The sequence below is a fragment of the Chrysemys picta genome, chromosome 8 (assembly GCF_011386835.1).
Source record: "Chrysemys picta bellii isolate R12L10 chromosome 8, ASM1138683v2, whole genome shotgun sequence".
Classification (NCBI taxonomy): Eukaryota; Metazoa; Chordata; order Testudines; family Emydidae; genus Chrysemys; species Chrysemys picta.
Window position 1 is genome coordinate 15,143,787 of NC_088798.1, and position 144,179 is coordinate 15,287,965.

At 44.5% G+C, this 144,179-nt stretch overlaps 1 protein-coding gene and 1 long non-coding RNA gene across 4 annotated transcripts; one reads left to right on the top strand and one right to left on the bottom strand.

Annotated features, from left to right (window-relative positions):
• Positions 1-1,588: 1,588 nt before the first annotated feature.
• JUN (Jun proto-oncogene, AP-1 transcription factor subunit) lies at positions 1,589-4,752 on the bottom strand. Its single transcript, XM_005284797.4, has one exon. The coding sequence runs from the start codon at positions 3,673-3,675 to the stop codon at positions 2,731-2,733; it is 945 nt and encodes a 314-aa protein (XP_005284854.1). The 5' UTR covers positions 3,676-4,752; the 3' UTR covers positions 1,589-2,730.
• A 21,821-nt stretch (positions 4,753-26,573) lies between these two features.
• LOC122173823 (uncharacterized) lies at positions 26,574-112,102 on the top strand. Of its 3 annotated transcripts, none has more exons than XR_010589614.1 (5): positions 26,574-28,349; positions 29,550-29,689; positions 30,914-32,612; positions 64,041-64,133; positions 107,885-112,102. It is a non-coding gene; the product is annotated as an uncharacterized LOC122173823 (long non-coding RNA). The 3 variants fall into 3 exon arrangements; XR_010589615.1 differs by having other exon boundaries at positions 110,275-112,102; XR_006174729.2 differs by lacking the exons at positions 64,041-64,133; positions 107,885-112,102 and having other exon boundaries at positions 30,914-33,009.
• Positions 112,103-144,179: the final 32,077 nt, after the last annotated feature.

Consider the following 144,179-nt stretch of genomic DNA (forward strand, 5'->3'; position numbering starts at 1 on the left):
TCTTCCCTTGGTCCCCTGTGAGACTGCCTACTAGGACGGCAGGTAGGCCCAGGATTTGTGGAAATCAGTGGATATCAATGGAAACTAGGAGTCTAAATACCTTTGAGGATCTTGGCCTCTTGTGCCAATTGTGATAATGGATTTTGTGATGTGCACACCTGTGTGTTGCAAACTGGACTGAGACAAGCAACTCATTTCACAGGAGCTAGTGAACAACTATCCAACCCTGGATATATTCCTGGTTTTGCTACTACTAATCAAGCTTTTTCCTGTTATCAAATATAATTTATGAGAGAGAAAACACACCATAACTGTAATGTTAAGTGTGTGTATTATGATGAATGGGTGGGGCAGTATGTCATGCAGCTGTGTCTAATTAAAATAGAATTTTGGAAATATTTGTTCAGGGGGGGGAAAAACCCTTACATGGTTAAGTAAAAGCCTCGTTAGTAGGATCTCTTCCATAGCACAACACTGTCAAGAGTTAAACCTATACCTTTGCAGGTAATTAATCTTACCCTGCTTATTTTGCTAGTTGGCACTTGTTAAGTCCCTGCAAAGTCACACCCAGCAATGCTGTGTATTATCCTTCTTTCTATTCCTACATATGGTCAAAATCAACTTACCTTCCGGGATGCTGACATCAGCAAAATGTACTCTTGGCAAACTACAGTATCCTCCCAGTAACCCTTTGTTTGGTAAGTGTTTGTTACAATTTTATGCCTCTGGTAGCTTGAGTTTCTATTTGCTACTAATAACTCCAGCTACCAACACATGTATAATGAGGGAAACATTTACTATAGTAGTATAATTTACAACAATCCATCATGCATATGATTTGATACCCAAGGATCTATAACATGGGCAAAGGATCCCCTTTCAAAGGAAATATATATGTATGCTATACAGGGAAACCTATCTTGAGCTCAAGGAGTAGCAAAAAGTTTGTGTGTGTGTGTGTCAGTTTCACTACCACTTAATACCAGTATGTATTATGTAGTTTTATTCTGAGATGATGTTAAGCAAGACTGTCACCTTATTTCGTGTTGTACTCACTTATTTGTATTTTAACTCATTAAAGACAAAACTTTCAGGCAGACTACTATTAAAATATTAATCATTTATCAGAACTATAATGTCTGTAATTAGTGAATTAAACTTTCTGCCTATCTTTTCATAGCATCTGTTATCTCTTAGATATATGGTTTTAAAATCACTCTAAATACATTTATATTAACCAGACCATTTAATTGGATACAGAGCTAGTAAGCTGAAAATCCTGAAATCCATAAATTATATTATTTACCACAAAGACTTAAGCAGTAGCTGAGAAAAGTCACTTATGTTCTCATTCTATTATCAAAAGTATTCTCATACTTTCATTTTTTAAATGTAAATTGAAAATGACAGGTAAATTGTCAATTTCTTTTTTTGTCCTTTCTGAATGTTTTGCTTTTTATTTACATCCTAATTTTCAATTTATAGCTACCTCTGTTCCCCCATTATGTTAAATTTCCCTAACTTTCATATTGGTCAATACATTTTAGTCAGCAAAAATGTCTAAAAGGGAAAGGAATTCAAGATATGAAAAGGTTATAGAATGATTTTATTGTGACAACATAAATATTAACGAACAAAGACCACCTCTTATCTAGGAATAATTAGACAGTAATGAAGGCACCCATATGAAGGATACATTTTTTGTGAAGTCGCCTACCTTAAAGATATTGTTGGGGATATTATTTTAATAAGTATTTAATATTAAATAGACAGTTACAGTTCAAACTATTCTAGCACAGGGGAATTTGATACAATGGCAAACTCCTCCAAACTGCTTAATTTTTAAAAGTTATTGTCTACATTGCGCTATTGGATTATGGTAGGCAATCCAATCCAAATTAAATCCATAACACTTAAAATGCATAAACTACTTCTGTTTATGTTACAGGGTGTGGTTTTATCTTTCCACTTCTGACACATTCTCCAGGACATCTTTTTGGTACAGTGTCAGTTTAACACTCTCTACCATTTAGAGTTCAGTGTATGTGATAGAGTCCTGATTAGATCCTGGCAAAAGTGGGGGAGGAAATGCATTTTTAATACTTTTATATATAATAGAAGCTTTCTGGACTTTTTTCAAAAACAAACATAAAAAAATTATATACTTTATTACAAATGGTAAATTCAGAGTGCTCAAAAAACCCTCATTTACAAACATTACTGGACAGAACACAAACATAAAAATAATTTACAAAGTCATGAAGTAGTTTATTGACATTAATCAGCTTTCATAAAATAAAAAAAGTACATACACAATTTACTTGAAGGCAGGCAGTATAGTTCAGTTTTTATCAGCCTCCCACAAACCTCCCTCCCAGTTGTGTTTTCTTTAAGAGTATTACAGAAAGCAACCTACAGTCTCTATTGCAGTTTAACCTTTAATACTGAATGATCATCGAATGTTAGGTCCATGCAGGTCTTGGTCAATATTAAACAAAGATCTGATGTATCATCTGAGCAGGAACAGCACTTCTCAGAGTGGTGCTGCTTTGCCAATAGCTCAATTGAATGCTCGCCAGTCTTTCCACACATGTGCTTTGTGGGGTGCAAGCAGGACTCAATGCCTCTCAGCCTTTACCATTAGCTTTATGTATCTGCCACTTGTTATGGGTTTGTTTTTTCTGTTGCTCTACCGCAACATCATAGTTCTTTTTTTCCAAGTCAGTCTCTTCAAAATGTTTGCAACTGTTGTGTTAGCATTAGCTGGCATCCACTGTTGACATGGTTCATGACCTTCTGCTTAAGCTGTGCAACCTGTTCTCTGAGCATGTTGGCAGTGGATGCCAGTTCTGAGTTCTGGGCTTTTAAAGTTTTCACTTTTTCTTCCAATCTGGCAATCCTTTCCAACTTCCTTTTCCGGCATTTGGAGGCTGCAATTCTGTTTCTCATGCGCTTCCTCTCAGCCTTGATCCTCTCCTGTGACTCCATATCAATGGGGGACAGTGGAGGAGTCTCCCCTGGCATTTCAGGTACAGTCTGGGGCTCCTCTTTCAAAGCTTGCAGCCTGGGATGCTGCACTGGCATCGGAGGATTAATATGATGCTGAGGTGGATAGCCCATGTTGTTTGCATTGTAGTTAGGTGCTGTGCTGAGTGCACTTGGGTTAAAGTTGCTGAGATTGGCATACACTGGAGGCTCGCTGTGCAAAGTGGTGTTGAAACCATTGTTGCCAGCCATAGAAGAAACAGGTGTCATACCACTGTTAACGGGCTGGGCAGCGGATGTAACACTGGGCATCGTATTCTGGTTGTGTAGCTCTGCCAGTGCCCTCACAAAGCCTTCAGCAAACCCTTCTTGCTCATCAGTAACATTTTTGGGACAGAGGAACTGTGTTGGGGTGGGAGTGGTGGTGATCAAGCCATTGCTGGACTGGATGATGAGCCTTTCCAGTTCAGGAGATGCCAGCTTGAGGAGACCAACATCTGGAGAGGTAAGAATATCAGCATTCTTGTTCCTCAGGTGGGGCTTGAGGTTGCTTGAAGGATCAGCCAGATTTAGAGTCATATTCTGCTTCAGGACTTTAGGATTATTATATCCATAACCACCACTTTCTGGCTGTACAAAGGTAGCATTTAGGGCATCATCATAGAATGTAGGTTCCATCTTTGCAGTCATAGAACACAGTCCACAAAACTGGCTTTAAAGCAATAACAATTAAGCAGCGCCCAACGCGTTTGTTTTTTTAAGTCCCGCTCAAAGAAAGTTCACCTTCACTTTAAACTACTACCAGGGTAACTCTTTCAACAATGAAAAAGCCCTTTAAAACAATCAGTAAGGATGAACTAAAGTCTTACTTTTTTTTTGGCCACCGTACAAGTGGCTTGAGTGTCTTTCCCCCGTTTCTTCAGCGCATCAGGGCTGAACTTTTTCAAACCACAAAAAGAGTCAGTCTGAGAATTGGGTCGCAGAAGTCCTGGGGTCGGGTTCTGGGATCTCGCTCCCGCCTGAGACTCGGGAACGGAGGAGAAATCCAGTCTCTTGCTTTACAGTTTCACGCCGGAGTAAGTGTCCGATGGGCAGCTTCGCCGCCTTCTCGCTCGCTGGGAGGGTCAGAAATCCGGTCACTTTTCTGTCCCCTTCTCCTGCTGCGGGGCTATCTGGGGAGCGCGCTGCAGCGCCCGGCCACTTGTCTGAGCGCTTGCCCGCCGCCTCCTCCTCCGGCTGGCAGCGCCGGACGCCGCGGCGCAGAAGTTGTCCCAAGTACTTTCCCCTCCGCTCTCTGTCCGCGGCAGGCGCCGTCTGGGCTCCCGGGTGCGGAGCAGTGCCCGGGTCTCCGCCGGGGTCCGAGCTGGCCTGGTCGCTGCAGCAATGCGAGACGCCTGGCCGCTCTCTGTGCCTTGCCCGCCTCTCGGGAGCTGCTGCCGGAGCGGGCCCGCCGCTGCTGCCTGGAGCCTGCTGCACACTCTGAGCCCTTTCCCGGCGTGCAGCCCAACACTTATCAGCGAGCAGTAACCCACCAAAAATAGCCCATGATGTCACCCCGCGGCCTTCCCATTGGCTGCGGCAGCCTCTCAGGGGGGTGGCGGGCCGCTGGCCCGGCCTGTTGCAAATGAGCCGGTCTCCATGGTCACCCCACCCCTAGAAGCTTCTCAGCATCTCGCAGGGCACTGTGGGATGAGGTAATGCTTGTTCTCAGCGCAGGGCATTGTGGGCTGACGTATTGTTTTTGAATATCTGGTTACCCGCTGAAGCGCTCTGGTGGGGTTGGAGGATCTGGGCTGGAAGGGGGAGCCTCCTTAATAGGCAGGCACCAAGTGGTGGACGGAAGGGGGGGCGGCAGGCCCACAGAGGGAGACGCTGCCTTGGACACTGGGTGGCTAATGGGGTTTTAGTCAGTCCTGCGGCTTGAGCCTTCACGGTTAAATCTGATAGCGGGGGCTTTGGTTAATCCGGGGCTGCTTGCTCGGACTCTCTTTAGGCCGCTTTCTGAGCTCCCCCCTTCTGGGATGGTACGGTCCTTAAGGTGGCACTATCGTCAGTGCGTGCAGCAGACGGAAGGCAGACGACAGCTACGGGGAAGGGCGGGGGAGGAACCTGAGCCGCACGTGATTCCTCCCCCGCCGGGCGGGCGGGCTACTGGGGGGAGCCAGGGAGCGCGGCGCTTGCGCACGTGCTGCGTGACCCCTGCGCGCTCAGGGGCTGGGCGCAGCGCTCCGTGGCCGGGGTGGCAGGGAAGCTGCCGCTGTCCCGGCCGCTCTCGGGGAGGGGAAGCGACCCCCGGCTTGGGGGCTTAGCGGGAAGGCAGCAGCCGAAGCTCCCGCCAGCGCGTGGGTTTCCCCGCGGGCCCGGTTCGGGGCGATGCTCGCCGGTCTCACGCCTCTGACTTTCTCCCGCGTTCAAATCCTGGCCGCTCCCGCCTGGGACCTGCGGAGCCTGGCCGGGGCTGAATCCACGTGATTCCCTCTCCCTGTGCAAGCGAGAGACGTGCCTCGCTGGCAGGCGGGAGCCCCCGGTGCGTGCGGGGGACGTGCCAGTGCTTCTCCCCACCTTCCTGCCCCCGCTGTCCGCTGGGCCCTGCCCTCTGCAAGGTGCGCCCTTGTCTGGCCTCCCTGGTGCACCGGCTTTCCGAGAAACAGGAGAAAGCGTCGCGTTCACACTGAGCCTTCCCCGCCCCAAACATCTGCCGCTCTATGCAGGTGCTGACATTGCCATTAAAACATTATATCCGCTCTGCCAATCTCACCAGTTTGTGGGAAGGGTTCATTTGTTAATATGTATAAAGCTCTTTGGAAATAAAAGTGCGAAGTATTATAGAGGCGTCACTTCATCACTGGCATGCCACCACCTCCGAGGTGGAACGGAACAGCTGCTTAACAACACACAGCGCCCTAGTCTAGGACAGGAAGTGAAGAAGACTAGTATATCATATTGTGCGTAACAGATCCATATTGCTTAGGTGCCTAACAAGTAAAACAGTTATAAAAGTTACCTAGCCAAATTATCTGTTGGTGTAAATTGCGATAGCTCTATGGAACTTTGCTAATTTACTCCACAAGAGAATTTGGACTACCAGGTTGAATCACCTCTTATTATATGTAAAACTACAAGTTATTAATGGATTTGAACAAGTACTAAGTGAAGCATTCCAGTAATATTTTTTGTTCTAGACATAAAAACTCCTTCCATTTCCAAATGGGATTTAAAAGAAAAAATACAAATCCGAAGCAGATGTAAACGTCATATCCCACCATTTTTCTAAATGATCTCCCAGTTTCTTTTTTCAGTTTGAAAATTCTTTTTTCTAGCACCCTCCACCTGAATTTGAGCAGTATATTAACTTGCAAAAGAGCCAGCACTGTTGTTTTTGGAAAGTAACTGGTATACAAATAACATGTGCAGTCTTTGTAGCATCTGGAGTAATAGTTTATAGTGTGAAATTCTAAATCACTCCTGAACATATTGCCTACTATGTGAAGATTCTCTACGTATTACCACAGTACATGTAACCAAGATATGCCTATGTTCCAGAAAATTTAAATTCTGTGTAGCACATAACTAGAACTCCAACTATTAATTAGTTCAAAAAATCAGTAATATCATTGCATATAAATTAGTCTCTAAATCCATGATCAGCCTTTTCAATGCTAGATACATTCATTTTAAACTTATTTTTAGCCTTTCCCTGCCTCATCAAAACTATACACAAGATGTTACAAATAAAATTGTATTCTATAAAGATACATTTCAGTTTCTCATTTATCTGTTCAACAATGGGAAATTTTAATTTTACTTATTTTAATTTTACTTACTACCATCTCTTGTGCCATCTTTATATTCTATAGTGTCAATGTGCAATTATCAAGTTCTTTAAAGGTTTGTCTACTGTGGGAAATTATTCTGGAAAAAGGGAGAGTGAATTTAAAGTGCTGTAGCTGTTCTGAAGTCATACCCCTTGTGGACACTCTTATTCCAGAATAAGAACGCCTTTTCTGGGTTAGTTTAATCCATTATTAAACTAAACCAGAGAGAGGACCAGATCCGTAAAGATTTTTAGTTGCCTAATTCCCATTGAAATTAATGGGAGTTAGGCATCTAAATACTTCTAAGCATTTGGACTAAAGGCACTTCTACTCTGGAATAAGAGTGTCTACATGGGGAGCTATTGCACAATAGCTATTCCAGTCAATTTCCTCATGTAGATAAGCTCTAAATCTTAATACAGTAGTGTTAAATACAATTGCAACAATCTTTAATTTGTCCAGGAGCACTATTTTTATCTACCTAACTCTATCTTTGCTGCTAACATTACAAAGCCAAGTTAAGATGTAATGCAAGAATATGGTTAGTGTACTGTTCAGGACTCTATTTAGACAACTTTATCTGTATGAACTGAAAAACAGGTTACTGCTCCATTGGGGTCTGATCCAACTGCCCTGTTATCAATATGAGTTTTCCATTGACTTCAGTGAGTGTTAGTATGGGTTGCTAGTATACTGTTGTGTAGGGGTTTTTTCTTATTGTTTTTTCATCCACTTCACAGCCAGGCAGGCTTTGACTTCCTTCCGTTCACAAAGGTGGAGTTTCAGAACCAGACAGGGTCAAAGTAGGTCATTCCAGTTTTGCTGGGAACAAGTTGCTACCATGGCCTATTGCGAGGGCGGACACCCATCAAACACTAATTATGTTAACTCATTTAGAGGCTATTTGGTCAGTTGAGCAACACACAGTTAAGCCGGTCATAAAATGCTGAGTATACTTGGACAGCTTTGAAACCAAAGAAAAATTGACATTATTTGTTTCTTTTTCCGTTTGTTTCTTCCTGCTTGTTGCCTGTATATCATTCATCTGAAATGAGTGGTGGCTATCTGCTCAGTGGAAGATTGGGAATCTTGGCTCAAGACCCAGCTGACCAACTGAGATTCATTCAGTTCCATGGAACTCCCAGTCTGTCTGTGCTGCAGCTCCCTGCCCTGGTAGACAGATACATACTAGCTCTGCTCAAGCTAGTGTACTAAAAATAGCAGTGTGAATGGTGTGGCACAGATGGTAGCACAGATTAGCCACCCAAATAAAAGTCCACCCCATTCTTGTGGGTCCATACTTGAGTGGCTAGCCCAACCCTCTGCCTGCGCCACAACAGTCACACTTATTTTTAGGGCACTAGATTGAGCAGAGCTTGCACATGGCTGTTTACCTGGGCTGGGAGGCAATCTCCCTGTTGCAGGGTAGACATACCCTCAGAAAATCTGAATCTGAATTAGGCCCCATTGGTGCAGAGATTTTGAGTCTTCATGGCCAGCAGCCACAGAGCTGGGAATTTTGGGTGAATAGATCCCTGAATCAGTTTATTACTTTAGGCCTCCTCCCCCCTTCCTGATCTCCTAAAGTAAATAGTGCAGTGAGATGAAAAAACACTTACTGAGCCATTTGTAGATGAAATCCATTTATATGCCTGAGTAAACTTACTTGTGGGTAGGAACTGGAAATTAACTATATTTTCCCATTGATGTGACAGGCAGATGCTTTGACCAATGGTAATACAGATTTTGATTTATAGAGATTTCTAATCAATCAATACAGGGCTGCATGAAGCAATCAGATGATCTGAATAATTAAATGGCCTTTTCAGGGACAGATTAACATTTTTCAGACACACAATATACATTTTTTAGACACAGAATGGGTCAGTGATTGTGTTTTCACTTTTACAGTGAGCCCTTCTTTTTTTTTTTTTTTGGCAACACTCGCAGAAGGAGTCAGGCACTTTGAAAACTTAAATATAAAGCATAGGTTTAAACATTTAGAATTCAGTTGAAATACTGTGTGATTTCATCAATAATTGCCAGCCACCTCCTGAGCTTTTGGGTTTATTTTGTTGACCATTTGAAAAGGCAGAAATTGTAGTCTGAACTCCAGTTGGAAGGGAAACAATACTTGTGGAAATAAAATACCTCCTTATAACGTGTCTAAAATAAGAAACCTACATTCAAAGTGTCTCTTATTTTTCACCCACCTCTTTCCACATTACTATAGGAGCTTTGAGAATACTTTTTTTTCTTCTTGCCTCATCTCTTTAACCTTGAGGCTTTGTTCACCATTACCATCCTTCAGGAAGAGTAAGACTGGGAAACACTGGAGCTTCTCAAGCCGTACCTCAGAGTGAGAGACTGGGGCTGATGGCTGAAGTCGGGTTTCCTATAAAGCAGGACAGAATGCTATTCCTGGTCTTTGCATTTGAAATGGGCCTATAAAACTGTGGTTTATCAGAATTACAAACACTTGTAGATTAGAGAGACAAGAGTGAGGTAATATCTTTTATTGGACCAACTTCTGTTGGCGAGAGAGACAATCTCTCTTGGTGAGACAGAAGAAGAGCTCAGTGTAAGCTCAAAAGCTTGTCTCTCTCACCAACAATTGGTTCAATAAAATATATTACTTCACCCACCTTGTCTCTCTAATATCCTGGGACCAACACATTTACAACACTGCAAACACTTGTAAATGGTTATCATGTTTTTCTCCTCCATCCCCTATTAGTCACCACTTAACCAAGCTATACATATTTATCCCTTTTAATTTGCTTCTTATCAATCCCTTTAGTCTGTCTCTCCACCCCGTCATTTGAATGAATCACTGAATTTCCTCCAAATTATGTATTGATGGAATGGAGGGAAATGATGGGCGAGAGAGACAAGGCTGTGAATGGCAAAGTTGGGAGACTTTGCAAGACTTGTTAAGTTACCCCTTGGCCAGGACAGCAACACTGGGCACCAATCATGGTAAGGCAAGTGACATATAGAGAGTGTACTGAGGGGAGGTGCAGAAGTTCAGGAAAAACCATTGAAACCAATGTTTATTTGCTCATTTGCACTTCAGTTTTTTTTTTCAAGTATTTTGTACAAGTATTTGGAACCTGTAGTATTTATATTTAACAATTAGAAGAAGAGGATTGCCATGATCATCTCTAGAGTTGATCAAATAATAGTATTCACAAACAGCTGATGATTTTCCCCCATCAGCTATTACATAACATTATTCACGAATATTTCCCCCCTTCCAATCTAGCTCTATAAATGATTGAATAATCACCAAATATATATTAGGGAATATTTTGTCAATCAATTTATTATTATTATTATTATTTATTATTCAACCAGCTGTAGTTATTGCACAATATTCCTTCATTGATATACTGGCCTGATGAAAGTTAACTGCTATTGTGAATTATTAGAGATGGGTATGAGCCAAAATCCTGGCTCTCAACTCCCCCGAACATGTAGGGTATTCCAGATCTGAATATCAAGGCTTTAATCTCTCTCTTGTTTATTATTTCTGTAGCACCAGAGGTGTGCACAGTAGTTTATGAAACACACAGCTGGACGAAGTCGCTGGCCTGAAGAGCTTACAGTGGGGGATAGATGCACTACAGAAAGTAAAGCTGGCAGAATAGCAGTTGATCAGCAATGGGAGTCCAGAGAAAGAAGCGGGTTTAAAGGTGAGATATAAAGGAAGAGTGGGAGGATATGTGACATATGGGAAACAGAAGGCTGTTTCCAGCCTGGCGGGCAGGCAGCATGAAAAAAAAATCTATTATTTATAACATACAAATAGAAATATACAAATACAGTTGGGATGGGGGGCAGATGAATACACAGCCTTGAAAGATATTTAACTGGCTTGAGAAAAAAGAGCAACTCTGGAAACTTCATTCAGGCTTGACTGAATTCCATTTCCATTGTGGAGCACCAAGCTTCAGAAGTGCCATTGTGTTTCAAGGTCTGGCTTGTTAACATTTCCAAAAAGTGTGTTTCAATGGCACATTTTCTCCATAAGTAATGACAACAAACACTATTGATTTGATTTATCTGATATGACTGAAAACTTCTGATTAACGAGGGTTAACAATTCAGAGCCCTTGATAAGATAGCCTTCCTTTTCAAAGCCATTTGATTATGACCCCAGAAAGGCTCTGGAATGCTTGTATTTTTAATTAATAAACAACCTGGCTTCCTATCAAAGCTGAAGCCTCACACTATATCAGCAGCTGTTGGAGCAGCAGGGCTCCTGGCACAGAGGAAAGACAGCACAGGAAAGGAAGTGACTCTGTGTGAGCCCAGAAAGGCACAAGTGTAAAGGACTGTATAGGGAATTTGTAATGAGTTTTGGAGCCTTTCGTCAGTAGGTTATGGGTTCAAATCAGGACCCAGGTTGTTACTGAAATTCATTATTCATTACCATCTGACAGCTGTAAAGTGTCCTGCATGAAATGGTTTGGTGGTATCAATCTAGCTTTTAAAGAATTGGTGTCCACACCACAGAACTCTTACTCACAGCTGGCACTGTTGTTGGCCATCAGTAGTAAGTAAGCCTTTTAGAATGGCCCTGGAGATGGTGCAAATTTGCAGAGCTCTGTAGGAAGCCTTACACGGTGGCTGCCCATGCAGTACATATGAGAAATTTCAGTCTTCGTGGCAAAGTAATTTTTTTCTGAGGTCAGTTTGCAGGAGATATAGGAGTTACTGAATGGCTAAGAAAGAGGAGGGCATGGAGTGCCTAGGATATTACAGAGAAAATGCAGGGACAGACAATACTATAGACTGAGAATTGGTATTGGCATCACCGTGGGATCTTATGGATTGTACAGCAGGTACAAAATGGTGGGCAGGGAGAAGTGGGCAGTGCACTTAGATGCTAGAGGAAGTGCAGCACAAACAACTCGCAGTGCCTTTGGCCAATGCACTGGTTAGGCTGAGCGGACACTTTGTTTACCCAGTCCTTTGGGAATGCACAAAATATATTAAAAAATGCACGTTTAGTACATCAGAAACATCAAGATGAGATCAAGTGTACTTTAAGATAAAAGAACAAAGCTAACAGTGCACAAGCCGAAGGCTGTGATAGATGCGATTTGAGATTCAGCTGTTCTATATTTTAGGGAGTATAACTGAAAAGAAACATTCTGAACAAGGCTGCACAGTATGCAGAGATCTGGGTACCATCTGCAATGTGCACATATTTGGTGAGACTTTGATTCAGCCAGAAGTTGGCCATAGAGCCAGCTAAGCCATATGAGAGAGCGTAAACATGAATGTGGTAACAGCTAATGATGTGACCTAGCTTTGTTCCCTTTGGCACATGTTGGGCTAATGTTTTTCCCTACTCCAGAACCATTGCAGTATAGGAAAAGGTGCGTAGCTGGCAAGTTAGCAAGCTCAGGCGTAAATGTTCAGGGTGTGGATGTTTACAACTTGTTGCCAGGTGCTTCAAGTAGCCATCTAGGTCAAAGATCCGGGGTCATTTAAATGGAAGCACCAAATTCAGCCACAGCCAATGATGATAATAATAATAAAAAATCTTATCTTTTATTTATTGTATTTATTTATAGAGCATCTATCACTGTATCAGTTAGGGAGATGTGAAGATGTATATCTATATCTAACCTTTCAAAACAGTCATAAAAATTCAGAAGGCCAGGCAAAAATCTGTTCACCTACCTACCTATTTCAAAGTGATGGTAATGAATAAAGTAATTTTATTTTACTCACCTGTCTAAAAATAAGTTCTTACCCCACTAAAGTGGGTGAGTAGAATTGAGGCTAGAGTAAGGGACAGGACTTAGAAGCTCTGGGTTCTATTCTCAGTTCTGTCAATGACTTGCTGGGTGACCTTGGTCAAGTCACTTCCTAACTCCATGCCTCAATTTCCACATCTGTGAAATGGGGCTAGTGTTACTGACCTCATTTGTGAAGCGCTTTGAGATCTATGGATGAAAAGTGCTATATAGCAGCTAGGTATTATTATTAGTATAGAAATGCCTAAAGATTGACTCCAGTTGCCACAGGGAAGGTGTGGAATTCAGACTGGAGGAAGGGGGTTCACATTATTAAAAAGCTTGAGAACCATTGCTCTATACCACTATGGGAATGGCATACCTGGCTTCTCAGTGGTATAAAACCTTTGCTTCTAGCCCCATTGGAGTGCAGGATATCATAATGTGTTTTTTATCCTTCAGTTTTGCATTCCCTTTTTTTTTTTGGCACTTATTCAGGACTGAATACAGCAAATGCTGGATCTCAGACCAGTGTCATTTACAATTGTCGATCCTCCAGTGGAATCCTCATCATTGGAGATTTTTAAGAACAGGTTAGACAAAGACCTGTCAGGAATGGTCTAGGAATATGTGGTCTTGCCTCAGCACCAGGGCCGGCTCCAGCCTGGCAAGCAGGTGCTTGGGGCAGCCGCTCGGGAGAGGGGCGGCACGTCCAGCTATTCGGCGGCAATTCAGCGGACGGTCCCTCACTCCCGCTAGGAGCGAAGGACCTCCCACTGAATTGCTGCCGCAGATCGCGATTGCGATCGCAGCTTTTTTTTTTTTTTTTTTTTTTTTTTTTTGGCTGCTTGGGGCAGCCAAAACCCTGGAGCTGGCCCTGCTCAGCACAGGGGTCCTGCCTCAGCACAGGGGGCTTGAGGTCCCGTCCCTTCCAGTCCTACATTTCTATGATTCTATGATGGTTCCTTGTGACAGTGTTCTGAAAACCAGAAGTTGGACCAGCACTCTGGTCACTGTACATCTAATTACCCTCCCCCCCAGGAGGAAAGGAATGACTAATTACTAGATCAGCCTGGACTGGAGAGAGCTAAGGGATTAATTAGTTTGTTAACTGCAAGAGTAGAAGCAGAGAACAGGAAGGAAAGGCAAATCTCAATCTCTTTTCTTTCTTATGATTGTATGACACTAAATAAGAATTGCTGCATGGGACTGTGACACAGTGGAGAATGATGAAACACAAAAAAAGTACATAGGCGTGATCACAGAGTGGAGGCCTCAGAGCCACTTAAAGGAGAAGACAGGAGTGGTGGGCTATACTGTCACTTCTCCAATGTAATTCCCAGAAATTTGCCTACTACCTTGGGCAGCTTTACTATTTTGAGCATTTCTATTTGTATTCATGTGTGTTGCAGAATAATAATCCTTTGCACTCATACAGCATCTTCCATGAGAGGATCGCAAGATGCCTTGCAGAGGTTAATGAATTTCTCCTGGCAAAAGAGGTGGGTAAGTATTATCTCAAGTTCACAGATGGGGAAACTGATGCATAGAGAAGCTGAATCCTGATCAAGGCCACACACAGACAGTCTCTTGGCAACTATTAAAAGAATTCAATAATCATAATGCCGACTCCCATGCCTTAACCACAAGATACCATGAGAAACACAGCAACTCAAGTGTAAGCGCTGCAGGGCAGAGGCCATGTTTCCCATATATCTGTACAGCGGAGCCTTGTTCCTCATGTCAGCCTCTGCATGCTCCCCAAACACACAGACTAATAACGTTTTAACAAGCCCCGGGGCAGATCCGCAGCTGGTGTAAATCAGTGGCAGTCATTGAAGCGCCACTGAAATCAAGGGCGCGACTCCAATTCCCCCAACAGAGGATCTGGCCCCAAGAGACTAAGTCAGCCATTGGACAGTGAATTTCAATACTTCTCATTCCTCCCCGTTTTGAAGTTGCTTCTAACACACCTTGACCGTAGGCAGCCGCAAATCGGTCCGCGTTTCAGCCGAACAAAGGCCCTGCTCAGGACGGCGTGTTGTGCAAATAAAGCGGCAGCCCTTCCCTTTGCACCACCAGGGTGCCACTGGGGTTAATGGGAAGCCTGGAAAGCGCAGGGCGTGGGAGCAGCCTGCCCGCGTTCACGTTCTGTCCTGCTGCGCAGCATTGCAACAGCTCAGCCTCGCTGCGCCCCGGCACGTACTGCAAACACGGCTCCGCGCTGGCAGAACAATGCCCGTCTCTGGGCCAGGGTAACCGGGGCTGTTAACGTCCAGAGAGTCTGAAAAACAAGAGCAGTTCCCCTTCGAATGGTGCCACTTTCCAGGCTCCCGCCAAACAGCCCAACGCCAGAGGATATGTGTGTATTAACAGTCACCAGAGGGTTAAAGTTGTAGCGGGGGAGACCAGAGAGGAAAAACCCATGGAACTCTATGTCGATGTAGCATCCATCAATATCCATCGATCTCTTCAGGGCAGCTCTGGTTACTGTCCTCTAACCCGGGGCTGTAGTGACATGAGTGAACACACACTGGTAAACATCTAATAATCTTTGAAGTGAACAGTGTCCCATCTGAAAACGAGCCGTTTGGTGACCTGTGCATGGTGTTTTTTGTAGAGTTAGGTGGGGGAATCTAGCCAGGGGCAAGACACCTTTAAAAGTATTTATGATGCAAGTGCAAGTAAAGTGTATTTTGGTGAGTACCAAAATCCCCTGTGGCTTTTTGTTGAGTGTTGTCCCCACAACTGATGACAACTTTTTCTGCTGTTTTTATACCACCAAAGTCTAACTTTCCTCCCCTCAGGTTGAGCTGTTCTTAGACTTATTTTAGCGTCCTGCAGATTAAAAACAATGTATTTAATTTGTTTGTTTTGTAATATTTTTTATTTTCTCTGCTGTGCCCTCCCTGTATTGGCTGTATATATTTGCTCTTCCTCTACTGTTGTTTTTATACACACTGAGCACTTTCTTAGGCGGGTGTCTTCCAAGCCAAATGAGGGTGTTTCCAATTCTTATGGGAGTTCCCCCTTCCTCCATGCACAACAGCTGGGCAGTCCACTGCTGGGAACAATAGAGAGGAACATCAACAGCCTTGGTAAAACTTAATTGATAGATGTACATTAACTCTAGAACTGCGTGACACCAATAGCTGCCCAAATACAGGACAGCTGTTTGTGTTTTCTTGGTGTTCCAGTTACACAGGTTTAGACATAGTGTGCACATAAAGTTTAGGCATTTGGGCCCAGGTCCAACATAGTACTTAAGCTCCAACTCCCAGTGCATTCAGTGGAAGTTTGTAGCCTGAATACTTTTGTGGATCTGGGCCCTTATTGACAGTGGACCTGAAAAAGACTAGAACTGTAGCCTACAAATTAATGTCTTATATAACATTTACAAAAATCACACATTTACAAAAAGTAACCTGCCTCTGTGTAAACAAGTATTTGAGTAACAGGGACACCTAGAGAATGGATATCTATATCTATATCTCCATTCTCTAGATGTATATACCTTTGAAATGTAAAGATGAATAATTGTTCCTAAAATGTTAAAATGAAAAATTGGGAATAAATTAGCCAGACAGAAGGTTTTAATTAATTATATACAGAACCTATATATATGATGCCTACCTACTAGTGGTGAAATAATATTGGCTCCATTGAAGTCAAGGGCAAAACTGCTATTCACTTCACTAGGTCCAGGATTTCATCCAGTTGAAAGCATATAGATACAGTCAATTTTTTGAAAGCATCCAAGATACCTTAATAAGTGGTCAGATTTTCAAAAGAGCTCAGCTGCAAGAAATACTTTCATTTTCAATATCTGCATTAGAATTTCTTTTCACAAGACTCGGGGTATTAACTCTTGTATCCTGGCCAAAATTCCAGCCTAGAAAGAATGTATCATCTAAATTCCGCTTTTGGTTTCGTTTGTATCAGGTATCCTTTGGTGTAGCGTTGCTGTGTTCTATTAAAACAATCACTGTGTTAAAGACCTTGGGAATCACCTGGATGGAAGAGATTGTATATAACTTAGACAATCATACCATCTCAGGGAAAACCCAGAGTACAATAATCAGAAACAATTAGGAACAAGACATCAAAGGGTCTCACTGTGAGTCCCAAGAGGAAAATACAGCTTACGTTTGTTTTGATGTTGTCTTACATAAAGTTAAAGATGTGGGGTGTGTTCTAGGTCACCACTGCAAGAGGTGTGCACTTAAGACAACACAATCACAGACTCCAAGGCTTCCCTGTGGTTTATTTTGGTTGTAGGGCCGTGAAGATAAGACACATAACTGTACCACATACATGGTGGTGCTATCCATCTGATAAATTGCACTAACCATGCACCTTTGACCACCTTGCCTACACTCTGTCTGCTAATCTATTTCCACCAAGACTACTCCTAGCATTCCAAACCCTTGAGAAGCTTTAAAAAAACACTTACAAAAATGTTTTTCTTTCTCCAAACATGGAATTCTCCCTCCAAATCATTCTGGTCTGAGGCACAGGATGGGTAACTTTCATTCCTGAACCAGTGACAAGTTTGAGGCCCAATATCTTGTGACTCTTCAGGGCTAAGTATGGGGGATTTATCCCATTGGAAGTCTGAGAATCCCCTTCCTTTCCAATGAGAGGACACATTTATTTATAATTCTGATATCTCACAATCCATTGGTCCTTTAATTTGTAATATTGTTTTAGATAAGAGTAATTCTAGATAATTTTTAGAAGCTTTTACTGTGTTAGGCCTTGGCTATATTGGGAAAATGCAGCATGTTATAAAAGGATTTAAACTTGATTGTTTAAAAATGTGTTAGCTGATTACGGCTAATCCACCTTTGCCACCACGGCTAAATCATTGTTTAACATCACTTATTAGAATCTACACAAGCTGCTAAATCATGTTTAACAGGTTAACTTATATGTTTTAAACAATATGTTTGCTAATATAATACGTTTTCCCAGTACTGTAGAGAGTTTCAAGAAAGTGGAACCCATCCCTGTACTCTACTAGGCATGGAGCATTAGCCAGGAATCTTGCTCTTGCAAGAGGCCTTTTAATTTTTCAGATATGATCTTAGCTTAGCAGCTACAGTGCTTTCCCCTCTGGAAGGCCTGCACACCTGATCTCAAGATTCTAAAGAAGTATGAGTAAGAGAGTAGTACAGTGGTGGTGGAGGGATACAAGGTATAATACCAGTAGATTTTTAGAGTTTTGGTAGCAGATGGGAACAGATCCTCAAAGGTATTTAGGCTCCACCTAACTTCTAGTGATTTCAGTGGAAGTTAGGAGCCTAAATACCTTTGAGGATCTGGGCCATTGTATCTAAAATTGTTTTCCTGTAATAAGATTTCTTACACGGTGGTGATTCCATCCTGGTGTAATATAAGGATGTTCTAGATACTTGTTTGGTATGGGCTACATAACTCTCTTGTGGCCTTGACCCTTATGAGTAATGTACTCATCCTAAGAAAATGCAAGCTAAAAAACCTTTACACTGTCCCATTAGGTTCCTACTTTCTCTTCTTTTCCAAGTTCTGATAGTGCTTGTGTACACAACCACAAAAATGAAACACACACCTTGCAGCTAATGAATCTAATTGAAAATGAAAAAAAAAAAACAGCATGAAGACAGCTTGGCTTTTACTTTGCAGCTCCCCACCAGCCCCAGCTATGCTACTTTGGGCAATGTATAGAGGATGGGGACTGGAACATGGGTCTCCTACAGAGGTGCCCTAACAACCAGACTCCAGAGTTATTTACACGCTGTCTGCCTCTCTGGCCCAAAGATTGCTCCACTATGGAGAAATACTTTGGGAGAAATAGTCATTGGGCCAGAGAGAGAGAGGGAGAGAAAAAAAAAGAGAGAGAATCCCTCTGAAGTCTGCTGGTTAGGGCATCCACAGGGGACATCCAGGGTCTAGTTCCCCTCCTCCAGTCACTCTTTTGTTATGTTTTCACAGGGGAACAGCTTCATCAGGAGAGACTGCCCCTCTTCAGCATATCCCATAACTCAGCAGTGAGAGCATCCTTCTGAGGGGTGGGAGACGCTGTGTTCAAATCTTTTCTCCCCTTCTAGCAGAGAGAAGGGAATTGAACTAGGGTTTGCCACATCTCAGGCAAGTGCTCCAACCACTGGGACAAAAACTATAAGGTCAGCAGTGCATCCCCTACCCCTCGGCTGCCAGATTTTGAACAGCACCCGATCTGGTAGGTGGTGTCTGAGCACGCCTGTCACATTGGGCCCTACTTAGACAGTCGAGTGCCTGTCTTCTCTGTTTGTGACTTGCTGTGGTACTTGGGCAGGAGATAGGCATCTGGATGCCTAGAGTGAGGCAACAGTGCCTCTGCCAGAGGCAGAAACTTACAGGAAGAAATTTACAGAGGCAGAAATCTATAGGGCTCAACAGAAATCTTGTGACTCACCCTGGAGCTGAAAACTGGAACTCTAGGTGCCTATACCCAAGATTAGGTTGCCTGAGTCTAGGGTTTAGATACCTAGGTACCTTGGTGGATCAGAGCTGAAGTGTTTTGAAAATGTCATAATACTTAATTTTGAAATATTTCATCAACAATTTCATGAAAAATGTGAACAAAGGGAAAACATTCCCCCCCCCCCCCCCAAAAAAAAACACTATAATTATTCTTAACCAGCTCTAATTTTAAGGCAGTTAGGACAAGATTTTCATATTTGCTAAAGCTAGATGCTGAAATAAATGGCCTGCTTTTCTGATTGGATGAGGATCTTGCAGCTCCTGTTAAAATCAATGGAAACTACAGTTGCTCAGTGCCTCTGGAAATCTGGGTGGCTAAATATAGATTAAGATGCCTGACATTCAGCACCCACTCTTGAAAATTTTGGCTTGACTGCCTTAAAATGTAGCATTAAAATGACATGCTGTTCTCCCACCAGTCATCTGCTTTCCCAAATTTGAAAATGATCTTTTAATTAATTAAACTTCCCTGCTTCCTAAAGGTGGTGAGGGCCTAATTCAATAATATTGTAAAGTGCTTTGAGATTCTCAGATGGAAGGAGCTAGAGAGATGCAAAGTGCATAAGCATTGGTGTTATGCAACAGTCTCCCCTTTGAAACCGTGGGATGCATGTGATCCTGACGCTGTTTCGGGAGGTGTTCCTTTACCTTGATAGTATGTTTTCCTGCAGTACCAAATATGGTCATGAGGAAATACCTGTCTTTCTCCTTATAAGGGTAGGGAGCCACTTCTCGGGCTCACTGTCAGTTTTATTGCTAGTAGTAGTTATACAGCTCTGCTTAGCCTCCTGCCTAAAAAGGCAGTTCCTGAGCTCTCTAATCTCCAGGAGTAGAATTCCACAGAACGTACAACCCTCTAAGGTCAGTCATTTACTTACAAAGACAGCAATAATTCTGGATCTTACCGTCACTTTCCAAGGAAGCCAGTCAGTTTACATGGACAGTTTTGGTGATCCTCTACGGTAGTGATTAAGCAATCAGTGAATCAAGTGAAGGTGCGGGGCCCCATCGTGCAAGCTGCTTCATGCTGCTATTTCTTCCACCATCACAGATCCCCAAAGGACCCTGAACAGTCACAGGGGTGCACCCAGGTGGAGCAGCTGCCAGGCTCAGAGTCCTTAGTTTGAAAAGCACCTTGGTGCTTCCCTGCTCAAAGGATCTCATATAAACATAAGGAATATTTTAGCTATTAATGGTTTTTCAACATTTTTGAAGAAATCCCTGTTTCTGAATACTCACTTGCCTCTTTCCCAGCCACCCACATTCTTTTTTAGGGCCAGATTCTGACACCCTTACTCCAGATCAGCAGTTTCTTTCCATGGATTTCCCTAAGCCTAAACTTGACAATTCTGGGAGGGATTTTCAAAAGCACATCTGATTTAGCCTACACACAGCTTTTACATCAGTATAACTGTGTTGGTTAGGGGTGTGGTACAACCCCTAGGGCTTGTCTTCACTACCCGCCTGGATCGGCGGGTAGAAATCGATCTCTCGGGGATCGAATTATCGCGTCTCATCGGGACGCGACAATCGATCCCTGAATCGACGCGCATACTCAACCAGTGCAGATAGGAGTAAGCGCCGTCGACGGGGGAGCCCCGGCGGTCGATTTGCCGCCGTCCTCACAGCGGGGTGAGTCGGCTCGGCTATGTCGAATTCAGCTACGCTATTCGTGTAGCTGAATTTGCACATCTTAAATCGATCCCCTCCCAGTGTAGACCTAGCCCTAGTGTAGACAATTATACCAGTATAAAATTGCTTATACTGGTATAGCTTATTCCCCTTCCCTTACCAGAATAATCTGTACTGGTATAATCATATTTTTACTGGTATATAACTGCATCCACACTAAGGGATTTTACTACTGTAATGCCAATATAGTTAAAGCAATACAACTTTTGCATATAAACAAGGCTAATATGATTTAGGAGCACAAGTCCCACAAGAGAAGTTGTAGTCCTTAAGTCACTTAGGAGCTTTTGAAAATTCCACCCCCAACACAAACCCTTGCTAGCTCCCCTCCCCCATATTAATTCTCTGTGTTTTCCTATCATCACCTCCATTTGATTTCAGTGGGATCCGTTGTGGAATAAGGTAAATAAAGGTATTGAAATCTGGCCCTTACTGTTTAAGGGGCAAACAGATTCAACTACCTTTTTTGTGATAACACACGATAAGGCAGGCTCGACAACAGATCAGTTTAACAGGCTAGTATTGTGAAAACAATGCATATGCACATAGTCTTTGAAGTATTTATTTGTAAATGGGACTTTTATGGAAAGTGTTACTATGAAAGGCTAGAAAGCTTTTACCGAATTGCTTGCCTGACTGGCTCTGGTGCATATCTGGTTTTGAGTTATATGAAACTAAATTTTTTTGAAAGTGGAAAAAATAGTTTAATTACTTGGATTTAAATAAGTAACATAAAAGAGCACTTATCCTGGGCTCCAGGTGCCCAGGCCATTAATTAAACTATACAATGCAAAACTATTACAAAATCTGTATGTCTAGAACCTGAGATCAACAGTCACCAGTGGTATTTTTGTTTTGGGAGTTTTTTACATGGTAGGTGGGGAATTGGAACTGATAGAATTAATAATGGGGAAACGTTTATTATTGGTTGAGTTCTGGTAACCTATAGAGAATATTCACTGATATTTTCACAGGAGTTGTTTCATTAGGTGAAACTCCCTCCTATTGAATACATAAACATCCCATCTAGCCCTGAAGAGAATTATCCTATAAGGAATATTAGCAGAAATGGATAATAAACATTAAGGCTAAGATTTACTTAAGTGACTAGTGATTATTAGTGCCTCAATTTTTGGGTGTCCAAATTTAGTCACCTTAAAAAGGTCTGATCTTTAGTAAGCAGGTGTCAGCCTTGTGTCCGTACATGGACACAAGTGTCTGTGGACAAAATGTTGAGGTCCGTGGGGAGCGCTTACGGTCACCTCAGGTGGCTCCCTGCAAGCGGCTCCCCATCCCTGCTGTTGCTGGCAGAAGTGCGGCCAGGTGGCTCTGCTGGAACCAGGGCCGGCTCGAGGCACCAGCTTAACAAGCAGGTGCTTGGGGCGGCCAAGGGAGAGGGGCGGCACCTGCGGCAATTCGGGGGCGGCAGGTCCCTCACTCCCTCTAGGAGCGAAGGACCTGCCGCTGAACTGCCGCTGCCGATCGCAGCTTTTTTTTTTTTTTTGCTTGGGGCGGCAGAAATGCTGGAGCCGGCCCTGGCTGGAACAAGGGAGAAAGAGCCACCCTCAATTCCTTGTGCTACCACACGAGTCGGGCCATAATCTGACTCAATGATAGTAAGAAGAAAAACAGAGCAGTAAAGCGGTTTGGAGATTCTTTTATTAAAGTGTCCGAAACCCCAATTCTGACACAACATGCTACACAAGGCCAGGGTTCTCTTTTAAAGAGCAACCCTGTATGCTGTAGATGGGAGATACGTGTAGAATTTAGTCACAAAGTGTTTATGCATCACAACAAGGGGATTCAGTGGTTACATTGTTGAGAACAATCCAGTTTCCTGCCCCCCCAATGGCCAATGTTCCCATTAGGCAGAAACCAGGAAGAGATTATGGAGTTGGCACTGCTTGTTCATAAGAACATGCCAGTTACATTGACAAAGAAAGTCTACCTGTATTATAATGCCCTATCTACACTAGGCAAGTGATCTGTTGCTGACCACAGTTGTCACCACTGGTTTCCCCTCAACACACATCATGTGATATAAAAAAATGCAATTCAACCAGGCCTCTACAGTGCTTCTTGTAACAACATTAGAAATGGCATTGTCCCATCTACACTAGTAGCTTAATCATTGTAAACACCACTTGAGGGGAGGCCAAGGGACATGGGTGCCGCCGAAGCTGGGGTGAATGTTGGAGGCTTGTCCCCACTCCAGCATTTTTTCCTCACTGTGCAATGGTGTTTTCCTCCATATTCTGGTGAAGGGGAGACAGAGATCTCTACTATGGCTCGCTTGCTGGTGATTAGATTATTTTGCGGTCTCCTGACTAAACCATGACAGGGGGAATCCTGGTGTCTGAATCCCCAAGGTTTCTGATGACATTGTGGCTCACCAAGAATATATTTCTTGTAAGCCCCTATTCCCCAGATAGTAACCCAGCCTCTTGGTCATGGAGCAGGAGATTGGCAGTACAATCTAAGTCAGGGGTGGGCAAACATTTTGACCTGAGGGCCACATCGTGGTTCTTCCCCACCCAGGTGTAGTGTATTAAATTGCTCCCCATAGGCATGTGCTACTTACGGTGTACTACTTACGGCTGCCAGTCCTGGTGCTCTGAGCAGCATGGTAAGGGGGCGGGGAGCAGGGCAGTTGGACAAGGGCAGGGAGTCCCGGGGGGCAGTCAGGGGATGGGAGTGTGAATAGGGGTCCGGGCAGTCAGGGGAAGGGAGGGAGGTTGGATGGGGGTGGGGTCCTGGGGGCGGGGGCGGTTAGGGGTAGGGGGTCCTGGGAGGAGGCAGTCAGGGGACAAGGAGCAGGGGGGGTTGGATGGGTCAGGAGTTCTGAAGGGGGCAGTTGGGGCAGGAAGTGGGAGGGGGTGGATATGGGACAGGAGCCAGGCTGCTTGGGGAGGCACAGCCTTCCCTACCCAGGAATGTGCTACTTAGAGTGTACTACTTACAGCTGCCAGTCCTGGTGCTCCGTAAGTAGCACATTCCCACGGGGAGCAATTTAATACATTACACCCTGGCTGCTCTCACACGACGAGCTGAGGCTGCAGGGGAGGGGGAACAGCAGGGGAGGGCCCGGGGGCTAGCCTCTCTGGCTGGATGTGGCCTGAGGGCCGTAGTTTGCCCACCTCTGATCGAAGTATTTGCCATCACCTGTCTTCTTCCAGGCGGCAAGCGCCTAGAGACAGAGCTCACAGCTTTCTCCACCTCCACGGAACAACAGGAGGCCAATGTTACTTCAGATGATTCCCTCACCTGTCCACTCCAACTACTAAAAGACAGATAAAGATTGGTAAGGGGCAGGGGTACTTTAAGAAGGGAGTCACATGTGGCATTGGGGAGGGTGGGAGGGAATGCTGATGGAGGAATGTTTTGCTTCCAGGTCCTGGACCAGATGGAACTGGTTCCTTCAGAGCAGATGAGATTGATCTAGTATCACTTGCCTAGGCTGGTAAGCCTGTCCTTATATAAAGGCTTCTACTCAAGGTGAATCAAAGGGATAAAGCCAGGACATAATGAGAACCCCTCAGGAGGTGCCCTTCTCTTAGGGATCTAGGACATCTTGCATGTTTGTCCTTCATGAACATCTAATTGCCATAAGGCACACACACCTTTAATCCCTATATATTTAAACCAGATCTGCCATGATAAAATCAGGTTAGAATTGCACAATGGGGTGGACTAAACTACCTGCCTAAACACAAAAATCCCTACAAAAGCTATTTTTAATTTTTATATTAATTATAAACTACAAATTATCTAGCTAGCAAATTCATAGGAAAAAGAGGAGTGGCATGCTTCTCTTGCCTGGTCAGCTTAATCCTTTCTAATATCCCCAGGAACTGCAAAGACGAGTAAAGTGCTCAGATAGAAGAACTGATCCACTGAAAGCCGTACCCTAGAAATGAACTCCACTAATCAACTGCTCATGACTCCAACAGATGTTTCTGGTTTTCAGACAATTAGAACCTCATGCTCCTTTCTGCTTTCTTGCTCTGTTTTTTTCTTTTTCTTTTTCCTACCAGAAGCAAATGCCACTACACATCTGAAGCTTCAGAACTTGCCATGTGATATGGAAGACAAATGAAGCCAGTCAGCAATGTCAAAGTTTGAAGTGGTGGTCCATTGAAAGCACTGGGTCTTACAAGCCTGAGAAGTAGCACGTAAAGCGACTATGCTGTGGTTTTGTTGCAGATGCCAGTACTCTTGTGTGAAGTTTTGAAGCGTCAGATGAACTTGGATTAAAACTTCTTCTTTTCAAAGGCTGAATCATTTTAGGATGTGGAGCTAAAGTTAAATGATATTTTTGAGGATATGAGTATTATACTATGCAAACCACAGACAGGATAAGAATTGTTTACACAATATTATTATACAGTTACATATCTATTGAGATAGGTCTCAGTCATGATTTTTCAGAGGCAGCAGAAATATAAAGGCAAAGGAAATGTTTTACTTTGATTTATTTAGTTCTTTAAATTTGAATTGTCCCTTTCAGTTTTTTCTTATTGATGAGTGACTGATGGATACCCGATCAACCAATATTGTAAGAGAATCTGAGCAGGAAGAATGAAATGTAACCTCCCTAAAAGGATGTGGTACAATCTCATGCCACCAAAATCAAAACCAGCCAGTGGAAATGAAACACCTGTTGTAGCAGTACAATGAAGCAATGTAAAGCTCATAGCCACTGGAGACACATTTCTCTGGGAATGTACCAGTCATTTGCAAACTATCTTTCTGTTAGCAATGAGCAATTCCCCAAATACTCTCCCCTGCCCACAACTGACACACAGTCACTTGAAGCAGGAGCCATAGTTTATCAGGGATGAATGGGCCAGACCAGGAAGTTTATCAGTATTCACAACTCAATAGGCAAACACCAGGGGAGGATCACAACCAAATGTGGGACTTCATAACTAGCGCTTGTTGTTTCATACAGCCCAAACAGAGTACATTAACCCACTGCTATGGCTGGGCTTGTTCGCTGTGATAAAGGCAAGTACAAACAGCAGACTGAGTTGGAAACAGTTTCATTGGGTGCGCGGTGAGAAAAACGAACTGACTTCCTCTCCTGGCAGTCTTAGAATATTAGGTGATGTTACCAAAGGCTGAGCAATGCCAACAGCACCGTAGGAAGAGGGCATTCTAGGCCAATGTATGATTTTCTACAGTGCCCAGCTACACAGCTATCATTAAAGTGTGTCAGTATTTCTACTGTAAATGCACAGGGCCAGAACCTCAGCTGGTGTAAATTAGAGCAGGTGAAGATCTGGCCCAGAGTGTGCGCTGTACAGTTGCCCTACATAAGGCCTTTTCACAGCTGCAGCCAAGCTGCTGGAATGCCCTCTTCTTTGGACTTTGTACTCCTCACTCCTCTGGGGCCAAATTTTGCCCCCTTGGCGCTGCTTGCATGTATCTGAGAGCAGAATTTGGTATTTTTAAAGAGAGAATGAAATTATTTCTTTTTCTAATTGTTTCTAATTAGATATTGTATGTTGGGTTTATGTTGTGCACGGCCCTTAAACACTGGCTGGGTGCCATTTACAGTGGCCATTTACTAGGCCAACGGGGCTGTGCCCAGGGGCCCTGGCCAATTGGGGGGCGTCAGAAAAATGGGCTCCCTGCGCCCCTACCCACTCCACCTGCCCGCCTGGTGCTCCTGCCAGAGAGCCCCGACCCCACTCTCCAGCAGGAACAGCAGGTGGGCGGAGCAGAGCAAGCCCTGGCGCTGCGACTCCATTTCCCTGGCAGTAGCGGCTCAGGGAGGGAGGGTGGATGGGGGGTGGTGGACTGGAGGCAGAAGGGGAGAGGGGCCCCCACTTGCTTTGGCCCAGGGCCCCACAAAATAGTAATCCGCCTCTGGACATATAGTGCAATCAATAACCCCTAACAATGCTTCTCTTGGGCAAATGGAACATCTTCAAGCCCAACCCAGTTTCCTCACCCTGCACTTCCCAACTCAGCTGTCTAGTTTGTCCCCATTGCTTTTAAAGTTGGTGCCGCCTTTAACCCTGAATTCCTTCTTCATCCGCCCATCAACTCTGCCTATTGCATTCCCCACAACACTGCCTGGGTGAATGCCATTGATTTCAAGGGAGCCAACGCCGCTTGCATGTCAGTGCTTCATCATTGCCTCTGCTAAACCTGCCACCCTTGCTTTCATCTCCTCTCATGTTCATTATTGTGATTCCTTTCTCCATAGCCTCCTAGCGATGCGTGCCAATCTTCCGAACACCACTGCCTTCATTCTAGCCATTCAGAGATGCAGGCCTGCATCAACATGATCATCACCCCCAGCATCTGATTCAAAACTGATTTTCCTTTGTCAAGGTCATTTTGAATTCTAATCCTGTCCTTCAAAGTGCTTCAACCCCTCCCAGCTTGGTGTCATCCACAAATTTTATAATGGAGTGGAGGGTATGCTTATAAAGGATGACACCAAGGTAGCAATCCTTTGAAGGACAGGATTAGAATTCAAAACAACTTTGATGAATTAGAGAATTGGTCTGAAACCAACAAGATGAAATTCAATAGAGACAAGTGCATAGTCCTTACACTTTGGATGGAAAACAAAATCAAATGGACAACTACAAAATGGGGAATAGCTGGGTAGGTGGTAGTACTGCTGAAAAGGATCAGGGGGGTATAGTGGATCACAAACTGAATATGAGCCAACAATGTGATGCAGTTGCAAAAAAGGCTAATATCATTTGGGGGGTTATTCACAGAAATGTCATATGTAAGACCTGGGAGGTAATTGTCCCACTCTGCTTGGCACTGGTGAGGCCTCAGCAGGAGTACTGTGTCCTTTGAAAAGAGGTGAACAAATCAAAGAAAGTCCAGGGGAGAGTTACAAAAATGATAAAAGGTTTAGAAAACCTGACCTGGGAGGAAAGGTGAAATTTTTTTGGCATGTTTAGTCTTGAGAAAAGAAGAGTGAGAGAGAACCCGATAACAGTCTCCTTTATGTTAAGGGCTTTTATAAACAGTGATCAGTTGTTCTCCATGTCCACTGAAGGCAGGACAAGAAGTAGTCAGTTTAATCTGCAGCAGTGGAGATTTCGGTCTGATATTAGGAAAGGCTTTCTAACGCTAAAGGTAGTTTTGCTCTGGACTAGGCTTCGCAGGGAAGATGTGGAATCCTCATTAGAGGCTTTAAAGAAGAGATTAGACCATGGGTGCTGGAACTGGTGGTGCTGCCGCACCCACTGGCTTGAAGTGGTTTCCATCATGTACAGGACTTACAGTTTGGCTCTCAGAAACCCCACTATACAAATTGTTCCAGCCCCCCTGGGTTAGACAAATGTCTGCCAGGGATAGTCCCAGTATATGTGATCCTGCCTCAGAGCATGGGGCTGGAATAGGTGACTGCTCAAGGTTCCTTCCAGCCCTACATTTCTATGATTCTTGTTTTTAAAACACTCCATGGACGTGCTGATGCAAACTTCACAGACGTCGTCCCTTCTGCTTCTGCTGCTCTAGGACCAGCCTCAATCTACTACCCTGACACATAATCCTGCCAACCTTCCTGTGAGAAGCTCCTCTTCTGCAGCTCCTGTTGTTTGGAGCAGCCTTACCTGATTGACTATGGGTACGTCTACACTGCAGCTGGAGCGTGGGTAGACAGATTAGCACTAGCTCTGCTTGAGCTAGCAAGCTAAAAGTAACAGTATAGGGGGGGTAGCACAGTTGGGGGTCCGGGCAGGTTTGTATTGATGCCTGTGCTACCCCTGGCTACGAGGCTATTTTTAGTGCACTAGCTTGAGCTAGTGGGTTTCTGGCAGGGGCGACTCTATGTATCTTGCCGCTCCAAGCACGGCAGTCAGGCGGCTTTCAGCGGCATGCCTGTGGGAGGTCCGCTGGTAACGCGGATTCGGCGGCCTGCCTGTGGGAGATCCGCCGGTCCCGCGCCTTCCGTGTACCCGCCGCCGAACTGCCGCCGAAGCTGCAGGACTGGCTGACTTCCCGCAGGCATGCTGCCGAAAGCTGCCTGCCTGCTGCCCTCACAGCCAGGTCCGGCTCCAGGCACCAGGCAACCAAGCACATGCTTGGGGCGGCACCTGGTAAGGGGCGGCGGGGTGAGCGCGGCGCGGCATTCCACGGGGGGGGGGCGTTCTGGCGGCGCGGCACTCGGTGGGGGGCGGGTGGGGAGTTCTGGCGGTGCGGCGCTCGGCGGGGGGGCGGCGTGGGCGCGGCGCTGGGGGGGGTTCCGGCGGCGCTCGGTGGGGGGCGGGGTGGGGAGTTCCGGCAGTGCGGCGCTCGGCAGGGGGGCGGGCTCCGGTGGCGCGGCGCTCGGGGGGGGGAGGTTCCGGCGGCGCGGCGCTCGGCGGGGGGGGCGGGCTCCAGCGGCACGGCACTCAGGGGGAGGCGGCGCGGGCGCGGTGCTGGGGTGGGTTCCGGCGGCGCTCGGCGGGAGGTGGGGAGGGGGGTTCCGGCGGTTCGGCGCTCGGCGGGGGGGGGGGGGGGCGGCGCTTTTTTTTTGCTGCTTGGGGCAGCAAAAAAGTTAGAGCTGGCCCTGCTCACAGCGACTGGCAGGCCGCCCCCTGCAGCTTGCCGCCCCAGGCACGCGCTTAGTGCGCTGGTGCCTGGAGCCGCCCCTGGTTTCTGGCTACCCACTCTGGGGAACACACTCCCAGCTGCAGGGTAGATGTACCATATGTATCTGATCCAAACTGAGAAAGTCAATGGAAAGACTCCTATTGATTTCAATGGTATTGGATCAGATCCTATCTCATTATACATTTCTTGTCCATTGGTTACACTTTTAATCTCTTTCTCTTTACTATTGTAGCACTCCAAAGCAGTTTGGGAGAGAGCTGTTGTGAACAACACTGCACAACATGTGTTCCTTCCCTGGTGTACTGTCTTAGGGGATGTGCTAAGACTCTCGGGAACAAGAGCAGGTTCAGGACTCTTTAGCTCAACTCAAGTGTGAGTGGCCATTTTGTCTCCACCCATCCCCATGCTGGTTCTGCTCTACATGGGAGGCGGTAAGCCAGGGTTTGGCTTTCAGAGTAATTACTGAACTTGGTAATGTGCGGTCAGTTGAGCCTTTCCAATTAAAAACGGCTGGTCTGGAGAACGAGTCACTCTCTGAAGAAGGGTCAAGGTCTGAATAGGGAATGAAACTAAATCCTCCTCTTGCCCCCTATTCAGGTGGTCTCTCTAGGTCTGCATTTAAACACATGGGCCAGATGCAGTCCCGGGCTGCGATGCTAGGAGGTCCACTCTCCATTCGGGGACCGGTGGAGCCAATGCTGCCCTAGCACAGATGAGGGCTGGCCTCACTTGCACCCCTAAAGTAGTGGCCCCTGTTGGGCTTTGCAGGGATGTAAGAACACCAGGGCCGTGCCTGGTCTCTGACTGCACCCCACGCTGCAACAGCCCCTGCATCTGGGCTTGCTGCAGGGGTGGCACACAGCTGGTTACGTGCCTGGGCATAGAGCCTCCATGCGCTGGCGATATACCCTAGGGGGATTTGAGCCTGCTCAGTGGCTCATTTGCATGAGTCTAGCCGGCACAAAGGCACTGGAGGGCGGTGATGAATCAGTCCCATAGGCAGGGCAACAGGGGGAAATTTGCTCTGCCACCAGTTGCTTTCAGGGGCTTTCAGTCTGACACCTCTCTCACTAACATTGTATTCGTGCCCTCCCTCACATATGCACCATGCAATCAATGGATAGTCATCTGCCTGTCGCCCGCCCACAAAACACACCAAGAAGGAAACTGCCGCTTTCTAAAAGTCGAGGATATTATTAAAAAAAAAAAAAAAGAAGACGTAGGCAGCCCCCGGTGTTGTACCAATTCCTCCGGGACTGAAGGAATCCTTTGCCCCTGTGATTCATACTGAGCTGTACAGTCCATCCGGCGGTGGCTGTGTCAGGCAGCCACGCACTGATAAATGGGTGCTGGCTTCTGGCTGCTGCTGGCACAAGAGGCTGCAGTGTTTTCAGTCTCTTTGATTACTCAGGGCACTGATACTTCCTCTGGCATTTGTTTGTCTGCAGGAAGTGTGTGTGTGTGTGTGTGTGTGTGTGTGTGTGTGTGTGTGTGTGTGTGTGTGTGTGTGTGTGTGTGTGTGTGTGTGTTTTCTTTTACACATGTGGAGCCTGAACGCTTGATTCAGACTTTCTCCCTTTTTTCCATTTCCTGTAGGTTTGTCGCTCTGTTTTCTGGTGATTAGCCAATACCAGCTGTTCTGGTGATGAAGATGTCTCAAATCAATTCTATCCTGTCTGGCTTTCCAGGAAGAGGGTCCCCCCGCATCTCAGATTGAAATTTATCAGAGTCACTGCAGGCAGGAAATTTGCTCCTTTACAAACTCGCACTCTCCCGCTTATTTTTATTGTTTTAACATTTTCCAGAAAAACAAGTCAGAAAACAAACCTACTTCCTCTTTAGAATGTGCTGTTATTAACCTCTGAAATGCTGATTCTACCGGTTGGTCATTTTTATCGTAGATCACTTTAAAGTAACGGCAGGATCACAAATTTAAAAATCACAGTCAATGCTGAATCAGCATAAAGAACAAAACACTAAGAGCAACATTTTCAATCCTCAGTGCCTACAAAGAAGCTCTTGAATACTACCTCTAGGCTTCAATGATCTCCAGAAGGAAGGACAACAGGATTTGGGTCTTTAGCACCAAAAAAAGTACCTTTATTTTCAAAGGTGCTGAGCACCTGCAGCTCCCATAGACTCGAGGGGGTGCTCAGCGCTCATGCCTAAAAAGTGAGCTCTTTATAAGGGAGTTCAGATGAGGAAAAGTTTTTTTTTACTCAACTGTAAATTTGGGTGTGTTAGTGCTTTCCACATTTTTTTCAAAGATCAATATTAATGGAGGGTTTTTTGAGACATACAAGCTGAAGATACTCTCTTGATTAATTTCAGACATTTTTTGGTGTCCTTCTTTGCCTTTGCCAGAATGAAATTTGGCAAATACATATTTCCTGCTGCAGGAAAACAATGTGTCTTTTCATAGCTGGGAATCAAGTCTTGGCAATTAAATTAGGACCAATGTCCATTGATCTCAGTGGAAAACCCTATTATATGGGAGAGCTCTTAGACCACATCCTGCCATCATTCTGCACCGAGAACCCCCTCTGAGGTCAGCAGGAGTTTTATGCAAAAATATATAGCAGGATGTGGTCCACTTAAGGACACTCTAAAGGTTGAAGCTCTAAACTGCAACTTTCCTTCTTCATTCTGTTGCTATTGGTCCTCTAAAATCAGGTCTTCAGATGAAACAAAATCCCAGCTTTTCAGTTGGGTGACCAAGCACAACTAACACAGGCATTAGGGTCATCTGTAAGTATGGACACAAGTATGAGGCAAGCTTGTGACTTTGCCCAATGTCCCCACTTTGCTTTCTCCATCCTAGTAAGCATGGGATTGGCTGCATCCCTTTAACTTCTGAGGAGAATAGCAACAAGGAAAGAATTTCTGCCTTAGATTGACCATGACTTTGGCAGGTGAAAAGTGTTGCTAATTATTAGTTCAAGGGCATAGCTGGATGAGTGGCTCAGCCTTCATGACCAAATGCCTTTCACCTGTGACTAGCACAAATGATTTCCTGGGTCACAAATCAGCTTCTAGCTTGAGGGGTGATTGGAAGATCAAGTATCAAATCTGTAAAATCTCTAAACGTCTTAGAACCCCTGATTCAAAGAGCAAGAGAGAAAAGAAAAACAACTTCCCTTCAGTTTACAGTGTATATGCCTTTCAACAGAGATCTTAAAGATTGAAGTGTTAGGGGGTGGCAGTAGCGTGGGCTGCTAGCTAGAATTCTTGACTGGGAGTTGGATAGAAGAGGTTTTACACACAGGTCTGTCACTGAGTCACTACTTGATTTTGGGTAAGTCAGATAACTTCTGTTTCCCTATTGGCATAAAAAGGACAATGATTCTCAGCTGCCTTTGTAAAGCCCTTGGTGATCTGTGAATTAGTGCCCTACACATACTTAGTAAAGGGCCTGTTGCATTTTTGTTGAATGTAAAAAAAGGGGTTTGCACTGGAGTCTTGGCAAAAGTGTTTTCCTACTCCTGCTTGGCTGCTGCCTTCTGCCCCAGAGGCAGTGTTAAAATGGTGTATGCTGAATCGTTATTCTATGCCAGTACTTACTGTTGTTCATGAATGGTCTACAGAAGTGAGTATTTTAGTAGAAGTAAATTTGTCTGGATGCTTATAAGAGCTAGCCTTAAGTTCCATGAACCCAATGCTGTAGAAACTACCTGATAAAACAGTCACCTGATTGTCAAGCTGTCTGGAGTGATTTATGAACATGGGTGCCAATCTCAGGGCAGATTGTTACAAACCCCAAACTGTCTGTGTGGTCTATAAATAAACTTCACCAACTAAATATCAAGGGTGAACATCTCAAAGAGTATAACAGCCTTGGAGTCAGATAGTCCCCTTGTGCACCCTGGTCAATCTTGCCATGCAGGCTGGCCTGCCTTTGTGATAGATGGTCCCTTACACCAAAAGTCACAACAATATTCAGGTTACTCCCAGTCCCACAGGACCAATCACTTACCAGTCAATTGTACCTTAGATGTCTCACCAAAGACAACACTTGTAGCTAATCCTGTCTTAAGCTAAGTAAATGTTTATTAACTAGGGGAAAGAAATTAGTGTTTTTTGTTTTTTTTTAACAAGGTAAAAGCAGGTAAACATACATGCACAAATGAATTACTTTTTGAAACCTAAGACTGTAATAGAAGCTACTGTAATATGTAAGCTCTCTATATCTTTTAGGGCTGACCTAAGCTAAGCAGCTTGGGGATCCCTTGCTTATGCTTAGAAATATTGCCATCTCCAAATTCCAAGCAGCATAGTCATACAGATTTGTCTGATCAGGGATTTTCATTCTCTTCCCCCTAGAGTTCAAACTATGATGGGATGAGGGTTTAAGCACATCCCCTCTTCACGCGTGTTTGCAGGGGGGATACAAATGATATAAGTGAGATTAATGCATAAAGCATTCATAAAGTCCAAACACTAAACACCTGTCTATAATGCTAATACCTAAATACTAACACACAGGTGAGCCAGACTGACTAATGCATAGCTGGAAACTAGTGTTTGGTGAGGCCTTAGGAGCTGCCACCTCGTCTGCCCATGTCACAGGGGTAACTTCAGAATTAATGGTAGGAGACCAATTAGACTGGCTTCCAGAGTCTTGGCGAACTGTGTTTGGTTTGGTTTGAGGGTATTACCTTGTGCTTCCAAAGCTAAAGTTTCCCTGAAAAAGTCTAGTTCTCTTAATTACAAAAATAACCTTCAAATTGTGAAGCAAGCCTAGCTGATGAAGTGATGTCTGCCTGGGTCTGGTGTGTGACATGCCCCATTCCTATCAATGATGTGTTAACTGTGAACCCAAACATCAACATGAATTACTTCAATGCTGATCAAAGCATGTAAGAAAAGAAGGGAGATAAGGATGCATAAGCCACTTCACCATAACAAACCTGCAAGGCCTGTTCAAGCAAATGCTTGCTGAGTCTTGAGCCTTGCAGACATGGTGCGGGTCATTTTCCTGTAGCTCTGCTATGTGAACTACTCTTTCCTCTTGCTTCTAATGTTGGAAGGGATGTGTGTGGCTGTGGGCACTAGGTGGAATAACTAACGACCAAAATGGGGGAATTAAAGGTGAACGTTTCCTCTTAAACAGGAAGCATGTGACCTTGCCCTCCTACCCCAGCCAAAGGAGGAGACCTGTAGAGTTTTCAATGATCATGAAGCTTTTATTCAGTGCCACAAGGAAACTGGAGCGTGCAAAGCAAGAAAGCTAATGAAGAGGGAGGAGAGCTTTGTGGTTAATGCACTGGACTGTGATTCAGAGCTCTGAGTTTGGTTCCTGGCTATGGCATAGACTTTCTGTTTAATCTTGGGCAAATCACTTAATCTCTCTCTGCCTCAGTTCCCTATCCATAAGGGTTTGTCTGCATGAGAAAATTGCACTGTTTTAACGTAAAGTGTGATGTTAACCAGTGCAAATCTCTGTGTTCAAACCATGCTTATTTCAATTTCACTTAAGTCAATTAGGAATTGGTTTACGTTCAACTGAAATAACCCACTTTTCACTCAAAGACAGTGTGTCTGCACAAGGATCTGCACTGGTTTAACTAAAACACGGTTTTAATTAAACTAGTGCAACTTTCCCATGAAGACGAGAGAGTGTTACTCTTAGCCAGATCTTTTACTATATGCATGTACAGCACCTAGCACAATGATCTCAGTAGGGCCTCTACGCAGTGCAGGAGTGCTACTGCGGATAATAACTATAACAGGTGGGGCCCTCATGCTCTCAATCCCCTGGGGTTGCAAGTTTGGCAGCACAGTCTGAAGGGGCCCTGTGTGCACATGTACTTCCTGGAAGAAAATGCACTTCAGACCGACACAGATGTCCCTTCCAAGCTTTCATTGGGTTGCACTAGAGAAACCCTGAACAAAATGCGGTGAGAAATACCTTGACGCTGGCCTCTTTAACAGTGGGGACTAAAACAAATAGAAGCCTGAATAATTTATGAGCTTCGTTGCCATCCTTGAGTTACATTCCCTTTGAATGAAAAATGTGCAAGTTTGGCCTGCCCCACGAAGCCCCATCACTGAGATGAAAGGGAATCTTTTAACGGCTTCCTGCTATTGTCTTCGCTTACTATCTGCTTTGCCACGAATGTTCTCGGTGGTAGGAATTCTTTAACACTATGTACTTGTTTTGATTCCCAGGAACAATAAAAAAGAATACTGTTTGGAAAGGACATATGGAAATCTTCAGGGCTGAAAAATAGCTCTAAAGGGTAGTAGCGGGATAGTCACTACTGGCAATACAAATATTTGGTTTAGATATAAAAGAAACTTGTACTAAACATACTGATATTCTGTCTGGGTAGAAATGCATAGACTTAATGCCTGATCTGGTCAGACAGCAGTAGGATAAAGAAAAGCTTTATCACAGTCTTTGTAACGTTCTCTCCACCATAGACACTAAGTGATCTTTAATATAAGTCAAATACTCCAAATGAGGAAAGAAAGAGAAATTAGTCAGAACAGGAAGCTTCAAATACTGTGAGACTAATTGAGTTTGGATAATTAAGGGGTTTTAGAGAAGTAATTCAGAGGAGAATGGGAAGGGAGGACAACTTAATTGAGATTGCCTGTCGGTCTGTGATTTCTCTATGCAGCCTTCTGTGGCATGTCTTGGTTGCCCTTCATCCTGACCTAATGGAGTTGATGTCATTTTTATGAACTTTATTAATTAGCACATTGCAGACTTGCATTTACGTTTTAAAGATGTTTCTACACTATAAAAAGCACAGAGCTGATCTTGTGTGTCTTCACTTAGTGAAGAAAACAGTACCCCATAATGCATCCCAACTCGGGGACCCAGCTGGTAGCACTTGTAGGGTTCAGGCCAGGGGCTGGGAGATGAGATGCAATTGCTAGATGCTGTTCCCTGCTTCACTAGGGGTTGTGAATTATGCAGAGATATGTCTAGTAGCCAAATCCTGATCTCTGTTGCGTAAGGTAACCCAAGAGCAGAATCGAACCTCCTTTGAGGGGGGAAAAATTGTGGCAGCAGGGTGCTACCGACTGGACTGTTGAGGGGAGATAGCAGGCCAGTTCTGTAGTTTACAGTGGAAGTGGATCCTTTACAGTTTGGCACTGATTATAAATAGTTAGGAGGCGCAGCTTAGGAAGGGTGTTATACATGTTGGTCCCCATGACTCCGAAACAAAAGAAATAAACAAGCAAGCCACGTTTTAGGAATGTGCTGGTATCTCGATGATGCTTGCACTTATTGTTGGTAGCCACGCCAGCTCAGGGGGTGATCTCTGCAGATCTCAGAAGGAAACCAGGGCTGGGCCTGGCCACTAGTCAAAGGGAGGCTGCTAAACCCAACCCAGGGTGCAGCAGGAGGTGGTGCTAGGGATTCAGTAGGTAGCCCTCTTCCCTCGAAGTCTGTACTGGTCAAATGCAGAAGCGTGTTAGTGCTGCCGTGCTAGAGGGGCCCTCTTTTAGTTCTATCTAAAACAGGGCCTTGCCATGAGTGGTCACAGATTCATACATTTTAAGGCCAGAAGGAATCATTATGATCATCTGTTCATTAGATCATTAAAGAGATCCTGGCACTTTTGGCAAGAATGAGGATATTCGCCCCAGAGCACTGCTAGATTACAATGTGGGTATTAAAGTCATCTTGCATATTTGTAGTGTTAACTGGATATGATACTCTTCCCTTCCCTCCCTACACTTTTGCATAATGTTACTGTAGGTTATTCATCAGCTACTAAGTTCCACCCCAGAGGTGGCTGCACTTCGGTGGCTGGTGAAGTGATTCTGGTGCGTGTGTGTATACACCTCTACCCCGATATAACGGGACCCGATATAACACGAATTCAGATATAATGTGGTAAAGCAGTGGTCCAGGGGGGCGGGGCTGCGTGCTCCGGTGGATCAAAGCAAGTTCAATATAACGCGGTTTCACCTATAACGCGGTAAGATTTTTTTTTTGGCTCCCAAGGACAGCATTATATCGAGGCAGAGGTGTATATAGTTTGTATCACGTACAGTAAATATAAATGATCATAGTTACTGTTTTGAAATAATGTATTTAAGTAGTAAACCTAGTACAAGTAACTTAGTATGCAAATATATAATGAAATATAACTAGTTTACAGCACTTAATAAGTATGGAGCATCAGTCACCATGAAACAAAAAGCATTGTAATTCTGGCCATACCTGGTATAAATGAAAAGTGCTTATAGATTAAAAACTTTATTTTCAAGATCATAGGATTTCCTTTAGAATGCATTTTGAATGGAAGTTTTGCCTTCAAAATTACTGCATACTTCCACTTAGCACTCAGGTGTGTTCCGATCAAACGAGCAGCTTCAGTAAACGTTGGTAATGGAAATGTAAACACCAGAAGGTTTCAGAAAATATGTATTACAAAACTTTTATATAGTGCCATATATTTCCTTGGAGCTTTACCTGTTCCCAAGACTTTCTAGTCTGAGGCCATGTTCCAAAGTTGAATGAAGTCAATCAGCAGAAACTCGTTGACCTCAATCAGTTTTGAATACGACCCTGACGTAATTTACAGGGATGCCAATGTGGAGCAAGTCTGCTGAGACACCCATGAGGATGTGAGGACTCACTATCTAAAGCAAACTCCTCTTCTTTCTTCTCATTGCTTAGTGAGTCATATGACCATACCACCCTGAACAGTCTTAATCATATCTGATCTGTGAAGCTAAGCAGGGTCAGGCCAGGCCTATTCACCACTGGGTGGGAGACTTTGTAGGAATACTTGGTGTGGCAAGCTTAGTGAGGAAGCCAGTGTCTAGGCCACCAGCCTGGGATTTGGGGGAGACAACTTCCTGTGTGACCTTTTACAAGGCATTTAAGTCTCTCTGTGTCTCAGTTCCCCATCTGTAAAATGGAGATAATAGCACTTACCTACCTCACGGGGGTGTTACAAAGATAAATACATGAAAGGCTGAGGTGCTCCGATATTAGGGCCATATAAGTTATTAAATTATATAACGTAAGTAATCTAGATAGGCTTGAAGGAAGAAGGCGGTGGGAGAAGGCACAGCATAAAGCATTGGCAATGCAGACCATGTGAGCAGGAGTATGAGATGCACAAAGGGCAGGATAATATTGGGTCTTTGATGATAAGAAGCTTGAATGTGGGGCAATAGGGAATAGGAAGCCAATGGATGGAATCAATGGAGGTGGTGGTGATGTGTCTGGCTTCAAACAAAAGTGGAGGAAGGTGAGAGGCCGCGAGGCTAGCCAGAAGAAAGATATAGTCCTTATGACACAATAAGATTCGCAGGGTGAAATGCTGGTTGCATTGAAGCCAATGGGAGTCTAACCACTGACTTCAGTAGAACCAAGATTTCATCCACAGGGTGAAATCCTGGTCAGCTCCCATATGGCTTGACACAAGTATAGGATGGGCACTTAAAAATGATGCTGGCTCCCTGTAACTAGCCACTGTCATAATTACGCTGTATCATACTTTTAAAAATAAAAGAATCTTAAATAGGTTTGAGCAGGCAAAAGCCTTTGGCAATGTGTCCTGTGTCATAAATAACTATCAAGCTGGGACTATGTCTCAAAATCTCATTTGCTTCCACTTTACCTAAGAGTCAAAGCTGTGATTATTTGCACACAATGTCTTGTTTCTATTAGTACTTTGAAAACTCATTATCTGGAGGCTATCTGTTTAATCTAAGCTAATTAGGGCAATAGCAGCCGAGTGTTACTTTTACACACTTGTCAGCAAGCAATCCAATTGACTGTATGCCAGTACTGTGTTGTGAACAGACTCTGATATGGGCTTGTGGCACACTTAGTGAAATTTCTCACTTAAAGGCAAAAGAATATGGCTCAGATTCTCCCTACACTTATACTGGTGTGCACTTTATTGACTTCACTGGGGTTACACCTGTGACAGAGAATAGAAGGTGACTCTCTCCGAAGCAAGCAGCCCTGCACTCAGTGCACAGTGTGATGCCGTTACCTTGGAGTAATGGGAGGTAAGGTATTGCACATTTAAGCCACAGTCCTGCTTTGTTTGTGAGACTGACTGATGCTTACTCATGTCACGCTTAAATACCTATTAATATACAACTTTTCTATGTTGGCTCATCTTTTTAAAAGGATGGTTACAGTAACAAGAGTATATTAGTCAGCATCTCACTTTCTTTAAAGCTTTCTTAGGGACTGTCCTTTTTGGTTCGTGTTTGTATAGCACAATGGGGCCCTGGTCTGTGACGGGGGCTACTAGATACAGCAATAAGACAAATAATACATTGTTGCTCAGTCCAAAGTCCATGAGCATTTAAACTCATATACTATTCCTTTATGTTTATAACCATACTTCACATGTAAATCTCTAAATACATCTGTGAACAATGGACCCCAAAGGTCTCCGTTCTAATCTGAGATACACAAACCAATTTATCTAGAAATGCTTCCGGGGAAGTTGTGCACCTTTGGGGAATATGTCGATGTTCGAAGATACACGGGATCCGATTCTGATCTTGCTTACGTTGGTTGGTCCCAGAAGTGATGTTATTGACTTAAATGGAGCTGCCCCAAGTTACATTGTCGAACTCAGACTCCAGTCAGCATGATAGCAGAGCGTTCGTCTCAAATCAGAAGGCGCTTTTAATTTGAGGAGAGGGCTTGAAGTCTTCAAGAGCGCCGAGCCTACAATTGGTAACAGGCCTCTTCTGCATTGTTGTATACACTATTAACTTGACTCCAACAGTGACCAGAGAGTTTTCTCACCTTGAGGACTTCTGAGGAAATAATAAAGGAATCGCCTATTTTCTTCTGCCTTCTGCTCCTCCTTCAAATGCTTCCACGCAGAAGTGGTGATTTAACACAAGAGGCTCTTTTCTAACAGAGACTTGCTTGTGCCCAGAATTTGTATATCAGAAAATGGGGGACAAACTCCTGGATGCTTTAAATCCGAGTAGAACAAATCCTGTGTGGTAACCTGCTATCATCAGGTGTTTTCACAGTGATCGTCATCCTTACGGCTCCTCTGGGGCGACCTAGGCATGGGGAAGTGGAATAAATAATCAGAAGATGTCTCTAGCTGATATTTTCAGCCAAATTGATATTGGTCCAAGATTTAACACTTCCTTTCTCTGCCAGCCACAAAGTAAGAATAACATGTTTTCAGGATATCAGAAACCACTAGAAATCTGTCATGCTTTGCACTTGAATAGCACCTTTCATCTGCGGATCTCAAAGCAACCCATTATTGGAGCCTCACAGTATGCCATTGGGGGGGGGGAAGGAGAGAGATTATTATTAATTATTTAGCATTTATTTATTACTATAACTGTCTGACAAATGAGGGGACTGGAGCAGAGATCTTGCTGTGTGGATCTGAGGACAGAACTTCCATGCAAGTGTGACATGTACGAAAAACTTCAAATGCACTTATTTCCCTGGCAATCTGTTACTGTGCTGTCCTCCCATGTATGCCGGGGCACCCCCAGAATTCTTTTCTGATGGTACATACCTTCAATCCCTATGGAGCCATCCCTGCTGCTGGCTCCAGCTCCTCACCTGCTGAGTTTGTGCCTTGCTCTGCTCCCTCCTTCCAGCCTGGCCTGCTCACTCCCCATCCCTGAGAGAGGACACAGGCTGCTGGAAGTGGGGTGAGGCCAGGCAGGCCTCTGGGGTGAAGCATTGGTGCAGGAGCTGGCCCTCAGCAGTAGTTAGGCGGAGCAGTGCTGGCCATGCCAGTCCCCACTCAGGCTTGGCCCCTGCAGCTCCTCCATCATGACGGAGGGGCCATGAAGCCAAAAGTAAGTGAGTAGCACTGTGACCACCACACCCTTCCCCATTCATGGAAGTTGCAACATCCCTCATTCAATTTTGGCTCTGTGGCGCCTCTGTCATGACAGATGGTCAGCAGGGCCAAACCTGAGTGGGAAGTGGGGCAGACAGTGCTGCTCCTTCTCAATCCCGGCAATGGTACGCACCATGCACACAGCTGCAGGCACCACTGCATGCACGTCTTACTGCTTCGCAGTATTCTCGTCTCCCCTGAAGGGAAGAAAGGTTAATGACTTGCTGTGTGACCTGGACTAAGTCAGTGATGGAGCATGACTCCTAACCATCTGCTCTGACTCCTAAGCCTACATATGAAGAAGCCTCTTTTGCAGGTCTCTTCCTTTCTAAACAAAACAATCTTTGTCATTGGGTGCCACTCCATTTGGTGTGTTTTGTCTTCACGGCTATAGATGTTCTACTTCTAGAAACTTCTAAACGGTATGCTAAAATTCCATATTTTCAGGGCTGTAACTTGAATCTGAATAATACAGCTCTGTTATTCCCAAAAACTATGGAGTACGACTTGTCCTGGTCTAGAATACCATTACACGTTTGCCGTGACTGTTAAAAATAAAGGTGCACTCGATGGATCTTGACTCCAATGTTCTACTCTAATTGCATGTATGAAGGTCAGGATAGTGGAATAATGCCTTGTGGGTAAAACTTCCCCATGAATGTGAAATCCCTGAAAAATTGCAAAAGCCATTCTTACCCTGACAGTCAGAGGCACTTCCTCCTTTGTGTCATGCTGCTCTGCAGCGTTATTTACTCCTGGGCTGCGTATATTAAATGTAATGAGAGTTGCACCCCTTAGTGAAGAGGGCAATTAACCCCACATATGTAAATATCTTGGATTTCATAAGCAGTAAATGGTGGGGAGGGGGCCTAACAGTGTTTTTGGGAGGCAGATCTTTAATCTCAGGCTTTCAGTAAACAGACCTTAATTAAACTAAACTTGTGGCTTGAGAAATGCATGTTGGGAGTGGTTTTCCCCACATGTCTCTCTGTACCTTATCTTCCTCTTTGGTCTAATCGTTGGTAACACAAAAGGGAAAAAAACAAATTGCTTCTACTAGACAAGTAGAGATTGCATTCTATTTACAGGTGTCTTTTAATGTCACTTAGGCCTGGTCTACACTACGGGTTTAGGTCGACTTTAGCGGCGTTAAACCGAATTAAGCCTGGACACGTCCACACAACGAAGCCCTTTCTTTCGACTTAAAGGGTCCTTTAAACCGGTTTCTTTACACCACCTCTGACGAGGGGATTAGCGATAAAACCGGTCTTTGCGGGTCGGAATTGGGGTAGTGTGGACGGAATTCGACGTTATTGGCCTCCGGGAGCTATCCCACAGTGCTTCATTGTGACCGCTCTGGACAGCACTCTCAACTCAGATGCACTGACCAGGTAGACAGGAAAAGACCCGCGAAGGTTTGAATTTCATTTCCTGTTTGCCCAGCGTGGAGAGCACAGGTGACCCCGCAGAGCTCATCAGCACAGGTAACCGTGATGGAGTCCTCCCAGGATCGCAAAAGAGCTCCAGCATGGACCGAACGGGAGGTACGAGATCTGCTCGCCATATGGGGAGATGAAGCAGTGATAGCTGAACTCCGTAGCAGTAAAAGAAATGGAAAAGTATTAGAAAAGATCTCCAAGGCCATGAAGGACCGAGGCCATAACAGGGACACACAGCAGTGCCGCGTGAAAATTAAGGAGCTACGGCAAGCTTACCACAAAGCCAGAGAAGCAAACGGAAGGTCCGGGGCAGAGCCGCAAACTTGCCGCTACTACGCGGAGCTGCATGCGATCCTAGGGGGTGCAGCCACCACTACCCCAACCGTGTGCTATGACTCTCTCACTGGAGAAACACACAGGGAAGACGGTTCGGGGAACGAGGAAGATGACGATGGAGGTACTGTAGGTAGCTCACAGCAGCAAGGAAGCGGAGAAACCGGTTTCCCCAACAGCCAGGATATGTTTGTGACCCTGGACCTGGAACCAGTAACCCCCGAACTCACCCAAGACCCTCAGGGCACACAGGAGACCTCTGGTGAGTGTAACTTTGTAACTATTTGTAAACATTACCAAAAAAAAGCAAGCGTGTTTAATGATTACTTTGCCCTGGCAATCGCGGCCAGTACATCTACTGGAAAAGTCTGTTAACGTGTATGGGGATGGAGCGGAAATCCTCCAGGGACATCTCCAGAAAGCTCTCCTGGTTGAAATGGGGTGATTTTATTAAGGGGACATTCAGAGGCGCCCGTTCCTGCTCTTCTGACCAGAAATGTTCCCCGCTGTTAACCACGCGGTGGGGGGAGGGGTGAAGTGATCATCCCAGAGAATCGTGTGTGTGTGTGTGGGGGGGGGGTTTACTTGTGTTTGTGCCGCATGTTAACCGGGAAACCGCAGCCACTCCTTTTACATTGAAACCCCATTTTAAATGGACAACCCAATTCATCCTTGATATGGGAAATGCGCTGCTGTTTGCAACCTTTCCCGCATGTTAAGAAGGTTAAAAAAGCCAAAACACTGTGGCCTACGATGGCTGCCTGCAAGCCGAAATATGCGACCTTGTAATGAAAGAGTGTACCCATTGTTCTCTAAAATGTGTCTTTTTTAACCACCTCTCCCTTCTCCTCCGCCAGCTGCAAATGTTTCTCCTTCGCAGAGGCTCGTGAACATTAGAAAGAGAAAACGTAGGACGAGGGACGAGATGTTCACGGAGCTGCAGATGTCCGCCCAGGCTGATAGAGCACAGCAGAATGCGTGGAGGCAGTCAATGACGGAGATGAGAAAAGCCCAATATGAACGAGAGGAGAGGTGGCGGGCTGAATCGCGGGAAGAACAGAGCAAGTGGCGGGCTGAAGACGATAGGTGGCGTCAGCTTGCAGACAGACGGCAAGAGGCAATGCTCCGTCTGCTGGAGCATCAAACTGATATGCTCGAGCGTATGGTTGAGTTGCAGGAAAGGCAGCAGGAGCAGAGACCGCCGCTACAGCCCCTGTGTAACCAACAGCCCTCCTCCCCAAGTTCCATAGCCTCCTCACCCAGACGCCCAAGAACACGGTGGGGGGGCCTCCGTCCACCCAGTCACTCCACCCCAGATGATCGCCCAAGCATCAGAAGGCTGGCCTTCAATAAGAGTTAAAGTTTTAAAATGCAGTGTGTCCTTTTCCATCCCTCCTCCCCCACCCATCCCAGGCTACCTTGGCAATTATCCCCCTACCTCTGTAAGGAACTAATAAAGAATGCATGAATGTTAAAAAACAATGACTTTATTGCCTCTGCAAGCGGGAGGGGAGGGTGGGGTGGGGTGGTTGGTTTACAGGGAAGTAGAGTGAACCGGGTCGGTGGGGGGGGGTTTGGAGGGTTCATCAAGGAGAAACAAACAGAAGTTTCACACAGTAGCCTGGCCAGTCACAAAACTCGTTTTCAAAGCTTCTCTGATGCGCACCGCGCCCTGCTGTGCTCCTCTAACCGCCCTGGTGTCTGGCTGCGCGTAATCAGCGGCCAGGCGAGTTGCCTCAACCTCCCACCCCGCCATAAAGGTCTCCCCCTTACTCTCACAGATATTGTGGAGCGCACAGCAAGTAGCAATAACAATGGGGATATTCTTTTCGCTGAGGTCTGAGCGAGTCAGTAAGCTGCGCCAGCGCGCTTTTAAACGTCCAAATGCACATTCCACCACCATTCGGCACTTGCTCAGCCTGTAGTTGAACAGGTCCTGACTCCTGTCCAGGCTGCCTGTGTACGGCTTCATGAGCCATGGCATTAAGGGGTAGGCTGGGTCCCCAAGGATCACGATAGGCATTTCAACATCCCCAATGGTCACTTTCTGGTCCGGGAAGAAAGTCCCTTCCTCCAGCTTTCGAAACAGAGCAGAGTTCCTGAAGACGCGAGCATCATGTACCTTTCCCGGCCATCCCACGTTGATGTTGGTGAAACGTCCCTTGTGATCCACCAGGGCTTGCAGCAGCATTGAAAAGTACCCCTTGCGGTTTATGTAGTCGGTGGCTTGGTGCTCCGGTGACAAGATAGGGATATGGGTTCCGTCTATGGCCCCGCCACAGTTTGGGAATCCCATTTCAGCAAAACCATCCACTATTGACTGCACGTTGCCCAGAGTCACTACCCTTGCTATCACCAGGTCTTTCATTGCCCTGGCAAATTGGATCACAGCAGCCCCCACTGTAGATTTGCCCACTCCAAATTGATTCCCGACTGACCGGTAGCTGTCTGGCGTTGCAAGCTTCCACAGGGCTATCGCCACTCGCTTCTCAACTGTGAGGGCTGCTCTCATCTTGGTATCCTGGCGTTTCAGGGCAGGGGACAGCAAGTCACAAAGTTCCATGAAAGTGCCCTTACGCATGCGAAAGTTTCGCAGCCACTGGGAATCGTCCCATACCTGCAGCACGATGCGGTCCCACCAGTCTGTGCTTGTTTCCCGGGCCCAGAATCGGCGTTCCACGGCATCAACCTGCCCCAGTGACACCATGATTTCCACATTGCTGGTGCCTGTGCCTTGTGAGAGGTCTATGTCCATGTCAATTTCCTCATCACTCTCGTCGCCGCGCTGCAATCGCCTCCTCGCCTGGTCCGGGTTTCGCCTTGGCATGTCCTGGCTCTGCATATACTCCAGGACAATGCGCGTGGTGTTCATAGTGCTCATAATTGCCGCGGTGATCTGAGCGGGCTCCATGATCCCAGTGCTAGCTATGGCGCCTGGTCAGAAAAAAGGCGCGAAAGTAGTATCTGATGGACCAGGAGAAGGAGGGAGGGCGGGAGGGAGGGAGGGCCGAGTGACGACATGGCGTACAGGTACAGGAACAGGGAGAAACACAAACAACTGTCACACAGAATGGTCCCCCCAAAGATTAAAATGAAAACCCTGGGCTTAGCAGGCCATTGATTTCACGGAGGAAGGGGAAGCATATGAATACAGAACAAATCTATTTTTTACATCTTAAGGTGGCAGCCGACGGTGCAGCATGAGTGACAGCCTCTCCAGTACGATGACGACGGATACCAATCATAAAATACCATCATCTGCCAAAAGGCAAGGGGCTGCTGCTGTGTAGCAATGCAGCCCCACGTCTGCCAGCCCCACGTCCGCCAGCACCCAGCATCGCCCTCGGCCTCTTCTGGGTGCTTAGCAGACAATACTGGGCAATTGGCAGAAAATAGTATATTACGACTGGTAGCCATCATCATCGAAACAGTAGCATGTCTGCCCAGGTGGCCATGATTGACAGCCACACCAATACGACGACGATGGATACCAGTCATAATATACCATCGCCTGGCAAGGGGCTGGTGCAATGCAGCCCTACGGCTGCCAGCCCCATGGCTATCACTCATGCTACACCGTCTACCGCCAAAAGGCAGTTAGCAGCTGCTGCTGTGTAGCAATGCAGTCCCACGTCTGCCAGCACCCAGAGGACATATGGTGACGGTGAGCTCAGCTGAGCTGAGCGGGCTCCATGCTTGCCGTGATATGTTGTCTGCACAGGTAACCCAGGTAAAAAGGCGCGAATCTATTGTCTGCGTTGCTGTGACGAGGGGGGAGGGGCCTGACGACATGTACCCAGAACCGCCCGCGACACTGTTTTGCATCATCCGGGCATTGGAATCTCAACCCAGAATTCAAAGAAAAGGCGCGAACCGCTTCTCGGCTCTCTGAGCTGTGGCGCAAACGTAGTATCTGACGGACTAGGGGAAGGAGGGAGGGGGGCCGAGTGACGACATGGCGTACAGGCACAGGGAATTAAAATCAAGAACGGTGGCTGTGCATCAGGGAGAAACACAAACAACTGTCACACAGAATGTTCCCCCCAAAGATTAAACTGAAAACCCTGGGCTTAGCAGGCCGTTGATTTGACGGAGGGAGGGGGAAGCAAATGAATACAGAGCAAATCTATTTTTTACATCTTAAGACGACGGTGCAGCGTGACTGATAGCCCTCGGCATCTTTCTGGGTGCTTGGCAGCAAATACGGGGCGGCGTATGACGATGGTCTTCAGGCCTATTGCACAATCGGCTGCTCGGGGAAGACTCTGCTAACGTGCGATGACCCGACTTGTAATAGGACGGCTAATAGTCGTAATACACCATTTACTGCCAAAAGGCAAGCCCCACGGCTGCCAGCACCCAGATCGCCGATGAAGGCTACCAGTCTACTGCACCGTCTACCGCCAAAAGGCAGTTAGCAGCTGCTGCTGTGCAGCAATGCAGTCCCACGTCTGCCGACACCCAGAGGACATATGGTGACGGTGAGCTCAGCTGAGCGGGCTCCATGTTGTCTGCACAGGTAACTCAGGTAACCCAGGTAAAGAGGCGCGAATCTATTGTCTGCCGTTGCTGTGACGGGGGAGGGAGGGGCCTGACGACATGTACCCAGAACCGCCCGCGACACTGTTTTGCATCATCCGGGCATTGGGATCTCAACCCAGAATTCAAAGGGGCGGCGGAGACTGCGGGAACTGTGGGATAGCTGTGGGATAGCTACCCATAGTGCAATGCTCTGGAAGTTGACGCTAGCCTTGTACTGTGGACGCGGTCCGCCGACTAGAGCACCTAGAGCATTTTATTGTGTGGACACACACAATCGGCTGTATACAACCGATTTCAATAAAACCGGCTTCTATAAATTCGAACTAATTTCGTAGTGTAGACGTACCCTAAGAGTCCTGGCTGGAGAGTAGGCAGGGTCTGCTCACCAGGCTGCCTGTTCCCCATTGAATGCTGTGGTAGCAGAGTGCCGCTGAGCCAGAGAAGCTACTCCAAGAAATGACCTGGAGTACAAAGGGTTGTGCTGGGAGCTGCTGTCTCTCCCCATCCCTTGTCGGTGTCTGTGTGCGCCACTGCAGAAGTAAACCCACCAGTCCTGTTTTCTTGCTCGATTCCGCAGTCTCAGGTAGATAGTGGGAGGAGGCAGACACCTGCAGTACGCAGATGCTTTGCTTGGCAACCCCCATGCTGTGCCCAGACCCAGCCTCCCACTCCAAATACAGCCATCATTTCCATGCTCTCAGTACCCCTACAGTGATGAGAACAATATATCGGACATCACCCAGATACCCTGGCCTGACCATGTCTTTATAAAAACACCCAGTCACCCTGATAGGTTTGCCAGTGCAGACAGGAAGCCAGAGTGCCAAATATCTGACACACTTATGCCCATAGTGCCCCACTGTTCTTTGCATGGAAATTTTCGGCTGAGCTGTCACCTGCACCTGCCTTTATTTGGCTGCCTCCAAATCACATGGCCCCAGTATGTGGTGTAGAAGTTTGGCCCATGCTACCAGAAAAAGCTGCCCCCATCCTGACCCAGATAGCCCAAACCTCTCTCATGGCTGAGAGCTAAAGACCAGCCCCTGGAGACTAGCGAAAGCTGTAGATGATGTGCTGGGTATTTATAGAGCACCGGACTACACAGTGAAATTTAATCTAGGCTCCTGCACATGCATTGTATTGAGCTCTGTGGGCCTGACCCAACTCCCGTTGAAGTTCATGGGAGTCTCTCCACTGACTGCAGTGGGAGCTGGATCAGGCCCTGCATCACCACACACAGTTAAGTATTTAAGTTGAAGAAATGTGGGTTTCTTCCTGGATTTTCTGCGTTTGGTGATAAGATGCTGCACACACAACAAGGGAAAGGATCACACACGGATAATACAAAGTATGCAAGGGTCCATTAGTCAAGATTCAATGTAAAGGACATACAAGGTCCTGGTTTAGTTAAAAATGCTCATGTTTCATGTCTGGTCACGTAGGCTTGAGGCAGAGATCACTGCACTCTTGCCAGAGAATTTGTGACTTACACAGCTGCCAGTAGAGAGGTTCTGTGGTGAGGGCCAAATTACCATTTTGATTAATCTGTGCTGGAGAGTAAAACGTTCCTGAGCAAGAGACAAAATTTGCCGTCCTCCCTGATTGCAGAATGAATCTCTAGTTCGGAAAGTGAAGGATTTCATTTAGAGTAAAAGACTCCCCCCCCCCCTAAATAAGTAATTGCATTTATGAAACCTCCTGCCCTCCATCCATTAATTTACTGCTCTGTTCATTTCTCTTCATAGGTACTCCCCCAACCTCTCTGAATTTTCTCTCTTTTCTCCAGCCCTTGACTCCCCTTTTCACCCAACCACGGGGAGTGGGGGATTTCCTGCTCCCATGTAGGATTCTTTCACTCCCTCCCTTCCTGTGTCTCCATCCTTGCCTGTGGGGATTCTCCCTGCAGATCCTGCTCTCTGGGGGAGGCAGAAATGGGAGGGGAACAGGGAGAATAGAGAAGTCACTTCCCTGAGCCTGGATGGAAACAAAAGGAGGCAGAGAGAAGCAGATGCTTACTGAGTCCAGGGCTCTGTGGCTTCTGCAGGGACAAGAAGGAAGCAGGGGTTGCCTGGAGCCCTGAGTGAGTCATTGCTGGGAAGCTGAAGGGAAGACCAGGCACAGATTAAAGACCCATCAGGCATGAGTGTCCCTCTCAGTTCTGCCCACTCAAGTCTCCTGAAGCGTCTTTGCACTGGCTGCAAGTAGCCTCTTGCAGGATGGATGGCTTTGAATAGGACAGAAGGAGTTGTGGGCTGGCGAAAGGGTCCTGGAAGCCAGATCTGGCCCATGGGTCACATGTTTGACACTCCTGGTCTAGACAGTGTCACAGTGGTTACATAAGCAAAATCTTATCAGTTGCTATTGCTTTTTCCAATGGTCTGGATTAGTATTGACTGGAGCTCAGAGTTGTCTTAGACCCTATTGGGTTTAGTCCTGGCACAATGGCTACTCTGGCCATGACTGACAAATTTTGGTTGTAGTAGTAATAGTCACATGTAGCATAGACTTTCAGAAGGATAAAGGGAAGTTAGACAGTCAAATCCCATTGAAAGTCAATAGATACTGGGTGTTCTTTTTGCCTTTGAAAATCTCTCCAGGCACTTTCAGTGCAAGGGTCTCAAAAATATTTCCCAACTTTAATAAATTAAGGGTCAAATTTTCAAAAGCATCTAAATCAAGACTCTCCAAAGAGAGGAGTATCATTTTCCTCATTTTTCTATAAGGGTAAACTAAGGCCTTGTTTACGCTAAGGGGAAAAGTCGATCTAAGCTATGCAATTTGAGTTACGTGAATAGCATAACTCAAATCTATGTAACTTAGATCTACTTGCTGCGGGGTCCACTCTATGTGACGTCAACGGGAGACACTCTCCCGTCGACTTCCCTTTTTCTTCTCAATTGGGTGGAGTACAGGAGTCAACGGGAGAGCGAGATTGGCGGTCAGTTTAGCAGGTCTTCACTAGACCTGCTAAATCGACTGCCGATGCATTGATCGGCACAGCATCGATCCTCCGGTAAGTGTAGACAAGCCCTAAGGCACAAAGAGACAAAGTAACTTGCCTAAGGTATATGCTGAGTCATTGTTGCAACTAAAATTAGTATTTGGGCCTCCTGACTCCAGTCCTGTGTTCCAACCTGTAGACTATGATGCCGTTCTACTTGATTACAATAATCTCTCCCTAATAAAAGAGAGAGGTTGTTGAGCAATTATAGATATTAAGAATGTGCTTTGGAACATTATTAGGGGGTCTCTCAAATACCTTTAACATGTATTTAATTCACTGGTTAGTTGCTTCATACTACTTTTCAATGGGGCTTTCTGAGGCTATCGAAGTCTGGCTTTAATATTTTCTCTTCAGTACTTAAGACTTTAAACAGGATAACTTGGTGGGTGGAGTAGAAACCCAACCTTCTTGCACCCACCTCCAATGGAAAAATAAATCTTTAACTTGAACTTGAATTCACAGAGCTCTCTCAAACATTGAGTATCGATGTTGTTTCATTATTAAACCACTGTGCTGCTGTTACCATGGAAACAAAGCAACAAATATTTGGAGCTATGTAACACCTTCCACCAAAATTCCAGACAAGAATATTTTGGAAAGTGCTTCTGTCAATCAGGCCACTCCTGTTCATTGAATGAATGCTTTGTGTAGCTCGAGTGTACTCCTGCTCCGACTTAAAAGGGTGGAACTCTCCTCTCAGCTTTATAAACAGTGCTTGTGTTTACATTTAAAAAAAAAAAAGAAATTAATTACTTCAGCACTATGTTCCCCAGTCTAAATGACAAATATGGGACTTCAGGAATGTCCCAAATTTAAAACTTAAAGTGTCTTTAAAAAAAATAAATAAATCCCTATTTCCCCGTAGATTTACACTGGCAACTTGCCAAATGATTTCACCTTGAACCCAACACAATCAATCCAGAGATGAAAAGGAAACACTGAAAACTTGGCCAAAAGTTATTTTTATCTTACTAAAATAACATGAGCCATCTATTTATTACCAATGGGGATGGATTTTTGAATTCTGCCAGGTAATTTTTACCTGAGGCTTCCCATCTGTTTATACAGTTGTAGGTGAGGGGGAAAAGCGACTAAACACAACAGGAGCTGCTTTCTAAAATTTAAAATGGTCCTATTGTCTGTCTTGGTCTGCTTCCTTGCTTTTACCTGCAGACCAAAGTTACGACAGTTTAACTATTTAAATGCCAGAAAGCTACTGGAATAGTTCACTGAAAGATCTAACAGATGAGGAGACAGGAAATAGAATGGTGATTCTGGTCCTCAGAAATCTTCTGAGTCTCACCATAGTGTTACACTAAATAGAACTAGGAGTAACTTCCCTGACCTACCCCATTTTTTACTTAGTTGAACACCATGGTGAATCAGACCTACTGTGCATCAAATCTTGTTGCTCTTCTGAGGTGGACTTCATAATAATGTATTACTCTAGGTAGCATCTTTCATAGAAGGATCCTGAAGCAATGAAATGTTAGTTAATTAAGCACCTGGGAGGTGGGGTAAAACCCATAGGGTTGTCTGAGTGTTATTTTATTTTTTAAAATTCCAGTTGAGCTTTTCTTCATTATTTCCCCACAATGAACACCTCCTTACCCACCAGTGTTGTTGGGTTTTTTTTTTAAACCAACTATCATATAATCAAGAATTGTTCAAATTTTAAATTTTTTAATTTCAAATAGCTCTAAAAGTCATTTTCAAATTACAGAAAAGTTGGGATATCCCTGAGTGGTGGAATAGTCCTGAAAGCTTTGCTATCCCGATCCTTGGCTTAGTTATAAAGTTCTGTTTTAGGTAACTGAAAATTGGACATGGCAGAATGAAGTCCCTCTCCCAGCTAAAGGTTGTCTGTGGGTCAAATCCTAGCATGTGTCTTGTCCTAAAGGAGCATATAATCAAGCTACTGCCCCCTTTTATAGAAGGCGCCTCTTTTGTTCTCTCAACCCCCCCCCCTTCCAGGACGGAGGCTGCATTTTACCTCACAGTCCCTAATCAGCTTGAGGCAGATTCCTGTCCACCTGTGGCTGGATTCACTACTATGTTACTCCATATGCTGTTGTAAAGCCACTCGTGGAGTTACGCTGGGATAACTCAGGTCTGGATGTTAAATGACATTCTCTCTAAGTACTTCTGCTATCCCACACAGTATTATTTTTCAGTGTAATGATACAGCAAACCTGATTAGGCACTGGTTTGGTTAGATTAGATTTATTGATTAAAATATGCTCCCTTTTATCTGTTTTTGTTTATAGAGATGCTAAAAAAAGGGGGGGGGAGTGTGGTGGGATTCAGAAGCCAGGGTTTAATAGGAGCTCAAGCCTAATTAGGCTATTGTGCGGCACCTGACGGGGATTTAGGAATAATTGGTGATCAAACCCAGGTAGCAAGGAACTGGGCCTTCACCAAGGAGGGAGCATAGGGTAGTGGGAAAAGGCCAGGCAGGAGACCCCTGAGAACAGTAGTTGGCAGTTTCCTCTCTCTGGCTAAAGGCAGAGAGACGCCGGAGGTGGGTTGTCCTGAGCTAGGAGGAAGCTGGAAGCAGTGACAGTAAAGTCTAAGCGGTGTTTGGATGGGGGAGGGGGCTGCAGGGAGAGAGGGAAGAACTCTGCAGTTGCTCTCTTTGCACTAGAAAATGGAGATTCTTGATAAGATTGGAGGAAGCTCCTGTGGCTGACTGTGACACGAGCAGGACCTGGACCTCTGGGATGAAACCCTGGGAGATTCTGACTGTTGCAAAGATTGCAGCAAGCGGCTGAGGAAAAGGCCTGAAGAAAGGCTAATCATAGGATGGAGTCCAGGGGGGGCAAGGGCAAGGTGTCTGATGGAGCAGACCACGGAAGCTCATCCTATGGTCACTGTATTCAAACCTGGTGGAGATGGAGGGCCTGGGTTCCTGTACCTGCCACTGGGAAAGTGGCACAAAGCCCTCCAATGTAAGGGGAGAAGGAGGAATTAGGACCCAGACAGAAGGGCGTAAGGACTGCTGGGTCCAGAGCCAGGGGCCAGAGACCTCATACAGGGTCTTGGAATTATTTGTTAGACTTCCTCTCCCTTTGGAAGGGGTAGCACTAAGCTGCAACCTGGCCAAAGGGCTGAGTCATGAAAAGAGACAGATCACAACAGGGCTGGAGTGGCCATAGACAGAGGGCTCCAGACATAAGAGATGTACCAGGCCTGGCACCGAGTGGTGTGTGCCTGTCTAAACCTAGTCATCCCTGACTGTTTAAAAATACATCGAGTGCAGCAGTACGCTTTAAGATCCCCCTCCCGTTGTGAGCCAGCCACCTTAAAAACTCCAATCCCTCTCCATTTTAAGATATTGGCTCATAACTTGCGCAGTAAACAGTCACACATGCCAAATTAAAACAATTCATTATTATTATTACTACTACAGCATAGCCTGCTTTTCTTGCTGCCTGCCTGTTTCATTTTCCATTGGCTTCTCCAAGCCCTCTCTAGACTCACCTGACTGGCCAACTTGCTGCAACTTTTGTCTTTTTAAAACAAGGAAGTGTGGCTGCCAAGCACTACCCTCCCCTCCAATTCTCATAGCTCCACCCTTAACTAAAATTAAGGACTCTGAAACCAGCATGACTGTATTCCAGCCAATGCGTTTGTATTTCAACCAGTGCCCCAGTGATCAAATCCACATCTTCTAACTGCAGCCAGAACACTGGGTTGTAAACACCATGCAGATTGCTTTGTGACCCACCCCCCTTGCTTTCTAAAGAAGCTTTTTTAAAAAAATTCACTAAAGTCACTTAACCAACATGTTTAAACCTCAGACTGACGCAACTAATGTGTGCATATGTGTTGAGTGGGCAGAATACTAGGATACACCCCCTTTCCTTCTGTGTCTGAAGAGGGCTACAGAATTCCTCCCCCTCCCACCAGAACCTGCCCATGCAGCTTCTGGAAAAAGCCAGCGGGGATTGCTGCAGAGCAGTGAAAGCTGCAATTTTCCCTTGGGGCTGAGCTTGCTCATTCAGCACTTTTCCTAATTTGTCTCCACTGGTCCTGGAGTGATACCTATGCAGTTTTCATTGATGGTATTTACCTGTTGCTGCATGGCCACAAGCCCGAATCTCTGTCCATGCAATCGGATGGATGCTCTGTCATTTGACTTCAATGAGGGCGGGACTGGTCCCAGCTGCCATTCCTACTAATATTGGCCCCCATCCACCCAAACACTTAAGCATATGCTTAACTGTAAGCATATGAATAGTCTCATTGACTTCAATTAACTACTCATGCATAAGTGTGTGCTTAATGTTAAGTGTTTTGCTGGACTGGGGCCATTAGGAGCCAGATTCTCTTCTTGGTTATACATTTAAAGGGTTTTCTGTAGGGATGGCCACAAACTTCCCCTTAAAACTTTTTTTCAATGGAAAACTGAGTTTCTGACCAAATGAAAATTTTTGCAAAAAGTGTCACAGGAGGGTGAAGTACTTGGAATGGGGCAGGAGACCTCATTTTCAGACCAGCCCTAGGTCTTCCTTCATGTCACAGGAACAGAATATGACCCTAAAAGGACAGAGGAGTGAGAGAGACCATGAGCTGTGTTAACTGTAGGTGAATAGCCCTTATTAACTCGTAAGCTCTTTGGGGCATGGGTATTTCTTGCTCTGTGCTTGGGCACCACCTCAAGCAGTGGGGTCATGATCTATGACTGGGGCTCTTAGGTGCTACCGTAATACACATAATAAATAAACTGTTGAAGAACGCTACCAATACACTGCAGAATCAAAAATTAGGCTCCTCTATACTAATGAAATGACAAGACATTGAGCTATGGTGCAACACTTGGGCATCAGAGAATGAATATGAGTGTCTGTCTTAACCACTGAACCCTGAAAAGTCCAATTAAAACCTCATGAAAAATTGTTCACTGATATTTGAATATGTACCAAAAAAAAAAAAGCTTCATCGCTCAGCTTTATGAGCGTGTATGGCCTCTACGATTTCTGAAAACTGTAGTGTATTTTTATGAATGTCATATATTCTAGATTATTTAGCAAGTTGTGTGCTTTTTTTTCTCCCCTTTTCTAAGCTTTCACCATTGCTTATAACCCAAACCACAAATAAAGCATTAAAATTATTGATGTGAGCTAAGCAGGAGGGCAGTTGCCAAAAATAGCAGTATTCACTCAGGCTTATTCTATGTAGCTCTGGAAAAATTATTCCCAAAGCTGCAGCAAAGATCACATTTTTTCCTTTCTTCACTAATAGCAAAAATATTACCTTTCAAGTGCTCTGTTATTCCTGCAGCTGGGGGATAACCAGGTTGGATGACGCTTGAGGTAGCTACATCAGCAAGGCCTGCCAATCCAGCCTTCTGGTCATAAATTGAGAGATTTATTAAGCCCCTCTCTCTTGCTCTCCATTTTTTTTGTATGGCAGGAATAGATTTTCTTTCACGAGAAAGCAAACTATATAGATGAACGAATGAAATCCCTTATTTGACCTAACTGAGCTGTAGGAACTTTATTTCATGTTCTTTACACTTAATGAGGTACATGAGAGCAACTTTAGTACGTGTTGGGTCTCTGAGCGATGGCATATTTTTTTCAATAGAAGTTTGTAGTCCAGCTTTGCTATTTAGTTTAACTGAACAAGAGATGGGCCCAGAGATTCAGAAACCTCTGAGGATGGAAGAGGACCTACTCCTTGTGATACCTTGTCCTTCTGTAGCACCTGTGAGGGTATGTCTACACTGGTTGGGAGGTGTGATTCCCAGTGCTGGTAGATGGATGCGTGCTAGCTCATAGCAGTATGGACATGGCTGCATGGGCAGCAGCACAGCCTCGCCACCGAAGTGCAAGCCCAACTGACCCCTTGGGTCCAAGCTTGGGTGGCTAGCCTGAGCCATGCTGCCATGTCCGCACTGCTCTTTTTAGCACGCTAGTTCAAGCAGAGCTCATGTGCGTCTATTTGTGCTGGGAATCACATTTCCCAGCTTCAGCGTAGACAAACCCGGAGTGTTACAAGAATGAAGGTCTTAAGAATGGTTCTCCAACTACTACCAGCAGAGGTGCTTCCCCAACCACCACAGCTCACATGGTGGGAGCTGCAAGAGGCATTATGCCTATCTAAGGGGAAGAGGAAGCATGAGTAAGAATGGCCCATGCTATACACAATGGCACAGTGGGGTGTGTGCACTGTAGGCTCACTCTTCTGGCTGGAGCAGAGGAGCAGTTATAGCCTCCCCCTCTCCCCTCCTTCTGGACAGGTAGCACAATTGCTGACATTAGCCTTGGCCAGCTCTTGTATTGGGGAGCGAGGCCCAATCTAGCCCTAATAATAGCAAGCCTTTTAAGACTCCTGTGAGCTGGGCAGCTGATATTTAAACTGAGATATGGGGAGCAGTAGTGACTTGTGCAAGGTTACAGAGTGAGTCACGGGCAGGGCTGGAGACGGAACCCAGGAGCCCTTCTGTGGCAGGACGCAGTGGGACCGTAGGAGACAGTGAAAGAGAAGTGGTATTGATGAGAAAGCAACAATAAGGAAGGGAGGGAAAAAAGACCATGAGCTGTGGAAGGGCTGGAGGAAAGAAGAGCAGAAAATACATGCTGAAGTTTCCAAAAAGGCTTTCCTTAAAGGAAAAAGCAGCAAGGGGTGGACATGGCACTTACAATAGCCTCTCCTCAATATGCACAGCTCTCATTGGCAAGGGAGAGGCACGTTTTGCCTCCTGTGAATCACTGACAGGCTGTTGTGGTGCTGGATAGTGCTACTTACCTGCACTGAGCCAAGGCACAAAGGCTCAGAGGAATAACTGATGCTCCAAGTGAATTTAGGGAGGGAAGGCGGCCCAGGATTGGGAGCTGCAAGATCTGGATTCTAGCCCCAGCTCTCCCTCCAATATTCTGTGTATCGCTTTGGGCAAGTCACCAACCTTAGAATCATAGAATATCAGGGTTGGAAGGGACCTCAGGAGGTCATCTAGTCCAACCCCCTGCTCAAAGCAAGACCAATGCCCAACTAAATCATCCCAGCCAGGGCTTTATCAAGCCTGACCTTAAAAACCTCTAAAGAAGGAGATTCCACCAGCTCCCTAGGTAACCCATGCCAGTGCTTCACCACCATCCTAGTGAAAAAGTTTTTCCTAATAGCCAACCTAAACCTCCCTGTGACACTGTACCCCATAATGCTTTATGGGAATATGACATAACTGGAATATGTTTTGTGCTGCCCGTGCCATGTAACATATCTCTAAAAGTTATGGTCTACTGTATCTATTCATCCTATTTGTACACATATAATTTTGTACTTGAGGTTAAGAATATTGGCTGTATACTTGCTTGATTTCTAAGTAAGCTTTGTGAGGCATTTGGTCAGCTTCTTTAGGAAGGAATTTGCAAGGTTAAGTACCCGATCAGGAAGCACTTGGGGAACAATGAATCTTGGAATGCTCCAATCCACATAAGAAGTCTTCCTGGAGACATGCAAGATACCATGGGGACAATGGCTTTTGCCTGTAAAGACTGTGAGTCATGCATGGACATGTGACTTGCCCGGGTGACTCCAGAACTCCATCTTGGAGCTGGACTTTGCATAGGAGTGAGGAGGGGATCTCCACCCACAAGAGAGAGTCTATTTAAACCCCTGGCAGCCCTCCATTTTGTCTTCAGCTGGCTAAAGAGGGAGCCTCTCCACCCCACAAGATACTTGGAAGAAACTGGAACAAAGGGGTGTGAGTGATTGCTGGACCCAGGCTAAAAGGAAATTAGTCTGTAAAAGGGAGCATTCTGGAACTGGTGAGGATCTCATCTGTATTTAGTTTGTTTAGACATAGATTTGCGCATTTTATTTTATTTTGCTTGGTGACTTACTTTGCTCTGTCTGTTACTACTTGGAACCACTTAAAACCTACTTTCTGTATTTAATAAAATCACTTTTTACTTATTAATTAACTCAGAGTATGTATTAATACCTGGGGGAGCAAACAACTGTGCATCTCTCTCTATCAGTGTTCTAGAGGGTGAACAATTTGAGTTTGCCCTGCATAAGCTTTATGCAGGGTAAAACGGATTTATCTGGGTTTAGATCCCATTGGGAGTTGGGCATTTGAGTGCTAAAGACAAGCACACTTCTGTGAGCTGTTTTCAGGTAAACCTGCAGCTTTGGGGCAAGTAATTCAGACCCTGGGTCTTTGTTGGAGCAGACAGGAGTGTCTGGCTCAGCAAGAGAGGGTGCTGGAGTACTGAGCTGGCAGGGAAAACAGGAGCAGAGGTAGTCTTGGTACATCAGGTGGCAGCTCCCAGGGGGTTTCTGTGATCCAACCCGTGTCACTCTCCCACTGCAACTTGAGACCATTACTCCTTGTTCTGTCATCTGCTACCACTGAGAACAGTCTAGATCCATCCTCTTTAGAACCCCCTTTCAGGTAGTTGAAAGCAGCTATAAAATCCCCCCCCAAAATCATTCTTCTCTTCTGCAGACTAAACAATCCCAGTTCCCTCAGCCTCTCCTCATAAGTCATGTGCTCCAGCCCCCTAATCATTTTTGTTGCCTTCCGCTGGACTCTTTCCAATTTTTCCACATCCTTCTTGTAGTGTGGGTCCCAAAACTGGGGACAGTACTCCAGATGAGGCCTCACCAATGTCGAATAGAGGGGAATGATCACGTCCCTCGATCTGCTGGCAATGCCCCATCTTATACAACCCAAAATGCCATTAGCCTTCTTGGCAACAAGGGCACGCTGTCGACTCATATTCATACTTCTCTGTGCCTCTTGTCCCCCATCTGCAATATGGCAATTAAAATCTCCTAGGAAGGTTGGGATTTGCAGTACTTTGAGATCCTCAGACAGAAGGTGCAGTAGAAGTATAATTAATCTTTGATTGCCTTGCAATTGAACTATCATCTGCACTTACATTGATTAGGACCTCAATTTTAAGGTCTATTCCTCAAGTCCTCATGCTTCAGAGTATAAGTTGATTACTAGCTAGGGTAATGAAGAAACCTCCAACACTGGCAAAATTAGATGCATCATGGGGGTGTTCCTCTTAAGCATCAGCTGCTGTCAGAGACAGGGTACCAGAATTGATGGACAGTAGCCTGTTCTGTTTTGGAAAGACCTATGGACCTGATTCTTCTACTGAAGTCAACTGGAGTTTTGCTACTGACTTCAAAGAACCCTTTGGCTCATTGCTTGAACACAACAATGTGTCACTTCCTTAGTCACTGCCACATCCTGGGCACCATGCTTAGGGTTCTATACACAAGGCCAGTGATCAATTCTACCCTAGGTCTGTGGGTGAGAATTTACCCTTGGAGAAGCGTAGCAGCCAACAGAAGGGAGGGGAAGAATATACTGGATGGGGACCACAAAAGTTGCCAAAATGAGCACAAAGGGAAATGGTGCAGCCTTGGAGCAAAGCCAAGCTTAAAAACCAAGAAACCCAGTTGCAATAAAAGGAGATGTCCGAACCAGGGAGAGAGACCTGCCTCCAGGCTCTGCTGCCAGACAGCAAGGAAAGAAACACATGCACATCATTGTTGTGGGAGTTTTTTCTCATTAGATCAAAAGGACAACAGCACTGCAATCTGTTGCTTGGGAAGAAATCGCAGCAGAGAGGAGGAGGAGGAGAATACACATGTGGGTAGAAAGACACCTCTTGGAAAAACAACCAAGGAAAGATCCTGGGAGAAATATCTTGCCGAGTGGATCAGACAAGTCATCATGCAGTAAAAGAAAGGAGAGAGTACAGGAGTGGGCGATGGACAGGCACCTTACCGCATGTTGATTGTGCCACAGCCTCCATTGGTCCTTCCTTCATGCTCCCACTCCTTCCCACTTGAGTGCTAGGAGTCAGCTGTGACAAGCAAGATATCGCTGATTTGGATTGGCTACTTAGATTAACAAAACTGCTGCCTCAAAACACAGCCTGACTGCAGAATAGACACTAGATAGATGATGGATGAATAAACAATAGTAAATTGGGGTTACAAGACTTAATTTGTCCTCCCTGCAGCTTTTCGCTGCGCAGAGCCGTAGCTGGTTTTTCTCTTGGGATTTAAAAACTCTTCTGCTTATTCCATCAGAGATTATAAACCCCAGGCCTTATAGCTATTACTTTCTCAGGCTATATACATAAATCCTAGTAAATGTAATCCATAGCTAATGGTCTCCTGGGACTTGGGGGCTCTGAATGCTCTCCGTGTTCCTCCTAATTGCTATGAGACTTCATACCCAAGTTAAAATACGTCCAAGAATTTAGCAATTTGACCCTTAACAGCCCAACAATGCCCCATTCGGTCTCTGTAATCCCAAACGTCTTAGGCAAAGGTTCTCATTGAGGGCTAGTGTCTAAAACAAATCTGAAGTTTGTAAAGCAAGCAGTCTGTTAGGCATTGGCCTAAAGCTAGGAGAAATTTTTGTAAAAAGTGTGTGTTCCTGATCCATAACTCAAATAGGGCCAGCTCTACTGTTTTTGCCGCCCCAAGCAGCATGCCAAATTGCCACCACAGAGGGTGGGGGCAGTCCATGTGCCGTTAGGGCGGCACGCGCATTTCCACAGTGGCGGCAATTCAGTGGCAGCTTCTGTTCGGCTCCCGCAGCCGAATTGCCGTTGCGGGAGCCGAACATAGAAGCTGCCGCCGAATTGCCGCCGCTGCGGAAATGCACGTGCCGCCCTAACGGCACACGGACTGCCCCCGCCGTCCTGGGCGGCAATTTGGCGCGCTGCTTGGGGCAGCAAAAACACACAGACTGCCGCCCCTTGCAGCTTGCCACCCCAAGCACCTGCTTGGAATGCTGGTGCCTGGAGCCGGCCCTGCTCAGAAATACCTTGTGTGCTTAACCTCAAATGTCTGAAGATAAATCTTCCTTTGCAAGAGACAACACATTAAGCATTTCAGGTGAGAAGGAGAAATTTTTCAGAAAGTTGGGGGTCAAATGGTTCAAATCCATGTCACTATGGAAACTCTTGCAACCTAAACTATGGAGTCAGTATTATGGCTTTGTAATACTGGTGAATATCAAAGGCAGAGAGACAATCCAGGCTGATTTCCAGATCCCATGTTTTCAGTTAGAAAAATCCTCTCTTGACTTGTAAACTCAACACTTTTTTCATAACAATGTCTAGATACTGGGAATGCCTATGGAATGCCAGATGTTTGTTTTCATTGTCACTTCTCAGAGAATAGCCAGGCTTTAAAGACTTGAGAAGCAGTTGAGCAAAAGCACCATGAAACATGAATGGGTAGGAAAATAGGACTATTTGCTAGATGCTGAACTTCTTTAGGAAAAATGTAGCCATGAGCCTTTGAGTCACAAAGTTTGAATTTGGCTCCGAACTACCCACCCCCAGTTCAGAGTGTTCTGATCCAGGTTTTTGATTCAGCTCCCAAGAGAGGTAGTAGAGGCCAGCGACCCTGTTTGGAACTGGATCTGAACTCCCCCAGACTCAAGCATATGTGAACCTGTGGCTTTGTTTTCAGGCAAAGCTAGGATAAGAGAGAAAAATTGGAAGAGGAAAAGGTATTAGCTAATTCCTTAATTACCTTTTGTTCCTTAAGAAGGTATTGCAGGCAGCCTGGCTGGAGTAATATTTCTTTACCTCTGTTCATGAGAGCTAGGAGAAGCAGGTCTATTTATTTCGGTTTCATCAATGGCAAACCAACCTCTCAAATGATCACAACATTTCTTTTTCCTCCAGCTCTAAACAGATAAAATTACTACTTAGAAAATTCCACCTAACCTTTAAGGGTTTCAGTCACAGCAGTAAACACTACTGTGCTTCAGCAGAGCTCTTGCTTTTGCTAAATTGTATTACAAGCACCTTTTAATTACAGGGAATGCAATCTGATGGGCATAGGAAAGGTTGACTCCCAGAGAACACATGATAACCAGGGCCGGAAGAGGCTGGTGAGGTTTGTTGGGTATTTTTTTGGTTGGGAAAGAAAAGGCTTTGCAGAGACGATTAATAGTAAACAATGTTAATCTAAATAGATCTCTGACAGAAGACATCACATTCCTTTAGTCCACTCTCCTCGAGTTATTTGGACATTAACCATTTCAGTTATGAATGTAGCTAAACAAAGGATAAGAAATGCCCTTCCTAGATGACAATGATGGAAAGTTGATATACTATTTTGATCGCTATTGTTTCACTGTTGCATTTGAAGGAACACAAGTTAATACATGGTGAGCTTCGTTTGCCTCTGGCCTGCACTGGTTTTATCCTAGTGTAATTCTATTGACTTCAATTAAGGTATTCCCAACTTGGGCTCGATCCAAAGCCACTGGAAATACTCACGTTGATTTCATTTGATTTTGGATTATTCCCTTTCTCAGCTGTAAGAGAGGAGAATTGGACCTTCATCTTGCAAATGGATTAGCCTTTCATTATGGCCAATTGAAAAGTGAAGCTGGGATGCCTTCCTTTGAATCCCTAAATCTGTGTTTTGTTTTCTAACTCTCCTGAAGTGTGCGTGTGTTTGTTTTTAAATAGGTCAGATCAAATATAGATTGGAGGGAGCTCTTTTTTTAAAGTCCCCGTCTGACTAACTATAGCAACAGTCTGGCATGACAATTCCATCTCTGCCTCCCACTGTTAATGGTAAGGCTTTAGGCCGTTGGGTAGGCAGGGTATCCTTATCACCTTGGCAGACTTCCAGCTCCAAATAATAATCCATTAACGTCTGCCCTGTTGGCATTCTTGCCAAATACGAGGGATATCTTTTAAATAAACACCGGCAGTTCCCAGTCAGAGACAAGAGAGAGGGAGTAGAGGAAAAACAATCCTTGACATTTCAGTGACTTTGCAGGGCTAGCTGACACCTGGTACCACCCTTATCTTGTGGTGTTTATGCGGAGCTGCAAAGCACGGCTTCTCCCGTTGGCTCCTTTGCCATCTTTAAATAGAACTGGAAAGGCTTATAATGATAGGAGTAACTTTTTTGGACATCCACTATATTTCTCCCCCTCCCCCACAAGCTGGGGAGCTCTTATGTTAATATTAACATCTGTACTCCTGTTTTCCTCTGAAGTTCAGCAAACACAGCTTAGCAGGGCTTCATGCCTCGTGCTTTGCCAACAATATTTTTTTCCCACAGTTTGTTGGACTGACAAGTTTTACAACACAGCTCAGCTTTTGTGAGGCCCCTTTCCCACCACCTGATTCCTTATCTGTTCATCCACCAAACCAAACAGCCACATATTGATCTGAATCATTAAGGTCTGCACGTCCAATTTTCAGGGGATTCTAAACCTTGCTGTTTCAGTTTGTTTTCCTCCATTTCATTTAAGGGCTGTAACCTGACTCTCAAGGACAACTTGAGGTTTATTTTTCCAGCTGTTGTATTTTGTTTGGTGATAATAAAATGTCTTGTTTGGATATTCCATAATGTCAATAAATGAACTGTCTAGTTTTTGTTTTTGCCAGGCAGTTGGAAATCCCATTTCAGTTCCTATTAATTTGGTTAGTGAACATTAAAACATTAGTATTCGAAGAGTAACATAAGGCCAAATCCTGAGGACCTTATCTGGGGTTTGAATCTGATTTCACTTATGCTTGTCTTACGCTAGTTCACTGAATTTTTTTTTTCTTTTTCTTCAGTGGAGTTACTCTGGTGTATATTGACTGTAGATCAAACACCGAGAAGCCCAACAGCATTTCCTCAGCTTTGCACTCAGTTTTCATCAGCCTGATGTAAGTAATAAATGAGTAAGGACTTGAAGTTTTGACCCACAGATATTAAATTTGCTATTGAATTCTATCCCATTCTTTGGGTCTGATTCTGCAGCTACTCCATGCATAAAATACCCCTTCAATTATGCCCTTTATTTGCAACTTTGTATTTTATTTATATGCTTTCATCTGGGGTTTTAGGTTTTTTTTAATTTGATTAGTATGAAAAGTAATAATAACTAAAGTTGGCAGAATTTGTTTTAAAAAGTTTTCATGGCAATATTGGTGGTTTTTGTTTTTTAAGCATTTTATTTTTTATTTTTACTATTTAAATTTCCTCAGTTGTGGGAAATTATCGGGATCAGACAATAATTATTTAATGATGGTAGACTTTGAGATTCCAAAAGTTAAAGTTTTATAACTGTTAAAATGCAAATTGTCAACATCATATGTCAAAATTTTAGCCTTGAATCAAACTCTAATATGTTCTCGAGCAGCATTTTTCATACTTTGCCTGTCAGTAAATTTCTACGGTCAATGGGAATCTATAATATGTCAATTTGTGTGTACAGTGAAATTGATGTTTACTGATTAAAAATCTAATGCTTCCAAACCTAATCATAACTAAGTCACCATCTACTCATCTGATTAAACCTCCCATCAGATGAATGTTATTACAACTTTGTGTGTGTGTGCGTGTGTGTAATTAAGAAATGCAGATAGCCCCATGAGGAAAAAACAGAGGTTGCAGCATCTTAGAGATAAAATGCAGACCTTTGGCCAGTGGAGGGAAGGAGAAATTTTGAAGCAGAGCTTTATTTTATGGGCGTCAAACTTTTTAATATTCCATTACTGTGCTATTCAGAACAGTGTTTGAACATCTGCATATATTTTAAGGAAGACCACTTTCTGGGGCCTTATTTCACATCTCCTCATAATCAAATGAAGAAATAGTGTTCAGATTGGTCCAGCATAGATCCCTATTAATGTACTGTTAGTTCAACATGTTGCTCCACCTCTGTACAGCCTATATATAGCAAGCCCCATATTCGTTCCTGTTCAGTTACTTAAGGCTGGGACCAAGTTAGTTTCAGTTTCTGAAACAACACCAAGCGGAGCAAAATCAGGGTAGAATGACTGACTGGAAACATTCCCCAAAGACAGTAGATTAATGCACAAGCACACGCTGATCCACCTACTGTGGAAAAGAGGCATCACTTACAAATCTCAGTCTTCGCAGATTCTGCCCAGATGTTTAAAGGCCTCGCTGAAATTGTCTGTACTTAAAAGGCATTATGAGTAAGTGCTCAGTACTTATGCTGTAACGTCTTTGGCAATCAGTTGATGATTGAACCAAATTGTTAAATATCCCTGTTAGTGAAAGGTTATTCCTTTTAAATGCTTAAATATTATTACCAGGACTTAAAGGGAGAGCAGCAGAAGAAGCCAAACAATAATAATCAGAGACTAATTAAAATAGAACAATGCATTAACTAGTACATTTTGTGTGTGTGTGTATGCGTGCATGTGCAAATGTCTATGTATAAAAAAAGACAGGTACTTAATTTAGGGATTAAGTTCACAGCTCCTTGTTTCTCTGTTTAATGTATTGGACTATACTAAATTCTTATAATTGGGGCATGTCTTTTCTTCCAGTTATCCTGGTGGAGAGGAGCTCTAAAAGCAAATTGAACTTGCGTAGGCAATATAGAAAGACGCAGCAGTAGCTGTGTGTGCCAATGGGCCCCTAGGCAGGCATACGTGGGGAGGAACAGCAATGCTCCTTCCCCCATTTGCAGAGCCGACTTGGGTCTTAATCATAGCCTCATGGATCCTGATCCAAAGCCCGATGTCTACACTACACACTATTTCAGTATAACATATGTCGCACAAGTGTGTGGATTATTCACACCCCTGAGCAATGTAAGTTATACTGACCAAAGAGCCAGTGTGGACAACACTATGTTGGCAGGAGGGCGTCTCCCGCCGACATAACTGCTGCTGCCTCTTGCAGAAGCAGGAGTTATTAAGCCAAGAGGAGAGCTTTCTCCCATTGGATTAGAGCAGTGGGTCAGGACTCCATTTTAATGGGGTCGCGAGGCCTGGCTTAGACTTGCTGGGGCCCAGGTCTGAAGCCAAAGCCTGAACCCCAGCACCTGAGGCTGAAGCCAAAGCCTGAGGGTGGTGGGGCTTGGGCTTTGGCCCCCCTGCCTGGGGCAGCTGGGCTCGGGTGGGCTCTGGTTTCATTCCCCCCCCTCCTGGGGTCCTGTAGTCATTTTTGTTGTCAGAAGGCGTCACGGTGCAATGAAGTTTGAGAACGCCTGGCTTAGAGCATCTTCACCAGAAGCACCACAGCGGTGCAGCTGTAGCTGCCGTAGTGCAGACATAGCCCAAACAAGACAAGGGAATAACATTAACCTGTTTAGAAGGTGGAGGCAGGATAAATGAGCATAGCAACATTGTCTTCAGCAGAGCTATGCTGGCTTTCACCAGCTGAGGATCTGTTCCTGGGTCTCCACTTTCCTGAGTTCCCGCCCCCCTTTTTTTCTTCTTTTAAAGCCCTTACTATATAATGGTTTACAAGAGTAATCATGCAACACAATAGTTACTGTCTAGTTCACTTCGACGGTAAGCTCTTTGGGGCAGGAACTTTTTTTGTTTTGTGTACAGTGATTAGCACAATGGGTTCCTGGTCTGATAGGGGGTTTATAGGTGCTGCCACAACACACACAACGTGCTATAGCTTATAGTAATGATAGTGCTGTATTTTGGACTATTCATGTCAGATCTAGTGATAGTTTAAAAAAAAAAAGAAGAATAAGGGGAAATGGCAACTCTGCTTCCGCCTTAGGTGCCTCTTTTTCTTTTTAAAGTCTACTGTATGTAACCTCTTCTAATCCACATTGGTGCAGGAACTGTGTTTTGTGGAACTACACTGAAAGAAGTGTGTTAAGTTTCCTGTGGTTTGAGAAATTACCTTGTTCCTCTGTTTCAAGGGCTTGGGGAAACCAGAAAACCAATTCCGTGTTGCTGTTGTGACCACTGAATGAATACAACAGCATATTGTATTTTTGTAGGTTAAAAAAGGTAAAAGTTTAAAGGTAGCCGGTCAGATCCTGATCTCAGTTACACCAGTCTCAGTCCAGAGCAACAACAGTAACTTCAAGGATTTGATGAACAAATCTTGTTTGGTAGGGCTTAGACATCCCCCTCCACTTTGGCAAAATCTATCCGTCATGACCCTATACTGAAGTGACCCACACTGATAATGCATTCCACAACTGATCCTGACTCGAGGTCTTTAAAGAGCAAGTCTCTGCATCTGTCTAGCTGGTATATCCAGGCTCTGGGTTATGTGAGTTGCAATCTCCCGTGCTTGTCCAACTCTATCTACTAGCCCACTGTGCAGATACACACCTCCTTATCAGCTATAGTTGGCACAACAGAAGTGTTTCACAGGCAGAGTTTCATATCCCATTTTTAACACTCTGCCTCACACGGGAGGGTACGGTATGTCTTTTTCTTGACTACAGGGTGTCATGCCCTTTTAACTAGTTGCCACTTCATAAACTTGATTAACAACTTGTTTCTTCATTAACAACCTGCTGGATCCCCTTGGTATGACTTCGTTTCTTCTCTCTGCTATTGCTATTGTGGGGGCTTGCATTACATGTGCAGAGAGACCACACTGATAGTACTTCTCTGTTACCTTTATTTTAAAACCCTAAGTGCTATTAACAGGTTTCACATGTCCCTTGCAATACAGCCTCTCTTATTTCACAGAACGTCTTGTTCTTGTTTCCATTGTTCAGGTCTTCATATGCCCCTTAAATATCAATAGGTGTGATTAAATATAAACAAGGGACTAATGTTTAATCGTTGGCGAGATTAAGGAGAAACTAGAAGCGATGGCACTTGCATTCTTATGCAGCTGTCAACATTACAGAAGAGCTGGCATTTACTACAATTTTGCAGTCTGCATAAGAATATAATCCCATCGTTGCCTGGAAAGTTTGCAAATAAGCAGGAATCTTTTTCGGTCATGAGTAGATATCTCTGCAAATGGGCATGAATGTAACCAGGAGACCACGGACGTTCATACGTATTTGTTGACCGCAAGATTTCTTGCCTGAAACACTGACCTGGCCGCCCATCCTGAGCTTAGGTGCCATCTTTGAGCTAGGCTGGCTTTTTCTAAACTCCGGGGGAGATCAGCCCCTCTGCTTCAGTGCACACAGAGAGCTCTCTGGGATTGGGAGAGTGGGTAGTTTTGATTGCACTTTTCCTGTGGAGCCAGCATCAACCCTTCCACCATTACTCCATGGAAGTTTGTGAATAAGATGCTAGAGGGATAAGCCATATGCTGTGGCATTGTTCCCTTCCCTATATAGCTGACAGCTTCCCCTAAGCACCTACTGCTTGAAGCAACACCAGCTTAGATTCTGGGCTTGCACCACTTTTGAAGAGGCCTGTTTTTCAGAATTGTGGGGCAGCTAGCCAGTGGCAGTAGGGAGGGATCGGATGCTGTTTTCAACACACACATGCTCTTGCTAGAAGGTTGGAATGTAGCATGGCTTAACTTCTTAGAATTCAGAGGGCTAATGCACAAGGACCTCAAAATACAGACACCAAGGTTTTTGCTCTCTGAAACAGAGGCACAACTCACCCTACCTTACTCTGTGCTGTATCCCTGCAAACTGACTGCTGCTGGGCCCAGACCCAGATCTCACACTTTCCTACAGAGCCCCTGAGCCTGCAAACAGGAACAGGAAAGCCCCTGCAGTTTAGTGACAGCTTATATTTTTACAGGTTTTTTTCAATACACTCTTACCTTTTGTGGGGGGTAGGAATGGGCTCCCCCCTAGGGTTACCATACGTCCGGATTTTCCCGGACATGTCCGGCTTTTTGGGCTCCAAATCCCCGTCCGGGGGGAAATCCCAAAAAGCCGGACATGTCTGGGAAAATCGGGACATGCGGGCCGGCCGTGCGGGTGCTCAGGGGCCAGGCCGGCGGTGCGGTGCCGGGCCGGGGGCTCGGGGGCCGGGCCGGCGGTGCCGGGGGCCGGGCTGGGGACCGGCGGTGCGGTGCCGGGGGTGCTCGGCCGGGGGTCCGGGGGCCGGCAGTGCTGGGCGGGCCGGGGGTGCTCGGCCGGGCCCGGGGCCGGCACCCCAGGGCCCGAGCCGACCCAGGCTGGAAACGCCGGGGGGGCCAGCCTGGGCCACGCCTCCTCCCCCCACACCCCCCCTTACCTGCTTCAGGCTTCCCGCGAATCAAATGTTCGCGGGAAGCAGGGGAGGGGGCGGAGACTTTGGGGAAGGGGCGGAGTTGGGGCGGGGCCGGGGCCCCGTGGAGTGTCCTCCTTTCGGAGGCACAAAATATGGTAACCCTAGTCCCCCCTGCACCATTTCCTGGCCTCTGCTCCCCATAGGTATCTCTGGAAAGATGCACCTTGGCCATAAACACTTGCGTTCATAGCTACACAGACAGGACTGCTTGTTTATCTGTACCAAGCTGATGCGCTTGAAACCAATTGTTCTAATGAAGGCCCCATCCACTTCTGCTCCCCCACAAAAACAGATCATTGAAGGGAGAGGCCAAAGGAAACTTCCTCTTCTCTGCTCAACTTCCTTGGATGAATTGGTCATTCCGGCCCTGAAACCTGTCCCACATCCTCCAGCCCTCTCAGAAATAGTTGTATGTAAGAACCTCAGTAATAGGAAAGCCCAGAAACAGCCTGTTCAGTTTTTGGACTCTAGGACTCCTGTTTAAAACAAATTCCTTAATCAAAGGAAGCCTTCTCGGGGTGATAGGGACCAGCCAGACCTGGGCACGTTTTTTATTCATTTGAGCAAGTGGGTGCGTAATGCGCCATCCATAAGGAACACCATAGCATAATGGGGTCTCTTCCTCATACAAAACTTCACAGTTTGTACAACACGCTGCACTGTTCCTGGAAAGAATCAGAGAGGTAGCCGTGTTAGTCTGGATCTGTAAAAAGCAACAGAGTCCTGTGGCACCTTTAAGACTAACGGATGTATTGGAGCATAAGCTTTCGTGGGTGAATGCCCACTTCGTCGGATCCATGTTCCTGGAAAGAAACGTTTAAAATCTGACATGGGAAGGATGCAAGAATGGGGCTTACAAAATCCTGGTGTGGCTTGAAAGTGAAAAATGGCACACCTGGCATTTAAATAAGCAAGATTTTTACTTTTTTCTCCCCGTAGTGCTTTCTCTTGGGGGGGGGGGGGGAAAGGAAATCCAACTGCCTTAAAGAATGTGCCCTCAGTATTGGCAATATATCACTAGCTATTTCCTATAAAAGTAGAGGGAGTATTGCACACCTATTTAGTTATCCAAAGTAAAAGTGGAAAGTTTTTAAGGACAGCCGCTCTATAATGTCACATAATGAAAATGTATAGTTTTGCTGGCCCCATTCTCTTCCTTAGGACTTGTTGTACCAAAGCATAAAGAGGGGAAACTAATAAACGAAACAGAAAAAAGAATCTTGTTTCTTTGGTCTTCTTGAGAGTGTTTATGTTTTGTCTGAACAAAGTTTACCCACAGCTGGTAACTAGCTACTTATTTAACATTGTTTGCCAGCTTGAGAATGTATTATGTAGGTTACCCTTAAATAGCTCATGTTCAGCTGCAGGGCACCTGTTAGTGGATTGGTAAATGGGAAAATCCAGGGGAAATGCTTACTAAACACAAAGGGCTGCTTGCGGAAAAAGACTTGTTGATCTTGGATATGGTTGTAGCTGCTGTTTGGGTGACTTTAGCAAGGCATTGTGTAGTACGTTAAGTCAATACATGTGTTTCTACGTGTGGAAAAACGAAATCTGAGCTAAACAGAGGAGCAGTGCTAAACAGAACCCCTAACGCTCTACTGTGCTGATTTTCTTCTTTTCAAGCCTATTTTTACCGAGCGATTTGAATTGTCTTTTTATACAAGCCCGTTGTTAACCTGAGAGTTGTCAGATAACCATTCCAGTGCCCCACATCTCGTGGACCACCTCCCCTCCACTTTGTATACTGATCTGCAATCTCACAACTGGTGCTCTAGCATCTACAGCACTTCCTGGCAGTGGCATCTCTTATGGGGGTAGGGGAAGGTTGAGGTGGGAGTAGCCATAGAAAGACTATCTAGACCCCCTCCGCCACACATACATTCAAATCAAGTTCATTTCCCCCACCTCTTCCACTCCATTTCTTTCACACACTGGTGCAACAGTAACTTCCCTGGATGCCTCTGCACAATTGAACTCTCCCTGGGCCCTGCCTTCAACCAACCTTGTGCCCATGTTCATTCTCCAGCCCTGGCCTGTCTTATGGGTCAGAGAGTATGGGAATAATTTTAAGATGCAACCGAGTAGTTGAAGTGACACATGACCACTGTATTAATAGTCAACTACATGTAGCAAAAAGGCTGGCATTTGTTTGTTTCCTTCTTTTTAATGTAAAGGAATTTTTAATTCTGGGGAAATAATAACAGTAGCAAATGTTGTTTCTGTGTGAAGAGATCAGTGAATCAGGGTAAACATTATTTTAGAAAGGTCGTTTTAAAAAAAAAATCATTCTCTAAGAATATTCATCGCAACTCTTGTGCAATAGACATCAGGCCAAGCACCTGCTTCACAGTTGATGAGTCTTTCCGTTGACTTCATTAGTCTTTGGGTAAGGCTTCCGTTCCTGAGCGGTGTTGGCCACCCATGGACTTCAATCTGTCCAGGCTCAGCGCTTCTCAGAACCACAATATTTTTTTCCCCATAGTTTATCCTGTATTCTGCCATCACAAATTGACATTCTGTTCACTACTGAATATTCTGTAGGGGGTCAAATCCTGAGAACAACTTATGCTTGCAGCTTGCTCAGACAAAACTCCCAGTGACCCTTTATTTAGAGACAAGATACTTTGAATGATGGGGTGCCAACATGATCTATGTGTCTCAATCCTCTAAAATAACAAATCCAGGGCTTAGATTAAGGAAAGTCACACTCCAAACTGGCAGTGAAGCCCAAGCAGCAGGCTGATCCATGTTGCTGAATTTTTGTCTTAATGCTGATCATATGTGCAGGCTGGATTTTGAAACATTTGCTCTGGGGATGAATGAGCGGAACTGACTGGATGATTGCCCAGTGTGCAGTAACAAAAGAGGGGAAAGAAAGAGTCCTTGCTGTCATCATTTGAGAGCTTGACTGGTTTTCTCGGTAGGTATTTTTCCAGTTCCCAGTAACCCACTGACACTGGACATCGCAGCAGCAGCCTCAGTGGTGAAGTTGCCTGTGTTATAATCGGAGGGTGATAAAGTGAAGTTTTTGTTGGAATGGCAGTACCAGGAAATGACTGAGACATCACATGACCGAGGATGTGCGTTCTGTAGCGAAGAGACGTATTTACTTCCAGGCTAGACTTCTACCAGACTCCTCCAAGAGTGGTTTGAACGAGTCATTTGAATTACCTGGCCCATTTGCAGTAGGGAGACGTTCGATAGTAAATACCACCCTTGGGTAAGCAGATGGACTGTTTGCCAAACTGGTCCAGCCCAGCAGCACTAAACAAAATATTCTGCCCTCTTTAGTGCTGCTGGTATTGCAAAATCCTCATAAGCTGCTGCTGTTCCTCTAAGCCGTTCCTCTTCTTGCCATTCTAATTAACATGGAGAAAGCATCTTGGATTTGCCAGTTGCCACCACTTGGTAATGGAATCCATCTTCTAAAAGCACATGCACTGAATTTTTCTGAGGAGCGGAGTCCCTGCAAACTCTTAATGATGTCAAAGGCAACCAGGAATCCTCCGTGATTTGGAGATGCTGACATGTCTGAAAAGGTAGCATCAGATTTATGTGAAACTTTAAGCTGGAGAAACATACTTTTTTTCTTTTAATGTTTGGTTGATCCTGGCAGCTGCAACTGCCTGAGCAAAGCAACACCATACAAAAGGATCCACTAACACATAATACCCCTTAATGAGATCAGGCAATCAAGTCCTAATCCCCTGTTAATTAACAGACGAGTGTAGAATTTCTAGTGAGCAGTCCCAGGCATTAGCAAACAGGTTAACTCTGTCAACTATCATCGCCAGTAGCATTATGCTGGCTATTAATTCTGCTCCAAATTATCTGCTGGTGTAAATAGATGGAACTGGATCAGAATCAATTTGACTGCATCAATTTGCACCAGCAGAGAATATGGCTCTAGATATTCAGAGCTAGAAACAAAGGACAGATTCTTCTCCCGTTTACGCCACAGTTATGATGCAACTCCACCTTTTCATTCATTGGTATATCTGAGAACAGACTCTGGGCCATGATTTGGTTTGAAATAAGGGGTCCATGCCTTGAAATAAAAAGAGTGGAATGTCCCTTGACTGCAGTGCATTCTGGGAGTAGAATGAAGACAGGAACAAGAGGTCTCAGAAAAAGTTGCTTAAAACAGCTTTATGTAAACAAGCACCACAACTTATGCTGTGCAGACACTTACTATTTATTTATTGTGCATGACACTCTATACATTGATAAGAAGTCCACATCACTGCACTTAGATATTCTGAGCAGCAAAGATCCACATTCAATTGTTACGTGCTGGGAGAATTCACCTAGTAGATATTGAAGTGGAGGATTTATTTCCTTGGAAGGTCACCTGTAACAGTGGATGGGGTAGCTTTTATTTCTATAAAATAACCAAGGGGAACTTTCTTGCCTTCCTAAACAAAGCCAGCAGCTAATTGCTGAAATAGATCTGATTCAGCTACACACAGTGTTGCAGCATAGCTGCATGTCTCTTCTGTGTGTTGCGAGCGTGCTGTATGAGTTTGGGTGGGATGGGAAGAATCCATAACGGGCAATAAATAACATAAGAAGCATTTGCCCTCTTACTCTTCTACATCTTCTGTATATGGGCAGTGGTGAAGAGTGTCTCTCTTTTTTTTTTTTGGTAAATGAACTTCTCAGTGCAAACGTAAGTCTACTCACAAGACTGCAGGCTGAGAACTTGCTGCTTTATTTAACTGCATCACAACAGAGTGGATGGGAAAAGTTGCACTTCCTAAACAGGAAGTAAAGGAAGGGGTGGACATTAGCTCCAACCAATAATACTTTGAATAACTTGGTTAACCCCTTGATGACCACTTTATTACAGTCTCCTTCATGTAAGGACAATGAATGCGGCAGGCTTCTGAGATATGTGGGTCAGTTTGCAGAAGCTGCTTTATGGGGCAATTGCTTTTGCCTCTGGCTCTATAGCTCTTCATCAGTGGATCTCAAAGTGCTTCACGATCTTTAAAATATTTAGAGTAGAGGTCCGTTAGGGCCAAATTCTGTAGTCTCTCTGTGCATTGGATTCCCATTGATTTCAGGTTGAGCAGTTGTAAGATCAAGCCCCAGACAACTATGCCTGTTAGGATATATCTACACAGGGATGATAATAACCCACGGCTGGCCTGAATCAGCTGACTTGAACTTGTGGGGCTCTCATTCCAGGCTGAAAAATTGCTTTGTAGATGCTCGGCCTGGAGCCTGGGCTCTGGGACACTGCGAGGGTGGAGGGTCCTAGAGCTCGGATTCCAGCCCGAGCCCATAGGTCTACACAGCTTTATCCCTGTGTAGGCGTATCCTTATACCCTCCTGGGATCTTGGATGCATGGTCTAATGGACTTCACATCAGACAGGGAATCAGGAACTTCTGTATTCTAAACCTGCATTTGGCACTGACCTCCTCTGTGGCCCTGGGCAAGGGAGTTGTGCTCCATCTGCCTTATTGATCCGAACAGAGGGCATTGAAGCACTAAGTGTTGAAGTACTACTGTGCACCGTCTCTCCAGTATTCAAGACCCCTCTGAGTTTCCTTGGAAACACAAATCAAATTTCACTTCTTTTTTTTTTTTCCCCATTTGCCACAACTATTAAAGTATCCAGCAGACCCGCTGGAGGCCCAGTATTATTATGAAGCTGTCCCTCGCTTGTTGCCAAATTTATTTCTTTTTTGAATGCTCTTCATCAACTAATTGCTGCTTGGCACAGTATTAAATTTAATCACTGAACTCTGAAATATTGTAATGTGTCTACCTACTCCATGGTTCCATTTGAATGGAAATTTTCTTTCTAGTTTTAGAGACTATTAAAATCCTGCCTTTCTTTGTGCAAAACAAAAGCGGATTGTTTGTTTTTGTTTTTCATTATTTCTGCATTCAACAAAAGATGATTATTCTCTCCCTTCAGTGCAGAGATCCTCTGCTAATATACAGACTACCTCTCTGCCTTCTTTTCCCCTCTGTAACTACAAAATAGAGAGGTTTTCTTCAAACAGGCAACTGCAGTTGAAATGCACAAAAGCCAATTTTATTTAGATAAATCTTCAAGGCTTTCCATGTGAAGGTATAATTAAAAAGTGGATGTCAGGCAGAACTGAATCAGGATAGACAATGCTATAGGCAGCATCAGCATCTGACAGTGATGCCCATTTATGATTAAAAGCAAATCGTTCATAATATATAAGGATTTGTTTCGGTCAGAACCTTTGACCTTTTGAGAAAGACAACAAACCCACAAACATCGGATTGTTTGTTTGAATCCAATTATTGCAATTGCGTTATATCCTAGGGGGAGAAACTTTTCTTGATGCCTACCACTAAGCAGTCTGTAGGCAGGACAGCAATTTTCTTGCATTTTGAGAGCTAGCAGCCCATTCACAGTGGGTAGACTTTCAAAAGACCCATTTATTGAATGACGCAAGGTGCAGATTATGATTCACTCCGTATAGGTTAAGTTTGTAAAATCTGCCATCAACAGCCTGTATTAATTCTCCTGGCACCTACACAGCCGCATAATGTATTTATCATCTCTAGGGCCCCATTTAACTCTTGCAGAGGCTTCAACATGATCTATAGTAAGACCCGGGCAAGAGTGTGATCTTGTCTAGTGAGTTGATTCCCTCTTTATTGGAGGGGCTGGACTGGGGTGGAGGGGAAAGGAGGAAATATCTCCTATATGGCCAGTACACAGTGGCCCAGCAATCTGGTCCTGAACATCCCCTTCTGATTCTGCTCTGACAGTCCCTGCATGTGGTGCAGTTTGAAATCTCTCACTGGCACAGGACAGCTGATTTTCTAGGGCTCAGACAAACGGGCTTATCTTAGCAGGGGGTCCTGTGTCACTATCTAGTACTCCCCTGCTGCCCTTTCTATAGGGTGCTGGAAGGATCCATTAGTTGTGTGCAGCAGTTGAAGGGGAAATCCATGTATTTCCTCGTTATTTCCCCCCACCCCACCCTAAATTTTTGGCATGGGGTGCCCAGAGCCATGCTGCTGCAATGACATGGCCTTTAAAGGGGCAGAACTCCCCTATCCCCATCAAAAGCGGTGGTGGGATTAGCTATGCCTGATGGTGCAGTAGGGACACCTGAAAGAGGCAGTCTTTGTTCCCCACCAAAGTTGTGCTGGTGGAAGCCAAATCAAAGCTGCATATGGTGCAAGAGAAACTGGCCTTAAAGGGGATGGGGCTATAGCCACGCTGGTGTGGCAAGGAGATTGTGGCATGGCCAGGGTGAAGGCCCCTACACAACCAGCACAGTAAGTATCTTCGTATGCCTTGTGCTTGCCCCGATTACATGCACTGTTTAATTACTGTGCATATTGTTTGTGATGGAAGAACTTCAGGGGTTCAGGTTTGGTTTCTAACCCACTGTGAATGAGGAGAGTTTACCAAGCTGGGTCAGAAAGGCTTTGAGGCCAGCTGTCCTCTTGGTATTTCAGCACTTATAGTTCAGGTCCCATTCAGGAAACCCAAACATCCAAGGAAGGAAGGAAAAAAACACAGATCCTTCAAAAGACCCCTCATATTTGCTCTTAAACATGGCCGATGCCTAGAAGAGGGATCTTATTTTATCTGAACCATTTCATCCATCCCTGACTTGTGCATAATGCGTAATCACAGCTCACAGAGACACATCATTGGGGGGAGGGATAGCTCAGGGGTTTGAGCATTGGCCTGCTAAACCTAGGGTTGTGAGTTCAATCCTTGAGGGGGCCATTTAGGGAACTGGGGTAAAAAAATCTGTCTGGGGATTGGACTAGATGATCTCCTGAGGTCCCTTCCAACCCTGATATTCTATGATCAAGGTAATAAATCTGAATCCTGCTTCTTTAAACCTGATCCTGTGGTCTTGATTCAGGCAAACTCCCAGTTCGGATCCTCTGTCATTTATTGTACTTGGGTGAAAACTGTAAAGCTTCCTTTACTACTTGCTTGAATGTTTAAATAAACTTGCTTCCACCATGCCTGCTTCCCTTTTGTGTTGGCGAGCTGCAAACCAGGCTATGGTCCCATTTTTACTGGCATAGATTTCTGCAGAAAGGAAGTTAGAAAGTTGCACGCATGGGAATTTTTAAGAAACACACACAAAACTCATAAATGCTTGTGCACTTCTCCAATTAGAGAACAAGAAACGTTACCATGTGACTTACATAACCAGTTACAACTAAACACCAGTGCTTGAGTTGTTGAACACTTTGGGATCAACCAAGAGAGACTATTTTTAATCACAAAGAACACGTCAAACCCTATTGAATAATAGATGTTATGATCTACTCATGGATGTTCTGCTAAATGAAAAGGCTAAATTCCTTCAATAATCTTTGCATAGCCCTTCTCTTGGGTGGGGAATATATAAAACCACATTAGGGGGAGCTTGATTCAAAGCTCACTCAAGTCAATGGAAACACTTCGATTTGGCTCAGGGCCCTGGGTTTCTAGCCTCCAAAAAGAAAAAGTCTGCGAGGGCCACCATCTTGGCCGACACCAGGAATTGAACCAGAAAGATCTCGAACAAAAAGCATAAGCAACCACATCTTGAGCTGAAGCTCTCCGCGTGGTCCTGAAACGGACTAATTTCCTCGGTGGCTTTGGCACAGCAATGGCCCTGTAACATGCGTTCACCAGGGCGTTACATCAATATGTCTAGCAAGTATGTGGCACTCCGACTGCAGCCCTTTTGAGTTAAATGGAGCAATAAGCTGCTCCTTTGCCTTTCACCACTGCTGAAATATGATCCATGGCGCAGGTAGATTCCAGCTGTGACCTCGTTATTTGGTTCTGAACATTTATTTATGTTCTTAAGACATTATAGCTCCTTCCGCACAGGCAAAAACTGTAAAAACAAAATGAACAGCACTCTCTGTGTACAGCTCAGTTATTTAAGGTGCCCAAGGGCTTGAACATAAGTAGACACTGTGGTTGCATACAACATAAGCGAGACTTCTGAGTTTTGGTATTTAAAATGACAATTAAAAACATGGCAGGCGTGTTTCAGCAACTTTATAGGATGTCAGAAACATCTAGAAAAGGATTCAGAGCAAAAGTAAAGATTCCCAGATGCTGCTTTTCCTTTTGTTTCTTAAGCTTGCTTTTTAATGTGATGTGCCACAGTGCACCAGGAAGCTAATTATATATATATATATAAATCTAAAAAGACCTCACGCATCTGACGTCACTGCCATAAGAACCTACTGTCAAATGAAAAGTGCTTTTTGGGGATAATCAAGATCTGCAATCTCTAGAGCCCCCCATCCAGGCAACCTTTGTAGCCTCTTGCCCAAGAGAGATACTGCAGGGAGCGAAAGCCACAACTAAGTTGGCAGGCAAGTGGAAAAGCGTTCCTTCCTTAGACACAGAAGAGAGAAGTTAGACCCCAAATCCCACAAAGTGTGCATAACATGAAATGGCCTGCATATTGTTATGAATACATTTGCAGAAGTTACGCTGCTACAGGTTTAGTAAGCACTATCTACCACCGTAACCTCTAGTTCCAATGCAAATCCTGTCCTGTCCTGCAAACCCTTGTACTCTGTGTATAATGCACTATTACTCGTGTTAGGATAGCATAAGATTGGGGCGGGGGAGGGTCATTGTGCTAGGTGCTGTACATAAAATTGCTGGATATCTACATAGACAAGATTTAAGAAAGGGTGGGAGGAACGAAGCATTATCCCCATTCTAGAACCGAGGCACAGAGAGTAAGGGGAGCCTGGCACCTGGCTTCTCTTTATGCCTTTGAAAATGTCCCCCAAATGACTTTCTGAAGGTCACACAAGGAGTCTGTAGCTGAGCCAGGAACTGAACCCCAGCTCTCAAGAGTCCCAGGCCAGGGCGTTTCCCACAATGCCATCCTTTGTCTGTCCCTCCTGCCCCCTGCTGAACATGAGACAAAAGTGTCCAACTTAAACCGCGTGGGAGAGGAAGACGGGTTCATTGGCTTCTTTTGTCCCCAGCCCCTTAAATCTGCACTATTTTTAACTCTGTGCCTAGACGCATGGCCGGGATGTCTATGGCAGTTTAATTTAAATTTTGTTTGAGGACCTTCCAGCTCCTGTCTAGCCTCCAAGAGGTGATGTACACTGGTGCTATATCTCTTTCGATTCTCCCAAAATAGCTTCCTCTCTCAGATGGTTCAGCTAAATTTGTTTGTTTGTTTGTTTGTTTGGCGCAATCTCACCACTCATGCTTAAGGCAGGTTCCATCCTTCTCTTTGCGTGCTATGGAAATGTGACTGGGGGGGTGGGAGGGCAGGAGGAATGGTGACTTAAGCATCCTGTCTTCTATTCAGTCCTTCTCTTAGCCTATGTGGTCCTCTTCGGTTCTTCATTCTCGTTCTGTTGGCAGAGGGAGGAGGAGGAAATCTGTAATTGTCCCTGTTCCTTGTGCAGCTTTATGGGAGGGCATAAGGAACCTTCCTACCTACCTACCCACCCCAGTGCAAGAGCCAGGGACAGCTGCTATTCCCTCGGTGGAAGGGGAGCGTAGGAATTGATGCCTCTCTCCCTGGGGGCACAAACCACCCCAATGGGGTCAAGGAAGAGGTAAGTCTTGGGACCGTGGAAGATGGGGAAAGTGTCTTAGGGTCACTTTTGTCTGCCCCAGCTGTTTTGCTCTGCTCTGGCAAAGCTGTGCATTAAGCCCTGGTTTTCTTAGTGAGGGAGAATGCTGCCAGTCTTTCTATGTATGAACTGAAGGGTGCCTCTGTTGGTTTAGGATAGCTACACCTGTAGCAAACCATTCCACGTTTCTTGAGTTAAAGCCCCTCTTTCCCCTTCCTCTTGATGCAATGAAAGACCATTGCATGTGGTGTTGTCCTACCTCTGCTGCATTTCCTCCCTGTGTTTATTTCATCCAATCTGTCTGAACTTAGTTTTTTAAGGTTTTCTTACCAAGGAACTTGTCCAGATTTGCTTTGTAAAATGCCGTGCATGTACCTGGTGCTATATAAATGAGAGGATAAATATGACGCTCAAGACAAAATGTGTCTGCACTCTTGGGGGGAATTTGAACCTGGCTCAGAGGACGCACACAAGCCTATGGAATACCTAAGTCCAACTTCAGCACTGCTTTGAAGGCCTAATTGGGAAGGAAGTACTGGCATAGTTGTCATGCTCCCCTTCTGCACAGGAGTGAATTTCACCTTCTGAATGCACATGGTTTACTGTCAATTGTAGTTAACAAATTTTGATTTGGTGGAAAGTCCTCTCTTCTAGCTATGAGTGGTTCTCGTGCCACTGTTACCACCACAATATCAGCTCAGTTATCTTTTTACTTTTAAACAATCAAAGTGAAACCCCTGTTGGTGAAATAAATATGGTAATACGGTTACCACAAAAACTAGGAGGAAGGCAGCTGCAGTACAACTTCAAAATGTTATTCCAAACTCCTGTACATCATTGAGTAATGCACTTTAGTTTCTCAAATAGCCTCTGCTCTTGACAGAAATGGAGCTTCTACTATTAGAATATCAGATGCGGACTCTTTAACTGTCTAGCTCTTCTTCCTAACCGTGCAGGATGATTCCCTCTTGTATATCTGCTAGTGTTTTGTCTAGTGTAGTTTTAAATGTGCCGGTTATGGTGCTTTCATCAGTTGGGAGATATACCACAGGCCACTAGCTCTTGATCTTGTTCTCAGGAAGTTTTTCTTTATATTCAGCCTCTATTTTCTGTTTAACAATTTCATCTCACTCAGAATCCCTTTTACTGAGCAAAATAGTCCTTCTCTCTCTTTGGCATTGACCCTCTTCAAGTAATTGTAAACTGTTATGTCTCCCTTTAGTTGTTGTTTAACCTAGCTGTAAGTCATGAGCTCTGCTCTCGTGAATCATCCCCTTCCACCTTTTAACTGGGGTGACTGCCTATGTTTCAAGGAAATAAAGGACAGCTGTATGAAAAATCCTGACTAAAACTTATTTTTAAATGACGACTCCTCAGAATATTTGACTGGTGGCACAAAATCATACCCGGAATGAAACCATCTGTGTCCCGGTGTATGATCCTTTCCTTTACTCCTCAAATGTGGATCTGTAGTGTCTTGATACATCTTGTAGGGAATAGGCACTAAAGGCAAAATATTCAGAAGGTCACAACACCTGCAGTTGGGGGCAGATTTTCAAAAGGGTTCATAGCCACAAGAGACCACTAAGGCGAAGAATTTAGCAGGATTCATAAAGAGTGAATGCATATAGCGTAAACAAGCACACCCAGAGTCGCAATGGTAAGGATTAAAATCAAGAGTTTTTGAAAGGATATAAACCCTTACAGCTGAAGAAGGCCTGAAAACTGCAAAACGATCTTGAGGGCAAGAGGCAGAACATGACACTCCTGCATTTCCTTTTCCAAATTTCATAACAATTTTAGTCCAACTTCCACTCAACCCTATTCCTGTTTCTCTGCCTCTCACACGCTCATTTAACTCCCGATTTGTTACCTGGTTAAATATGGCTGTTTATTATAGGAAGCATTTTCTTTCAGAACCTGTCTCTTCTCTCTCTTAGTTGGCAGGACTATTTCAATTTGTCTTGCATCAGGAGAAAGTCTACATTTAGGAAGGGGCTGATCTGAACTTCACAAGTTACTTCAAATCAGAGGTAAGAGAAGTAAGACTGAAGTAAACCATGAGACTGGTTTCTTTTCAAATACAAACAAGAGCTCTTACTGTTAGATAGCAGCACGACTGCCTGATTTCAGATGAGGTATGTTTGGGTGGTTTTGGAAGGATGTTGATTATTCTAGTTGTATATGCATCTATATTAAATGACTGAAGTTCAGGGCCTTCCACCTGTAAATTAGAGACCCTGCTTGTAATGAAGTCAACACTGTGCTGGTGGCAGGGAGGGAGATGTGCAGACCGAAATAGTTTGACCGTATGATTCTTTCCTTCATCAAAACATTTTCCCTCTTGACTTGCAGTCACCCCCCTCAGACATGTGCAGATCACAGAAATGAACTCATATCTAAATGCAGAAAAAGCCGCACACTGCTCCCTCAAATACTTCCAAAGCTAGCCACCAGTGTTGCTACTGAGTGAGCTGTAGAAAAGGCTACTGGTGATGAACTAGAGAGGTCGCGTGTGTTCTCTCTCTCTCTCTCTCTGTCTCTCTCTCATTTTTAAAGCTGTGGCATCAAGTTCTTAACCTGGATTTTTACAAGCCTCAAAATGAGGGAGGTAAAAGAAATACATTTGCTCACTTAGGAATGGGCTCTCTTGTTGTTTGCTGCAGACGTTCTTGCTTGGCTAACAGTCTACAAGATTAATCATGTAAACGTCCCTTCTCAAAGCCCATTAGCCCGGAGAGGTTCGTCATCTCTTCCCTCTCCTACTCTCAGTTCTTGGCTGTCACACTCGCATGTGTGACCTTCTCACCAGGTCCCTGGAGTCTGACTCCTATTACTGGATTCTCAAGTTCCCTCATTATGTAGTGGGCGTATCATAGTGACAAGCTCCACAGAAATGCTTTTAAATAAGCACAATCAATAAGTGTACAGGCTGCTTCATCTCTTATTGCAGGCTCATCGTGCTGTCCAGAGAGTAAAAAGGAGAGGCTGGGAGTTTCAAAGGAACCAAAGAGTTGAGAACCCAACTACTGTTTAATTTCAATAGGATTTGGACTACTTAGAAAATCCCAGCTAACATGAATGGTGGTTACCATGCTTTGCAATACCTATATGATTCTTATTTTCCCCTGCTAAAATGTGCAGTGGAACACGAAGACCTGCTGTTTAAAAGAATCAAAAAGCTTACTAATATTACTCACATGAGTATGGAATCAGCCCATATAAATAATAGACAAGGATGCCCAGAATTATGGTTTAAGGATTGGTCCTATCAAGGATAAGATGACATTGTACTCAAGGGCAGAATAAATAAGTCAGATAAGCAAAATATCCATGCTAACAAGAACCCGCCAAAGTATTTCCCTTCTTGTACCTGCACCAGGATGAGACCTTTGACCCAGGATTTATTGGATGACTGTTTAATGAAAGGCTCAATCTAACCCTTGTGAAGTCAACAGGATTTGGCTTCCTGATTTCCACAGGTACTGGATCCGGCCCTAGTTCTAGTACGTTGGTTTTTCAGATTGGAGTGACTCAGCACTAAAACGTCGTCTAATACCACAATGCAATTCTTCCCTTCTAGAGTAGAGCGGATACTTCTATAAAAGATACAGGATGGTGGCAATTCTCCTGACTCTGCTAGTAAGGAAGACATTTAGTCAATAGAATTACACAGCCCTCTTTGCCTGAAAAAAGAGAGTAGAGCATAAACAAGCTAAGGGAAAAGCTAAGCAGGCTTCTTGATTGCTATGTTCCAGTGTAAGTGGATTCTTCTCACATGAATTGCTTTGGAACCTGCCTTCTGATGTGGCCTCTCTGAAACATAAGCCTTGCGTTATGTCACCAAGATGGCATTTGTGCTTGATTTATATTGGCACACAAGTAGCTATAAACTGCACAGGTGCCCCAAGTAGCCCTTTCTCAAATAGAGGTTGTTTCTATAAGCAGGAAACATGGCCACAAAATGAATATACTAGCCCTCTGCTCTGTCAACTACATCACCAATACAAGTATCCAGGATCTACACCTGATGCATTCATTTTCCATATACTTCAACTCAGCTAGTCACTTGGGACACTACTACCAGAGATGAGTGGTTGGTTGGTGGATCAAGAAAAACTTATTAGGTGAAATGCAATAGCCACTCATCTGCACAGGAACCATAATCCAATTTCTAACCTGTTTTTTCTTTCTTTCTTTATCTAACTTGTGGCTAGTCTTTTGTGGAGATCACCTCCAATTTGCATCTACCTTGAAGTGTGAGAGGATATCTGATACTATATCAGATTCTATAGGCCAAGAATTTATTTAAACCAATTGTATGCTCTCTGCCAGAATTAATATGGAAAATATGTATTCAGGGAAAAGTGAATTTTTTTTCTCCGCTTTACAGTATTTGCAAACAGTGCAAAAGGTAGTAGTAGTATGAAAGAGTTCTTTTAAAAAGTTAGAGAAAAAAGCAGAGGCAACTGAGCTCTTCATGCATTTCTAGAGAAGCAGAGACCATCTTTGTTGACAAAGGCAATTATTTACTTTGGTTCCTTGGATCCACCAGTCTGAATAGCATATGTCAGTTCTTCAATTAGTGTTAGCTGCAAGGCACTGCTAATACAAAAAAAAATTCTTGTTGCATAACACTGCATTCATCTTTTTCTAATCAGCTCTTCTGTTTCTGCTCTTTCTGGAGCATCAGAGAAAAGGCAGCTCCTGCTTCAGGTATCTGATGGCCGTAAATATCTTCTCTCTGCCACAGATAAAGAGCTGTGCCAGGAGAAGGTGAGAGGAGGCCCATTCAAGCTGCAACTGAGCGTCCCATATCTTCTTTTTGTTTTGACACAAGAGCAGACTTAACCAGCAAGATTTCCTTTCCATAACACCACTTTCTTCATGCTTCACAAGAGCCATAATAGAGAGATTGTCTGTGTGCACAAAAATCTCCTTCTTTACATTCCAGAGAACAGCACATGATGATGCTAAGAAATCCTCTTTCATGCAGGGGAATCATCCGTTCTCTCACCTCATCTCTGGTTGGGGAAAATCCCCTACTTAACATTCAACTACAAATATTCAAAATCCTCCCCTCCACTACTTCAGTTAGGATAGTCTCATGTAGATAATTAGTGTGACAATGGCATCAAAATGGACGCCTTATCTGTTGTTGGCTGAATTCTTCTTGAGTGACAGGCCTGAAAACAAATGCTACCCCTGGCCCATAATAATACATCAGATTCCTAAAGCCTAGTTTTTGAGTAACAAACCTGTTTGTAAATTAAGTGATGGAGTATGGTAACCTGAAATCTACACTACTCTAGTACTTTTCTTTTGACTGGAAAGCATTAGGGCCTGATCCTTCACATCTGGAATCATAAGTTTAAATGTTTCATGTCAATGGGAGTAAAAGCAGGTCCTAAGACAGCACTTAAGATAAGCTAAAATCATTGGGTCCAATTCTCCTCTCACTTAATTGAGTTTCAAATTGGGATCTTTGGGGAGAATTGGGTCTATTTTTTCGTATATGTGTAATGTGCTGGCCAAAATGTCCTCCTATAGTGACTGGACTACATAAGATTTCCCTACAGATTATTATTTCCTGAAAGAGATCCTAAAAACCTGAGCACCATGTTCCTTTCATGCTATTTTAGAGGGTTATTTGTGCCTAGTGCAATAAATTACTCCCCTTCTCTCCCCCCTCCTCCCGCAGTTTGATAAACCTTTCAAAACATTGTAATTGTACAAGTTGAAAGTCAGAGCCAAACTAAAAGCACTTGCATGTTTTTATTGCATAGAATGTTCCAAGTCTGAATTGTCAAATGTACCCTTCTAAGATGTATTATAATCACTGACGCTATTGGAAGGAACCAGTTCTCACCCCTTTTAATGGAAAACTGTTTAGCATGTTTGGTACATGTCTGATCTGAAATATATCCATTTGCTGTTTTTGGGGGTGTGTGGGGGGGTTGTTTGTTTTTAAATAGCATTTATTTTGCTTGGGACAATATTTGAACAGTCAGGTGAGCCATTTGTCTAACAGGAAGGATTCTCACAGAAGTACAGTACCATTGATAGGCAGCTCCTTTCTATGAGAACACAACTTCCCAAGGCAGCTGGTGCCCAACGCAAGTGCTTGGTCTGCAGGTAGCAAGCAGGTACAGAGGAGTGTAGGGATCCTTATGTGGTGCCTTGGAAATGAACTGATAGCCTATAATCCTTGCTGTCTGTACCTCCCTCCTCTGCTGCCTTCAGCCTGTGTGGTGGAGACAAAGTCCATCCACCCATTGTGGCAGCCAATTGTGGCAGTCTCCAGGATACCTTCGGTTGCATCAGGAGGTACTGGACCCTGCTGTATATGACATACATTACACCAGTGGTTCTCAACCGGGGTACATGTAACCCTGAGGGTTTGCAGAAGTTTTCCAGGGGATACATTAACTCATCTAGATATTTGCCTAGTTTAACAACAGGCTGCATAAAAAGCACTAGCAAAGTCAGTACAAATTTCATACAGACAATGACTTGTTTATACTGCTTTAGATACTATGATCAGCGGTTCTCAAACGGTGGGAGAGTCCATTTCAATGGGGTTGCCAGGGCCAGCATTAGACTCTGTGGGGCCCAGGGCAGAAAGCCAAAGCCTGAGCCCCGCCACGTGGGGTAGAAGCCGAAGCTTGAGTTCTACAGTGAGGAGAAACTTGGGGCACACAAGACGAATCAGACTCCTGAAAGGAGTACAGTAGTCTGGAAAGGTTGAGAACCACTGCACTACATCCTATTGGTGGGATTTAGCCTCCTTAGTGCTGAATGATCAGACATGCTTGTCATCTGCAGAAAAATCAAGGTTTATTAGAACTTAAAACATTTCTTTTCAAATGGAAAGAAGTGTGACACATTTCTGCCACACATTCCCAAGCTGACTCTCCCGCTGTAACGAATGCTGCCCTAATCACACTGTTTGATGGGCTTTCTCCCTCTCTCCCCACCGCAGAACTGTTTTGAAGCCAGATCTTGTATCCATTATTACTCACTTATCTAATCCTGCCTTTCCCATTGGCATCAAAGGGACTACTTGTATGGGTAAAATTTACTTGCATGAGTAAAGGTTGCTGGATCTGGCCCTTTGTTTGTAACTCCAGGAAGGATTCGGAAAGTTAGTTCTCTGATGCAGACATGAAACGCTTGCTCAAACCAGAAGGGTTTATTTTTGGTCCGTCTCCATCTTCATTTTTGGCTTCAGTACCACTCTGGTGCCTTGCGTGCAGCTGGAGCGTTCAGTCGATTTAACATCTTAGTTTTAATATTAAGCTATAAAACTTGGATTTTTTTTTTTATGGATCACTTTTATGTTAAATTTGTTAATCTCCTTTTTACCCCCCCCTCCTCCTTCTATTTTTAAGTACACTTTATAGATAAATAGAGAGAATTTCTTTTTCTCAGTTTAAATATAAGGAAATTGGCAAATGGGTATGAAACATTTAGCACCCCTGTGAGGAAAAACGCCATTGGTAAAACATGTGTGGATCTTAAGAAAGGTGTGAGCTGTTGAATTGTCAGGAGTGGAAAGGTAGTTGCATTACTGCTCCTTACCTGACCCTCTTCTTGCTAGTGTGAGCTCACACCCCAAGAAAAGGGGGACAGAATCATTCTTAAAGCTTCACTGCAGCGTCTCATGGAGTCATGGCTCTACTGGGCTCTGCAGTTACTGTGCCTCGCTGTAGTTTTTGGAACCTCTCATTATTATGCCCCAGTTTTAGATGGAGGAATTCACTCCTCTTCACCCTGAATTCCATTGCTGTATCACAGCTCAGACCTCTGTCCTACACCCAGCACCGGTGAAGCCGTGAACTGGTGTGAACCTGACAAGTGAGCAGAAACCTACCAAACCGGAAACCTTTTCTATATTTTCACAGTGAGAACTGCCCAAGGGCAAAAACTAAATTTAGTTCGGACTCCAAATATTTTGTACTTCAGGATGCAGACTTGACCTCTTAAAAATTTGTGATCACTGCAAAGGGATATACTGATTGTTTGAGTGTCAGGAGGCCTGTGGACCCAAGGATAGAGGTCATCCAGGAAGAAAAATATTATAAAATTCCATCCTTATGTAAAGAACCCAGGACCAGGCAGGAGACCGTAAAAAGTCTGGGAGGTCAAAGCAACTCAAACCCATCAGGGCCAGCTGCTTTATGAACCAGAGAGAAAGAGAAGAGAAATACTAGCAGGGTCAGAAAGGGTGGTGGAGTCAACCCGGAGACCAGGAAAAGATGCCTATGGGAAAGAAGCATAGAATGAGACTGTTCCCATTTAACTGGGGAGCTTTATTTTGAACAACCTTTATACCTCTAGTCTGGGGGGTATTTTTTTAAACCGTTTGAAGGGAACTGTTTTGTTTTGGACTAAGGCAGTGCCTTGGGACTTGTGACCCTGAGGTGATACTGCCTGATAACAAGCCCCAGTCAAAAGAGAGTTTGCAAAGGTTGGCAAGGCATTCCTCAGAATCAAGCTCTGACCTCAGCCTCCAAGCTAGGCTCTGGGTTGCTGGGTTCCTCAGCCTCGTTTGTTAAATGCTTCAAAGCATTTCTTCTCACTTTTTCCCCCCTGTAGTGGTGAGTCACGATCAGATTCGGAGCAAGAAATAAAATGTTTGCTGCTGGAAAGTTTGCTAGCACCTGTCTGAAATCCTAAATGGTAAGACCCCAACGTCAGTTTGCTTGCACATAGATGTGCATCGCATGTCGCTCAATGCTTTTGTGTGTAACGCCTACATATTTTAATCTTAATCGCTTCTGGTCTCCTTCTGATACATATTATTTAAGGGCCTGATCCCACTCTGAGTGGATCAGGCACACAAAGAGGAGGGATAAGGGCGAATTAATAGTTTTGTGGTTTTAAAGGGAGGTTTTCGCCTATAAGGTGATGCTTTAGAAACAGCAGCCTGAGATTCCATATCACTCTGTTTTCTAACTACTTGCCCAGAAAAGTTACCCTAGGATCTGAAAGTCAAACTTAGTTCTTTCTGGCACATGTGTAACACACTGGTTAGGGTGTGTTATGCATTCGTTTCTGTGCACAAGTCTTTACAGGACATAGATCTGCTATAGCTTTTTAGAGACTCCTATGTTTCGTTCTGGAGAGGCTTAGCTCAATCCCCAGTGTTCACTATCATATCAGTGGGGGCTGTAACAGACACGTCCCTGTGCATTAGGCTCAGAAGGGGTTGTGTAACACATGCTCATCCTGAGCACCTGCAGCCCACAGCAGTTCAAATCCCAGATGAACCCCCACTTATGTGATGGCCTGCATCAAGGCTGACACCGGAGATTGAACTGGGGACCTCCAGAGCTGCAAATGCAAGCCTCTATAGCTTGAGCTAAAGAACCAAGTAGCTGGGACTGTAACAGACCTATATGATCTGTGCATTGGGAACAGAGAAGTACACTTAATACACACTGATCAGTGGGTTGTATAAGCACCATCACTAGTGAAGGGGTTGACAGGCCACTAGGGATTGCAAAGGTGTAACCCTAGGGCATAATTTAAGGATGATACTGTTGTCCTCAGAGGAAAACTAAGTTTGCAGAATTCCTTCCTGCTGACGAATAAGCCAGAAAACACAACTCGGTTTGCAGGGTTGACAATCAGAAAAAATATCCTTGATTTGTGGACTGAACAAGTTTTTAGAACAGAGTCATGAAGACCTGGGACCCCAGGGTGCTATTTTCATAGTTGCCTTTCAGAGTCAAACCATGCTTTAAAGCCAGTAAGTATCTCACTCTCTCACCCTTATGCCTCCTCCTTTAAAAAAGCGAAGTATGACAGAGCCTAAGAATTGTAAAAGTAACAAGAACAAACACGTAGGTGTTATGAATAAAGTCATTAAACATGGTATTTGTTATGCACATTGAGTTCTGGAAAAAATGATATTGTGGCTTTGCCATTCCATTGGTGCAGAACTGCAGATTTCCAGCAGAAAACATTCTATTTCTCACCCAGAATCAAACTGTGACTCAGTGTGAAAATAAATGTCACTGAGACATTGGATGTAGTGAGAATAAATGACAGTGTCCAAGTAAGAATCAGTGACAAGTGCTCCAGTCGATTGCAGAGATGTGACTGAGGGCAGAATATGGCCCTGTGATTTTTCCGTTGATGATGCATGAGCCAGGACAGCATCTGCAGGGATAACAGGATTAAAAAGTATTAAATTCTCCTTTTGTCAGATCCTTTAAGGGCATGTCTATGCTACATAATTAAGTTGACCTAACTTACATCATCATACAGCCGCCACAGTAATTACATTGCTTGTGTGTGTCTCCGCTTTGCTCCTTGTGTCGGCGGTGCATGTCCTTACCAGGAGCACTTGCACCAATTTGAACTGTCAGTGTGGGGCATTGTGGGATGTTTCAGAGTAGCAGCCGTGTTAGTCTGTATCCGCAAAAAGAAGAACAGGAGGACTTGTGGCACCTTAGAGACTAACAAATTTATTAGAGCATAAGCTTTCGTGGACTACAGCCCACTTCTTCGGATGCATATAGTCCACGAAAGCTTATGCTCTAATAAATTTGTTAGTCTCTAAGGTGCCACAAGTCCTCCTGTTCTTCTTATTGTGGGATGGTTTCAGAAAGCCAGCAACAGTCAATGTAAGCCTAACTACATCAACATTGACTCTATGCCTCTCATGGAGGTGGAGTTAAGTGGGTGTAGCGGGCGACTTACATCTGCAGAAGTGAAATTTTAGTGTAGACACTTAAGGCAGGTCTACACTACAGCGGGGATCGAGGCTCTGAGATTGATCCACCAACAGTCGATTTAGCGGGTCTGGTAAAGACCCGCCAAATCAAGTGCAGATCACTCTCCAGTCGACCCCTGTACTCTACCCCTGACGAGAAGAGTGAGGTAAGTCGACGGGAGATTTTCTCCCATTGACCCCCTGTGGTGTAGACGCTGTGGTAACTCGATCTAAGGTACGTCGACTCTAGCTATGTTATTCATGTAGCTGGAGTTGCGTAGTGTAAGTTGACTTACCGTGGTAGTGTAGACATAGCCTTAGAGTTAGGTTGACCTAAGATGCCTTGCGTCAACCTAACTCTGTAGTGTAGAGCAGAGCTAAGTCAGAAGATATTAGAGCTGGTCAAAGAAAATGTGGGTTTTGTCTAAATAGAAATGTTCCATGGGAAATGTGTCAACTGCAATGAAATTTTTCATGGAAAGAGTCTAAATACACTGTTTCATCTTTCTCAGTTTGATTTCATTTCAACTTTAATATTGATATTAATATTTTTGGGCAAGCTAACCCCAGTCCTACACTCAACTTGATGGTATTTGTTTACAGATCAAAGAACCGAGTGATGGGAGCTATTAACACAATACTCCTACCTCACTATCGCAGCTCTTTCCATCCTCTTAAATTTAAAAATGTTGAACCCTAAATCACTTGTCTCCGAGAGAGAGAAGAGAAAGTGATGGGGGAGAGAGAATATGGGAGGGCACACAGAACTCCTGGCATGAGTTGGGGGATAGCAGAGGCACCTGGCACGGGGAAAGGGAGGGAATGAGCGGGTATAGAGCCCCTGGCATAGGGAAGGCAAAATGAGGGAGGGAGAAGAAGAGACTAGGGGAATGTAGTTGGAGGGGCAGCACATAGCCCCTGGCATGGGAGAGTGGGGATGACAGGCAGGGTGATATGCAGGGTGCTTGGAATGTAAGGAACCCTTGCTGCATGCAACGATCTCTGCCTACACAAATAATGAAATGCGTCAGCGTGGAAGGAGCAGTTGCCTTCTGAGCACCCCCTTATGTCAAAGTGAGGCAGGCCACAGCAGAGACACAGTTTCCCTCCATTAAATGACCTCATTTCTTACTTCATTAAGCATCCTGGTCAAGGAGAAGCCAAACACCCTACAGCAGCATCTCTCCCTTTCATAAAGTCTTGTGAAAGGAGTGCTCCTACAAGGGTTTAAAGGCTCTTGCCTCAGAGCCCAGATAAAACTTAAAAGTGCCCGAACAAAAGTCTCTAGGTTCCAGCAGCAGCTCCTTCTGCTACAGCGTCAGGCATCTCTGGGGCCTGGAGAGCTCTGCAGTCTTCCCTTCCCCACCCCCACCCCCGTTTGCTCAGGGTTCCTCCGACCTCTCTGCCTGGAGAACTTTTGCCCAGTCCAGGCTTCCTAGGAGCTTCTCTCCTCTGGTGTTTCTGTTCTCCTCAGGAGACTTCTTTCAACTGAGGTCTCCTAAGCCTTTTATTAGGCCCAGGTGGTCCTTACTTAACTGCCTGCCTGTCTGCTACATAGGCAGCTAACTATCCCCAGTGGACCTGGGTTGGTTCATTCCCTTCATGGAGCCAGTCACAGGTAGCCTGGACATCTGACTTGAAGGACCAGCTCTGTGACAGTGTCCCTCTAGTATATTATGTTTCAGCACCGAAATGTTTTGAGAGTTCCAAATTTAAAAAATAAATAAATAGAATTTTCATCTGAAGGCAGTTTAGGCTCTTCATTCCGACTCGTAATGAAAACGAATGTCAAAATATTGGAATTTCCTCAACAACAGAAATTCTGGTTTCTAACTCGCTCCCCTCCAGTAGGTAGGACTAATTACACACAGGTCTGCCAAAGATGTATATGACATCTTTACACTGTGTCTTTTCTACAGTCAAGGAGCTGATAGCAAGAGGTTGAAGTGCTGAACCTTTCAAGAGGTAAAAGAGCAGGGAAAATTAACTCTGTGTGTATGTGGTTTGTTGAAGGTGTTTTTGAAACAGAAATATATATAAACTGTTACATTGCCTATTTTCCTTTAGGAGTGACTGGGGGAAAGAAACTGTTATCTTCTGTTGTTAGCCTTGGACATAGTTCAGTTACAAACTTTCTTGAAAGTTCTCCTCTTTGGCATTGGGTTAGAGCCTGGCAATACTTACTACTCCACATGGTGCTTAGTCCAGTGAATGGTGCCACGGGAGTCGGTCACAAATGTAAACACTATGCTGGTACAAAGCGTCTGTAGGATCGACCCTTCGTCAGAAAGGAATGATGCATTTTTTTTAAAACCAAAGCCTTCTCCAGGGAACAGTAAGCAAACCCACAAAGGAAACAACCCCTCCCACCCCTCCCCGCCATGCTGATCCCTCACTACGTCCATCGCCAGGTGGGTGCTGAGGGGAAAGTCACGTAAAGCTAACAAGGTGTGAGGGAGGGCAGAAGTAATTTCCATTGTGTCAGCTCCTCAGAAGACCATGTATGCAGGAGGAGTGTGGCAAACCAGACTGGTGGAAGACAAGGTAGGCAGCAGTTCCCACATCAAGGATCTATTTGCTGTGGGTTCTATTCAAATGATTTTTGTATCAGTGGTCCCAGTCCTGTAGCCCTTGTGATCCCATAGCCCCATTAAACTTAGTGTGTTAAACTGGTTGTAGTGGAGAGGGTGGGCTGACAGGGAGCTGATCCCAGATCCTTGATTCTGCTCTGCGCAGTCACTGTGTAACTTAAAGCTCCGGGGGTACTGCTTTGACTTATACCACTATTGAAAGACCATCTGGCAGGATAGAATTGGGCCTAGTATAGCCTTGCTTTGCCATCCTCTTCTCCAGGGGTGGCTCCAGACACCAGCGCACCAAGCGCATGCCTGGGGCGGCAAGCCACGGGGGGCAGCTTGCCGGTCACTGTGAGGGCAGCAGTCAGGCAGCCTTCGGCGGCAGCGGACCTCCCACAGGCACGCCGCCAAAAGCCGCCTGACTGCCATGCTTGGGGCAGCAAAATACATAGAGCCGCCCCTGCTCTTCTCCCTTCTTTTCCTAGACACAGCCACTCTCTGGCATATATATATCCTCCTCTCCTATGTCATGCATCCCAGCCCTGGTGTGGGAAGAGAGCAGGTGGTGGAGTTTGCACAGGAAGATGCAGTGTCAACTCCAGCAGCAGAGAGAGCTGTACACCAGGGAAGCCCTCCAGGGGAATCTCTAGGCTATATAAGCTCTCTTCATACTCCCCAAGCACAAAAGAAAATCTGGTAAATCGGGTCCTATGTTGAAGAAAGTCATACAATTACCTTTATTTCAAACCCTACTCCTCAGGAATCATGGTCAATTAGTTTCCACTCAGGGTGGGATAGATAGGCCAAAACACCCGTCAGATTAGAGGCAACTCACAAACTGTGTCCCCACTCTCTTTCCAGCTGTCTTCTGTTCCCCAGTGTTTGTCCTACTCTGTCAGAGCCAGAAGTGCCATTACTTGATTCCTGGGTCTTTACTATTCTACCTCGGAGAACAATGTTGGATCTGAAATAAGAGACACAAAAGTTCTTTCTCCTTCTGAGAGTGCGGAAGCCAGAATCTTCCCTCTAGTCTCCCTCCTGCTCTCCTGGGAGAAATGAGATTCTAACGGTCTGGAGGCAAAGGAGAGGTCAACCAATGGGAGGTCAAGTTTCAGAGAAAAGCTAAACATCTTTCCTGGCCATAAGGCTCCTTCTCTTGTGAGGAAAAATCAATGGACTATGTTGTCTGGATGTGCAGGATGTACTTCCAGTATGCAGTGTGGAGAGACAATCGCCCATTTTTCATTTAATGTTAACGTCTAAGCACCACCACTACAGCCAATCCCAAGTGTTCAAAAATCCTGAGTCAGGCCCCCCAAAATCATAAAAGGCTTAAAAATTAGATTTATTTTTAAATGTTGAGAGTTTATTTGCCCTCTGGTTGCTAATCCTTTAGGGTGCGGTTGGGTCATGTTTTTACGCCCTTTGTCACTACCACAAAGTCTAGAAACTTAATTTCATGGTGGTTTTTAACGAAAGCTGAGATTCTCACATAATCCCTAGCCTCCAGGAGCCGTGCTTTTCAGAAAAACAACAAATATTACAGAGTTGGCAACACTGCCCCCACTCTGAAAATGTCCATCTCAGAAGTCAGATAAGAGGATAAGACTTATGTGGTTATGTTTATAAAATGCCTCAGTTGGGCTAGTTGCCCTTCTTGTTACTTTATTTTCCAGAACAAATGCAGGTGTTACAAGCAGTTTTGTATAGGTAAAATCAGGGTATGGTTATTCCTAAGTAAGGGTGAGAGAACCAAATGAGCCCTGATTTGATAAACTCGAGGCTTGAGGTAATCCTGAGCACGCTCACAGTGTTCTAAAAGACACTTTTTGGGGAGGAGGAGAGTAAACCTGCTTTTTGTCATACAACAAAGCTGGAAACTAGCCAAAATGCAATAGAAGTTATAGGAGGCCTCTGAACTGGAGACTGTCTGCTTCTCTGCCTATGATACATTGCAGGCACTGACAGAGAGTTACAGCAGCATCTAAAGAGTTCAGACCCCAAGAAACTTCACATTTTAACTGTTTAAGTCCTGGCTTAAATTGTCCTTCCTGAAAAATTGTTTGAATATCTGCTATGTTCCCCAATATCACCTGAGAATGAACATCCTTTGACTGTCTTTTCCACTAGTTCTTATGGAAGTCTTGGTGCATTCATGGAACTATCGGAGTTTTTCGAAGAGCAACACCAGTGATCGAATCGCTAAGCACTAAAAACAAAAACAAACGAGCAAGCCAGATGGTCTGTGGAGGAGTGCAGACTCCTACATATCTGATCTTGGGACTAACGTACAGAATCTGTGCGGGTTTGGGAACAGCAATGATGTTGATGTGGGGATAAAACTAGCAAAATGGAGAGATGGTACTTGCATACTATTGGGAGAGGCCCTTAGAAAAATACTTCTGATAGATAGGCAGCTTTCCTTGAGGCTCTAACGTCTACTCAGCGGCGGCTCAAGGCACCAGTGCTCCACGCACGTGCCTGGGGCTGCAAGCCGCCGGAGGTGCCCTGCCGGTCCCTGCGGGGGCGGCAGTCAGGCAGTCTTCAGCGGCTTTCCTGCGAGAGGTCCGTCGGTCCCATGGATTCAGCGGTAATTTGGCGGCAGGTACGCTGAAGCCGCGGGATCGGCAGACCTCCCGCAGGCACGCCGCCGAATCCGTGGGACCGGGGACCTCCCGCAGCCATGCCACCGAAGGCTGCCTGCCTGTCGTGCTTGGAGCAGCAAAAAAGTTAGCGCCGCTCCTGTGTCTACTGCAATAAAAAACCTGCAGCACTGAGTCTCAGAACTCATGTCAGGCTGGGGGGCTAAAAATGTTCCTAATTCTGGGACTGGGGGCCAGTTTGTCCCCCAGCACAGGCTGGGGTGGTCTTAGGGATTGTCAGCTGGGAATTTCCTGGGTGCAGGCCCACAGTGGCCACATCATTTCCTGCTCCATATCTGTTCTCTCTCTCTCTTCCAGCCTTCTTGGAATGGCCAGGGCCTCTGTAGCTGGTGTGGCTGGCTCTGGCTAGACATTGGATGCCCCCTGTACCCGTATTATTCAGCTGAGATGGAGAGGGGTTTGCACCAGCCATTTGTCCTCTTTGTATCTGACCTCAAGTTGTTGAAAATGTATATCACTTTAGGTATAAACAATTGCCTACCATAAGTGAGGGGACTTCAGGTTGAAGATCTGTGCTCAGATCACCTCCTGGAAGCAGCAGTCTCTAGCGGACTGAGGACAGGCTGGGAGCCAGGAACTTCTGAGCCCTAATTCCAGTGTTGCTGCTAGCTTCTGCAGGCTGCATCTACCCTAGGGGGAAAATCAGGGCTCCTAATGTACACCTAGTCACAAGCAGGGTTAGATGAGTTGAGTTCTGTCCACACAACAGCTATCCCCATTGCTGCCATTGGACGTGTGTTCTGGTTTTACTAGAGTCAGTATTGGCAAGTCCAAGCATTCCAAAAACACAAGATTGTTGACAATCACATGATTCTTTTAGTCAGTAATAAATGGGTCTCGTTTTCCTTGACTTCTAGTCTTTGAACTTTTCGGCTACCCTTATGTCATGTTTTCGAGCTTTACCCAACCACCCTGAGACAGAGAAGCTGGCTTTTTCTAAATGAAAGCTGAGCTGCTCACGATTCACAGAGTTGGGCTACTGAGGACAATCACCACCAGGCATGAGATTGGTGAAAAAGTCATGAGTTCAGAATGCTGTAGTTTTTAGACAATGCCTCTAAGGCAGTGGTTCCCAAACTTGTTCCGCTGCTTGTGTAGGGAAAGCCCCTGGTGGGCAGGGCTGGTTTGTTTACCTGCCGTGACCGCAGGTTCGGCCGATCGCGGCTCCTAGTGGCCACGGTTTGCTGCTCCAGGCCAATGGGAGCTGCTGGAAGCGGCAGCCAGCACATCCCTTGGCCCGCACTGCTTCCAGCAGCTCCCATTGGCCTGGAGCAGCGAACTGCAGCCAGTGGGAGCCGCGATCGGCCGAACCTGCAGACGCAGCAGGTACACAAACCGGCCCGTCCCGTCAGGGGCTTTCCCAGCACAAGTTTGGGAACCACTGCTCTAAGGGCTTAGAGAGGTCACTTAACTACTCAGTGTTTCATCTCACCTGCAGAATGGGGGTAATGCTATTAACTTATCTATCTCATGGAGTTATCATTGGTTTTATTTAGTTTAATATTTGTAGCATGCTGCAAAGATGAAAATGCTATGTAGTTGCAAGATATTATCATTATTTCCAGCAACTTTTGAAAGGTGGTCCAGGGTTGTGTGGGATGTAAGGTGATGTAGAGAATTAATTAGCCTGTTTATTCTACAGTTGATGGAAAATGAAGTTCCTATAGCAACGACCACATCATGCAGATATTTACTGTGCTGTACTATGAAACATCTTCAGTAAGAACTTTCCCATAAATAGCACTCTAGTACCCCAGGTAGCAAGATATTGTAATATTTGTACAGTGCTTTGAAGAGAAAGTTCTATATACATGCAAAATATTATTATTATATTGCCACATATGACCACTGATCCACTGAATGTGGTATGTTGCCTCTGGCAGTATATGATACCTGATGGCACAGAAGAGACCAAACATTCCCCATATATAATACAATGTGTAGAGGAAATAATTCCTTCCTGACCACTATGGTGATCAGAGTTGGCCATAAACCACGAGATTGGAGCTAAGACTTTGACTTTCCAGGGGCTGGCTATGTGATTTCTTAGTGTAGAATAAGTAAGGTTCCATGCTGTCTTTGACAAATCCTGCCTGAAAAGCACACTTCCTGATGCCTAGTGTGAGTCTGACAGCTAGCATTTAGATTTCTGTTATTCAGACTTATCCTTTGTGAATTTCTTTAAGTTCCCCAGATGGAAGACACTACAAAGGATAAAAAAGCATTAATATTTAGTAGTAATAATAAACAAAAATGGGCTTCATTGTGATTCAGAACTGGGTGGGGAAGACAAATGTAGAGTGGGAGATTTTGAGATTAAGAGAACGATTCATGGCTTCATTCATATTCACTGTGCCATCATTTTTAAGGAACAGATGAAGGGCCCAGTGTTACAAACAGATGTCGTTCTTGCTCCCATTGTAGTAAATGAGATTATGCCCATCGGTAAGCCCTATAGCTGGTAGTAGGTGTTTGCAGGACCTGGTCCATAGTTTATAGGGAATTCAGACTGATATTGTGGTGCACAATGGAAACACTGGTCTGGGATTCCCCTGGAATCCAGGGTCTTGGTCTCATAGACTCATAGACTTTACGGTCAGAAGGGACCATTATGATCATCTAGTCTGACCTCCTGCACAACGCAGGCCACAGAATCTCACCCACCCACTCCTGTAACAAACCCCTAACCTATGCCTGAGTTATTGAAGTCCTCAAATCGTGGTTTAAAGACCTCAAGGTGCAGAGAATCCTCCAGCAAGTGACCTCTGCCCCATGCTGCAGAGGAAGGCGAAAAACCTCCAGGGCCTCTGCCAATCTGACTTGGAGGAAAATTCCTTCCCGACCCCAAATATGGTGATCAGTTAAACCCTGAGCAACCCTTAATCTACCATTTATCACTGTTGCCTCTGTGAGATTACAGTGGAATGGTGATAGGGCAGTTTCCCCCTGTTGGGATGGAAAATACTGGACTAGATTTTCAGTCCTGCCCTACTCAGAGACCAAAAATTTCCCTGCTGAAGTTTTCCTTGGTGTGGGGCACTCCCTATGGAAGGATTCAGAGTAGCAGCCGTGTTAGTCTGTATCTGCAAAAAGAACAGGAGTACTTGTGGCACCTTAGAGACTAACAAATTTATTAGAGCATTGCTGGCACATGATGGCATATATCACATTGGTAGATGTGCAGGTGAACGAGCCCCTGATGGTATGGCTGATGTGATTAGGTCCTATGATGATGTCACTTGAATAGATATGTGGACAGAGTTGGCATCGGGGTTTGTTACAAGGATAGGTTCCTGGGTCAGTGGTTTTGTTCAGTGATGTGTAGTTGCTGGTGAGTATTTGCTTTAGGTTGGGGGGTTGTCTGTAAGCGAGGACAGGTCTGTCTCCCAAGATCTGTGAGAGTAAAGGATCATCTTTCAGGATAGGTTGTAGATCTCTGATGATGCGCTGGAGAGGTTTTAGTTGGGGGCTGAAGGTGACAGCTAGTGGTGTTCTGTTATTTTCTTGGTTGGGCCTGTCTTGTAGGAGGTGACTTCTGGGTACTCGTCTGTCTCTGTCAATCTGTTTTTTCACTTCAGCAGGTGGGTATTGTAGTTTTAAGAATGCTTGATAGAGATCTTGTAGGTGCTTGTCTCTATCTGAGGGATTGGAGCAAATGCGGTTATATCTTAGAGCTTGGCTGTAGCCATACCATCAGGGGCTCGTTCACCTGCACATCTACCAATGTGATATATGCCATCATGTGCCAGCAATGCCCCTCTGCCATGTACATTGGCCAAACCGGACAGTCTCTCCGCAAAAGAATTGACACAAATCTGACATCAGGAATCATAATACTCAAAAACCAGTGGGAGAACACTTTAACCTGTCTGGCCATTCAATGACAGACCTGCGGGTGGCTATATTACAACAGAAAAACTTCAAAAACAGACTCCAACGAGAGACTGCTGAGCTGGAATTGATATGCAAACTAGACACAATCAACTCAGGATTGAATAAGGACTGGGAATGGCTGAGCCATTACAAACATTGAATCGATCTCCCCTTGTAAGTATTCTCACACTTCTTATCAAACTGTCTGTACTGGGCTAACTTGATTATCACTTCAAAAGTTTTTTTCTCTTACTTAATTGGCCTCTCAGAGTTGGTAAGACAACTCCCACCTGTTCATGCTCTCTGTATGTGTGTATATATATCTCCTCAATATTTATTCCACTCTGTATGCATCCGAAGAAGTGGGCTGTTGTCCACGAAAGCTTATGCTCTAATAAATTTGTTAGTCTCTAAGGTGCCACAAGTACTCCTGTTCTTCTTCCTATGGAAGGATTCACTCCACATATCAATAGTATTTGACAAATCTGTACCAGCCGTTCTCCTTGATACTAAAAAAGTCTCCTGCTCACTGTTCCAGGCAGTATCAAATCATGAAATAGTCATGCAAGATCCTTAGCTGCAACAGCATAATGACAGCAAGATAACCGTTTAGGTCAATACGTTGCCATACAAACCCAAAATGAAAAACACCAGGGGAAAGGGGGAAGACATGACTTCCTAAATCTGTTTTTCTTTCCAGCTCTTTTTCTGTGAGTGAGTGCATTCCAGTTCTTTAATAGCAATGAATATGTGTGCTCTCTCTTGACCCACTTGCTGGAACATGGAGTCTTTCTCATGCCCTTTTTTTTTCCATGCACAGCTAGGATCTCTCATAAACTTTGCATACGGTACATCCTAATATGCATCCTAGCGCTGTAATGAATTGTTCAGTCTTTTGTTTCAAGCACACAGCATGCACCCAGACTTGCTCATAAAATATCCATAGCAAAATCATGTGATGCCTATTCCCCTTATGCATTTTTAAGAGCTGTGCCCTAAATCCATTAAAAGACTGTGAGGCATGAATAGGGAGGAATAATCCCTGCTAACATATGGGTGTGTAACAAAGGAATTGGGAATCAAGTGACTGTCCATATAAAATGTACTATAGACGTGAATTAATTTCCTCCAACTTCTGCTGTGGAAGTACAATACCTCTTACAGTGCAGCACGTTAGTCTCAATTATCAACAAGGCATTTTGCCTTGTGGGAAGAAAATCCAGCAAGAGTGGTGATGGTTTCAAAAGAGGAGGAGGCAAAAAGTCAGGGAAACACAATTTTAAAAGTTAGGGGCCTTAAAATAGTAGATTATAAAATTTACTTTCTCATTTTCAGTGCCACTAACTAGAACACAACCTGTGGTGTGATGAGCCATTACTTCTGAGCATAGGGGTTGCTGCTATTACTCTGGGGATTGATTTGCAGAACTGGGTTGGGTTTGCAAAGATTTAAAAAAAAAATAGCTTTTGTTATTTTACTGTTGGGAAAGATGCAGGAAACCTATCAACACCTCAGGTAATCAGGACTGGGATTTTCCAAGGGGCCTAAGGGAGTTATGCACTCTGTTTCAATGGGAGTTGGGTGATTAATTCCCTTAGGCTGTTTTGAAAATCAGGCCTCCAGCTCTCACTAAGCATCTGTTCATTTGTGTAGCTCTCAGCATGGTCACTAAATGGCTACTCCTGCCCCACCAGTGTTTTCTCCAGGAATTGAAATTAGTGGGGGTGTTTGAATTTACAGGGGGGGTTGTCGGGACCAATGAGGGGTGAGACCATGAGGGTGAAGGTGGGATGTATGGCAACATAGTAAAAGCTGAAAAATGTTTCATGACCATTTATTAGATTTAACTCATGTTTTAAAATCATCACACAAATGAAATTTGGCTCTTCAAGCCTTCTATGAAGCACTAGATCTACACTCCTCTTGGTTTCTTGTTATAATTTTGCACAAGTCTGTTAATGAACTTCTTGACTGCAATGTGTTCATCTTTGGTGGCTTCTCGTGTGTCGGGTACTTCCATTCCTTCAATTGATATGCTCATTAGTTCATTCACATGATCAGGCAGAAGGCGTCTTCTTTCAGAACACAAAATTCCATTTGGTGATGAAAAAGAACACTCAACCTTAGCTGTTGTGACTGGGAGTAGCAAAAGTTGAATTCCTACTTCTTTCATCCCAGGAAACATAGCACAAAGATCAGGTCAAGCCACTAGTGATGATGATAAAAAAAAAATAAAAAAAATAAAAAAAAGTTGAAGTCAAATCTTCATTCATTCGTTGTATGATATTCCACTCTGTGTTCAAATTCTCTATTCTGTTCTGAGCATGTGGCAGCCCCATTGCTTGTAGTGCCTCACTCCACTCAACTGTCGGTGTTTTATAGGACAGGGATCTGTAAAAGCTACATAGAGGATGAGTAGAATCTAGAGGTTGCTGTTGTAGATGTTTAGGAATCAAGTCTGTGTACTTTTTCAGTTGTCTTAACAAACACTTCTTGTCCTCTTCATTTAAGGATTCAATATAAATGCCTTCATTAGTCAACTTCTGGACTGAAGTCTTTGCTTCTTCCAGTACTTTTTCAATGGATAGCTCTCTGATTGTCCAGCAATAGAAGCTACATTTGGATCAAAGATCTACTACTGTTTTGTAGCAGATGCCTGGGTGGCATTGTTTAATGACCCAAGTGGTTTCAACAGTAGACTTATAAAAGAGAGAATGGCAATAGTCTTCTCTGAACGTAGTAGCAAAAGTAATCCACCTGCCTCACTACTTAGATCCATCTCATCTTGGTAGATACTTTCCAAAGCCAGTAATAACAGCTGGAGTAATTTTAAAAGAACAACCAAGGATTGCTTATGAGAAAGCCAGAGAGTTTTTTCCCAAGTTGCACTAATTTGAACTTCAGTCCCAGTGTACCTTCTATATTTTCCAAGATATTCAGTCTTTTTGGAATCTTGCTGAAAAAAGAATATAATGAAGACATTAAATTTATAGCTTTTTAAATGTCTTTTGAAGAGTCTGCTGCTCATACGAGCGCTAGTTGGAGTAGATGGCCTCTGCATTGTGTATAGGAGAGATGAGAGTTACACTTTTCTCTGAGCAAAGCTTGTACTCCACCATGTCTTCCAGAGAAGTTTGCAGCTCCATCAAATGCACAAGCAGCCGTTTGTTTGGGGTCCAACTGACAAGCTTTTAACTCTTCTAAGATATGGGTTGTCACAGATGCAGCCGATGTGTCTCCCATAACTTAAACATCTAGAAATGCATCTACTGGCCTACCACTGACATCAGGATAATATACACAATGACTTAATCCTTGATGTCCATTTGCATCAGTGCATTCATCAGCCATGTATTTTTTGAATGTGGTGAGAGAGTTTCTTCACTTTCACTGTTGCACCACATGCTTCTAGCCAGTCAATTGTTTCTTACAGAAAGATAGTGAGCATTTGCTCATCTTATTCGGAACCAGAATTCAACTTCAGGATGAACAAGTGACAATGCACTTACTACACACAACAAACTGGAGGCCAATGTTATCTCTTGCTTAAATAGAAAGTATGATGCCACAGCCATGTTTGTTCGCATGAACTGTGTTGTGTCTCCAGCATTCTTAACAGCCTCATTAACACTCACTGGTATTGTCCTTGGTCAGTGGAGACTCAGAGTTCAGAGGTGCTTTCACATAAGTTCACCTCCCAGGTGAGGGGCAAGAAGGCACCTTGCTTGTTCCTCCAGCTGCTCACTGTTCGCTCTGGCCACTGTTGTTCGTTGTGCCACTGTTCACTCCATCGCTCTGTTGCCAATGGCCCTGCACCGTCATCTTCTGCTGCCACCTGCCACTGTGAGTTGGTCTCTTGAGGTTCCACCCAGCTCTCAGTGATTTCAGCTGAGCTCTCAGTGGGGGAAAATCACTGCTAGAGCAGGCTGGGGTGTCTCTTCCACAGAAACACTATCCCACAGGTTTCAGAGTAGCAGCTGTGTTAGTCTGTATCCGCAAAAAGAACAGGAGTACTTGTGGCACCTTAGAGACTAACAGATTTATTAGAGCATAAGCTTTCGTGGACTACAGCCCACTTCTTCGGATGCATATCCCACAGCAGGTCTAAGCATAGAGATCTGATTATCAGTGATTTCAGCTATAGTGATCACTTAACAAAACAAATGACTATCTATGGAGCCTAATCAGCTCTGTCTTTAAAAAGTGGAGAGGGGCAGGTCAAATAGTACTTGTGACTCAGGCAGACCATCAAGCAAAACCCCTGTCCCCACCCGCTCTCTTGATGCCCTCAATCAGCACAGGCTAAGTACAGTTCTACTGTCCTCTACTCATACAATAAGACGAACAGCATTTTACCACTCCCCCTCACCCCCCGCATTCAAGTGATCTGTAACCCAACCCCAGCTAAAATCTATCACTTGGGGAAACGCAGCTCTGTTTGCTGGATACCTAGGTAGATTTGGTGTGAATGTAAATACAATCTGGTCCAGAAGCCTTTCCCCGCAGCTCATCACTAGCTATCAGGGAGAGCTCATTTAGACTTCATTCTAAATTATGATTTGTAAGCAATTAGGTTGGCCAACATCACCGAAATGAATGCACTGACATTGTCATAAAAAACAACAGCTGTATAAGGAAGCTAGTCTATGTTCATACTTTTCAAATCTATTATACTTTTTCAGATACACGTATTTCATCATACACTTTATATGCTTTTAAAGTGTGTATTAATGTTTCAATTTCAATGCAAAGGTCCAAACAATCACTAAATAGGCAACGCTGCATGTAACTAGTTCACAAAACTGGAGTGGGGGAGTGTTGGGGAAATTCAGGGAGAGTGTAGGGAAATCCCTGTGCCCCACTGAAGTCAATGGGGATTTTACCACTGACTTCAGTGGGAGCAGGATTGGATATTAAACTCCTATTCTTCTGTCCGCCACCTACGTTACGGAAATATGCACCTTTTTGTAGCTGGGTAAGTTACTGGAAGAAATTGTGCTGGTAGCTACGTTAGGTGTTTACAGCGGTTTAGCTGCAGCAGTACATAGGTCCCTAATGTAGACATATTCCCACTGAAGTCTGTTCAACAGCCTACCCCTTTCATCTACCTATCCCATCACCATGCTTGAATCCCTCTACAAAACAAAAAACACCTGTGGAATACAGGGCACGCTTTAATCTTGGTGACTGCAGGATTGGGCCCAGGAGAGAGAGAGAGGGTAAAACTTTAAGAAGATCTTAAGTCCCACTTTCAAAAGTGTCTTAAGCATTTAGGAATCTAAATCCCTCTGATTTAGGCTCCTAAGTGCTAAGGCACTTTAGAAAAGAGGACTTAGTCTCCCGAGGTTGCTTAAGTGTATCTGAAAGCTTGACTCAAAGACCCATGGCCATACATGTGTATAAGATTCAGACAGCCAACTGTATGACACATTGACAACAGGGACAAAAGCCCAGCCTTACACCTGTGAATGCAGATTGGTTCAGCAACCGATCACGCACGTTCATTTGGCTTGCTTGTGATCTCGTTTTCTATTGGTGCCCCTCGCTGAGTTCTGCAGAGCTAGTCCTGCGTTATGCCAGTTTAAATAAGGGCGGAATCAGTGCCTTCAGTTAAAAAATACACTGAGGAGCAAAGACGGCCTCACGTGCAATAAGGCTTTACTCTAAAGAACAGTCCCTTTGACAGAGGCTCCAGTAATTAGCTTAATACAACTTTTAAAAGCAAATTTACTGTAAACATTAACATGGGGGGTTTTTTGTGTGTGGTCCCCTTTTTAAAGGGACTGGTTTGCTAGAATTCCCTTCTCAACGCGTGACTCCCTTTCCTACTTTCTGTTTCTCTTCATGCCTGCGCTGGCTGCAAGTAAGCTGGGGTTTTCTGAAGAAGTAACCACAGTGTTTACCATCAAATGTACAAGACGTGATTTTAAAAAAAGCTAACTGAAAGCAAATGTTTCTTTCCATTGTGTATTTGGGTTACTACTATTGAGACAAGTTTAATAGCTACAGTATATTTGCTTCAGGAATATAATCTGCCTTGGCACCAAGGTCTGGGCAGATGCCAAATCATATTTAAGTTTTATTTTATACAGAGAACAATCAGTAACAATGTTACAGACACACATTTCTATCAGAGACCATTAGTATGCTCAGATCAACACCTATGCATGCTACACGGATACAATCATGGCTGCAGATGGTGAAATCCACATAATCACATCTGATGGGTTTGGAATTTACAAACCAGGGCCCCTGCAGATCTGGCTTCAGGAGAGGGTTCTAAATGTAGTAGTAGTCCTGGAATGTTATGATTTGGGGGATCTACCTTAGAAAGGAGCAAACCTGATTTATCACATATCCAAAGGGTTGGTTTTTTGTGTGTGTGCATCCTCTCTCCTTAGTGATTTGCACAATAAGCTTTATTTTTTTCATTCATTTATAAAGTACTATAGTTTACGTCAGAGACTCAAGCTCTGTCAAGGCCAAGGCAGCAGGTGATCGCAGGTACTTTTACCATCAACTTGTACCAAACCCAGCAATTGATATTTTGTAGGCATTTAGGTTGGGATTTTCAAATGTGCCCAAGTGTCCAAACTCCCATTGAAAAATCAATGAGAATTGGATGCCTAACTCCCTTAGGCTCCCGTGTGCTCAGTTCTGCTCTTAGGTATGTGTGCATAACTCCCATTGAAAGCAATAGGAGTTGTGTGCATATATGGGTGGGTGGGAGGGGCAGAACGTGACCCTTCATTTGATTCCTGCCATTACAGAAGTGCACAGTCCTACTGAAGTCTGTGCGCTGCAGGACTGGACTCTTTGTTTGCATCTTGTGGGGTTTTTTAAAAATGTTTTGCAGCAGATTTTTTTTTATAGAGAATTGGTGCAATTAGGTGGTTAAGCTTAAAACCTAGCCCTACGTGTCTTGTTAAGAGACACTTTTTTTTGTCCTTTTTGATGATGCAATGTGCATCCTGAAACCCTATTAAGACATTCATTAAAGGCCAGGTTGTGCCTCTCTTACTCATGCTGAGTAATATGTTACTTTGTGGGAAGATCCGCTGGTGCCGCTTGCTGTACGTTTTTGGGGCAGAGCAGCCCTAAGTAAGTGGTGCCTTAACACTGATCTCATTAAACAGGCTTTTGTGTGGATTTTCATACAAAGTCACCATTGTCCCTGTCCGCGCAGAATGAAGCGTTTCCTTTAGATCCGCTTTGCCTGTAACAATCTTGAACTTGTTGACCTGCAGGCCTATTAATTATTGATAGGCTGCTGCATTATTTAGGCTTGTTTCAGCAGCTGGGGCCGTTATTACTAGACAGACATTTGCCAGACAGGTTGACAGATAACATCCTAAAATAAACCTCACGTTGCATTTGTACAGTACAGGATGGTAACTTTCATTACCTCTTTTCGAACATGCAAACGTGTTGGTACAGTAGCTTCAAGCCTTAATGTCTAATACAAATGTAAGAATATTTTTTTCTTTTAGGTTATGGACAGAACCTTGACTATGTTGGAATTGTGGTTCTGGCAGCGGTCAGTCCTCTGAAATGCAGAGGAAGTACCAGTAGTCGATCTACCCGAACCTTGTTTCTTAAGGTGCAAGGAACTGTTCTGTGTTGTTTTTCAAAACCTTTCCACTAAAAAAGAACTCGGTTCTTACTGGTTGCCATGCACTGTATTTCAACACTTCAGAGGCACAAGCATTTTTCAGTGTGCATCTCCCAAAGAAGCATGCTTTTGATTTCAAAAGACCTACTGCAGTCATCTTGTCTGTGGATCCAAGACCAGGCAAATCTAAATGAATTAGCTATAATTTAAAACATGCATGCTGAGCATTGCTAACTCTTTACAACAGAAGAGTGTACATTTAGTTGAGGCAAGACCAGAATAATGCAGTTCTTCACAGTAATCGTATCAAACCCACTAGGTACAATATGCAGTCACAGTTCAGGAGCAATGTCTGGAATCTGACAATCTTGTTTCTGTCTGCATGCTGCCCTCTTCCACTTCCCCTGCCTATTGTGTCTCACTCTGTCACAATCAATTTACCTCTGATATCAACAGCCCACCACACAATGAGCTGTTCATTGGATGGCAGCAAAGTGAGAAGGGAGGAAGGGAAGCAGCCGATGGCGAGAGGAGGAGTCATCCTGTAGTGAGTGTTACAATTTCAACAACCCATTAATGTTTATGAGCATCTGGGGAGATTAACAGATTCGGGGATACTATTTAAATGCTCCATTTTCAAACGTGACTTAGGGTCAGATTTTCAAAGGTGTTTAGGTGCCTCAAGATGCAGATTGGTGCCTACTGGGATTTTCAAACATGTCTGGGTGCCTTATTAACAACAGCCGTGCCAAGGCAAATGAAATCACTGCCAATCTTGACTGGGTTGTCACCCCACGAAGATGCTGGAGCCTGCTGCATGTTCAGAATTGCGAACTGGAAGAATATTGGTTTTACCCCCAATTAATTGTCAGGCCGATTTTTTTTTGCCACAGAGCTTTTCAGGTCTTTAAGGGCCACAACTAGCTTGTCCCTTGATTCAATGACTAGCGCTATGTCACTGGCAAAAATCGATGTGGATGCGGTTCTTTTCATCAAGACATCTGCCTAAACTGCGTTTACTTAGGGTACGTCTATACCCAGCCGCTAGTTCGGCGGCTGGCAATCGAACTTCTGGGTTCGACTTATCGTGTCTTGTCTGGACGCGATAAGTCGAACCCGGAAGTGCTCGCCGTCGACTGCGGTACTCCAGCTAGACGAGAGGAGTACCGCGGAGTCGACGGGGGAGCCTGCCTGCCGCGTGTGGACCGAGGTAAGATCGAACTAAGGTACTTCAAACTTCAGCTACGTTATTCACGTAGCTGAAGTTGCGTACCTTAGTTCGATTTGGGGGGTGAGTGTAGACCAAGCCTTAGTGCGATGGCATAGAGGAGTTCTGCAGGGGCAAGACATCCTTGTCAAATGCTGGACCTAGTTTGGAAGAAGGCAATTCTCTTTCCATTTACAGGACCCCAGCTTGAAGAGTCATCATATAGAAGACGTAACATTCTACAGAGCTTGTCAAGGAGGCCTGTGAGTTTCTAGATCAGCCAAAGCCATTCCCTGTCAACAGAATCAAATGCAGCCTAGACATGCAATGTGAATGAGGCACATGAATACTCATGCCTTCTCAGTAGGCTGGTACACTGTGAAGGTTTGCTCCATTGTGGAATGGCCGTGAGTGAAGCTAGCTTGTTGTGGCTTCTCTTGCTCCTTAAAATATCAGTTGCTTGGCCAACAAGACAGAATCAAAAACGTTCCCTGGAATGAATACAAGAGTAATGTTGTGATCATTACAACAGTTTCATTTGTTGCCTTTATGTTTCCACAGTGGTAATCAGATGGGACTGACTCTGTTTTCCAGATGATAATGAACAGCTCCTGCAGCCACAAAAAACATAGCTGGTTCAGTGTCTCTTATCAGTTCTGCACAACTCCACAGATTCCTGTCACTTATTTCCCTTAAGTTTCTTTACAGCTCTGTGGATTTCATTGACAATGAATTCTCCAGTATTGTTGTGTGCCGAATGGGTCATCTCTTAATATCTGGGTCCCAAAAAATTGGGGGTTCCTTTAGCAGCTGGTGGAAATGTTCACTCCAGCATGCAGTGCACTCCACTTGTGCATTAATTACCTGACCAGAACTGGACGAGACGCGATAGATCAATTACTACCCACCAATCTGGCAGGTAGTGTAGACGTGATGAATTGATGCCCATACTCCACCTCGGCAGGAGGAGTAAGCGGAGTTGACGGGGGAGCCGCGGTGGTCGACTCGCCGCCGTGAGGATGGTCAGGTAAGTCGAACTAAGATACTTCGACTTCAGCTACGTGAATAGTGTAGCTGAAGTTGCATATCTTAGTTCGATTTCCCCCCTGCACCCTCCCTAGTGTAGACCAGCCCTAAGTGAATGACCTTTCTTGTCAGTGAAGTCAATGTTGTCAATACCCTGGGTGGCAATAAGAAAGAACTTGAAGCCCACATTACAAAAGCATTGCCAGTAAGGGAGTGCCTCATTAAGAATGTCTTTAGCAAACTGAACACCATGATAAGTACAGAGATGAAGTGAAGGGTAGATAAAACTTTGGCACTCAGTATTATGACCTAGATTCTAAGGCCACAAGGGAATATTGTGATCATCTAGTCTGAGCTCCTGTGTAATACTTCCCAAAATAATTCATAAAGTGTATCTTTTAGTAAAAAGTCCAATCTTGATTTTAAAATAGTGGTGGAGAATCCACCATGACCCTTAGTAAATTGTTCCAATGATTAGTTACCCTCACTGTTAAAAATGTACATTTTATTTCCACTCTGAACTTATCTAGCTTCAACTTCCAGCCATTGGATCATGTTATATCTGTCTCTGATCAACTGAAGAGCTCAATATAAATATTTGTTCCCCACATAGGTGCTTACAGACTGCTCTGAATGCCGACCAACTTTCCTGTGAGAATCCTCTTCACTTTTGACCCATTGGTGAGGTTTACAGACCCTGCACTAAGGTAAAAGGAATGATGGAACAGTACTGGGCCAAGAAGACCCCACCCCTCAGCAGCTGCCATGCATGCTCCCTACGGAGGACCTGTTTAAAAGGGGAGCTCTGACAGTCCAGCGGGGTGGGGTGGAGGAAAGACTGGCTACAAGAAAGCAGACAGGATGCAGGAGCTGAGACAGAATAATCTACAGGAGAAGGACTGGAACTGTGAGTGAGACTCAACCGGGATCCCCTCTCCCCCTGACTAAGTGGGAGACAACTGGACTCTGAGGGTGAGCTGCGAAGCACCCACCACACCAGCTGAAGCCCTGAACTATGGAGACAGTAAGGAGAAGGCTGGGGCCATGCCCCAAATAGAAGAGTGTGGTGGGGTATACAAATCCCACACCGGACAACAAAGGGTTAAGGAGCGGCTCTGGGTTCAGCCCCACCCTGCTCCATCTGCAAGGCATGCACAGGCTGGAGAAGGAGTTTAGAAGGAGAAGCGAACAGCTCACTGGTGGGCTGACCAGGGAAGAGAACAGACCTTCAACCCTCAGCTCCTGAGGAAAGGGTTGCCTGAAGGCAGGAGCTTCCCAGACAACTACTACTTGAAGACCCCTCCCTGAAGGAAGGGAGGGCCTGATCCTGAGTCACCATGCGTAGGAGGCATTCCCCTCTTTCTCGTACTAACTCAATTTGTTTGTGTCAGTTCTCCTTGCTTTTGTCCCCGGAAGGGGAGGGACTTGGAAGTGACCTGGTCGGAGGGCCAAGTCAAAGGAAGAGGCAGACCACTGCAGAGGTGGAACAGCCAGCGGCCACAGATCCCAGCGAAGAGCGAGCAGCCATGTCATGCCCAGCCACAAGGAGATGGTGAGCTGACCCCTTTGCAAAAGGAAACCAGTAAAGTAGGAAGTGCCCCGGCGAGACTGATCTAGAGAGGCAGCCAGAAGGGACTGAGCCACCTCTTGCCTATGGGGCCCTGGGCCAGAACCCAGTAGAGAGGGATGCCTCGGGTCTCTCTATCTTTCAGTCTTCCCCAGCCTTCTGAGAGACCCGGGAGGACGCCAAGGGACGACAAATTGTGGCTTGGCTACCATGCTCCCACACTGCCCAGAAGAGCTGCCTCAAGGCTGAGAGAGACTCTTTGGCAATGACCTGACCACTTAGCCTGCTGGCCTCCAAGCAAAGCCAACTGCAGAAGGCAAGATGGAAAAGTGCCCTGGAAGAGGGATAGCTCAGTGGTTTGAGTATCGGCCTGCTAAACCCAGGGTTGTGAGTTCAGTCCTTGAGGGGGCCATTTAGGGATCTTGGGCACAATCAGTACTTGGTCCTACTAGTGAAGGCAGGGGGCTGGACTTGATGACCTTTCAGGGTCCCTTCCAGTTCTATGAGATAGGTATATCTCCATATATTTATTTAAAAGACCTGAAACACAATGGCTAGCTGGAGTCAGATACCTCTCCCTCACAGGCATTTTACCCCATAATATGCCAGATTTGGCTCAGGACTGAACATCACGGAGGATCAGAACATCTTCTGTGGCCTCTATGCTTTCCAACTGACAGCACAAGAACTAACCTAACTCAGGCACCTAAATCACATTGATTTCAATGGTGCAGGATCATGCCTTTGTTAATAAATTGCTTGAATTTGATTCACTGTTATTGATGGGCCATTTCTCTGAAAATCATAATTAGGTGAAATTATGGGGGTATAAATTCACACAAAACAGCACGTTTTCTATGCAAGGCTCTGCAGAACAAACACTAATTTCAACTCAGCTACACCAAAACACCACCCATGCTTTTTGTTCAGGGCCATGCATGGGCATTTGAAAACAAAGTGGAAATAAATGGTCATAAAGTCATATAGAACATCTGTCTGCATTATAATGCAAAATGTAGACCATATCTGGATGTCTCAAAAGTATGTCTTTAAACTTTTTAGTGCTATGGCTATAGGCTTTCAACGTGCAGTAGGTATACGCTTGTGTTTGTATTGCAACACCAAATCCTACTCTCATCCAGTTGGCATCACTGAAACTTGGTGGGATAATACACGTGATTGGAATGTTGGTGTGGATGGGTACAGCTTGCTCAGGAAGGATAGACAGGGGAAAAAGGGAGGAGGTGTTGCCTTATATATTAAAAATGTACACACTTGGACTGAGGTGGAGATGGACATAGGAGACGGAAGTGTTGAGAGTCTCTGGGTTAGGCTAAAAGGGGTAAAAAACAAGGGAGATGTAATGCTAGGAGTCTACTACAGGCCACCTAACCAGGTGGAAGAGGTGGATGAGGCTTTCTTTAAGCAACTAACAAAATCATCCAAAGCCCAAGATTTGGTGGTGATGGGGGACTTCAACTATCCGGATATATGTTGGGAAAATAACACAGCGAGGCACAGACTATCCAACAAATTCTTGGACTGCATTGCAGACAACTTTTTATTTCAGAAGGTTGAAAAAGCTACTAGGGGGGAAGCTGTTCTCGACTTGATTTTAACAAATAGGGAGGAACTCGTTGAGAATGTGAAAGTAGAAGGCAGCCTGGGTGAAAGTGATCATGAAATCATAGAGTTTGCAATTCTAAGGAAGGGTAGAAGGGAGAACAGCAAAATAGAGACAATGGATTTCAGGAAGGCAGATTTTGGTAAGCTCAGAGAGCTGATAGGTAAGGTCCCATGGGAATCAAGACTGAGGGGAAAAACAACTGAGGAGAGTTGGCAGTTTTTCAAAGGGACACTATTAAGGGCCCAAAAGCAAGCTATTCCGCTGGTTACGAAAGATAGAAAATGTGGCAGAAGACCACCTTGGCTTAACCACGAGATCTTGCATGATCTAAAAAATAAAAAGGAGTCATATAAAAAATGGAAACTAGGACAGATTACAAAGGATGAATATAGGCAAACAACACAGGAATGCAGGGGCAAGATTAGAAAGGCAAAGGCACAAAATGAGCTCAAACTAGCTACGGGAATAAAGGGAAACAAGAAGACTTTTTATCAATATATTCGAAGCAAGAGGAAGACCAAAGACAGGGTAGGCCCACTGCTTAGTGAAGAGGGAGAAACAGTAACAGGAAACTTGGAAATGGCAGAGATGCTTAATGACTTCTTTGTTTCGGTCTTCACCGAGAAGTCTGAAGGAATGCCTAACATAGTGAATGCTAATGGGAAGGGGGTAGGTTTAGCAGATAAAATAAAAAAAAGAACAAGTTAAAAATCACTTAGAAAAGTTAGATGCCTGCAAGTCACCAGGGCCTGATGAAATGCATCCTAGAATACTCAAGGAGCTAATAGAGGAGGTATCTGAGCCTCTAGCTATTATCTTTGGAAAATCATGGGAGACGGGAGAGATTCCAGAAGACTGGAAAAGGGCAAATATAGTGCCCATCTATAAAAAGGGAAATAAAAACAACCCAGGAAACTACAGACCAGTTAGTTTAACTTCTGTGCCAGGGAAGATAATGGAGCAAGTAATTAAGGAAATCATCTGCAAAGGTATGAGCATTGGCCTGCTAAACCCAGAGTGGTGAGTTCAATCCTTGAGGGGGCCATTTAGGGATCAGGGGCAAAAATCTGCCTGGGGATTGGTCCTGCTTTAAGCAGGGGGTTGGACTAGATGACCTCCTGAGGTCCCTTCCAACCCTGATATTCTATGATTCTATGAACACTTGGAAGGTGGTAAGGTGATAGGGAACAGCCAGCATGGATTTGTGAAGAACAAATCATGTCAAACCAATCTGATAGCTTTCTTTGATAGGATAACGAGCCTTGTGGATAAGGGTGAAGCTGTGGATGTGGTATACCTAGACTTTAGTAAGGCATTTGATACAGTCTCGCATGATATTCTTATCGATAAACTAGGCAAATACAATTTAGATGGGGCTACTATAAGGTGGGTGCATAACTGGCTGGATAACCGTACTCAGAGAGTTGTTATTAATGGTTCCCAATCCTGCTGGAAAGGCATAACGAGTGGGGTACCGCAGGGGTCTGTTTTGGGACCGGCTCTGTTCAATATCTTCATCAACGACTTAGATATTGGCATAGAAAGTACGCTTATTAAGTTTGCGGATGATACCAAACTGGGAGGGATTGCAACTGCTTTGGAGGACAGGGTCATAATTCAAAATGATCTGGACAAATTGGAGAAATGGTCTGAGTTAAACAGGATGAAGTTTAACAAAGACAAATGCAAAGTCCTCCACTTAGGAAGAAAAAAATCAGTTTCACACATACAGAATGGGAAGAGACTGTCTAGGAAGGAGTACGGCAGAAAGGGATCTAGGGGTTATAGTGGACCACAAGCTAAATATGAGTCAACAGTGTGATGCTGTTGCAAAAAAAGCAAACATGATTCTGGGATGTATTAACAGGTGTGTTGTGAGCAAGACACAAGAAGTCATCCTTCCGCTCTACTCTGCTCTGGTTAGGCCTCAGCTGGAGTATTATGTCCAGTTCTGGGCACCGCATTTTAAAAAAGATGTGGAGAAATTGGAAAGGGTCCAGAGAAGAGCAACAAGAATGATTAAAGGTCTTGAGAACATGACCTATGAAGGAAGGCTGAAAGAATTGGGTTTGTTTAGTTTGGAAAAGAGAAGACTGAGAGGGGACATGATAGCAGTTTTCAGGTATTTAAAAGGGTGTCATAAGGAGGAGGGAGAAAACTTGTTCACCTTAGCCTCTAAGGATAGAACCAGAAGCAATGGGTTTAAACTGCAGCAAGGGAGGTCTAGGTTGGACATTAGGAAAAAGTTCCTAACTGTCAGGGTGATTAAACACTGGAATAAATTGCCTAGGGAGGTTGTGGAATCTCCATCTCTGGAGATATTTAAGAGTAGGTTAGATAAATGTCTATCAGGGATGGTCTAGACAGTATTTGGTCCTGCCATGCGGGCAGGGGACTGGACTTGATGACCTCTCGAGGTCCCTTCCAGTCCTAGAATCTATGAATCTATGAATCAGGAATCCATTAACGTAATACAAGTTTTAATAACCAGTTGTAACAGTATGGCTGGGGTCTGGGTTCTTCAGCCGAAACACCCTCTCAGTGAGTGTTGGAGGCCTGCAGAGGGATGCCAAGTGAGTCCTGCTGACTCATTGTAGCAGATGTAGCTTGATATTCCACCCCTGGATACATGGGAGGTCAGAGAGGCACTTTAAGTACAAGGATCTAAGGTTTGAGACTCAGAAATATGAAGGAAGGGAAGGGTCGGCCAGGAGATCAGCCAAGACTAAGCAGGCTTAGGCTGAGATTTGCATAGTTTCTTTTTGAGTTACTTTGTTAAAAAAAGCCAAACCTGAAGAAGTGGATACATTTTCACTCTGCATAGTGTATGCAAGCTACATTTTGGAGGAGAGTAGGAATGCCAGTTTTTTTCTTACAACCCTGCTAAAAATGCTATCCTGCTACTTATAAAACATAAATGCATTAGCCTGCTGTACAGTGTTTTGACAATTGTGTCAGTATTTAACCAAGGGCTTTGTGAGAACATTACTTTCCAAGCACTTAATGTACAGAGACATATGTTGCTTGTTAATGATAAATGGAATGTAGGAGATGTGAATTTGCAGGCTGTATGGTATTAACTAATTGAGTACCACACCCCTAGGTGCCACAGGGCTTTGGGCAGCATCAGTTGTGCTGGTAATAAACCATGTGCTGTCCTGGAGCCCTGCATGGTTTACTTTGATGGTTTGACATTGCTGTCCCTTGAATAACTAAGTACCTGTAGCTCTTGTAGCTTGATCGTAACTATTCCCAAAGCTTTCTCTAATACTGTACATAAGAACAGCATAATATAAAAGCACACTGGGGATCCCACTGAAACTAATGTATTGATTACAAATGCCAACTACTGTTGCATTCACCATTAGGGACAACTTAATTCAATGAAATACTTTAAGGAAATAATTGAAGTAGCTTCATGTTTAGTTCAAACAAGGGCCTTGATTCAGCTCTGGTATCCACTGACTTCTAGAAACATCGTATAACCCAAATCTGGGATAATGGCAATGAGGGTTGAGGGAGGAGGTGTGGCTGGGGCACGGTGTGCTGCAGCAGGTCATGGCTCCGCATTGCCTCCAAGAAGCAGAGCATAGTTGCTCTAACTGATGCCAGGGGCCAACCAGAATATAGGGAGCATGAAGTGGCCTGTGCCCTCCTCTTTCCATTCCTGCCACAAGCGCGGGCATGAGGGAGCAGAGAAGTGCCTTGTCCTCTTGCCTTGAACCTCTCTGCTGGTTGAACTAAATCACCTCTAATTCAGTCTCACTGTGCCTCACGTTACCCACCTGTTAAAACAGGTAAAATACTTATTTATCCACCTCAGAGGGCGTTTGAGAAATCAGGAACCATGAATGATACTGCACTATTCCAACCTATGGCAGCACTGGTATTGTAAAAGCTTCCAGCATCTCATTCCTTAAAAAGGACCTGTTTTAGATTTATATGCTAATGATACATTTGTGCAGCATTTCATTATATCAAGTAAAAACTTTTTTTTTTAAAAAGCCAGGCCAACCTGACCAGTATTAGTTATAATTGAGAAGCAGCTAATTCTTTTCAGCACATTTGTATTTAAATGCACTAGTTGTTTAATGCAGTTGCAGTTTTCTTTAATTTGCTATAATTTTGCACCGAATATCTTAATCTTTTTATGTTGGCGTTTGATACTTTGACGCATTCAGAACGAGATAATGTTTTCTGGCATTATAATATGTTTTGGAATTTAAATATATGTTATATCTGGATCGCAAAGCATTGAATTCCACAGCACTCCAGGTATCTGATACTGTTCAAAGCACCAAAGGTCATGATGGGTTTTATTCTTAAGAACATAAGAAAAGCCACACTGGGTCCGACCAATGGTCCATCTAGCCCAGTATCCTGTCTTCTAACAGCGGACAGTGCCAGATGCTTCAGATGCAATGAACAGAATGGGGCAATTACTGAGTGATCCATCCCCTGTTGTCCAGTCCCAGCATCTGGTAGTCAGAGGTTTAGGGATACCTGGAGCAAGTGGTTTTATCCCTCACCATCTTGCTAATAGCCATTGATGGACCTATCCTCCAGGAACTGATCTAATTCTTTTTTTTTTTTTAATCCTTATACTTTTGGCCTTCACAACATCCCCTGGCAACAAGTTCCACATGTTGACTGTGAAGTGGTACTTCCTTTTGTTTGTTTTAAACCTGCTGCCTGTTAATTTCATTGGGTGACCCCTGGTGAAGGGGTAAATAACACTTCCTTATTCACTTTCTCCACAATGTTCATGATTGTATAGCTCTCTATCATAACCCACTCACCTCTTAGACATCTCATTTCCAAGCTGAACAGTCTTAGGCTATGTCTACGCTATGCTACGCAACTCCAGCTACATTATTCATGAATAATGTAGCTGGAGTTGACGTACCTTAGGTCGAGTTACCACGGAGTCTACACCACAGGGGGTCAACGGGAGAAACTCTCTCGTCAACTTACCTTACTCTTCTTGTCGGGGGTAGAGTACAGGGGTCGACTGGAGAGCGATCTGCTGTCGATTTGGCGGGTCTTCACTAGATCCGCTAAATTGACTGCCAGTGGGTCTATCTCAGTGCATGGATCCTGGCTGTCCTGTAGATGTAGCCTTAGTCTTTTTAGTCTCTCTTCGTATGGAAGCTGTTCCATTCCCCTAACCATTGTTGTTGCCCTTCGCCGACGCTTGTCCAATTCTAATATCTTTTTTTGAGATGGGGCAACCAGAACTGCCTGCAGTATTCAAGGTGTGGGGGTACCATGGATTTTATATAGTAGCATTATGATCTTTACGGTCTTATTATCTATCCCTTTCCTAATGGTTCCTAATGTTCTATTAGCTCTTTTAATTGCCGCTTCTACTATTAGAGTCCTTGACAAAACTCCTGTTGATGTCTGTGAGTGCACGACTGTGTCACAAAATCCTGAAAAGAATTATAGGAGCAAAATGTATTCTTTAAGGAGGGGGAGGGGAAAGGGTAGGCCAAGAGTTTTAAGAGGGACTGTTGATTTTAGGTGCCACAGTTGTGGGGTGCCCCAAATTACTAGTCACTTGAAACTCTCAGGCCTACTGTGCATTTTTGTAACTACGGGTGAATAAACACATAGGTAACACTTCCTGGGACTTTCTCCCTCATCACATAAGGACAGCAGCTGGTGTTCCTTCACTTTGGTTCTGGGGTAACTTGCACCCAGCTAGGACCGGTCAAAATTTTTTCATCAAAACTTTTTGGACAGTTTTGAGGAAAGTGTTACTTTCTGGGGGGGAAAAAAGGTTGTTTTTTAAATAGCAAAACAGTCTGAACAACAAAAATGTTTGGTTTTCAGTTCTCTGTCACCAACTTTTTTTATTTTGATAAAAATTTACTATGGGGAGGGGGGTGGATTTTTTTCTGGCCAGTTCTATTATGAACTAACCCATTCCCACATGGACCTAAGCAGGGATTTACTTCTACATAAACATATTGCTACAAGAGGGTGTAATTTACCCTCTCCTGGAAGTGGGGAGCACCATCAGAGATACTTGCTTGAACCTTCAGAAGATCAACCCATTGGGGTTAACTGTATTTCAAAACCTCCCTCCACTGATAGCAGGCTAATTTTTAATTGATACACTTAAATCAACTGCTTTATGGACAGACATTTGTTCATTATGAACTCATTTTTACACACAGCTTCCCTCAGGGAAAGCGAGCTAATATCGTTCCATCAGCAGTCAGGTACATTAGAGAAACAACTGCAATATGTCTCTCTCTGATGTGTTTTGATGGCACTCATTTCTTCTGGCATGCTTTTAGGTCTCAGTGATTTAGAGGTGTCAGCTACTGTAGCTGTAAGAAAACATTTATGATGGATTTATAACACTCAGGCTCCTGAAAATGGCTACGAATTTGCTTGTGGGACAAAACTAGTTTGTTGTTCAAAAAAAGTGCTTCCTAAATTCCATCCTCTGTTTAGTCAAACATTTTAGCTTGATTACAATAGTCTGACTACTGTTTATCAAATCTACAGGGCAGGGGTGGCTATTGAATTTGGAGGTGGGAATACAGCTATTTTCATTAACAGTGAAGTTCTTTTCTAAGGTGTCATTAGAATTGTTCCATATAGAGGTTCAAAAGATGTCGGCATCTGTATCTAAAAGGAACGTACAATAAGAGTTCCCTAGAGTAGGATGTGCTAGAGATGTGCCATGCAGTTTAGGAAAGAGCTCTGCTGATACCCTTCTTGACAGCAAATCAGAATTATTATTATTATTATTATGTTTTGTGTTATAGTTAGGGCCTTACCAAATTAATGGCCATGGAAAAACATGTCACAGACAATGAAATCTGGTCTCGCCCCGTGAAATCTGGTCTTTTGTGTGCTTTTACCCGATACTATACAGATTTCGCGGGGGGAACCAGCGTTTCACAAATTGGGGGTCCTGACCCAAAAGGGAGTTGCAGGGGGGTCACAAGGTTATTTTAGGGGGGTTGCAGTATTGCTACCCTTACTTCTGTGCTGCCTTCGGAGCTGGATGGCTGGAGAGTGGCAGCTGCTGACTGAGGGCCCAACTCTGCAGGTAGTAGCGCAGAAGTAAGGGTGGCAATACCATACGATGCTATTCTTACTTCTGCACTGCCTTCAGAGCTGGGCTCCCAGCCAGCAGCAGCCACTCTCCAGCTGCCCTGCTCTAAAGGTAGCACCATCGCCAGCAGCAGCAGCACAGAAGTAAGGGTAGCAGGACTGCAACACCCTCTATAATAACCTTGCAACCCCCGCCGCAACTCCTTTTTTGGCTCAGGACCTCTACAATTGCATCACCGTGAAATTTCAGATTTAAATAGCTGAAAGAATGAAACTTACAATTTTTAAAATCCTCTGACCATGAAATTGACCAAAATGGACCGTGAATTTGGTAGGACCCTAGTATTGGTAGCTCTTGGAGCTGGGCCCCGTTGTGCTAGGCACTGTCCAGACACATAGGATCACAGAAGATTAGGGTTGGAAAAGACCTCAGGAGGTCATCTAGTCCAATCCCTTGCTCAAAGCAGGACCAACCCCAACTGAATCATCCCAGCCAGGGCTTTGTCAAGCCGGGCCTTAAAAACCTCTAAGGAAGGAGATTCCACCACCTCCCTAGGTTACTCATTCCAGTGCTTCACCACCCTCCTAGTGAAATAGTGTTTCCTAATATCCAACCTAAACCTCCCCCACTGCAACTTGAGACCATTACTCCTTGTTCGTTCATCTGCCAACACTGAGAACAGCCTAGCTCCATGCTCTTTGCAACCCCCTTTCAGGTAGTTGAAGGCTACTGTCAAATCCCCCCTCTTCTCTTCTTCAGACTAGATAATCCCAGTTCCCTCAGCCTCTCCTCATAAATCATGTGCTCAAGCCCCCTAATCATTTTCGTTGCCCTTCCTGGACTCTCTCCAATTTGTCTACATCCTTTCTGTAGTGGGTTCCCAAAACTGGACAAAATACTCCACGTGTGGCCTCACCAGTGCTGAATAGAGGGGAATAATCACTTCCCTCGATCAGCTGGCAATGCTCCTATTAATGCAGCCCAATATGAATAACATAGGAAGAGAGAGACCCTACCCCAAAGAACTTACAGTCTAAACGGAGAAGACTGACAAAGGGTGGGAGACCGGAACGATTAATGAAAGAATAAAAATAAATGAAAGTGGAATTCCATAGATGAATTCCAACTCCGAGATCAAGCACTGGGGGCTCAGTCCTGCTGTCCTCACACAATGAAAAATCCCACTGTGCTTCTGACCATACTGCTCCCAGCATAAAGGTAAGAAGGGTTTGTAAATACTTTATTGGACACAGATGTAGATAAGCATTATTTTCCACTGAAATTCTTTCTAAGTGGGAAGCTTGTTGTTAAATGGGACCCTTCACAGTCAGATCCCCAGTTCTGCAAAATGTCCTTATGCCACTAGAGCCATGAGAAACATCCGCAGTAAGCCCCTGAACAATGGCATGCTCCATTTTTATCAACTTGAAACTCATTCTGAGTTCACAGAAAGGCTTCCTGAATTTCCCTAGAGTGGGGGTCGGCAACTTTTCAGAAGTGGTGTGCTGAGTCTTCATTTATTCACTCTAATTTAAGGTTTCGCATGCCAGTAATACATTTTAACGTTTTTAGAAGGTCTCTTTTTATAAGTCTATAATATATTACTAAACTATTGTTGTATGTAAAGTAAATAAGGTTTGGGGAGGTTTAGGTTGGATATTAGGAAAAACTTTTTCACTAGGAAGGTGGTGAAGCACTGGAATGGGTTACCTAGGGAGGTGGTGGAATCTCCTTCCTTAGAGGTTTTTAAGGTCAGGCTGGACAAAGCCCTGGCTGGGATGATTTAGTTGGGAATTGGTCCTGCTTTGAGCAGGGGGTTGGACTAGATGACCTCCTGAGGTCCCTTCCAACTTTGATATTCTATGATTCTAAAAATGTATAAGAAGCTTCATTTAAAATTAAATTAAAATGCAGAGCCCCCCAGACCGGTGGCAAGGACCCGGGCAGTGTGAGTGCCACTGAAAATCAGCTCGTGTGCTGCCTTCGGCACATGTCCCATAGGTTGCCTACCCCTGCCCTAGAGAATTGATGAGCTTGTGGTGAAGGCCATCCTGGACTGGGATTCAGAATATCTGAATGTACTTCCTGGCTTCACCACAGACTTCCTGTATCGCCTTAGGCTAGTCATTAAACCCCTCCCTTTCTTAGTTCCCTTTCTGTAAAAATGGGAATGACAATACTTCCTTCTCAGACAAGAGTGTTGCAAGTACTATATTCAATGAAGCTGATTAGTGCTCAGATGCTGTGGTGAAGGGAACTATCATAGACAGATTTGAGCTGACCTGGGATGAATTTCTGGACTGATCTCCCTCCAGTAACTGCAACTTCACACTTGCAGATACTCATGCACATGGATAACTCAAATGGGGTTTCCTACATATGTGAAGTTACACATGCATGTGTTTGCAGGCTTGGCTCCTACATTTGAGGATTTTTTTACATTTCTGAATAAATCTGTGCTGTCAGGTCAGAGGAGCTGTGTTTGGGTGCAGGGCTTATCTGCCAGGGTCTAGAATGCCCCATGATTGAGAGAACCTGGCTTTTTCTAATCAAAATCAGCCAAGAGCCTTTCTCCCCCCTCTTCAGTTTCTGTAACATCTTCCATCCCCTAAGAAGAATTTAGCTCCTAGTTCAGGCTACCCCAAAACGCCTCAAAGTACATCTCTTGTAGTGCTCTAGGGAATTTACTGGTCTATAATTCAGAACCAACCACACTTCCCTTATGAACAAGTTCTCTGGCAAGCCCTGGACCGAGGGCATGCCGCTGTGGTTTCGCTTCTCTTCACGGAGACTGTCAGCCGTCTCTCTGCCAGCCACTGGACAGGGCTTATTATGTCTCCTCATAGATGCCAGCTTAACAGCAGTGGAAAATGGAAGCCTAGCCACTGGCTATTAAACAGGCACAACAGCAGCTGTGCAAGCTCCCACCTTGCCTTCCCATATCATGGTTTACCTCTCTGGTGATTAGGGGGTTATTTAAGCTTCATGTCCCTTCTGTCCTTGACCTCTCTGCTGCACAAACCAATTACGGGAGTGGTTTTTGTGGTGTGGACCTCTCTGCTAGGAAATGGATAGGGTGCACCAAAGGCCGTCTAGCCACGGTCAGATGGTTAATGGCTTTTTAGTTGTTACCACACCAGTCTGGATTCAGACTACTCGGCGTTGTAGTGAGAGGAATGGAGGAAATAGCTGTTCCCTTCTGCTAGGAAATGAAAATTGTTGATGGGTTCACAGGGATAAATCCTGCCCCTTCTTCACCCGTGTCTGCAGAGGGCCCTGGCCCTAGGACAATGAAGAGGATCAGGGAGGTTTTAAGGACCTCTTACAGGGAAAATGGTGTTTCCCACTTATCTCTGAGCTTAGCTTTATGGGATGCTCTATCCACATGCCAGGGAGGGGGCTTAGGAACTGAGAAGGAAGAGAGGTCTGTGACTACACAGACCCCTCAGCCCTGCACTGTGGCCTAAAGGGTTAATGCAAGCCCAGAAGAGGCTACAGTAGCCGTAAGAGAGCTGGGAGAAAGCCAGTTCTGGTCATAGCTGCCCGCCCCCCAGCGCAGCTATTTAAGTTTAGTTGTGGGGGTGGGGGTATGTTTTTCCTCCACCAAAAGTGAACATTGGGCAAAGCCTTGTCTCACCAAAGTGAACGCTGGTGAAATGCTGCAAGGGGACCCTATGTACTTCTCCTATTAGAAAGGGCCTATAGGTGGGAACTCTTACCTGTTCCCTTGTTTTCATTTTGCCAGCTCAGGCCTGATGTCTGCTCCCTCCTCTCAGCTATCTGACAGACAGAAGCCTCAAGGGGTTTTGTTTAATGCCACCAGATTGCTACTAACCGCTGCTGTAGTGTTCCCCAGACAATGACTTCAGTAACCTGAGGACATCACAGAACCTCTCTTCTACAACTAACTTCTCTAACCACCTTATTAACTGATTACTGGACTAAAATAACAATCAACACCTCTGCTTGTCCTCTTGCTTATCCAACACACACACACACACACACACACACACAATCTGAACAGGTGGGCTAAAAACACAGAAAACGAATGATTATTTCTTTATTATTAATATAGTTAGTTATTATAAACTCATTCTTCTACTAGAACAGTGCAAAAACATTCCAGATTTAGTAAGGGTTACAGAACGCTGTGAGAGGTAGTGGAATAGGAAAATCTATTTATGGAATTACACAAGAGACCAAAGTTTGCCCTCATTTGACTTGGGCTTGCACTGATGTAACCCCGAGAAAATTTTGGCCAGATAAACAATAAAATGAATTTTCCTTTAGCAGCTGACTTCAGTTCACCCGTTCAAAATCTGTATCAGCCAAGGCAAAAGCATCTACTCTGTAAGTAACTCTGAAAAGCACAAATGACTAAATTCTCTGCCTTGCAGCTGGTGCAGCTATGTAGCCCCAGGTAAAGTGGGTGCAAAATGCAACCAGACCAGAATGGTCATGTTAGATGCCCACCTTGCATGAGTGCTAATGACTATACAAGGTGCAATGCACTGGGGAATTGGACCCAAAGAGAAGAGCAGGTGAAAGATCTGCAGACTTCTTCCACTGAACTTTTTGTGCACAGTTCTGTTAAAAACAAACCACGGCAAGCAAACTGCCAGTTTCCTTTCTTCACAGGGACTCTGTTCCTACATCTACAATACACACCATGATGGGACTCAGGAGATCTGGGTTCTGTTACTAGCTGTGCCACTGGCCTGCTGGGTGAAGTCCCTTCCTGCCTCTGTGCCTCAGTTTCTATATCTGAGAAATGGGAATGATGATCCTACCCTTTGTGTGCCAAAGCTATGTATTATTAATTAGGGGACTCAACTTGCGTGTCAGTGGAAGTGGGTGAACTGTTCATACAAACATGTTTAACTGATTTTTAGCTCTTTCTAGTCTCAAATGATGTTTTTGATTGCGTTGTGATTGAAAATGATGGGATGAAGGTTTATACTAACATGATGACTGTACCACTGGTTGTGGTGTGATTGGTCATCTGCCAGTTTTTCAGAGGGCAGGTTCTCCCCACTTTCTGAAAAAATAGACCCTTTTAAGGTGTGAGAGAGGTCAGGTCCCCTAGTTCATTAGGCTGAGGGTGACCACACGTCTTGTTTTGGGTGGAACAGTCCCCCTTTTGAGCCCTGTCCTGGATGTCCCAACTTTTTTGGTAAAACTGGGCGGTTGTCCCGTTTGCTCTTGCCAGCTGATCATCAACCTTTAGTTTTTCATTGACATTTTGATGAAAATATTGTAGAAATTCCAAAAATTTTCAGCCAGTTTTAATCACTTAAAGAGCTAAAGGCCTAAAATGTCTGGAGTAGTAGCTGTATAACCACCCTGGTAGTGCAGTAATACCATATTTTAATATAGCTATTCCATCAACTTCTCTCTGATGTCTGAAAATGATGTATTATTACTGTCTTTTTTTTTTTTAACTTCCAGAAATTAAAAAGGCTTTGCTCCAGGGTAGAGACAGTCTAAAAGCTTGTGCTAATAAATGTATGCAGGTTTAGTGGAGCTCAATGCAGATTCTGCTTCAAGTGCTTTTTAAAGGCATTATCACCTTTAAGGAAATACAATGGAAGGCTGCCAAATGTCTGGTTGCTATTCCCTGTAAATTTATGCATTTATATCTTTAATGCAATAAAATGTTTAAACTTTCATTGGATTTTGCTAACTGATTTGCAGTTTGAATGGTAGTAATTTTATGCATTTATCAATTGCCTTTTAAGTGGCTGCTATAATATTTCTGTTTAGGCAGGCAAAGCACACGCACTAAACCACTTTTCATCTAAATTCGATTTTGTATGAAGTCTTCAAGTAATCACAAATGAGTTGCCATATCCAAAGTATAAAGGTTGTAGAACTCCTGTAGCTCTTTGCTGAAGTGAACATTTTTTGGATGCTAGAAACAGATTTTTGGAGAATCTCTGTGTATTTATACAGAATAGGCCTAATTCTCCACTGCTGTACACCTTGCATGGTCATGTGCAGCTCTGCAAATTGGGCATAAAATGCTACCGAATCAGGAGCCTTATGATTTTTTTATCTGTATTGCGGTTATGCCAGAAGACCCCAGGCCGATTGTGCAAGGCAATGTATGAACATAAAATACAAAGACTAGCCCTTGCCCTGAAAAGGTTACAATCTAAGGGCAGGTCTTCACTACCCGCCGGATCGGCGGGTAGTGATCGATCTATCGGGGGTCAATTTATCGCATCTAGTGTAGACGCGATAAAATCGATCCCCGATCGCACTCCCCGTCGACTCCGGAACTCCAGCTCGCGAGAGCGGAAGCGGAGTCGATGGGAGAGCATCAGTGGTCAACTTGCCGCTGTCCTCATGGCCAGGTAAGTCGACCTAAGATACGCCAACTTCAGCTACGCTAGTCGCGTGGCTGAAGTTGCGTATCTTAGGTCGACCCCGTCGCTAGTGTAGACCTGGGCTAAGAATGCTTATGTCTTAACTGCACTTTACACCAGTGTAAATGGCTCTGCATGGTGCAAGGTAATGGTGAGTTAGTCCCATGTACACCAAAAGAATTCAGGAGTAACTCCACTGGAGTGAGTGGGGCTAGAGCGGTCTAAAATAAGACTCAGGCCCTGCATACTGATGTTATCCTGCCCATTCCCAATCAGCTAAATGTTAGTGGATCAGATGGTCTAAACAAGTTGGCAGACTAAAGAGGAGGAGCATTGCTCAAGTGTCGATGTGACTGAGCAGTAGTAGTACTGAGACAAAAGTAGTATTAGGAATGTATTTGACTAGAGATTTTTGCTGCGAGTTTTGCAAATGGTGTTCCAAATTCTTCTTCGCTACAGCCATGTGTCCCCATTGACGTAAGTTAGATTGCGTGTATTTGTGAGGGATTGACAATAATATCCTGAACCAACCTTATGGTTTTAAGATTAACTTTATTGAATGACGTTAAACCTTATTGAATTAGGGTTCATACCTTTTGGAGTTCATTACATTACAAATGCAAACGTTGTGTGGAACTTCTTTAGCAGAAAGACAAGATTAATACAGTCTCTGGAAGGTATGAGGAAGTTCTAAGGTCTTTTTAGAACAATAGATGTGAAGTGGATTTCCTTAGGAAATACCTTGAGGTGAGAGGAATGCAAATTCTCCCCCGATAAGGCCAACCTTTTGAAGATATGCCCTGGGGAGAGAGACACTTTGTATACTAACTACCTGCTTCCGGAAACTCCGGTTCAGAGTTCCCTGAACTGTATACAAAAGGATCTGAGCATCTTATGACTGTGCTTGTTCAGTGTTGAAGCTGTGACGAACCACAATGATACTCCGGGGGGAGGGGGAGGGATGAGGGGGAGGATATTACACCTGCCAGAGCCCATATGAGAGTTGGGATGAACTCTGTTCTTTCATTGGTTTTCATGTTTTCTTTATAGTGCTTTAAACCTTAAGAATAAAGTAGACTTGCTTAGAAAGAATGGTGTGATAACTTATATCTGTAGCAATTGCTCTGTTATCTGTCTGAAGAGAAAGCAAGCAGGTGCCCTAGGCGAACTCTCTGCTGGGAAATGATGCAATGAAGGCAAGAGAACTGTCCAACTTGAGAATACCCTGCTCAGAAGGGGGAGAGATGGGTCTCACCCAAGAGAGACAACAGCTGGGAAGCTGAAAGCCAAGAGTGGGTGTCCTTGCTGAACCATTGAGGGAAATACAGGTGCAGTTGCTTGGACTGTGATACTACATATCTGAGAGGATAGGGTGCCCCCAGTGATGGTAGTGTACAGCAGTGAGATGTAGAGGTAGTAGAAGGGTATGTCTACACTGCAATTAGACTCCCATAACTGGCCCATGCCAGCTGAGGGACTCTCAGCGCTCAGGCTAAGGAACCTCACAGGGTCCTAGAGCTCAGGTTCCACCCTGAGCTGGAATTTCTATACTGCAATTAAAAAGACTCTTACCCTGAGTCACACGAGCCCAGTCCTCTGGCATGGGCCAGCCGTGAGTTTTTAATTGCAGCGTAGACATACCCTCTAAGCCCAGAGAGGGACTGCAGGTTTCCACAATGCAACCGCTTTCTGCCCTCACTGCTTGGCCTTATACCAGTCCTGCCTCCTCCCGCTTAGCCAGGCTCCATCCTCAATCAGGGATTGCTTATAAAGACTAATCATCCCTCAGGTGTGACCTAACAGGTTAATTGGTCCCTTCTGAGTCTTATTCACCCTTTCCAGACTAGTGAGGGATGAACATCCCATCACAGAAGGGCATTATACTCATTTGATGGATGGGGAAACTGAGGCAAGGATTAGTGTCTCCGTGGATTGTTGTTAGAGAAGGGATTAGAATACAGATCTCCTGATTTTCAGCTCTGTGCTTTAACCACTAGGCAACTCTTCTTCCAAATTAGGGGTGAACAAACTGCTTTGGAATAAATCTCTTTTTAATTGCCCACTTCTCCCTTCAGTTTCTCTAGAGCGGAACCCAGACTGCATGTTTTTTCTGCAGTGTTCAGAGGAAGCTGCTTTTCGCTTCCAGTTTTTAGCCAGAACCAGAAATGCTGAACTATCACAAGAGAGGATGTATTTGCAGTTGTCCTGCTGAAGCGTTTCAGTGAAAGTACCGGCAATCACACAAAGCCAGTTCTGGCATGATTTCCAGCCCAATTAGATGGATTCAAAACAGGGATCCGATGCTTTAGATATGTTTTTAAAGTTTTCAGTGTGTATCTGAACCCAGATGTTGTGGGCTAGTTTGTGCCATCTACACTTGGACTGAGTAGCACCTTACTTGCCCAGCAGTCCTGCTGATTTCAATGGGGCTACTTGCAGAAGTGAATGAGTTAGGATGGGAGATTCAGCCCCATCAAGAATTTTCCGTCATTAAATGTGGTGTGTGTAAGTGAGAAGCATATCTGACACCATAATCGTTTGCTGCTCACTCAGACCTAGAAGAGAGAGTCGCTCACCCTGGGCTGTAGTTTAGAAATCACTCTGGTTTGAGAGTGAGGTGGGGCACCTGAAAGTGCTGTGGTTCCCAAGTCTATTCTGTTCCTACTCTTACACCTCCAGCTATTGGTTTTACACTTTCTCTCTCACTCACATGCTTACCTGTATCTTCTGATAAAGTGTCTACTAGCTCTTAAGTACAAACCAGGCTCCACTGTTTACAAACTGTAGGCAAATATTCTCACAGATCAAATGACTCACTAAAACAGAGAGGTTTGTTTTTTTTTAAACCAAACCATTAGGATTCTGACACAGACCAGTAAAATAAGGAAATTCAGAGTGAAAGGTGAAACTCAGTGCATCTCCTCTAATCTTGGCATAACAGAATGTGTGCATGGTCCAGGTACGGCTCTTAGGGCTTGTCTACACTGCAAAGTTGTCGACAAAACTTTTGTCTTTCATGGGTACTTAAAAAAGCCCCCCGCAAAAGACAAAAGTTTGGCTGTCACAAGTGGCAGTGTGAACGCGGCTTTGTCGGCAGGAGCGCTCTCCTGCCGACAAAGCGAACGCCGCGCACGGGGCTGGAAGTATTTTGTCGGCAAAAGTGCTGACAAAGTACCGAAAAAGAGCGTTTACACACGCTGACTTTTAGTGACAAGATTGTGTCGACACAGCCTTGTCGCTAAAAGCTGTGTCGTGTAAACAAGCCCTTCGAGGCAGAGCTGGACTGGGGACGTGGGAACTAGAGCTGGTTTAAAATTTTCCAAGGGAATGATTTTCCATCAGAGAATGCCATTACATCAAAACTGAAACTTTCTGTGGGCGCCTGCAGATTACAACAATATTTCTTTTAGAATTTTTTTAAAGTGTTTTAGGTCAAAACGTTCTGTTTTGACATGTTCAGAAAGGAACATTCTGATATTTTTTTGTTTCGAACAGACTTTTTTTTAAATTTAGTATAAAAATGTAAAAGTTTAAAATGAAACAAAACATTTCAATTCATTTCCCCCCCCCCCAAATGTTTTTTGGGGGGTGAGGGGAATTTCCTTTCATGGAAAATTTCAAAGTTTTTGATTTTGTTTCAGTTCAGAACAAAAAACATTTAGACGCTGCAGCATTTCTCACGAAATGGAAATTCCAGTTCCTGCACAGCTGTAATGGGAAGTAAGAAAGTGTGTCCACATTTGAACAGTGACATCTGTCTTTGGGCATGAACAACTTAGTAGCCAAGGGATTATACAGTTCTCTGTGCGGCAGTGCAGCAGCTAGTGATTGGGTGGATGTGAGCAACATACATGACAAAATTAGCATATCTAGAACTGAAGAGCGAAACCACACTCAACTGAGATTTAGGAGATCTGGGTTCAATTCTTGTCTCTGCCACAAATTTCCTGTGTGATCCTGGGCAAGTCACTTGGGGCCTGATTTTCAGATGTGTTGAGTACCCCTAATTCCAGTTGACATCAGTGGGATCTGAAGATGTAAGTGGTTAGGGCTAGAGAGGGCTCAGACCCCCCAAATCTATCTCTGCTTGCTGTTTTCTGAGCCACTGCACTTCCCGCACACATGCCTAGTTTGGCAAGTGAAGCCCTGTGTCCAAGTTACCAAGATCAGGAAGGGGATAGGTCAGGTGGAGCTAGATTCCTCAGTTCCAGCAGGAGGCACTCAGCGGTGCTTCCTGGGAAGGCTGAAGTTTGAAAAGTGCAGTTGCAGGAGGCTCCGCTGGGCAGGGAGGCTGGGGAACCATGTCTGGAGCCGGCCACAGGAGAAGACGAGCTATGGTGTTCAGGAACTCCAGCAGGTCATCAGGAAGGACCTATCAAGAGGCTTCCGGAGAGGAGGATGTGATGGAGCTGGCACAGAGTAGAAGATGAGGTTCATTGTGCCGGGGCGAGAGTCCTGGGGGAACAGTGGAGATTATGTGGGTGGGGATGTAGATTCCGGGGGTGGTGGTGGTTCCTGAAGTGATGGCAGGTGGGGAAAGGAGAGCCCTAAGAAAGTGGGGAGATCCTGAGACCTTGTGTCTGCTGGCACCCAGGTCAGGAAGGCGGCAGGGTGCCGTGGGGGGTGGGCCCTACCTGTGCATCTAGTGACGGCGTGGCAGGCTCCTCCAGATCTGTGAATGGGGAGACTGACCCAGCCCCTGGGGACAGGAGCTGCTATCACGGGGTAAGTGTGGGGCAGGCTCAGCACCCTCTCACTGCAAGGATATTTTCACCTATGTCTTCAAGTGCTGAGGCTCTTTGAAAGCAAGGCCCTTAATCTCTCTCTCCCTTATGTTCCACATCTGTGAAATGGGGATGGGGGAGGGGGTGGTTATACTTTGTTTCTCCCCTTCCTTTGTCTGTCTTGTCTACTTAGAATGAATGCTCTTCAGGACAGTGGCTGTTCCTTGCTATGTGCGTGTACAGCACCTGGCACAGCGGGGCCCAATCTCAGTTGGGATTTGTAGGCACGCACTACTGTATTAATGCAGGAAAAACATAGCAAAACAAGGAAAAATTCTGGGTCACATCCACTGGCATAAATCTATGGAACTCTGCTGATTTACAGCAGCTGCTCATCTGGCCTGAGCCATTCGCCATCTTGTCAGGACACCTTGGGCACTCTAGGCAGGCTCACGTCCGAAAAATAGAATTCTCAAAATGCTCAAGGGGCCATCATCAGTAATTTAATAGCCAACATTCAGGTTTTCCCCCAAATAAAAATTTACATATGAATACTGTAACAATGTCATCATGAAGTTTTTAAAAAGAAAATTGCATATTTAGTCCTGCATTCACTTTTGCATTTTGTCACCCCATTAGGATATAGATTAAAAGGACTCTGGACAGAAAGCGAAAGTGACTAGTCTCATTTCACCTGCTGTCCATGCTGAGTGAAATACAAACCTTAAAAAGTACATATGGTTTTTTTTTAAAAAAAAAGGTAAATCAGTTATGAAAATTTCACTTTTAATAATCATTGTTGATTCCACAGTTGGAGTGGTACATAGCTTGGATCTGTGATGACTTAGTTTTCTGTCAACTGCACCTGGATTATTGAATCAAATCCATTTGGTTTGGAAGTGGACACTCCATGTGGGTGTTTTACACAAGTGGTTTAAAAAAAAATCCTACAAAATACCTGTGTAAAAAAGGTAAGCACTTTGTCAGCTACGATTTCAAAACAATCCCATTACTGTCCTAAAATTTAGCTAAATAATAATACCAATATTGCAGCACCTCCTAACAGGATTTTATGTGGCTCTGCATTTCAATCATCTAAAATGCAACGAATTGGATAAAATAGATCTTCCTGATCTCTAGGGAATAGCAAGACACTGCAAAAAGGATCAGATATTTGCACTGAAAAGTGCTTTATTAACATCCACTATTCCTCCAAGACATTTATTTTCTTGTTGATTTTGAAGGTGATATAATGGTAAGCTGTGGTCACTTCCTAACTAAGTGTAATTAAGTAAACAGATGCGTAGCAGAGGATCACAATTTGTCTTTAAAGAGCTGGAGACCCACATTTTAGGGCAAACGCTCTTTGTCTGGGGATCACACACAAATCCTGGCCTTTTTTGCTTGTCTGTGTAGCACATGCAATTTTAGAAGCAGTGGTGACGGATAAGGGGAGCTGGGGTGGGGAGCTGGAAATGCCCCCTCCCCAAAGTTCTTCCACTTGCTCAAAGTTCCATAGGCCACAGAGCTGGGGTGCAAGGCCCATGGCAAAACCATTTTTAAGCAGTGGCCCCATACTAAATTTAGTACCTCTGTTGCTGGAGCGGTTCAGAGCCTTGCTGTGTGGTTGCAGCGCTACTAAAAATTGATAGTGTTGTGAACTGGCATACTGGGCCAGATAGTGTTGTGAACTGGCATACTGGGAATCTGTTCCTGGATGGTGGAGTGCAGGGTAGTCTGCCAAATACTAGACTCCTGGCAGCACCAGTTCAAGTACTGTGTGGGCTAGAGAAAGGGGAGACACCCTGGCCAAGGGAGACTCGGGGTCCCTGCCAGGCTGGGGACCAGAATTTGCCTCCCTCCCCCAAGAAATATCAGAATTGGCGTCAGTGTGTACAAGAGTCTCTTGTATGCACTTCTCTGAGATTCCTAATCTTAAATCCAATTCACTACTTTCTTCCATGAACAGCTATAGCGTCTTCTACACCAGTTTTAAGGGCTTTAAATCCTGTATTCAAATAGCAATCTGCTAGAACATAGTATCCCTGAGGGCTTGCAGGGGAACATAGGTCTTCGAGTCATATGAAAGTGGGCACTATAACCTCTGCAGAGGGGTTAATCTCGTGAAAACTTCTGCTCTGTGCTCGTTAAGGAGTCTGAGCCAAGGAAGGCCCAAGCCAGTGAGAATATTCTGGCGCCAATTCTTGGAGGTTACAAGAACCGAATGTATCATTTTATATATTTTCTTTTCATGTGCATATAATCGCTTCCAGTGGCTGGGCTTGTGTTTTGGTTCATACAGCCAAGCGAGGCAATTGACTTGGCTCTCTTTTCAAACCCCTGGGCTTGCTGGATGTCAGAACCTAAAACACTATGTCGGGCTTCTCTTTGTACTCAGGTCCCATACAATTGGCCTGAACGATGTGGTTTTTCCCTGAACATACGTGTACAGCCATTAATACAAATCAAACCTGTATAGGAGCCAGACATGAAGGTCAGCAATGCAAATCGTCTGTCTCCCCAAACTGCCTTTCCTCCTACCTGGAAAAGCTATGGGAGATCCTTGCTTGATAAGTCAAGGTCCAATAAACCAGGGGTTGAAAATGAAGTTTAAAAAAACCATTGCCAGGCTCTTACTGAATGAAGTTCCATGCTGACCTACTGGGACCTTGTAGGCTTAGGCTGATGGGGAAAATATCTTCGTTGGAAGAAAGAGGGCTTTGACATCTTTCTTGGTGGCTTTCTTCGCAGCTGCAGTCAGCTTGGCTTCTCCAGGGAAACCATTGGCCAGAGGGGCATTGCAGGTTGCTACAAGCAGTATTCCTAAGGGAATCTTGAGGGACTTTCTAATGCCAGCTCAGACTTGGCGAACAGCAGGATGGAAGGGGACACATGAGCACTCATGGATTTAAAAAAAAAATTATCTAAGTCTTCAGACTTTTTGAGTTTTGGCTGGAACAGCACAGTGCAGAATTTTGCACTGGGAACAACAACATGTGGACCAGCTGCACTCTTGCCCTAATTCTAGTACTTTCGCAATACTTACGTTTCCTAATAGTGAAATCCTCGGATCAAAGAGGATATTGGTATCCAAGGTCGTACTAGCTCTGAGAAGCACTTCACCCTAACATGTATGCATTCCATAAACATGTGTCTTAAATGAACATTCAGCACTCTGCAGCTCCGGCACGTAGTGTTGGCTCTGATCCCTACTTTAGCCAGAGTGGTTGGCGTACAATGTGTTCTAAATAGCACATCTTGTTGCATGAGTCTCAGCTGTGCCTCTGGGGAGAGTATTTGAGACTTCTGTTAAGTCCATCTAGAATTCGTTATCTATAACTCTAGATTTAAGCCTGTGTTCCATATGTTTTTGTTTTCTGTATCTACGTGTCTTGGGGCACAACATAATCCTCTCCCTAGATTACTGCAACCTCTTCCAATCCAGTCTCCCTGATACCCACACAACTCCCCTACAGTCTGTCTAAATCTATCCAGCTGCCCTGCTCACCTGTCTTTCATCCATGAAACCAAGCCACTCCCTTCACTTAATCGCCTGTCTTGTGCTGAGCACACTGGCAACTGACAAAAATAGGTAATAACTTGTTAAGCATGGCCTGAATAAGAAGTTTAAAATAACCCATTGCACCAAGGGCCTTTGTAAACAGGAGAAGTGAAGAAGTGCTGTGCTTAACTGAAAGGTCACAATGAGATCACTCCATCAGGAGGATAGCATTCTGGGCAGGGCCTCTCTTTGGGTGGAGGGAGGTTGTTGAGAACATTCCAAGAAGGAAGGGGTGATAGACTATGGGCAGGAGCATAGATGGAAAGGCCCGACCACACCAGAAGGAAAGAAGGGGAGAGAGCCTGGAACTGGCAGTGCTAACCGCTGAGTTATTCTGGATTTACCATGCTGGCAGTGAGAGAAAGATTTGGCTCAATATTCCGAAGACTTTGTTTTTGTCTTTCCCCTCCCCAAAGCATCCAAGAGACCATGAGAGGAGAGAGAGAAGAAACCCAGGACTGTGTTTTGCTTTGAGTCTTTCACTAGACAGTATATGAGGCTTTTTCGAGTAGGGATTCTCTCTTACTATCTGTTTGTATAGCTCCTAGCAGCTCTGATCTCTGTTGGGGCCTGTGGGTGCCCCTGGAATACAAATGACCTATTTTTTTCTCCTGGAGCACCTTGCACAAAAAGGGGAGGCGTGTTGCTGTTTCTGCATCGTTGACCCACTCAGCTCCTCCGTGGATGGTCCTCCACAAGAGCACTGCAGATTTCTGGAGCAATTGGCTGTGGGTGGGAGAAGGTGGAGCAAGACGTGTTTTGGAGAGAGGCATCGCTCTCTTCTCTTCACCTGGATTTCCACATGGAGACAGTTATGCTGGGAGCTGGATAGTCTCCCACTGAGTCCCCTCTAGGTCTGCTACTGAGCTGCATTAGCAGACCTACCAGAAAAGAGGGCCAGCAGACTGGGGAGCCCTCCCTGAAGTACAGCTCCTGGCTCACTGCAGAACAGGGTTCTCATCCCTGGGGATATATAAAATCTGCAAAATTGAGAGGCGGCATTGCCTCCAAAATCTGCAGCCTCCGAAGCCCCTCCACCTTAGCACCTTCCATTTTTAACCCTAATAGGAGAGGGCAATCTGGCTATGACAGAGAATGAGGTTGAGCTCCAGACTTTTTTTTTAACAATTTCCTTTTTAATGGCTACTCACCACTCCCATTGCACCTTCATGAGGATGCTCGTCTCTGAATATAGGATCCAAGGGAAAGCAACTGGAAAGAATTAGAATTATATGTTCAATTACAGTTAGCAGGATCAGGCCAACTCCAGACTCATGAACGTGACTTGAACGGAGCCAGCTATAGCTCTGATCCTGTTCTCCATGAAGACAATGGAAGTTCTGGCAGAGACTTCAGTGGGAAGAGGATCAGGTCGTCTATTTGCTACATAAATATTAACAGACAAATATTGCCTGGATAGGAAGCTAAAGACTGGTATTTAGCTGTCTGCTGACATTGAGCAACTATCCCTGCAAAGATGCTCATACTGCCACCTGGCAAGATGTGCATACCAGCTCCTGAATAGTATTGCCCTTTTTAACTTGTAAATAAACTCACAAATAGATGAAGCAGAGCTCGGATCTTTTCATGCACAGTTGGTGCAAGAACATAAGTTTTATACTTTAATGAAATGTGTTCTCCATTTTCTTTTTCCCGGGCTCGAAGCATTGTTAGATTTTTACACTACCCAAGGCAGTAGAACTGTGAAATACCTTCTGCCCGCAGAGCAAAACTGGAGACATATTTCTATCTGCTAGTTTCACCAAACAGATGACAATCAAAGAAGCCAGAGAGAGACTGAAGATCAGTCCATCGAGCGCATCTCCCTCTCGGTGCAGAATTATTTCCTGCACTGTATTGTCCAGCGTGCTTCTAACTGGAGATGATTCTGAGTTGGAAAGTCTGGATCCAGATTAGAATTTTCTCCTAGTTTACCCAACTTCTTGGGTCTTGGTTCAGTTTCTGGTAGGTTCTGAGTTGACGGTTACATGGCCCCTATATTTTTTGGTGAGCAACTCAAGACCGGGAGAAAACATGTACTGGACATCTTAGATTATTGTTGTTGTGCTTAACTGATGCATCTGACGAAGTGGGTATTCACCCACGAAAGCTTATGCTCCAATACGTCTGTTAGTCTATAAGGTGCCACAAGACTTTTTGTTGCTTTTTACAGATCCAGACTGACACGGCTACCCCTGTGATACTTAACTTCAAAGTTGTTACAGTTATTTCAAATGGCTTGATAAGATCCCAGTTGTGGTAATCATAGTAGTTGAAGTTAGAGAATGGTTTAATTTGGTTTTCAGGCACTAATAAAATAGAAAAATCCTACAAATATATTTTGAGAGGGCACCACAGCTGGGATCTGGACGTTCTATGCCATAAACTGCCAGAAGCCAGTTCATAGATTCATAGTTTTTAAAACCAGGAGGGGGATCTATTAGATCAGCCAGTCTGACCTCCTGTATAACACAAGTGATAACATTTCACCCAGTTACTCCTCTATTGAGCCCAATAGCTTCTGTTTGACTAAAGCATGTCTTCCAGAAAGGCATCCAGTTTTGTTTTGAAGTCTTCAAGAAAGAGAATCCACCACTTCCTTTGGAAGCTTGTTCCAATGATTGACCCTCCTCGCAGTTAAATGTTTGATATTTTAGACTACTTCTGATTCCTTTTCAACTCTGGTTCTTTTACTCCATGTGCTCCTCCTTAAGGTTCTTCATGCTTTATGTTTAAAATCAATGGCTGGCTTCTCTGGTATGTATCTTCAATGGTAGCAAGAAGCGGCTGGTCTTCTGGTTCACCTTCCCTGCCTGTAAGACTTTTTAAATAGTGCCTTTACATTTGGGCTCTCATCTCCTCTCTGTGGTAACTAAGCATCATTATACCCATTTTACAGATGGGTATGGAGTCATTTACTGATTCTGGTGCTTCAATCACTGAACACCCCTACCTATGCTTTTGACTCCCCTCTTGACACCAGTGATTTGCTTCCTCTTCTTTCTCTGTTGTACAGGGGAACACTCAAGAGCCCCAATCTCGGTCTTCTGATTTCCCACTTTAGTACTCAACACTGTGAAGAAATATTCCTTTCTGTGCCTCTTAACATCACCACAGCTGGCTACATGGCTGTAGAATTCTTTCTAATGCTGTCAGGGTTTGTGTTGGTAGGAGAAATTTCACATCTATATCTTCTCTGGTCCAACTGAATTACACACAAGTTCCTAGTTTTGCTATGAAATGTTTTAAGGGTAATCTGATCTGTGCATTGCAGCCCATGGAATAATGACTATAAACTTGCCCCGGCTGCCATGTTTCTGGGCATCGCAACCAGCTTGGATTGGGTGCTGGATCACTGACGCACTAAAAGTTTCATTTGAAAATGACCTGATCAACCTGAATTTGTGAGCTGGCTAATTCCTAGCCTACTGCTTTGTGCAGGTCTATACCGAATAGTGATGGGCGAGACTCAAAAGAGTTTGAAGGACTAGTTGAGAATTTAGAACTCATGTGCTTAAATGAAATGATGTTGGGGCTACTTTAGTACAACTTAAGAGGGGTCACAGCTCCCCCACAGCAGGCCTACATCTTTCTTTCTGAACCACATGTGTCTGTAAGCTCCCTATCACCAGTCAGATCCTGAATCTGCCTTTTCCATCTGGCTGGCTCTTTGCTGATCACTGGACCTAGCTCTCTTCACATTTCCTGCACTTCCAGTCTTTCTGGTAAGAGTTACCATAGAATTGCATGTTAGAATTGTGTGACAGGGCAACCTGCCCCTTTAAGGCCTGGGGCTGGCCAGCCCTTTCAGTTAACCCTATCCCACCACACCTGGGCAAGGTGTGGAACTTAAAAGCAAGAAAATCCAGCAGATGGGGAGGAAGGGAACTGGGGAAGGGGCTAACTGGATTGACTGCTCTTTCCTGAAGACTAGACCTGTTTGTCAAGGACTGGCTGAGGAAGAGATCCAAGGGGCAGCAGGGAGTCTCTCCACTGGAAGACCTGACAGAAAACAGGTACAGAAAACAGATATTGGGTCTCTTTTGGCAAGGACCGGGAAAGAAGCCTGAGTGAGCGTAGGGCCAGAGGCCAGTGAGTGGGCCAATGTATGCCTGGAATTACTGTGGACCTTTGGAACTACTAAGGTAGGGAGTGCAGAGAGCTTTTCAAAGACCCTAGTGAGAGAGCTGCAGAGGACCCCTGGAGTCCAGGGGAAGAAAAGTGTGGTATGTTCTGATATGGGAGAGGAAATATTAGTTACAGGCAAAAGTGTAAGGCCTGTGGACATTGGTACCCTGGAAAAGGCGGGACTAAATGTGACTTAGCCAGAGCACTAAGTAACTGAAGTAGCCCGGAAGGCATTGACAGCTGAGTGGAGTTGTGGAAAACCAGGGGAAACTGAGGCAAAGCTGCTGCAATGCCCCACTATTTAGTGATGGGAATGGTGAGTTTTGTAACACTTTTGAAAGACTGGCAGAGTGAATTGTCCAGTCCTTGTAGAGCAGCTGCTCAACCTATTGGACCTACAATGGAATCCTCCTAAAGTATTTGTAGCCAGAAGTGGGTGATGGCCCTGTGAGGCAGTCGCAGAGAGAGGGTTAGGAATTGATTAATGTGTTGCTGGGAGAGGGGGCTGGAGCTGGATATGCAGGGAAGTAGGGGGCTGGGCTTTAAAATATTAAGAACATAAGAACAGCCATACTGGGTCAGACCAAAGGTCCATCTAGCCCAGTATCCTGTCTGCCAACTGTGGCCAATGCCAGGTGTCCCAGAGGGAGTGAACCTAACCGGTAATGATCAAGTGATCTCTCTCCTGCCATCCATCTCCACCCTCTGACAAACAGAGGCTAGGGACACCATTCCTTACCCATCCTGGCTAATAGCCATTAATGGATTTAACCTCCATGAATGTATCCAGTTCCCTTTTAAACCCTGTTATAGTCCTAGCCTTCACAACCTCCTCAGACAAGGAGTTCCACAGGTTGACTGTGAGCTGTATGAAGAAGAACTTCCTTTTATTTGTTTTAAACCTGCTGCCCATTAATTTCATTTGGTGGGCCCTAGTTCTTATATTATGGGAACAAGTAAATAACTTTTCCTTATTCACTTTCTCCACACCACTCATGATTTTATATACCTCTATCATATCCCCCCTTAGTCTCCTCTTTTCCAAGCTAAAAAGTCCTAGCCCCTTTAATCTCTCCTCATATGGGACCCGTTCCAAACCCCTAATCATTTTAATTGCCCTTCTCTGAACCTTTTCTAATGCCAGTATATCTTTTTTGAGATGAGACCACATCTGTATGCAGTATTCAAGATGTGGGCATACCATGGATTTATATAAGGGCAATAAGATATTCTCTGTCTTATCCCTTTTTAAATGATTCTTAACATCCTATTTACTTTTTTGACGGCCGCTGCACACTGCGTGAACATCTTCAGAGAACTATCCACAATGACTCCAAGATCTCTTTCCTGATTAGTTGTAGCTAGATTAGCCCCCATCACATTGTATGTATAGTTGGGGTTATTTTTTCCAATGTGCATTACTTTACATTTATCCACATTAAATTTCATTTGCCATTTTGTTGCCCAATCACTTAGTTTTGTGAGATCTTTTTGAAGTTCTTCACAGTCTGCTTTGGTCTTAACTATCTTGAGCAGTTTAGTATCATCTGCAAACTTTGCTACCTCACTGTTTACCCCTTTCTCCAGATCATTTATGAATAAGTTGAATAGGATTGGTCCTAGGACTGACCCTTAGGGAACACCACTAGTTACCCCTCTCCATTCTGAAAAATTATCCATTTATTCCTATCCTTTGTTCCCTGTCTTTTAACCAGTTCTCAACCCATGAAAGGATCTTCCCTCTTATCCCATGACAACTTAATTTACATAAGAGCCTTTGGTGAGGGACCTTGTCAAAGGCTTTCTGGAAATCTAAGTACACGATGTCCACTGGATCCCCCTTGTCCACATGTTTGTTGACCCCTTCAAAGAACTCTAATAAATTAGTAAGACACGATTTCCCTTTACAGAAACCATGTTGACTTTTGCTCAACAATTTATGTTCTTCTATGTGTCTGACAATTTTATTCTTTACTATTGTTTCAACTAATTTGCCCGGTACTGACGTTCAACTTATCGGTCTGTAATTGCCGGGATCACCTCTAGACCCTTTTTAAATATTGGCATTACATTAGCTATCTTCCAGTCATTGGGTACAGAAGCTGATTTATAGGACAGATTACAAACCATAGTTAATAGTTCCGCAATTTCACATTTTGTTGCTTAAATGTTAAGCATGTAGTCAGTGCTAATATACAGCATGGAGAAGACCTTATCCCTGCCCCAAGGACCTGCCCCTGTCTTCTTTTCTGAACCTTAATAGGTGGGTAATGAATATAGGCTGAGGTTCAGCTTGACTTGATATTTGATTAGAATGGGCTTTCCCTAGCTCTTAAATAATGAGACTTAATAGGAAGTTACTAAGGCCACGTCTACACTTCCACTCATGCCAACAAAACTTATGTCACCCAGGAGTGTGAAGAAAACACACCCCTGAGCGACTTAGATTTGACCCGCATAAGCACTCGTGAGCATGGTGCTATGTGGGCATGAGACGCTCTCCCGCTGACATAGCTATTGCCGCTCTTTTAGGTGGTTTTATTATATCAACGGGAGAGCGCTCTCTCATCGGCATAACGCAGCTACATGAGTGATCTTACCTCTGTAAACTTGCTAGTGTAGTCATGGCCTTCATCTACAGCTGCAGACTCTCTAGAGCCACCAAGTGGCTTAAGGCAGCTGGAGAAGGGAAGTGAAGAATTCTTTATGTGCTGAGGAACTGTCCATCAGTATAAAGCTGGCAGGGGCAACTTCACTGCGTGCTGCACTAGCCACCCTTACAATGGAGTAAGGGGAGCTAGAGGTGCGTGAAGGCATTCCAGGGACAGGTTGAAGCTCTTTTCCTTCCAGTTCTGCACTGGCATAAGGTCCATGTGAGGCCTTCCACCAGTGATGTAAGTTTGAGGTGCTCCCTGGTAGCTTATGCTGGGGCCAGTTGTCTGCCACAATTTGCTCCTTGCACCCTCCACCTCCAAGGGGTGTGTGTGTGTGTGTGTGTGTGTGAGAGAGAGAGAGAATCTGTCCCCAAAAGTGGGAAATTAAAAAGTGTCTCTTGTGAGGATCTGGTAATTTATCATTTGATGAACAAGAAACAGCGGAGTGGTGATAATTGTTAGATTGATGGTAATGTGTTATCTGCTATCTCATGCTTATGGTAAAGGTTTGTGCTGTGGGACAAACTCTTCATGACTTACTTTTGCAACACAATGACATTGCAACAGATACAAGGCCTGAGCAGCAAAATTCAGTTTTGGATCTGACCTAGCACAAAGTTCAGGAGTGTTGTGAGCTGGAGCATTGACTAGCCGCTGCACTGGGATCTTAGGGTTTATCTCTGGCCCCACACCTGCTCCAAAATATGTTTTGGGGAGTCCTGGTGTCCTGCAGCACCAATTTTCAGTGACACAGGACTGTGGTGCTAGTTTGCTTTCCTTTAAGCAGTTGCTTATCATGGAAACAAAGCCCAGCAGTCTTGAGATAAATTGCCTAACATCTGCTGGGAAGATGGTCAGTTAACACATCAGACTGCTCTTTCTTTGCTAGCATTTATGAAGCATAACAGGTTCCCACCAAGTTTAACATCTTTAAGTCTGGAACAAAGATTACCCATTTCTTGAAGTTAGTGATATGGGCCGCTCATTTCCTACTGTAAACTAGATATAGGCTTTACACATTCTCTACTTCCAAAATTCAGCAACAATAGAAGAAGAGCTTTCCTGCTTAATGTAATAAATGCTTGAGAGGGTTAAATGTTTCACTGGTGCAATTCCTTTGGATGGCTGATGCTGAGGTGGGTCATATTTGATGCAGATTGCCTAGATAATAGATATGAAAACTAATATCTCAGTTTGCAGAGGGGGGTTCTGAAATCTAAAATCCAAACCAGATGTGCAACCAAAAAGAGCAATGTGTATTACAAAGTGTTGTGAAATAGCCCAAGGGAGGCAAATAAGCAAAAACAGCCCTGTTACTTAGCAACATACACAACAAAAACAAACTGCCTGGTTGGCATCGCTAGGGCAGGTTTTGCTCTCTGCAGTGGAAAAGGATGGGGGATAGCTTTGATCAGTTTGGGAGTTTTAGATGACCAGGAAACCGCTCCCTTGTCAATCTTATGGTTACCTGTCTCTTCTGATTTGATCAGACCATCTCCTATATTCTTGATGTGGTTTCTAATTCTCATGCAGAAGTATAGAAGTTGGATAATAACCATGTACTCTCCCCACTTCCTCCGCGTGCCTAGGTTCTAACCTAGCCATGTCCTTGAATCTTCATTGTTCAACACCTTGCAGAGTCACTGAAAGTGAGAAGTAAAGGCAAAATGGGTGTGAAATGCTACCAAGTCAACACTTTGAGCTGGTGTAAATAACTAGACAAGGTGTAAGGAAATGGAGAATCAGGCCCTGGGTTTCTAAAATTCCTGCAAAATGGAGTGTTTAAAAAAAAATGAGGAAAGTACAAAGTTGAAGACCGAAATATATATTATTAAATAGTTCCAAAGCTAAACTCAAACTTGTTTGCATATAGCGTTCTCCTTTTCCACTTGAGCACGTACGGAATCTCTCTTTTAATAGTGTCAGACCCAAGAATTAAATCGTTATGTGTCAAACCCCAGAATAACCACGATAGGCTTAACAAAAAGTCACAAGATTTGAAAAAATTATTTTAGGGTTCTTGCTTTTTGCCTTCTGGTGCATCAGTCATTAGGATTCAAGTTTTCCAGTTTTTCTCCATGATTAGGGCTAGACATTTATCTAAAGAAATACAACCTGAAGCCTGGTGTACATTAGACAGTTTTACTTACTTAAGTGTATGTGGGTGGGGGGGGTGGGAGGGAAACCCAACACATGCCTAACTGACTTAGCTATTCTGCCAAAAGCTTTAGAGTCAATAGTTATACCAGCAAATGAATCCTTTGGATCCATTTGGGGAACTGACTTAAGACACACCACCCAAAGAACTCATTGGCAAGTATCAGCTGTTTCTTCGCTAGTGAGATTTACCAGTACAGCTCCACCAATATCTCTATGCTGGCAACCCCTTTTTAAGTGTAGACAAGCCCTGAAATTTGCACATAATCAACGTGACTCAAGGACACAGGACTTTAAGAAAACTACCACATGTGATACTTGCAATAAACTTGCGAGAGATGGCAACAGTGGGGATAGGGATTTTCAGTTAAATATCCCACTAGCAAAGAGGTGTGCGTTAGAGGGTATGAGCCCAGGACTGGGAATCTCCACCCCTGAGATCTAATCCCAGCCCTGTCACAGATTCATCCCGTAACTTCAAAACCAACATTTTACAAAGCTGCAGCTGAATTTTAGATGCCTCAGTTTTTAGGTGCCTAGCCTAAGACACTTCAAGTGTCTGCTTGTGAAAATGTTATTAACATCTCTGTATTCGTTTCTTTATCAGGTTCATAAGTATAGTTTTGCTCATATACTTGGAGAAGTGTTATGAGAAT

What these genes read in the sequence shown, in the direction of transcription:
- JUN (XM_005284797.4), bottom strand. Translation starts at nt 3,675, where the DNA reads ATGACTGCAAAGATGGAACCTACATTCTATGATGATGCCCTAAATGCT.